Raw genomic sequence first — 128,822 nt, 5'->3', positions numbered from 1 at the left:
CGTGGGGAACTGGTGGAGCTATCCTGAATCTCACACAAAGAAGGCAGTGAGGAGTATCCTGAAGGAGGAAAACCTGTTTGTTACTATCTTTCAGCGTCATCTTCTGGAAGGAACTCATCTCCTTACCATTCCCGTGCCTAGGAGTCATGCTCCTAGAAGGATCAGTTACAAAGTCTTGGTCTGTAAGTTCATCTCTGATGCAACAGGACTCCCTTTGAGCATGAATTTAGTGTGTGTGTGGGGGGGGTGGGGGTAGGGGGAAAGGTGATTTTAAAGCTGGAAAGAATTGAAATGTGCTTAGATAGATAATCCTGAGACAAGATATACTCATTTTGGGATCTTATGAATCTTTTTAAAAACTGAGTCTTTTTACATGGGGAGAATTATGAATTGTGTTAGAATTAATTTTTAAAATTTTGTGCTGATGGCTTCTCTGCAAACAAGAAGTAATATTATAGATGAGTGATAAAACTAGTATTAACAACTGACCCAGAGTAGTTATTGTGTGCCAAGCACCTTAACTCATTTAATCCCTGCTACAACCTTCACTATTTTACAGATAAGGACACAAAGGCAAGAGAATTTAAGGAACTGTTAAATGTTAAAACCACAATATCAATAAAACGTTTTGTTTTTTAAAGATAGGAGGGATAAAAGCAATTCTAGAAACATCATTGGTTTAGCGTAGAGTGGGTAGTGTGCTTCTGAAATGGTTTTTCACATGGTGACATTTTAGTTGATATTTAAACCCTACAGGTCTAACCTGTTCTCTAAAGATCTGGGTGTGACTTTATACAAAGACATTTTGTGAAGTTTTCAATATGGGTCCTCATTTGGGGGCATCTCATGGCTCAAATTTCTGTCTCCTCTGGAACTTCAAAGTGCTCACAATGAACAATGACTTTGAACATTGACTCAGGAGGTACAGTGTACCCCTCCCCGCTAGGTGGTCTTTCGGTGAGCACACAAGGCACTCTATGTGCGTACAACCAAGACAGAAGCAACATCTCACCATTGTGTTCCCTGGAAAAGGTATGGCATCAATTTGAAACGTCAACATTATTTTCCACGTTTAGATGCCGGAAATATCTGAGCAAGTTAGTTTAAGAATAGCCTTGTGGTTTTCTGATTATTAGACCTCTCATATACAACTCAAAATTAGTTTAAAAGAAGAGCAAGTGATAGGAACTTGAATAGTGCAGAAATAATGCTTTGTTTTGTCTAACGTAACAGTATCTTATTCACAATTATCTGGGAAGTTCTTTTTTTCTTCCACCATGTAAATACTTAAAAAAAAAAAAAAAAACCCACAAAGTTTAAACTTTCTAATGGATTTTCCCCCACAGAGGATTAATATAACACTTTTTTTTTTTTTGGCTTTCATTTGATTGATTTATTTATTTATTAGTTTCAGGTGTACAAGACAAGGTAATACTTAGACGTTCATCATTTATATCCCTCACACTGTGGACCCCCCTCCCCCCATCCACTATCCCTCCGACCTCGCACTGAGCCATCACATTATATATATAAAATTATAGTTGGCATTCATTAATGTTTTGCTTCTGGTGTACAATGCCATGATCAGGCATCCATAGTATCCCTGAGATGGTCTCCCAAATGGGACACGTGTCCATCGGATACCCTACAAAATCTTTACAACATTATTGATTATGTTCTCCAAATTAATTTTCAAAAACCCTGAGGCCATCTTGTGTTTACCAACTGTTTCCTAATCCCCTCACCTTCCCCCTTATCCCCACCCCCCCACCCCCGCCCATCTAACAACTCTGTTTTTCCTCTTTGTCCCCAAAACTGTTTCTGATTAGTTTATTCACTTATTCTTTTCCTTAGATTCCGCATATAAATGAGATCATATGGTACTTGTCTTTCTCTTTCTGACTTATTTCACTTAACATAATGTTCTATAGATCCATCCATGTTGTTGCAAATGATAAGATTTCATTTTTCTTTATGGCTGCGTAATACTTCTAGGCATCTATCCGGAGAAATCCAAAACTCCAATTCAAAAATCTGTATGCACTCCTATGTTTATTGCAGCAGTATACACAATAGCCAAGACATGGAAACAACCGAAATGCCCATCGGTAGATGACTGGATTAAGAAACTGTGGTAAATTTATACAGTATAACACTTTTTGTGTTCTGTGCATTTTAAGTCAGTTGGATTTTTATTGAAAATTTTCATTTATCCTGAAATACTTGATGAGAGCACATAAGCTAAGTTATAAGTTAGCATACCAACCTTGACAGAAAATAAATAAAAGATGAATGTGTCTATCCATATGATAAAATATTTGTAATAAAAAGTTAAGTGCTATTTAATTGCTAGGAAATAAAAATATTCTAATAAAACAAACTTAATTAGAATGTTAATAGGATTTATAACATTTTCACATTTTTAGCCAGTCTTCGTTTCTAAACTTACATTATCAAAATTAGTTGAACTTTCCAGTGTTTGAAAAATTACTGTTTTTCTTGATGTATTATATTTCTTGATGTATTATATTGATGTATAAAGCTTCTTTGTAATTTATTAAACTGAAAGCAGGTTTTAACACTCAATTTTTAAGACAGGTAAAATTTTATCCTAGCTCTGAAATAATTTTCTTACTGTGATTCAGATAAAGTCTTTATAGAAACCCCCTAATGAAAACACTGAAGCACGAACTAGAAAAATGAGTCAACATTTTGTTTCTAAAATGGAACAGGAAAGTCTTTAGGAGCTTATAAACGCATATCACTAGTATGGCAAACTACTGAAAATCCATTTTTCTCTTTTATTGAGGTGTCCTCATGGTTAGTTATATAGGCCCAGCGCCAGAAAGACACTTTTATCTTGGGGACTTTCCCAAAATGGAGACATTTCTCTGTAATACTGATTTATGTCTGTCTAGCCAAAGATGTGTTTTCCATCTAGCATTGAACATCAGCCCTAAGTTATAGGGGACAAGCCACTTCCAAAACATCCCGTCTGCTGAGCACTGAAAAAGGATATGAACAAGTCAGCCAGCGTTCACAGTTAAGAGAAAAACATCTGTGCTTTGGAACATGTTCTTCAAATACAGAGAATTGTGCTGTGTGTCCACCAAATTTCCATGAGATCTTTGTAAGATTAGCCAGCCAATGGATAGTCCCCCTCATCTTCCATCGTGGGTGGCTGAGGAAATTCTCTGCCTTCCCCACTAACAGCTGCAAAACTGTATTTCTGCCTTGTGGAAATAAGCACTTGGGGTTATTTCTTAACACAAGGAAAGAATATTTGATTTTTTAAAGTACGTGTTTTAAGTTGCAGAATGATCTAAGACACTATGCTTCTCTGTACTTTGGTTTTTCCATTTAAAAGCTTCCAGACAGAGTAAGTCACTTGAAACGGCCTGATGTAAGGTTTAAATACAAGGCATGGAAGTGAAAACTCTGAGTAGGTATACCTAGATTGTCACCATATCTGGGACGACTGATGTTTCATAAGAAGCCCAGTTTTCATTTTCCTGGAAATGACTTTTATCAGCCCAGCAGGAGCCACCACTTACCCATCCTAGGTGGCTTGTCAGCATCTTTTGCTGCTAAGACCACTTGTTTTCAGGGAAGGAGAAATACTTGCCAAACGAATTATACATTTTTATAAGACATGTAATGTCCTGGAAAAGGACTTGCTGAGGATTAGATAAAAATGCCAGCATATTGCTGTTCCCTAATCGTATGGACTTTGTGTTCTCATAACTGACTTGTCACATTTTTAGCTTGCTGAAATAGTCACTGGAGAATATGCAGTAAAATCCACAAGTGGAAACATTCCATAGTATTTTCAAACACGATGTGTCAGGAGTTTGGCATCTCCTCCTCCTGGGGACTCACTGGAGGGTGGCCAGGTAGAGCCCAGCAGGGTACAGAAGTTGTGTGCTGGAGCAGTTTCCAGTGTTTCCAGCTCCTTGTCTGCCAGGGAGCCTTCTCACCTTATCTCTAAAATTGGATAAAATGGACTTTCTCATAGTCTCATTTTAAGGATAAAATTGAGCAAAACATGGAGGGCTTTTTTCCTATGTGACGTATTATTTACCTGAGCAATGAAAATTAAGTCTGGAGCCTCAAATAAATTAAACAACAGACATTGACAGCCCAAAAGAATTTTATTAAGTCCCAGTCCCTTTTTAAAAAATGTTATTTGCTTTCCCTTTATAATGAACACCTACTGTGTGCCCAACCCCGGGGCTGGGCCTTAGAACTACATAAAAACCTAGTTCTGCAGTCGAGGAGTTTACTGACTGGTGGGGACACCAACAGTGCACAGGTGAGTTAGTACTAAGTTGGGAGTCCCAGGATGAGGGGGAGCCCAAGAAACACTTTGTTAGCCACAAACAGGCTTTCTGGTTTTAAATTTTTCAAACAGATTTTTGAGTTTTAAATTCATATTTTAAAAGCAATAAGCTCAAAGTAGTGGCAGATTTCTTTTTCAAAATCAATAGCAAGTACGAGAGAGAGGACCGTACAGGTAAAAGAAAAATGTTTACAGGCCATCGTTTTTCTGTTAAAAATAAAAATGGTGGTTTAAGGGAGTCGATGACAGATTACAAACTGTACTGAGTGGAAGAACATAAGTGAAAACTAAGAAGTAACATTTTAATTAATATTTAACTAACATTTTAATTCTTGGGAATATTTGAGAAACAATAGGAAAGAATTTTTTGACTTTTTATTTATTTTTTCAATTACAATTGACATTCAATATCAAGGAAACAATTTTTTAAATCATTTCTTTCAGAAATACATTGTAGCCCCACTTGTAAAGCTAGATAAACTCTGGCTTCATATACTTCATAAACTTCGTCCTCAGCGAGGTATACCTGTGTCCCCTGAGGACTCAGGCCAGTACACAGAAGTACATGTTGAACTGGTCCAGTGAAGATGACCCTTCCCCATTTCTTGCCAGCCATGCCACTGAGCCAAATCTCAATATGTCCTGCCCACCATTTGGTTCTGTGTGCTCACTTGCCACTAGTTACCATAAACTCGAGCTCCCAGAGTCTTAGAGATGAAACAGTAACAAACAACACGTCCTCAGGCTGGCAGAGGATTGGAAATCAGGCCTGAGAACAATGTGAGGTTTAGACCCTAAATGTGTTTATTGCCAATGGCTTTCCCTGTGGCTCTAGACAAGACAGGGATCTTTTCCTTATCGTTGGAGTATGTTGAGAGAGTTGATGTCCAAAGTCCATTTTGGATAAATCACAGCACTTCCTGATATGCGCTAACTCTTGACAGGATCTTTTTTTTTTCTTTTTTTCCCCTCATTACAGAAAGATGGGCTTTTGAAGTTTTAGAGTTTGTTTTATCGGTCTCTTGACTAACCACGTAATTTTAACCGAGAATAATAATATAAACATGGCTGATTGGATAAAAACCTACCCTGTATTCTGAACCAGTTTTGCTTTCATTAGTAGACCAAGAAAGAAGATGTTTGCTCTGCGTTAAAATTGAGTTTGCCACACTCCCTTCTTTCAGACTTTAAAAGAAGCAATCCCACTGATAGGACATTGGCTCCCCACTCCTTTTAGCTTAAAGAGATGGAAAGCTGACATCTTGGTCAGGATCTCGGGTTGCTGACAGCAAAAACTGAGTTTAGGATTTGACAACCTCTACTTTTCAATGTTTTCCCAATGTTAATTTCAATACAGATGTTTTACCTAGGTGGCTTACCTTTAATTTTTCTGTTTAGTTCTTACGATATTTAAGAAAATCTTTCTGCACATATATGAAGATTCCACTTTTAGGAAGAGTATTAAATTTGAAGTTTATGTGGAACCCATTATGCAAATCATACAAGCCCAAGTAGCAAGAGAGCTGAACCAGTGAGCCTAAGAAGCATAGTTTGGCTGCTGCTATTCCTCACCATTTGCGAGTATTTTCTATAGATACACTTCCATATAACGATTGTGTGTTTTCATCTAACAGTGCTTGACACTAAGATGAAATAGTCACTAAGTTGAATAGTCTGGGATAACAACCATGCCTGAAGGGAGCAATATTTTGCAAATACGTGTGGGGCTAATCGAAACTGGACTGGATTGAAGATTCTCCTTTTTTTTTTCTTTTAAGCTTTTCGTGTTAAAATAATCATAGACTCATAAGAAGTTGTAAACATAGTAGAGTCCTGTGTACCTTTTATCCAGCTTTCTCCGAAGGTGACCTGTTACGTAGGTGTAGTACAATATCAAAACCAGGAATTGATGTTGTATGTTGGTACTAGACCACAGACATTATTTAATTTTTCCTGAATAGGGTTTATTTTTTTTAACTGTGTTCATTTGTGTGTGCGCATCCATGCATGTGTGTGTGTAGTTCTACGGCATTTTATCCCATGTATAGATTCATGTAACAATTGCCATAATCAGGATACAGAATTGTTCCATCACCGCAAAAGAACTATCTCATACAACCTACCTCTCTGGTTCACACCCTCTCCCACTCCATCCCCTTCCCATCCCTAGTAACCAGTCATCTGTTCTCCTCCTCTATAGTTTTATCATTTTGAGAGTGTTATATAAATGGAATCCTAATGTATACAACCTCCTGAGATTGGATTTTTTTCACTAAGCATAATGTTCTTAAAGTCTATCCGGATTGTTGCATGGATCAGTAATTCATCCCTTTTTATCACTGAGTAGTATTCCATTATATGGATGCACTAGAGTTTGTTCAATTACTGATTCATTGAAGGACATTTGGGTTGTTTCCAATATTTTTCTATTATGAATAAAGTTGCTATGTATATTTGTATACGGGCTTTTGTATGAAATACGTTTTTGTTTCTCTGGGATTAATGCCTAAGGCTATGATTACCAAATAACACGGTAAATACTGTAAAAAAAAAAAAAAACATGTTCCAGAGTGACTATGCCATTTTACATTAACACCAGCAGTGTATGAGAGACTCAGTTTCCCCAAATCCTCACCAGCATTTGGCATCATCACCATTTTTACATTTTAGCTGTTCTAATAGGTTTGTAATGATGGCTCATTGTGATTTGACTTAATGAAACATCTTTTTAGGCTCTTATTAGTTTATGTTTTTGTTTTAAATTTCCATTGATTTCCTTTTATTCTTTCTCTTGTTCTTCCTCCCTCCTCTCAGTAAACTTAGTGAAGTATATCATACGTATAGAAAATCCTAAGGGCACAGTTCTAGACATTTTTCACAGAGAACACACCTGTCAACCAGCACTCCAATTAAGAAAAATAACATTTCTATCATCCATCAATTCCCCACCCAAGGTATCCACTATTCTGACTGTTTTCACTAGAGATTAGTTTTGCCTATTTTTGAGTTTCATATAAATGGAATCATTCAGTATATACCCTTTTGTGTCTGGCTTGTTTTCTCATGGGGTTCCTCAAATATTCTTTGGGGTCATCTCAAGGAATGACTGACTGCCAATTTCAAGCAGCAAATCCTATGAGAATACGCTCCATGGTACGTTGTGCAGTTAAATATAAGGACGCAAAACCATACTTGGCTCCCGGCTCACTGGAGCCTAAGGTCAGCAGCCAACCAATAGTAGTTCTGATGCCTGGCAAACACCAATGACCAAATAATGTGGGATGATGATGTAGCCTAAGTATATTCTGAAATATAAATGATGGCATCAACCTCCTACCCTTTCCACCTCCCCCATACTTCTTTTCAAGGGAGTAAGAGCTGCTTTAGGCATAGCTCTGGTGGTGGGGAAGCTGATATTACTGAGAAGGAAGACTTCACTGAGGTGTGTTGAATCCACCCTCAGCTTCTTGTGTGGCATTCTCGGTATCATTTGGGAATGGGAGCGGCACATTGCCTGACCTGTCCCTTCTAAACCCTCCCCGATCTTTCCTCCCCAGCAGCAGTGCTGCTGCGGGTTGTTATTTGAAAATCCTTGCATACAAGTCAGAATGGATCAAGGGAAACTTTGATGGAAGTTCTCATAGATGATAAAATTATTCTTTGTTCCCAGAAAGAGGAAATGGCACATTTGGGGTTGTTTCAGTCAAGATTTATTCTTGCAGAGATAGAATGGCTATCTCTGAATTTAATCCTTTTTTGCATTCTTCTGAATCTTCCATCCCTTCTGCAGATATCTTATATTGGTCATGGGATTCACACGTTCCCACCCTGAACGTGATGCTATCGTCCTGAAGCATTTACTGTGGAGTAACAAAAGGTGCTTGCTGTTGTATATCTTACTCTCTCTGTGAAGTATGTGGAGTCATTGTCTACTTTACAGAAGAGAAACTGACACTGAAGAGATAAGAAGTTGTTCCAGTGACTTAGCTGGTAAGTAGCAGAGCCAAGGCTTGAACCCAGGACTGGCGATGAGAGCCCAACTCTCTGTGCAGCACCCTACAGCTCCAAAAATGGGTGGGCAGCTAAAGTGAGTCCTGTAGTATTCTCCTTTGCTGATTCCAGATGTTCAATTGCAGAATGTTCTGTGGTGGGCCAGAGAAAGTTGCTGTCAAAAAATTATCTAAATTACCCTAGCCCTGTCCTTACTGTGTGAGACTTGTTCATGCATATCTAAATTAGAAAGCTGACAGTGATTAACAACTAGAAATCACAACTAGCTCGTTACTGAAAGGGAAAAATATTGAGATCCGTATTGTCATGTCCATGAATCAGATGAGTGGGTTAAATATGCGGATGAAGGAGCCCCTTGCTGGTTGTGATCTCATGTAGATCATTTCTTTTCTTTTGTTATTTTCACCTGTTCAGTGGAGATAACTGTAGTACTTATGTACAATGCATGAAAGGCACTTGGCTAAAGAAGAGTGCCTAACACATAGTAAGAGCTTGATTCCTGTGAGCCGCCATCACCATCACCATCATCATCATTATCACCAACATCATCATCACCATCACCACCACCTGGGGAATATGGCCGGGCTATGGAGGTGATGAGGGTGGTGCTGGGTGTGAGCTGAGGTCAGGTCTCTGGGCTGAGATACCTTTATAGTTAGCAGTAGGCTTCTCTAAGAAATTGCTAGTTGTTGGATTTTAGATTTCAAACACACTTTAGCCATCATCCAGGCTATCCTGTAAAGAAGGAATCTGGTGCACAGAGAGTTAATTAGGAGATTTGCTTAATCCTTGGGACATTTTACATTCGTACTTTATATCTGAGGGAGATTCAGATTTAGAGTTAAACGGTAATCTTCATTTTGGAAATATTCACTAGTTATCATGTTGCACCTTCCTCTTTAGTTTTGGAACACAATAACATATTCAACCAAGGGATACCAGGGGTCTAACAGTTTCATCCAACCAAAACCAAATTCCATCTTACCAGTCTGCTGGCTCCCTCCAACAATGACCCATCTTATTCCCCAATGCCTGACTGAGATCATGTTCTCAGTGGATTCCAGTTCTAAGAAAGGTGATTGGTCGGTTCCTTCTGCATTACCCTTGTCTGTGGCTGTAGATTTGACATAAATTATATGTACATATGTATACCATATGGACAGCATCTGAGGAGAGCCTTTTTCCTCTGTTAGTTCTTTAGGCTAAGCTGAAAGGCTTCTGAGCCTGCTTCCCTCAGGCTCCTTTACTGTGCGTCATGGCTCCTTTGTTTTAAATCCGAGGATTCCCAGGGCTATGACAAAGTGAGTGTGAGGGAAGATTGACACTTGTTCCATTGCTCGGGATTCACAGGTACTGACTGTGGCATAACTTAATTGAGTGAGACGTGCTTTATAGTAACTGATTAAACCTATACTTTGCCAGAACACAGTACCTGTGCCCATACGTTGGTAGTAGTTATCTGGCCTGGATTTTAGGAATTTCCTGATTTCTAACATTATGTCTTGTCATCATTACAGGCGCCTGGAGTTTAGTTAAGAATATGTATAGTTGAGTACCTAGGTTCATCGGCCATAGGACCTATCATCATTTATGTTATGGTCGTTTTTATTTGCTGCTCAGCATCCATTCTCTTTCTATTGTTAACAAGATTCTGGTTTTTCTTTAGAAGTACCACCTGTCACCAACACTCTGTCTAGGTCCTGATGGCACCTCTGATGACGGTTGGGCACATGACCTGGGTCTGACCAATCAAAGCATTTCATACCCTTTGAGTGATTGATGCAGGGATGAATACGTAATGCAACCATGTAATTGGGGCTCAACTATAGACCATCCTGTGCCTTTTGCTTGAGATATAGACAAAGTACCATTTTCTCTTCCCACTGGACTTGAAACTGTGAGGCTGAGAGTTTAGAATTTCTGGCAGCCAATGTGCTTCGATGAGGAGAGAGCCAGCCTGAGAAAGATACAAACCTAGATAGCAGAGTCAAGAGATGGAGAGAAAGTGAGCCCTGATGCTATCATGTGAGTCGGTACTTTCAGCCATACCTGCAGTCAGCCTTCCCCTGGACTTCTTCAGTTTCAAGAGCCAATACATTTGTTGTGGTGGTGGTTGTTTTTGCTTAAACCAGTTTGAGTCAAGTTTCTTTTCTGATCGCTGAAAGAGTTCAGATTGATACAAGATGATTGCTAGGTTGGTTTTTGCATTCCCTATAGAAAGTTCTTGTTTTTTTAGAAAAGGGAGAGGGAACTTAAGAAAACTCTAGTCACAGGAAACTCTGAGAAACAGACAGTCCAGCTACAACTCAGAATTAAAATCTGTCTTGAAGTATCATGAGAATGTATTGTCTCCAGTTACGGTTTATTATTTTTAAACATTTGTGATCATTTATTTAATGTATTTTGGAAGGCTGTAAAGTGTCTTCAGGTTAAGAAAAAAGCTTTGTAGTTGAAGCTTGGAAAAGTGATTTCATTGAGCCTCAGTTTCCTCATCTGTAAAATGAGCATATCCAGAATGCCTATCTCAAATAATCATTAAAGGCACATAAAGCATTCAGAACAGGACGAATGTCCTTGATACATAGAAGCTATCGCTGCTAATAATGCTCTGAATTTTTTCCTTTTTGGATTGTGTGATGGATCAAATTATATCCTTGAGCCAGAATCAAGAGCCAAAATAATTTTAGGTAGAAGTCTAAACTCTAGAAAGAGGACATTAGGTGTATTAAAGATTCCTTAAGCTGCCTAAGATTTGTTTCCAAGCTCTTCCAAGTTGGTAGATAAAGGGGAACTTAAGTATTGGTTGTTTTCTTATTTTCAGTGAGGGACCAAGTTATCCAATGGTGTTCTCCTTGCTCAGTGTAAGGTTGCTCTAAGATGTCAGTGACAGTCCTTCTCCTGATGGAAGTAAGAGTTCAGACCAAGTTTTACTTCCTGGGCACTTAAAAAAAAAAAATCAGCACAACGCAAATCAAAAAGCCTAATCCAAACTAATGCTGATTTAGTACTTTGTGCCTGGCACTGTGCTAAACTCTCTTTGTGGACCATCTTGTCTGCATCCTAACTCTAGAAGGTAGGAACCCTTATCACCTTCATAGAGATGAGCAAACTCAGGCTCAGAAAGAAAGGACTGTTGAAGGACACACAGCTGGTAAGTGGGGGCGCTGGGATGAAAGCCCAAGCCGCCTGACCCCAGAGCCTGCACTCGTAGCCACTGCACACACTGCCCTCTGACCTGTGCACTTTCGAGTCTAGCAGGATGGGAGTCCTTACCCTTCAGCTCTTGAGCTAACATTTGTTCACCGTAAATATGAGAGAATCGAGAAACCTAGTTCCCAGGAGTCAATAGCCTGAAAATTAGCCAAACGGCTGATAGTGGGATTTTCCAGTGGCAAGCTACAGACTGTGGGAGCAGGTCTGAATCACTCTGAGGAAAAAGGATGTCTTTCTTGGGAAGAATTGTTATATCCTCATCATATCTGCTTCTTCCTCTGAAAATTTGGAGACGATGTCTCATTGTGGAAGGGCAATCACTCCTTCCTAATGAATCACTCAATAATTGATTTGATTGCATGTGGTTAATATGGGAACCAGATGTGGGTAGAAAGCATCTACTCTTTTTATTTATTTTTTAAAACACATTACTCAAAGGGGGAAACAGAGAAGTTTGTTTGAAAGAAATGATTTATCTTATATGAATTTTGTGTTGATAACACACCTTATTCTAAGATGAATTTAAAACAGTGGTAATGAACACCTTCCACTACCCTGACCATCCTTGAAGCTTCCCCTGTTGCCATGATGCTTATTATCTGAGGTCTTTGTTGTTGCTGTCAGATGTTGTCATTGGCTTGGCTTGTCTCCCTGTGGGGAGTGAGTATGTGTGTGTGTGTGTGTGTGTGTGTGCGCGCGCGCGCGCGCGCGCGTGCGCGTGATTGATGTGGTAAAAATAGAAATCAGAACTATACGAACAGAGACTGAAACAGTACGGTCACGTGCCTCATCCCAATGTTTCAGTCAACAACAGGACAGTTTATATAACACTAATCCCTTAAGATTATAATGGAGTGAAACATTCCCTTCTCCTAGTAGTGTTGTAGCTGTCATAATGTTGTGGAGGAATGTGCCTGGTGCGTTATCTGCTTACAGCAGTGGCCTTGTTATCATAGGAGATGACAGCGTTATTGCCTCTGGCGACCTTCCAGTGGGACAAGATGTACTGATGGAAGACAGTGATACTGGTGATCTGGACCCTGTATAGGCCTAGGCTGATGTGCGTGTTTGTGTCTTAGTGTTTCACAAAAAAATGGTAAAGGTCAAACACAAGACATAATAGAAAAAAGCTCATAGGAAAAGGATATAGATAAAATATTTTTGTACAGCTGTACAATGTGTTTGTGTTTTGAGCTGAATGTTATCACTAAAGGGTCTAAAAGTGAAAAGTAGTAAAAATATATAAGGTAAAAAGGTTACAGTAAGCTCAGGTTAATTTATCATTTAAGGAAGAAAAAATGTTTAAATAAATTTAGTGTAGCCAAAGGGACAGTGTTTACAGCCTGCAGCAGTGTACAGTCATGTCCTAGCCTTCACGTTCACGCACCGCTCACTCACTGACTCACCCAGAGCAACTTCCAGGCCTGCAAGCTCCGTGCATGGTAAGTGCCCTACACAGGTGGACCATTTTTTATCTTTTATGCTGTATTTTACTGCACTTCTTCTATGTTTAGATACACAAACACTTACCACTGTGTTGCAATTGCCTGCAGTATTCAGTACAGTAACCGGCTGTACAGGCTTGTAGCCTAGGAGCAATAGGCTGTACCATACAGCCTAGGTGTGCGGTAGGCTGTACCATCTAGGTTTGTGTAAGTGCACTCTGTGATGTTTGCACGACGACAAAGTTGCCTAATGATGCATTGCTCAGTCTGTATACCTGTCATTAAGCAGCGCATGACTGTGTTGAGAAAATGAATACTAGTGATCCTCATCACACAGCAGTGACCAAGGTGTGGTTGCTGATAGAGCCACAACGTTGCACAACACTAAGGGCTTCATGTGCACTCTAGTCAGACACCCCAGTGGAAGCCAAATGAGCCTGTGCTAGGAGACTAGAGAGGGAAGGGCTGAAATATGGCTGAGGTGGACTTGTGTTGTTTCTTAGCTGCCCAGAATTCATTCACTCTATTTATAATAGCTTCTAATATTCACTGGAAATCTACTCTTTGACTAGTCTCAGTGCAGGTGGAACAAATTTTAACCCCAGTGCTAAAGGTGACATGTGGTGCATGTGGACCAATCAAAGTTTCATAGTCCCCTAACTGTAAAGTTGGATAACGACAAGCCACTGAACTCCAAGCTCCTTTTCTGAGACTTCTGAGATAGATCTTGACATAGTGACTTCTCAGCCTGAGTATAATTCTGACCTGCTTCTCAGAAGTTCCTGAGCTTTTGAGGCCTGATTGTAAAATCACATAGACTTGAGCAGATCTGAAGCCAGGAAGCAATATAGACAATAGCAAGAATACAAGTTTGTGGTGTCCTGGAGACATATCTCCATAATAGATGAGCATTGTATCAGAGGGACCAGTGTTAGCAGCAGAAGGGAATTAGGGAGAGGAGTTTGGGAAATTGCATCATGAGGTGTTCTGGATCTAAAATCTCCTGGAGGATTCCACGATTCAAGATGTGATGTGTCTCCTGAGTTGCAATAAGTGTCCCCATGCTTTTGAGATCACTTGAGTACAAGGACCTTGGCTGTATTCTTATTCCTTTAGTCCTCTGAAAGTTTCATGCCAAAAAATTAGGCTATTGCTCTTTCTCCAGTCATCTGGGGTCATTTCCAGACTTTCTGTTTGTTTGTTTTTCTTTGACCCAATGGTTCAGTAGCATGTTTTTAAATTGAAGTAACAATGGTAATTAACATTACATAAATTTCAGGCATACAACATGATAATTCTGTATCTATATACTCCATTGTGTGCTCACCACGAAAACTCTAATTTCCATATATCTGGTCCCCTTCACCCATTTCACCCTCCCTTCAAAGAGTTTTTTCCAAGTCATTAAGGCATCTTGGTTATTGTTTATTCCCTCTCCCATTGTTTCTCCCCTCACCACGGCTAGACTAAGCTTTGCTTCTGACATTGTTTACAAGAAGTTTACATTCCATTAAGTACACTTTCAACTCTTTGGAGGAGAGTTATAGAAATCTAGTAAAAGAATAAACTATTGTGGCAGATATTTGGTAATTTATTTTCAATTTTTTTCTATCATAGTTTCGAAACCTGTTCTGTTCAACCCATGTGTATTAGTAAGCATTAGCCAGGACTCAAGGAATCATATTTCCATTTTATGATCCCATTTCACAGTCATTAGTTATCTCCCATTGTATTTACTCTTCCTCTACTTTTTTCCTGACAGTCTGCCCGCAGCGTCTTACACATTCTGCTGAGGGAAAACCATCTTACTCAGCTCTATTCATCATTCCTTTTTTTCCAGGTTGTGCGAACAATGAAAAAAAATTCTCCCCAGTAATTATACCTAATTACTGTGTATGGTAATTAGGTATAATATGCCGGCATTTATGGGACTCAGAGTTTTAGAACTTCCCCACTTCCCCAGGCTCAAAGGACTCGGAAATGGTTGTGGATCATAACTGAGCATTTCTATTTATGTCATTCCAAGAAAGGTTCTAAATCTAACTCTAAATCCCAGGCTCTAAATCTGACCTTTTCCTGCTTACTGAGTACTTAATCTCAGCCTTTGAAAGTTACTCATTGGCTTTTGTTTTACCTAGTTGCTCTAGAGTCATAATAAATTAGTTCAAGAAACACTTGAATTGCTGAACACAGCAATTATTCTCATAAACCATATACAGCTGACCCTTGAACAATGTGGGGGCTAGAGGTGTTGACTCTATGTTTTGACTCCCCCAAAACATAACTACTAATAGCCTACTGTTGACTGGAAGCCTTATTGATAACATAAACAGTTGAATAACATATTTTATATGTTATATATTATACTGTATTCTTACAACAAAGCAAGCTAAAAAAATAATGGAAGAAAAAATACATTTACAATATTTCTTGAAAACAACTCTGCGTATAAGTGGACCCATGCAGTTTAAACCCTTGTTGCTCAAGAGTCAACTGTATTTGGGCTCTGGTGGCAAATCAGAGATGAAAGGCAGTATTCCTTGGGGAAGTCAGCCCTGGACAGCAGCATGAGAAATAAACTGCTCCCGGATATATTTTCCTCCTCTTTATAGAGATCTGCAGATGTTGGTTCTGTCTTTGACAGAAGAAAGTCTCTGGATTATTAGAAGGGGAAAGAGGATGGGCGAGATAGAAACAGCAGAAGATCTATTTTCTCCAGAATTGTAGTCTAACCTTGAAAACACTAGAAGAGCTGCTTCTGTGGCTCTGTACTCCCTCTTGTGGTAAGGTGGTGTCATTATTTTCTAGTTATTATAGACCTTTATGTTTCTATCAATATTATAAGTCAGAAGCCACCAAGTTGTTTAACATGACAACATATTTAGGTAGGATGTAACAATCCAATGAGGCAAAGAGTAAAGGGTCTATACTGCACTTAGACACATCTCTCAGAGAGTTAAGGAATTCAGCTGTGAAAAGTTGTAAATAAGCCTGTAGATCTGGGCAGCCGGTTGGCTTGGTGGTAAGAGCGCAGGGCTCATAGCACCAAGGTCATCGATTAGATCCCCACATGGGCCAGTGAGCTGTGCCCTCCACAACTAGATTGAAAACAACGACTTGACTTGGAGCTGAGCTGCGCCGCACTCAACTGGATTGAAAACAATAACTTGACATGGAGCTGACGGGTCCTGGAAAAACACACTGTTCCCCAATATTCCCCAATAAAAACTTAAGAAAAAAAGCATGTAGATTCAATATTCTCATCAAGAGATGATTTCACAATCACTTTTTCCATCAAATGTTGGGCTAGTATGGGGATTTTATGATCCGAGGAGGAAAGAAATCACCAGATTTTCACCCTTCTATTCAAGCTGAAGATAAATAATAGAAATTTTCTGTGCAAAAGCAAAAAAAAAAAAAAAAAGTAGGACCTGAATATATGTAATAAAACTGAAATTTATTTATTGGTTATTTTATCCTGTGTTACACACTCCACTCAAGCACAGAGAGGAGTGGAACAAATGACAGTCGAATTGGGAGGTCCCTTTTGTAAAAACCTGAATAGGATGGGCAGCTATCCGAGAAAATATGCTAAACACAGATTCTGTTGTTCCAGAAAAATGAGTTGGCAGCAAATTTTAAAGTACTGTGCATTACTTTAGGATGATTCTCTTTAGGGTTAAGTGCATCCATTGTGTTGCTCAATAGTTTTTAGAACTTTGGGTAATTATGCTACATTAGAACAAGTGTATATTCTTTTCAGGCATAGACTCTATAAAGGGTATTCTTGAACTGGCCTGGCTGCTTGAGCATAGTCAAAGTAGCTGTAGACATTTGTGTCCCCTGCTAGGCAACGTCTAAGCTGGCCTTTTATGAGGGTATTCCAAGAGAATAGCAAGGGGGTGTTCATGCCCTTGTGGAATCTCTCCCCTTTGTGTGTGGGGTAGAATTACTGCCTTGATGACAGCCTCGTAAGAGACATTTTGAGAGACTCTGTGCTTGAGGAACCCAGCTAAATCATGCCTCAGAAACTGAGACAATAAATAAATGTGTATGATTTTAAACTGTCTTGGTTTTGTAGTAATTTGTTACGTAGCACTAGATAACTAATATCCCTGTTAAACCACTTCTCACGTATGAATGGTCAAGAGACCTTTCATGCTGAGAATTAGATGAGAAGTACCGACACCCAGAATTCACACTAAGAACTCTATGCACAGTTAAGCATGAATATATCCAACCATCTATAAAGTCACAGTCACTGTGTTGTTCTAGAGTAACTTATCAATCCCTCCTCATAAAAATGAAGAAAATTAACTTTTACTGAGCACTTACTAGTGACGAGGTGCTTAAAATGGTATCTTTTAGGAGGAGATTAGAGTAGTTGAATAATTTATCCAAGTTGATATAGATAGAAAGGAAAAGATAGGATTAAAACTGAGACGTCACTTTCAAGTAAAAGTAACTTGAATGGCTCTTTTCAGAAGTTTTCCTGGCATTTTCTGATTCTATATTCTCCACCAATCTGTGTTAAATAATTAGGCCTTTCCCATGGACCACAATCATAGTGGGATATTTTATACATATTTTTCTCAGTAACTGAACAAGCAGGATATACCAGTAAGGATATAAAAAACTTGAATAATATGATCTACAAACTTAACTTCCTGGCCATATACAGAACCCTGAGCCCTAAATCGCAAATTGTACAGTCTTTTTAAGTACACCTGGAATCTTTACTAAAATTAACTATATGGCAGTTCACAAAGCCAATCTCAACATATTTAAAAGAATTGACATCAAAGTATGTTCTCATAATAATGCATTAATCTCAACATCAACAACGAAACGATTACTAGGAAATCCCCTTATGTTTGATATTAAGAAATATACCTGTAAATAACTCATGCATCAAGAAAGAAAGGATCATAGAAATTAGAAAACATTTTAAAGTGGAAGACTTCAGAGTTTTCTGGGGTTGTGGATTGTAATGATGAGTCACGGAGTCTATGCAAGACAGAAAGGGACAATGGATGCTGAGAGAGCCATGGGGGTCAGAGCATTGAAGGCTACGATGAGAGAGAGGGATTCTGCAATGGGAGAACTTGAACTGGAAAGGTGCTGGAAAGGTCGAATGTTTGGACATGAGATTTCAGAAGTGGTAAGCTTTGCGGTAATGAACATGCCAAGAATGTGACCATAGAAGAAAATGCCAACAGTAGATTGGACTCAAAAAATCGTCACTGGAAGTGAGAGCATTATGTAACTAGTAAGCAGGGCATTGGATGGATCCTGCACACAGAGTGAAGCTTGACAAAAGGGCACACGCTCACCCAGGCTTCCTCGTGGGATCTAGTTTGAGAAAATTTGGCTCTCCTCAGTGGCCAGAGCTACATTAGCTTTCTCCACAGGAAGCAGGGCTGTGGAGACCAAAGGGTACCCAGTGGTCACACAGGCTTATCCTTGAACCTAGGATTCCCATAAGGGGTCACGTTTACATCTTGATTCCAGGTTGGATTCTAAATGGCGACGGATTGCGCCACTGGGGCTTCCTCGAGGCCAGGAGGCAAAGAAGGTTGCCATCAGTCTGAACCAAGGATAGCATCAAGGGTAGACTCACCTCTGCAGAGAGCAACTGATGTCAGTGGCGACAGCGCCATATATGGACTGAGAAGAGGGCTTTACCTCCAGGTAACCATTGGTGGGAGGCGGCACCGGGACAAGGCGCGGTCCTGGCCCAAAGTTCTAGGAGTGACCTCTTTCTTACCACAAAGGCTTTCTTATCTTTGGGTCCAGCACCCTCTGGGCTAGCTCCCGGGGTTTCGGAGAGCACCAAAATTCAAGGGTGAATGGTCCTAAGGAAGAGGTGGACAAAGGTCTAAGTGAGCAAAATGCTGCTTTAGGGGCAAGCTTTCAGTGAAAGGACTGCTCTTTGGAGATTCAGTCTTGAGTTACAGAGACTTCTTGCTCTACCTGAGCACTGAAACCAAACTCTCCGAGCTCTAAGAACCACAGCTGTCTGCTAGGCATCTCCAGCCATACCTTCACTTCGCTTCCCAAGCAAAATTTGCCCGAAATCACAGTCATGCTCTCTCAAAAAGCTATTCTTTTCCCACTAATCCTTATTCTCATGAGTGGCTCATCGTAACCCAGATTCTCAAGCTAGAAACATGGGGGTTGTTTCAGTTGTTCCTCCCTCACATCTACATCCAATTAATTACAAAGACCTGACTCCATTTCCAAAAATATCTTCAAATTTTCCCTCTTGAACATTTCCTCTGACTTACTTCTGACCTCCATAATTTTTCTGAGTAGGTTTCCATCTGTTCTCCTTGTCTACCTACAATCACTATATATATTGCACTATAATAATGGTGCAATGTATTCCCTGGAGTAATCCCTCTTATAACCATTTCCAGCACTACATTAAAACCTCTAAATGTGATCTGATGGACTCTGCTTACTTCTGGGGCCTTTCCCAACCCTCCTTCCCTCCAATCTAGCTAGTATTTCTGTTGCACGTAATGTCCTGCTTTATTTGCAGAGCTCACTTTTGAAGGTTCTTTGTGTGTCATCTCCCTTGGAAGGTATCCCCTTCTCTCCAGCAGAGATAATAATCATCCCTTTATTTTGATACCATTAGCTGACTTGTTGATATTTGTCACAAGTTTTATCATGCTGCATGGTTATTAAATGATTACCACCTGGGAGGGGGGGCAGTTGGCTCAGTTGGTTAGAGCACAGTGCTCTTAACACCAAGGTGGCCCGTTCGAGTGCCACATGGGCCAGTGAGCTGTACCCTCCACAACTAGATTGAAAACAAAGACTTGACTTAGAGCTTATGGGTCCTGGAAAAACACACACAATATTCCCCAATAAAATTAAAAGAAAAAAAAATGTTTGCCATCTGACTGAATAGCTCTAGAGGACCTTACTGTTCACCTGTAAATATGTGTCTACCACCTGTAGATGTTAATAAATGACTTTAGGTGTTAATAAATGTTGGATGAACTACATATAACTGTTTTCAATGCACAAAACAAAAAATCATTTAGGAGGACTTGTTGATTTTTTTTTTTTTTTTTTTTTTTTTGGTCCTCTGAGATTCTATTTTGGGCAGCTAGCGTAGGGGGCTAGGATTCTGCATTTTTGAGAGTTCCTGGTTGATTCTCAGATTACATTCTGAGAAATCTTTACCCGTGGGTAAGGGTGCCATTTCTTCTTAGGGGCTATTTTTTTTTTTTTTAAGGAAAGATAAGCTATTTTATTTAGAAAGTATAACATGGTTGGTAAAGACAGATCATTTTAATATCTCCAAATTCTATTAAGTTATTCTCCAAATGCATTATTAAAAAAGATTAAAAAAGTAAAACTGACATTTGTTTACATATCTTTAATTAATTAATTAATTAATTTTTAAAATTAAAGTTTATTGGGGTGACAATTGTTAGTAAAGTTACATAGATTTCAGGTATACAATTCTGTATTACATCATCTATATATCACATTGTGTGTTTACCACCCAGAGTCAGTTCTCTTTCCATCACCATATATCGGATCCTCTTAGGGGCTATTTTTGAAGCTATTTAAGGATAGAGGCTGCATCCTATTTCTCTAAGCACCTGAATCAAGAAAACGCTTGTCGAGTGAGTGACAAAACGATGGGTGAAAGCATAAACGCAAGGTACCAAGTCAGCCATTTTACCACACAGGTCCCAGCAGCTCCCATTACTACTTTCTGAAGCAGAAATGGCCTTTCTCGATAAGTTCTTATCCCGACTGGAAGCACGGCCGGACTACATTCCCCAGAGGGCCAAGGGATACCCGCGCAGGCGCACTTGGAAAACTACGGCGTCCGTCTCCTTCCCAGAAACTAATAGGTCACTCTCATTCCGCCTCCGCCACTGCCGGCCTCTTTGCTATCCGCAGTCTGAGCTCCGAGGATTCTGCCAGCGGGGGTGTACGTCGGTGAAGACCGAACTCATGGCCTCGCAGCTGCGATTTGACGGGCGGGTAGTACTCGTCACCGGTGCAGGGGGAGGTGAGCGTGCGAAGGATGGAGGGCGGGCGCCTGCCTCGCTCTCACGCAGCGAGTCCCCCTTTGCGGGCAGGGGATACAGGCGCCGTCGCGGCTGCGGTCCCGGCGTTGGGGGCTGCAGGATGCAGTGGAGGGTGAGCTAGGAAGCGGCTGGGGGAGCGAGTCCCGGGACCTGGTGGGGCGACCTGCGAGGATGTAGAGCAGCGGGTCGCGGGGCAGTTGTGGAGGGAGAGGCAGGACTTGTCAGACTTGGGGGGGTGGGGGGGACGGGGGGGCTAGAAACACCTAGTCACACCGTCAGGGGCAGCCCGCCCACCCGCCTCTGCCCTGTGGGAGCCTCCCTGGGGCCCGGGCCTTGCACGAGGAGAGAGGCTGGGCTCTGGGTGGCAGGACTAGGTAAAAGGTCTTAGTGACGCTGGTCTGTGCATGCGTGTCAGCTGGGACTCTTCCTACCTGCAGACTCTCAGGCTTCTCTCACGTCTTTTAAAGGTCGTGGGAAAGCTGACCGGGGGTTTAGATTACCCCCCACCCCCACCCCCACCCCCTTCCCGAGGTAGAGCTATCAGTTCCTTGTCTTTGAAAAGTCATTTATGTAGTGTTTCGTTCCTTCTCCTGGGTGATTTTAAGTTCTCTGCTGTTTCGTTCCGGGGAGGCACGTCTTTAAAGGGAGCATCTAAAGTCCACGTTGGAGTTTCTGGTATGCTTATCAAGCCAAGCACTGTACCGTAGTCCCCCGGTTTCAGTTACCCTTAGCTCGAAAATATTAAATGGAAAATTCTAGAAATAGACAATTTATACGTTTTAGACCGTGCACTGTTCTGAGTAGCATGATGAAATCTTGAGCAGTCTGGTTCTGTCCCGCTTGGGACGTGAATTATCCCTTTCTACAGCATCTCCGTGCTGTATATGCTAGCCGCTTGCTGGTCAGGCAGTGCTTGTGTTCAGTGCCTCCCTCCTTCACCTCACTTCATCTCATCCGATAGGCATTGTATCATCTCACATAATCACAAGAAGGGTGAGACCAGTATGATAAGATATTTTGAGAGAGAGAGAGACCGCATTCACATGTAACTTTCATCACAGTATATTGTTCTAATTGTTCTATTTGATTATTAGTTGTTAATCTCTTACTGTGCCTAATGTCTAAATTCAACTTTATCATATAGAGGTACATATAGGAAAAAACATAGTATACGTTGGGTTGGGTACTGTCCAAGGTTTCAGGCATCACCTGGGGATCGTGGAACATATCTCTAGAGGATCAGTGGGGAACTACTGTATTCAAAGTCCGCTGGTGTCTTGGCATGGGTTGGAAACTCCGACACCTAGGGTGGTCGGGCAGGTGATAGAGGAATAAAATGGGAGTGGGGTGGGGACAGTAGAAACTGCCACGCAGACACATTTCTGAAGTGGGCCAGATTTTATATTTCAGGAGAAGCAAAATGGAGATTTGTTAGGTGAAATAACCCTATGTTTAAAGGACAAAAAAGTTAAAGCAAGCTACTCAACACCCACACCAGTGTTCTGTCGTGAGGTTTTACACTCTGTCCCCCCAGCAGGTGACCTCTGTAATGTCCACGTGCAGGGATCTTGACCTTAGGCGCTTTCCATTCCCCACTGGTAGTGCCTTATACTTAGAATAGACTGAATTCGTGATTAATTTGGATTATGTATTAAAAGTCACAATAGTGGAATTGTCAGTTAATGCATATGTACTTTTACATCTCCATTGATAAAATGGATTCTAATGCTGTCTTTCAGAAAACACTTTTAGTATTAAACACTTTTAGTATTAATTAATTATACTCATAGCTATATTTATTCTAAAATGATACGTTTTTGGAAAAACGTAATGCTTTAAAATGCTTTAATGGAAATAATTAAATGAGGTACTCACTGTTTTAAACCTCTTTTGACAGTGAGTGATTCACAGTATGAAATACATTTTACATCAGGACCCACTATGCACAAATACCATCTATATTTGAAACAGATTCATGACATGGTAATAGTAAGTGAAGTAGACTCTGAGCTATTCTGTTTCATTAAATAAATGCAGATTACAACCCAATAAATTGATTTTGTGAAACATTAATGAGTTGTGACTAGACAATTACGAACTTAGCACTTCCTGTTCATAGACTGGTTTATATTTTAAAGAGCCCTGCAGACTTTCCATTGTCTGGATTATTATACAGTTGCTAGCCATTGGACTTGAATTCTGATCTGAGGGAGGAATATAATTTTGTAGTGAAGTTGAGACTATCAACAATTTTGCCATGATTGGTAGTATAACAGGGATTTGTATTTATTAGCTGACTCTCCTGGTTGTTGGGAATGTAACTCTGTGAGATTGATGAAGTTGGGCAATGGAAGGAGGAAGTCTGGCCGTTTTGAATTTTACATGGTTATAAGATAGCAAATTGTAGATCTGGAGATAATGAGAGGTGTGTGAATAGTTGGACGTTCTGAAGTCAGAGGACAGATTTTGAAGTCATTTGACTTCTTTGATTGGTAAAGCCAGAAAGTGAAATAGTCCAGGAAGCTATTTTCTCAGGGGCTCTTTGGTAACTTCAAGTAGGGATGAGTCTAAACTACTGAAAGGAAACTGAACAAGCAGTTTGAGAAAAGAATCAACTGAGATTTGCCAGTGCTAAAGATTTTAAGGTCAATAAAGAAAAAAAAATAAGGAAATGGAGGAGAGAGGATGAATGACAATGAATTTAGGTGTGAGAGAGTTAAGACAGGATTTAAGAGAGGACTAGGACAAGACGGAGGCTCTTGGATTTAACTTGTGCATTTTGACTGTAAAGCTGTGCTAGGCATTGTGGGGGAATGCAAAAGAGTGATGTATTAAATGTCAGCTTTCAGGGACCTTCTAGTTTAATTGGCGAGGCAGACTAATGCACATAAACTATTTAAATAATGTTTATATAAGAACAGATATAGAACAATGGAAGAAGCCCTACCAATCTGTTAATGGGCTAGTTGTGTTGGAGGGAAAGAGGAGACTGTACTTTTTACTTTATACACTACAGATTGTGTACAGTCTGTATGGGCCTGTATGATAAAGGTAGATCACTTCTGTCCCCCCTGGAAAGCCAGTTGTTCACAATCTTAGCTGTAGAGGGTACAGCTGACTGGCCCATGTGGGAATCGAACCGATGACCTGGGCATTAGGAGCATGGTGCTCCAACCACCTGAGCCACTGGGCCAGCCCACTTCTTTATCTTTTGAGAGAATTGTATGGCTTGGTTTTAAGTTGAGACAATTCTCTGATTAACTTAGGTCAATCTCCTTTAGAGAGCTATCCCATTCCTTTTATCTGATGATAAAATTACCATAATTTTTGTTACCATTTTTGTTACCATAATTTTGTTAATTACCATTTGTTAATAATTTGTTATTTGTTAATAATTTGTTAATTATTTGTTAATAATTTGTTAATAATTACCATTTTTGTTACCATAATTTTTTACATTCTAGTCGTATTTGATTTCTCTAAAAATCCCATGTTTAGAACAAGCGCTTCATACTTGATCTGATGAAATATGAGAAGGCTTGAATTATTGTCTTGGCTAAATTCTCTCATATTCAGAGTGTATTAAATTGTAAAATAAATTATTTGGTGATATCCTTATATTTTGGGTTCTTTTTTAGAAGAGCCTGATAATTTAGCCATCTCAATTTATTTGTATACTTGTTTATCAGTTAATTTAAATTTAATTTAAACTACCAATTAAATTTGTCAATTAATATAAATTTTAAAAATGTGTACATGTCAAAACGATTTAAACAATATAAAAGTAAGCCTTCCACCCTTGGTTGCTGGTCACAGTTTTGTTCCCCAGAGATAAACACTAATTGCCAGTCTTTTATATATTTTTACTGAGATTTGGTGCCTGTAAAACTTACATAAGTATATATCCATTTTTGGATATGTAAATTTGCACCATATACCTTTGAATTAGAATTAAATATTTAATTAGTGTTTAATAATTGTGTTTGGTGATTGTGTAGTTGGAGTTCAGTGCAATATATAGAAATCACTAGATATTTGAAGCAGGAAAGGATTTAACATGGCTAGTTGAATTTTAGGCATTTCCTCTTGGGATGACTTTTGGAACAATACAGAAATGGTCCATTAGGGGAGCCATAACCTGTGAGGAGGCCATTTAAACTGCCACAGCCCAAATGGTCATTGGACATCAGTAGAGAATGGAAGCTGCCATCCAGAGATTAGGGAGCTAGATCAAGAAGTTGCCACTACATCTACTGTTTCTTAATACCTAGAAAGCTTCAGGAAGTCAGCTTCTTAAGCAATAGCAACAGCTAAAAGTCATGGTAAAGTGGTTTGTGTCTCATTTCCACTTTCCAGATTTCATGCAAATGCATTTAATGGTGGAATCCAGTTCACATCTAGCATCCTAGTAGCTAGGTAGAATGGTAGGAAATGATAGGTGAAATAGGTGGAAAACACAGTTTTAAGCATTCCAACTTGCAAGTAGAAAAGAGTGAAAGAGGTTGAGAGTACCAGTGAAGACTCTACCATTGTAATGTAATCAATTACTCATCAGTTACTTTAAAATAAGGAATGAGTTGAGTAGACCAAAACAATTATGCTGACATTTGCTCAACTTTCTGATTATTTTGTTTTTTATTAGGACTGGGCCGAGCCTATGCCCTGGCTTTTGCAGAAAGAGGTGCATCAGTTGTTGGTAAGTTGATATATTTTTCATTTTAATCAGTAGCTAGTAGCTAAAGTACTATAGTCTCATAAGCCAGCCACCTTTGTCTTTACATCAAATAATTTGTCAAGGTCAAATTTCATCACAAATTTTTTTCTTCTGCCTGAAAAAATATTTCCCTCTTGAGGCTGAATTTACAACTTACTTTTTAAAGTAAACTAGTTTCACAGAATTTGCAACTTAACAGAATTGATAAAGATGGGAAGGCATTCTTTATATAAAAGGAAATTCTTGCATTTGGTATATTGTGGATTATAATTTTTTGAGCTAGAAGGCTGGTGCAAGATGAATCCCTGTAAGTGTAAATATATTGATAAGAGTAAGAAATAAGTACATTTTGAGAACTGGAATTTTGGAGTCAGGGTGTATTTCTTTTTTTTTTTTAAGTGTATTTCTTTTCTTTTTTTTTTTTTTAAATCTCTTTGATCAAAAATTTTCAAATGGAAGCTTTTTACAATTTTTTTTTTTTTAATTGAAGGGGGTGATTTGGAAAATGGTGTATCCCAAAGGTGGGAAGTTTTAGTAATCTAAATGGTTTGGACAGGTCTGATATACTTGGCAGTTGGTATGGACACATCAGATTTGTCTAAGCCTTTGTGGAGGATAACAACGCTCAGTGCAGGATACGTGGATAGGGTAGATGTTATGGCCTAGTATTTTATTAGTGTCTTTCCTGGGATGAAATTGTTGGCTCCACAGTGACCTCCCAACCCCAGCTTTTATACATCTTAACTAAAGAGTACACAGAGACAAATTTCCCCCGATTCGTTTCTGGAGACATATCTAACAAAAGAGTGTGCAAGCAACCAAATTTTCTACGTAAAGAAGACCTAAGCAGGACAGTAAGTACACTCTTCTCCATCAGTGTGGATGTGTAACTTAACAGAAGGGACACAGAGACGTTTCTTGTATAACATAGCCCCTGTGCTAATCCAGTCTGCTTTGGCAAGGACAGGTTTTAACATTGTGGCATTTGACTAGAGGGTGTATAGTTTAGATCGTCTTTGTCAGATTTTTCCAAGAATATTTCACATGTTGTTACTGTTTTTTTTTTTTCTTTAGTTTCTTTTTTGTATTGCAATTTGTTTCTTAATATTTTTCCCTTGTAACTTTTTTTTCTCCCCTTCTTCCTCCCTCCCACCCCCCACTCCGGTTCAAGCTGTTGTTTCTCAGTCTAGTTGTGCAGGACACAGCTCCCTGGCCCATGCTGGTATTATAAGCCTTGCGCTCCCCACCCCCCGGCTGAGGCAGTTGGTCACTGGTCGTGGATCAGCCGCTCACAGCAGCCTACGGCAGCACACAGCAGCCCATGGCAGCTCAAGCTGGCTGCCGGCCACTCACGCTGGCTGCCAGCTACTCACGCTGGCCTCTGGTCGCTCATGGTAGCACACGGTAGGTAGCCCACGGCAGCAGAGGCTGGCTGCGGGCCACTCACACTGGCCGCTGGCCGCTCACGGCGGCCCACGGTAGCACGCGGCAGCACTCAGCAGCTGGTGACAGTTTGTGCCAATTTCTGGCTACTCATGGTAGCCCAGCTCACGGGAGAGCTGTTGTTCACAATCTTACATGTGGAGGGCGCAGCTCACTGGCCCTTGTGGGAATCGAACCAGCGAACTCAGGCAGGCGACCTCGGCATTAGAAACATGGCACTCCAACCACCTGAGCCACCGAGTTGGCTCCCCTTATAACTTTTTATTTATATTTTTTCCTCTCAATTCTGTAAGTTCAAGGAACTCGTTTTATCTTCTGAATCTTCTAAAGGACCTAGAATATTGCTTTATGCAAAAAAGGTCCTTTCTTCATTGGTTCTTTTATTGTTTGACATAGACGTTTTTGGAGGGGGTAGGGGCTGGTGTGTTTTTGAGTTTGGTTGAATAAATTTCTGTTTTTCTTTTTTTGTTGTGACTAAGCTATAATCTTAGTTTATAACCTTGTCTTATAAAATTTACAGCAGTGTATATTTATCTGTTACCTTTGAATTTGTTAAATTCAGAAGCAGAGTTTCTGAATTCCAACGAGAAGGTAAACGGACAGTGTGTCTGTTTATTTTGTCATTGCCAAAGGTTTGGCAATACCATTGGTATTGCAGCAAGTGCTGGTGAAAGTCTAAGAAGGCAGAAAATTTGTATCTTGGAAAAATATTTGCCAAACGCTGCTGAAGAGCCAGATTTAGTTTAGTTTAGGGGAGAAATCAGTCTGTGTGAAACTACAGAACTTTTGGCTATTTTCTACTGTTTTTCAGTCTGTGACCTACCTGTGAACTTTCTGGGCCATCAGTGGGTTGTGTTCTTTCTTAACTACCACAAGCTTTTTTAACTACTTTAGCTTTTTTAGAACATGGATGGAGACTCTGCTTTGAGATTACATCACATGTACTAACATTTCTCCTCTGTTAATTTTTGTTTTGCTCAGCAGTTTTTTAAACCTGAGTAAGCAAAAAAAATAGGAAAGAGGAATAAGCAAACATAGGATGTTATGACATCAAAGTAGCTTGTTTGTGGAAAAGTGATTAATCAGATAAACCTAGGACTAGCTCACAGGCCAGTATGAAGTAAGACCTTAAGAAGTAGAGTAACTTATTTCTCATATAAGTCAACTTTTGTTGGGTTATACGGGTTAACAAACACATTTAAATGGCCAGCAATAATAAAGGATTATTTCATGCTTGCATGATCTTTAAACTTCTGGTTAGCTGTGTCTCTGCTTTGTGTGTCTTCCTAATTTCATGATCCCAGCTGAAGGAGCAGGTTCTATCTGGGATATTGCTAATCTTGGGACAAAGGGAAAATAACAGTGGATCTACTTGGTGGCTTTTAAAACTGTTCAGAAGTGGCATGCCACTTTCATTGGCCAAAGGAAATCAGGGGCCACGCCCAAAATTAAGGGTGTCACTTAAGGTATTCTCTAACTTCATGTTAATGTGATTGCTTTGTTTTAGATTCCATAATGTAAAGCATTATGGGAGATTTAAATCTGGGGAGAAGAACTGCTAAGCCTTTGGCTGATAATTATAATAAGGGACGTTTGGTTTTGTATAAATTACATCTTTCAGGAAATGTTTGCACATGTCTGAAGTAAATATCGGGAATGGAATAGTTTTCAGGTTTACTAAATAGGTGAGCCATATGCAGTTCTCTGAATATTAAGTTTTATATTGAGGGTATGAACGCAAAAACGATTGAAGTATTTTATCAAAAAGAACCTTTTCTTTGACAGTAAGAAAGGCAGAAAGTTTTCTATTCTTGAACTGAAGAAGTTACACCTTTGGGTAATTGAAATTACAATTTTTTAAAGTACGAGTGACATTATTTCTTTTCTATGCTGTAGTTACATAATGACTGGTAAAGATGAGTCTCTTTTTTTTTTTTTTTTAAGTAAAGATCAGATTTAAGTTCCTGTGTTCTGATGCCAGAGCCTGTGTTTTTAACTTACTGTGTGATCCTGACAGCCAGAAGGTGAACTGTAGTGGGGAAAGTGAATTGCCTTTGAAATTAAGTCAGGCTTCAATTCCTGATTTTCCTGCCTATTAGTACATTCGTATGTTTCTGAATTACAGTAGCTACTTTACCTAACTTCCAGGATTATGGTGGGGATTAAATGACATAAAAAAAATTAAAGTCTTTTGTAAAGGGAAAAGAAAGGAGCCAGTGCTACCGTGTTTCCCTGAAAATAAGACCTAGCTGGACCATCAGCTCTAATGCATCTTTTGGAGCAAAAATCAATGTAAGACCCGGTTTTATTTTTTGGGAAACATGGTAGGCACTGTGCTCGTGAACTGGGTATGTCAAAGGGAGCCTGAAGTATTGTTCACTCAGAGGGCATCCAAGCCCCCTTAAATTACACTTGATTTTTTTTTATTGCCACTTAAAGAAAAGGGCCTGCCTTAGGCACTGATGTTTTCTCTTCAAGTGTAAACATAGTGCTTTGCTTTGTAATCAATCAAGACATATGGGGAGTGCCAAGGGGTGCCAAAAATAAGTGGACACTTGGGTCAACGTTGCTCAAGCAGCAGTTTGCCATAATCAGAAGTGTCTGGACACTGATGGTAATCACTTTGAGCACCTCTTGTAATTGCAGAATTCAAATGTGACTTGTATTCATCTTTTGTTATCAGTATATATTGAGTATTACAATTTTAGTAATTTTTTTTCTTTCTTAAAATGTGTATACATTTTTTTGGCACCCTCTCTATATGCTGATTGAGTGGATAAGTTAAACTTATATGACACAAGAAGAAAGATTACAAGAAAGCATGTGTGGATTCTAGCTTATAATAATTAGCTATATGTACAGTGCCCATATCTTCCCCAGGTAGGTACATTGTGGTTCATTATAAATTCTTCTTGTGCATGCTTGTAATTTTACATTGGAAAAACACACACACACACACACACACACACACACACACAACAAAACAAAACAAAACAGAAGTAGAGGCAGAAAGACCTGTGAAGTTATTGCAGTAATCCACATAAAAGGTGGTGATGATTTTGACAGGTGGTAGGGCAGTAGGTGATGCAGTGAGTTTAAATTCTGGATATATTGAAGGTAGATATGGCAGGATTTGCTGATTTGCTGATGTGGGTTGTAAGGGAAAGAGAAGGATGAAGTGTTCGTTTACTAGGTTAGGAAAGACTGAAGAAGGACTAGATTGGCAGAGAGGACACATTCCTATTAGACTTTCAGATGAGACAGTGGGATATAGGATTCCATTTGGAGGGGCATGTTGAAGCTGTGTAAATCTGAATATTCTCAATTTAAAGATGGTATTTAAAGCTAGGAGACTGGATCAGATTACCTAGAGGGTGAATACAGATAAACAGAATTCTAGGACTGAACTCTGGACGATCAGTCCTCATATTCAGTTTCTTGTCTCTTTAGGGATACCTTTGATGCCTTCTTGTTATTGACACAAAGAAAATCAATTCAAAGGACCTAATTTAAGACACTGCTCTCTAAACTACCACCACATTTTAGAGTCTTTCAGATATTTAGATTCATTTATGGCCATCGTGGAAAAGATTTCTCATGCACTAATGTGATTGTGTTTTTCTCCTCAATAGTGAAAGTGGTATGGCAACACTGTGTTTCCCCCCTTTTCCTTGACTGTCAAGAGGCTTCAGGGTAAACCTGACACTGTCCTCAGCCAGAGTAGCTACTATTAGCCTCTGCTGCTTCAGTAGGCTTGTCTTTCCTGGACAAAGCATTTTGTTACTTTTTCCATTCTTTAAAAGTCCTTACGCATGTATTTTATATTTAAGTCACTTTAGATACTTTTGGCAGCGGTCAGGGCATAACAGAATACAGGAAGAAATCCTCATTGGGCCCACAGCTCTAAAATCAACGCAATGATTCTTCCTGTTATTGTTTGCTGTGGGAAACTTACCAAAATGGAGAAAAGGCATAAACATAGAAAATAGAAATGTCTGGAAGGACATACAAGAAATAGCTAATAGTAGATATCTCTGGGCGAGATTAGGGGAGGGCAAGTATAAAAAAGAACTTTTTTGTGTCTGTATGGTTTGAATTTCTTAAAAACAGAAAAAAAGTAAATAACTTTTCCCAAAAATAAATACATTTATAACATAATGTTGCCCTTATCTTTTTCTACACTTCTTGGGTTACTCAGTACAAAGGATGTCACTTACATTGTCAACACACATAAAAATCATTCTGATTTTGTAGACTTGGAAGCATCATTTCACTTTGGAAATAGAAAATAGTTTATAGATGTGTCATTGGTAATCGATCTGACTCAGTTGTGACAAATCCTTGAAATGAATAATTATATGAACACAAATATATGTAAAGGTATTTACAAAGCACCCTTCAAATATAAAGCATTATAACGTGATTACTCTTGATAATTTAATGGGAAGTTGGAAACTGCTATATGAGCAATTTCCTGCATTGAGCTTCAGCAAAAAGAAAGAACTACTCATAGTAAACTGAAGCAGGAAAGTGAGGCTAGACTTCAAGGGATCTTGAAAGTTAGGGAGCGAATAATAGGATTCTACTGCTGATTTTGAGCTGGGGAATGACGTATAAAGGCTGCTATCGGGCCAGAACTCTAGCAGCAGGCCGCTGCCAGGCTGGAGAAGTTAAGGTGGGAGGCAGAAGCCTACCTGGGAGGCAACTGCGGTAATCTGGGCATGAAATGCTAGAATAGGAAAGACATGGCCATAAACAGTTCCTCAAACAAACTGGAAACTCCTCAGCGAACAAACTGTCAACCCTAAGAGCCCATAGCCCTGAGCACAGTGCTGGATCTAGAGTGGGAACACAACAAACATTTGAAGAACCATGATGAAATTGTTGACAAGGCCTTATGACTCAGTGACATGTGCTGTTCAGAAATGGAAGAAAGGAAAGAGTGCCTGGGAGATATCTCACCCAGCAGAGAAGTGATGCTGAGAAGGTGGGCCAGTTTGAGGAAGATGATGACCGGTTTGAGCTGCATTTTTTTTCTGTGCAAACTAAAAGTGAGATATACATTCCCTCAGTTTATTTAGCAGCCTGGACATCTGGAGACCCAAAGCCTGTTTCCTGCTATAGTCTTTGGAGCCAGTAGTCATAGAAAGCTGGGATGAAGGACAGAGAGAAAGAATTAGAAAACCAGCTTCTGAGAGCAAAGACCTGTATATCAAATAGGATTACTGAAGACAAATCCAGATATCTCAATATGGTTTACATAACAAAACACTGAACTCATCCAGGAATGTTAATGCAGATATTACTCTTTCTCTCTCAACCTTTCAATAAAGGAATTTATGATTTGCAACACATATGACAAATAATAAAAATCTTTTATAAATACAGGATACTTAAAAAGCTATAAGAAAGATAAACACCCTAAGTAAAATGTGATTTCAACCGGCAAAACAATAAGAAACATAAATGAAGGATTTACAAATATATCACAATTTGGGATATTTTAATGTGTCCAGCTGAAAAGACTCTTGTGTGGAATTAACATCATCTTACCATTTTTACTACCTATTTTAAAGTTATTTGAGTGGGGTGGCTGTTTTGTCATTTCCTCTATATCCTCACCAAACAAATGTGATTTTTGTTGTTGTTTTATGGAAATAATTATGTTCTTTTTAGTATAAAAGAAACTTGCTTTAGCATTAGAGGGGCAGAATGGCATTGTCGTAGGTCCAGGTTCTAGTGTGGATTTTGCCATTTGGGGCCTGGGGCATGTTACCTAACCTTTCCCAGACTTTCCTCATCTGTGAAAGTAGGAACAAACTGTTCATGTCCAAGCTCCTGAAAAGCTGTGTGGAGCTCAAATGCAGCAGTGTAAGGTGGTGATGGTATTTAAAAAAATACATATTATTATTAGAATTTTAGACATACGTTTAAGCGGTAACAGTGTCTCATACGGTGTGAATACTTTCCACTTTGTATACAATTGCAAAATCTTTTAACATTGTTGCAATCTGAACCTTTCAGCATGTAACCAGTGCTTTTCTAGTTGAGGTTGTAATCCCTATAATTTAGCTTTGGTGATAATGGGGTGAATGAATGGGGTCAGTATTAATTTAGAGACTAATTTTAAATACATCTATTCTGATACTGTTTCACTGCACATTATTGACCCAATCAGTTCCTTATCCCAGCTTCAATGCTTACCTGTTTGTTTGCACTTTGAACTATTTCCACTTGGGGGTGGTATTTCATTGCACAATTGAACAGTACTTAAATACTGCATTTGCCAATATGCTTTTGAATTTTACCTTTATTAGTTAAAAAGAATCTTAAAAGACTGCATGTCTTAAAATCTTGATATTTTTTACTGGTTGTTTGATGTCATTTGAATAATAGCATACAAATAAATAATTAATAGTAATTTAGTATTGAATCTTAACTACATTTTTATCTCTTGAGGGATAATGTAAATCTCTATTATTTTGTGTGTTCACAGCATTTTTTACTTGCAGTAAGACTGATAAGACGATATTGTTAGAAAAATATATCCCATTCTACATTTTGAAAAACTTATTTCCTTAAAAAGTAAATTAAGTAAAAACACATTGATTTAGCTAATTTTAAATGTAGCTAGGCATTTACTTTTTCTCTGTATCTTTCCTTTATCCCCTTTACGACCCAATCCCACTTGTAACCCTCATCCCAATCCAACAAAAAGAGAGCCATTCTTCAGAAAAAAAAATATTTTTCAGGTGTGGTAATCATCAACTTGGAAATATTAAAAGAGACTGTAAATTTTAGTATATGCCACCATGCCATTTATTTAGTAATTTTTTTGTTATACTCCTAAAAATCTATGCAATAACCCTACAGAAATGATCATTTTGCAATGCAAATTAATTTTTGTCCCAAGTAGTTTTTTCTCCAAGCCAAGCAGATAAGCAAACTTTATATAATCAACTTTCTGGGACTGTTCTTCAAGTCAATTCCCTAATTTCAAAAAGCCAAAGCAAAGCAAAGCATACTGACCTACACTGCTTCTTTAGTTCTTTCAGCTGTTGTTTAAACTATAGAAATTTTTCATTATTTTGAAAGTCTGCATCAGAATTCTTATTCTGTAAATCTAAAAATTTCTTCTCCACTAATAATTTTAGATCTGGATTTTTTTTTTTTTTTTTGTATTGGGGAACAGTGTGTTTCTCCAGGGCCCATCAGCTCCATGTCTTTGTCCTTCAATCTAGTTGTGGAGGGCACAGCTCAGCTCCAAGTCCAGTTGTCATTTTCAGTCTTTAGTTGCAGGGGGCACAGCCTACCATCCCATGCCAGAATTGAACCGGCAACCTTATTGTTAAAAGCTCGTACTCTAACCAACTGCCACTGAGTCATCTGCCCGCCCCTCGGGAAGCTCAGTGGCAGCTCATTGTCTTCAATCTAGTTGCGGAGGGTGCAGCTCACTGGCCCATGTGGGGATCGAACTGGCAACCCGCTAACCAACTGAACCATCTGGCCGCCCAGATCTGGTATTTTTTTCTGGATGCTCTTCTTTTACGTGATTTATTGCAGACTGCACAGCCTTTGCATAATGGTTCAGTTCCCGATCCATCATAGCAAATTCAACCATTGCCTTGTCATACTGTATTCACTACTCACTTTACTCTGAGTTTCCACAAGACCCAAAGCAACCGTAGAAGCTGTGTCCATTCCAGAGCTGATGGAAGTTGGTGGATTGGAAGTTTTCTAAGGAGAAGAGAGCAAATTCTACACCGCTGAATGTTATAAAACCAGTTGAACCTGAGTTTGAACTGTGACACCCTGCATCTTGAAATTATTACCTGGTTGCCTGACCCAGCTCCGTCTGGCTGCACCCTGATTTCCTACACCCAGAGCCCAACTCTTTCTCAAGTGTTTCTCTTAAATTCTGTGTTTTTCAAGTTACTTGGCATTGATCTATGTATCTTCTCATTCATTTTTGCTTGTTATTTTATAAATTTTATCTTAAATTGTGTGAATTAACTTTATCCCTATTATTTAGTTATGTTGGCCTTTATATACTTTATGCTAAAACTTATTGTGCATTATTTTATTCATCACATACTGAACTTTCAATATATCATAAGCTCTTTAAGATGCACCATTCCTATACATCTATGTGTTCCTTAGTAGATTTTCTTGCAAATAGTACATGTTCAATTAATGTTTATATCTGTATAATTGGATATAGGGAGATACTATGTGGTAAGTGTGGTCAGTTGTTAAACATGTAAAGATGGCGTCATGGTATAAGTTTGTGACTGAACACATATTAGTTCTGTATGTAATTTTTGACTTCTTTTAACAGGTTTTATTTGTTTCATCATAGACCATGAAATAGTATGTTTTATGAAAATTTACAAGTGTGCTTCTCTAATAGTTTAATATCATGCTTGTTTTTTTTAATCACCATTCTTGTAATCATAAGCTTTCTCAACATGGAGAAGCTATTTCACATTGTATGTTTAATCTTTTTTTTAATTGCAGTAAGAACAGTTGATATGAAATCTATTATCTTAACAATTTTTTAAGTGAACAGTAGTCCCTCCTTATGCATGGTTTCACTTTCTGTGGTTTCAGTTACCTGTGGTCCACCACAGTCTGAAAGTATTAAGTGAAAATTTCAGAAATAAACAATTCATGAATTTTAGATTGTGTGCCGTACTGAGGTGACAAAATGTTGTGCTGTCCCCCGTCAATCATCCCTTTGTCCAATGTATGCACTGCCTGCCCCTGAGTTATTTAGTAGCCATTTGGGTTATTAGATTGACTCTCATGGTATCCTAGTGCTTACATTCAAGTAACCTTTATTTTACTTAATAACGGCCCCAAAACACAACATTAGTGATGCTGGCAATTCGGGTATGCCAAAGGGAAGCCATAAAATACTTCCTTTAAGCGAAAAGGTATGTAAGTATAGGAAAAAATATAGGCATATATATATACACACACACAGTTGACCCTTGAACAAAGTGGGGCTTATAAGGGCAACAACCCTCTATACCAGGGGTGTCCAAACTGCGGCCCACGGGCCAACTGCGGTCCGCAATCCATTGTTAATTCGCCCACAGCAAATTCCAAAAATATATTTAGTTTACTTAAATAAACCAGGTGAGGCAATACGTACTTCACCTCGAGTGAGTGGCCCAGCTGTTTGTGTATTTTACCGCATGTGGACCTTGGTGAAAACTGTTGAAAAAAGTTTGGACACCCCTGCTGTACACAGTCGAAAATCCACATACAACTTTGGCTCCTCCAGAACTTACCTGGTAATATCCTACTGTTGACTGGAAGCCTTACCAATAATATAAACAGTTGATTAATATTTGTTTTGTATGTTATATGTATTATATACTAAATATATATATATATATATATATATATATATATATATACTATATACTATATATACTATATATACTAAAATAATCTAGAGAAAACATGTTACTAAGAAAATCATAAAGAAGAGAAAAGGCAATTAACAGTATTTATTGAAAAAAATCCGCGGATAAGTGGACCTGCACAGTTCAGACCCCTGTTGTCCCAAGGGCCAACTCGGAACAGGGTTCTGTATTCTTTGCGGTATCGGGTATCCACTGGGGGTCTTGGAAGGTAGCCCTCATGGATAATGTACAGTCCAGTATTATTAACTGTAGGCACGCACTGTGTTGTACAGCAGATCTGCAGAACTTGATTCATTTGGTGTGATTGAAACCATGCCCATATATTCGCGACTCCCCATTTCCTTCTCCCTGAGTCTCTGGCAACTACCATTGTACTCCCTGATCTTATGAGTTTGACTGTTTTAGATACTTTCATGTAAGTGGATTCATGCAATATTTGGCCTTCAGTGACTGGCTTATTTCACTTACCATAATGTCTTCAAGGTTTACCCATGTTGTTGCATATTGCAGAATTTTTTTTTTAAGGTTGAATAATATTCCAGTGTATGTAAGTACCACATTTTCTTTAGCCATTCATCCTTCTATGTACATTTAGGTGGTTTCACATTGTAATGAAGAGCAGGGAAAAGAAAGGGGAGGAGCACACGCTAGAGAGGGATTAATTTATTTAGCAATATGCAATAGCAAAAGACAAAGGCAATTAAAGGAAAGGTAATTACAGAAGGTAAAGGTGGGTAAGACAAAATATATATATAGCAGAGAAGCTCACCAAACTGGGGAAAACAGCACTGGAACAGTCAGAAATCAAAACCTTGTCAGGTCTGCGGCTGGAAAAGCTGAGATATCTCCCACTGCTGCTTGCTAGTTCTCTAGAATGCTGGAATGATGATAAATCACCAAGGACGAATGACAAAAATCCCAAATGACACTGCCAACTGAGGTCTGTCTTATATATTTTCTCAGATGTACCTTAGAGCCCAGCATCTTGTTCCTGCCTCCCACTCCAGGAATGGTCAGTTCCGGGAGGGTTCGGCAGTTACTTGGTATGATAAAAATATTGTTTATCTGGCTGAAGGGCTAGTTTATATGGACAAGCAATATCTACTCTTTCTGCTTGGGGCCATCGGCCCAAGGCCTTCCAAAGCCTGGCAACGTGTCTGTCACGACATCGTGATATAACTCAGTTACTTCTTCACTTCATCTGCTGATGCGGGTGAAACAGACAGAAAAGCAACCTCATTTCATATCTCTCCTGCTCGGGAGGATGAGACCAAAGGGGGGAATTCTCTGAACCCTTGATCATAGTCCAGACAGAAAAAGACAGAGAAGCAACCTCATCTCACCTCTCTCCTGCTCAGGAGAATGAGACCAAAGTGGGAAGTCTCTCAACCCCCGATCAAGAATTCTTTTAACCCTAAGCTAGCCATCACCTCACTTGCAGTAATAGAAAAAAGCTAATAGACAAAACTTAATATCAGCCAATCAATGAAGGCACATTTTCCTCAGCATCTTTCCTCCACACGTCCTGGCTGTTGGGAGTAGTACTGCATTGAACACTGGTGTGCTAATATTTCTTTGAGATCCTGATTTCAATTCTTTTGAATAAACGCCCAGAAGTGGGATTGCTGCATCATATGGCAATTCTGTTTTTAATTCTTTTTGTTTGTTTTTAATTTTTTGAGGCACCTCCATACTGTTTTCTGGTGTGTTTAATCTTCAGGTTTTTTCATTGTTTTTTGCTAAAAGTGGGTTGAATCATGTGTTCTTCTTTACAAAAAAGAAAACAACATTGCAAAGTTAAAAATTTTGTTTAAATAGTTTTGCTCTTCATATCTATATTTAAAGCAAAGAGGCATGTTTTGAATATGTATATCTCATGCTGTGTTTAGTAAGATGGGGATAGGATAGGAGGGAATTGGGCAGATGACTAAAGAAATACACTAATAATATAATTTAATTTCAACTCATGTTGAGTGTCTAGAAATGAATTTGTGCTTGTTTGTTTTTGCATTACAGTGAATGATTTAGGAGGTGACTTCAAGGGATTTGGTAAAGGTTCCTCAGCTGCTGATAAGGTTGTTGAAGAAATAAGAAGGAAAGGCGGAAAAGCAGTGGCCAACTATGGTATGGTATTTGAGACAACTGTACTGTTTTTAAAATTTTCCTTCAACTAATGCTATTGTTTACATTAATAATCATTGAGCAAGTATCTCAGCATTCCTGTGTAGTTATGAAATTAGATTTTACCTAAGTTAGCCAAAGCTATTTGGCTATATATTTTATATGTGAGAAGTTTTTAAACTTTTGATGTAGATTATTTCTCAAGTCTAGCTTTTATTCTGTTGTTTATTTAGTATTTTTATTAATGAGCACATGGTATAATCAGTAAATCATTGTAGATGTGCATATGAATATGTTCTTGTTCTTCAAAGACCTCTTTTAGCTGAAAGGTTGTATTTCTACAGAATGACATTAAATTCTTCTTTTCAAAATTGTTTAAAAAGAATTGTAAAGTAATATTGTGTAAGAAGTGAAATACCCCCTTTCTGTACCTAGCCTCCATATTCCATTCTGCACAAGTAATCATTGCTATATGTAACTTTCTTATCTTTAAAAAAAACTTAAGAGTCAAATTTAGGCATTAAAATGAAGTCATGAAAAAAACAGCAAGTACAACCTTTACATTTGATATATTGATTCTACTAGTATTTCTAAGGATCCTTCTTGAATAGATTTGCTTTAAAAAGCCAATGCTTACTGGCTTTTCTGCAAATTAGATTGTTTTTATGGGCTAGGGATTAAATGAGATTACCAGTGTCTTTGTTTTGAAATTTTAGAGGAAAGGAAATAGGGTATGATTTGTTTTGAGTGTTCAATAGAATAATGAGGCAGGCATTTTAGTATATTCATTCCACATTAATGATCTAGAAAATTGTTTTCAGCTTTTTAAAAATAATTTTGGGGTTTTTCAAACCCTATTTTATAAAGATAATTCCAGTCCCCCCTGCCCCAGTTTTGATATACAGCCTGTATCAATCAGGATTTGGTCAGGAAAACAGAAGCCCCTTTAGGTTTTCCAATTGTTAAGGTGTTTTTTTTCTTTTTCTTTTTATTAGCTTCAGGTGTATAAAACAATGTACTAGTTAGACATTTATACCCCTCACAAAGTGATGCCCTCCACAATCTACTGCCCCTCTGACATCGTATACTGCTATTACAGTTCCATTGACTTTATTCCTAACGCTATACTCCAAAATCTGTGACTATATATATTGAATTAAAGTTGACATTCGTTATTATTCAGCTTCAGCATCAGGTGTACACTGCAGTGGTCAGGTACCTCACCCTAATAAGACAAGTGTCCATCAGATACCCTATAAAATCTTTACAACATTATTTATTATATTCTTGAAACTGCCTTTCGTATCCTCGTGGCAATTTTGTAGTTACTGGTTGTGCTTTCTAATCCCCTCCTCTTCTCCCTTATCCCCACCCCCACTCCCATCTAGCAACCCTCAGTTTTTCCTCTATCTCTCTGAGACTGTTTCTGATTAGTTGTTCATTTATTCTATTCTTTAGATTCCACATATAAGAGAGATCATGTGGTATTTGTCTTTCTCCATCTGACTTATTTCACGTAGCATAATGTTCTCTAGGTCCATCCATATCGTTGCAAATGAATTTAGTAAAGTAGCAAGATACAAGTTAATGTTGAGAAATCAGTTGCATTTATATACACCAATAATAAACTATCAGAAGGAGAAATTAAGTTAAAACAGTCCCATTTACAATTGCTTCAAAAACTATAAAATACTTAGGAATAAATTTAACCAAAGAAGTAAAAGACCTGTACTCAGAAAATTATAAAACATTGAAAAGAGGAAATAAAGAAGATACAAATAAATGGAAACACATACCATGCTCATGGATAGGAAGAATTAATATAGTTAAAATGTCCATACTGCCTAAGGCAGTATACAGATTCAGTGCAATTCCTATCAAACTACCAAGGACATTTTTCACAGAAATATCACATAAAATCCTAAAATTTATGTGGAACCATAAAAGACCCCGAGTACCCATGGCAATATTGAGAACTAAGGACAAAGTGGAAGGGATAACGATACCTGACATCAAATCTTACTATAAGGCTATAGTAATCAAAACAGCATGTTACTGGCATATAACCAGATACATAGATCAATGAAACAGAATAGAGAGCCCAGAAATAAATCCATGCCTGTACAGTCATTTAATGTACGACAATGGAAGCAAGAATTTACTTTGTGGTAAATACAGTCTGTTCAATAAATGGTACTGGGAAACCTGGATAGACACATGCAGAAAAATGAAGCTGGACCCCCTCCATACACCATATACAATAATAAATTCAAAATGGATTAAAGATTTAAATGTGAGATCTGAAACCAAAAAATTCCTAGAAGAAAATATAGGAAGTAAATTTGCAGACATTACCCGGAGTAATATTTTTACTGATATTTCCCTCGGGCAAGGGAAGTAAGAGAAAAAATAAACATGTGGGATTACAGCAAACTAAAAAGTTTTTTCACAGCAAAGGAAATCATCAATAAAACAAAAAGGGATCCTACTGAATGGGAGAAGATATTTGTCAATGATACATCTGATAAGGGGTTAATGTCCAAAATTTATAAAAAGCTCACTCAATTCAACATCAAAAAACCAAACAACCCAATTAAAAAATGGGCAGAGGACATGAAGAGACATTTTTCTAAAGAGGACATACAGATGGTAAATAGACATATGAAAAAATGTTCAACCTCACTAATCGTTAGAGAAATGTAAATAAAAACCACAATGAGATACCATCTCACTCCAGTCAGAATGGCTATCAGCAATAAATCAACAAATAACAACTGCTGGAGAGGTTGTGGAGAAAAGGGAACCCTCGTGCACTGCTGGTGAGATTGCAGATTGGTGAAGGGTTATAATACAGAGAATTAGAGGCTTGCGTAACCATTGGAAAGGCTGGGTAAAGTGCATGTCAGGGAAACTGTGATGACTATCTCAGCCTGCAGCAGGTGGTTCTTCAGCGCTCACCTAGGTGTGCTGCCAATCAGTCTTCCATCTTCTCATAAGATTGCCTGCATCTGGAGTCATCTGCTTTTCCATGCGTTGGGTGATTACCTCTTTCAGGCATATCTAACTGATAGGGTTTCCAGGCGGCAATTCCCGCCCATTATCAGAAATGTTTTTCGCCTTCCAGTTCCCGAATCCTGAGATATAAACTGTTTTCTGTTCTCCACGATAAATCGTTTCCACAAAGTGACGGCCAATGCTACCAATCACCTGGGTTCAAGGAGCCGATGTGCCCGATTTCCTGACCAACTTTTCTCGGGTTTTGGGAACGGGAAGGTGAAAAAGATTCCTAAGAACAGGAGGGAATTCCTGCCTGTTGGAAACCCTACTAACTGAGGACTACATGGATCCCGGGGAAGGGACTGTATTCCCTGGCTCCTCCCCTGTGATTGCACAGAATATAGGAGGTGGGAGTGATGTTGAGTTGACAGCTGACCATTGGACACACAACTCGGGATAAGAGCCCTTCCCCTGGGCTGATTGGCAGAAAATAACGAAGCCACTCTTTTCTGTTGAACTTTACTTTTCGTAGTTAGTATTACAAAACACGGTTGGTTTATTTTCCATGTGTAGTTATACAGCATTGAACATGCTTTTTCAAATTAAACATGCACTTCCTTCCCTCCCTCCCAAATTCTGATTTGTACCTGTATGGGGAAATGCCTATGTGGCTTTTTAATATTAAATATATATTAAATAAAATTAAATATTCAGTTTGTCTGTCGTACTGGCCGCATTTCAAGCACTCAGTAGCCACATGTGGTGGCTACAGTGTTAATGTAGAAATAGGATATTTCTGTCTTCATAGAAGTGGTATTGGACACTGCTATTTCAGATTGTATTTGCCAAATACTTCTTATTTACCCCCCTTTTTTTTTCTATTTTCTTTTTTGTAGGTTAATGAATTATCTTAGGGGCTAAATTTCTTTTGTAACATTAGATCATCTATATTTTGATCTGTGTGCCTGCAATATACATGCATTTTTCTTGAAAATGAGTTCTGTTGAGTATCTGTTATGTGCTTTGATCCACAGGATTTAGAAATCATTTGTGAGAGATCTAAACTGAAGTTTTGTACGATTTCCCTTTCCTTCAGATTCAGTGGAAGCAGGAGAGAAGCTTGTGAAGACAGCACTGGATGCTTTTGGAAGAATAGGTGATGTTTCTTTACATTTATGTTACCAACAGAGCAGCTACTGCCTTCCTAGTAAAATAGTTTTGTTTTACTTTTGTTTATTAAAAACTTCCTCTTTCTTGATCAAATTTTTAGATTTGTTCTACAAATTGATTACTTTACACACACGACATTATTCCACAAAGGGCTTGAGGTGGCAATTGTTTTGTATATATGTGCTGTTTGTTTTATATTTTTCTGCACTTTAAGAACTTTTAAAAAATGTGTAAGTATTCTTTTTTTTTTTTTTTTAATTAATTTTATTGGGGTGAGTAAGTATTCTTTAAGTTCCCTTTTTATAGTAATTTAATTATACCCCAAATGTGTTTACAAAATAAAAAAATTAATCAGTATTTTAGTCTTATAGAGGACCCAGTGGAATCATTTGGATAATTATGGCTCGGATTAAAATAATTCAGTGTATTGCAGATTAATTAAGATGAATTATATATAGTTGACCCTTGAAAAATGTGGCACTAACCCACCATGCAGTTGAAAATCCATGTATAACTTTTTTTAAAAGGTAGTTTTAGGTGTACAAAACAACATAGTGACTAGACATTTATATACCTTACAAACTAATAAGTCTATTACCCACCTGGCACTACATAGTTATTAGAATATTCTTGCTATGTATAACTTTTGACTCCCCGAAAACTTAACTATTGAGAGCCCACCTTTGACTAGAAACCTTACTGATAACATATATAGTTGATTAACATGTGTTTTGTATATTATGTATATTATATACTGTAGTTTTACAGTAAAGTGAGTTAGAGAAAAGCAAATGTTATTAAGATTATAAGGGAGAGAACATAAATTTACAGTACTGTACCATATTTATTGATATTGTAAGTTTGTTCTGTTGGTTTATAAGATGAATTGTCAGTACCTACATCAATATTGTCTTACATGATACAAAACACTGTAAATGTTATATATATTATGAACACCAGACATCAAAATGAAAAGATAATGTGAAAAAGAAATTCATGTTTACAGATACAACAATTCATGCTTTGATAACAAAGACGTAGCCGTGTGGTTGCTTTATGGTAGCCTAGTATAATCAATATGATTACGTCATGGTAGCCTAACTTATACAGTAGTGAATAGATTGTTGTAAAATTTTTATGGCATGCAGTATGAGAGTCATATTCATAATACAGTATTGGAAACATTACATTTTTAAAAATCCACTTGCCTGTGATGACAGGTTGATTCTCAGTTTCTCTAATTAGAGAGAGAGAGAGAGAGAGAGAGAGAGAGAGAGAGAGAGAGAGAGAGGCATACCGTAATATAATTCTTTGAAAGCAGAGTCATAAAACAGTAAGGAAACTAACACATTAATTTTATGTTAAATATCACTTGCCTTATGTGTATGGAAGCATAGGGTATCCACTTGTACAGAAGTCTTGCACACGAGATTCTACATGATGACTCCTTAGGCAATGATGACACAAAAATATCTCATACAGTTCTTACCATACAGTTGTTATATTTTCACACGAAGACACTTTATTAACTGTATGGTGTGATGATTATTACTGTCCATTCAGTGGAAGTAGATCACCATAAAGGTCCTTATCTTCGTTGTCTTTCACGTTCAGTAGGCTGAGGGGTAGGGGGATGGTCTTGCTGTCTCAGGGATGGCGGAGGTGCAAGAGATGGGGGAAGTGGAAGGGCAGGCAGGAGAGGCAGGCATACTCAGTGTAACTTTATGGAAATACATCCTAATTTCTGTTTGACTCTCTTGCATTTTCAATTCTCTAAAAATGTTTCTATACAGTACCGTTCTTCCACTGTTTGCTTTAGTTCTAGTGCCCGTATCCTAGAAGGGTTCGTGTCGTCAAAGCAGTCTTGAGTAATCAGAACCCTCCTGCCAGATCGTCTAATGTCAGTTTGATTTCTGGCCCTGCTTCTTCTACATCTTCCTCATTGTCTGGCACTCACAACCAGTCCTCTTCTGTTAATTCCTCTGGTGTGGTCCATTAGCTCTTGAATTTCTCCAAGATCTATACCTTGAAACGCTTCCCCCCACATCTTTTTTGCCATATCTACAATCTCTTTGATTGGCCCTATTGTAAATCCTGTGACATCACGTACAAAATCTGGACAGTTTTCTCCAGCAGGAGTTGACTACTTCGGGCTTGATGGCTTTCACGACTTTTTCTATAACAACAATGCCATCTTCAGTGGTGTCATCCTTCCAGACTTCCACGATGTTCTCTCTGTCGGGGTTTTCTTTTATAACATCCACAATCGTTTCCATAGAGTCCTGTGTGTAATGAGCCTTCCATATTAAGGCTGAATTAGAGACATTGTGTTTGGGGGCAGATAGACCACTTCAGTGCCTTTGGGTTGAACTCCCGTGGTTCTGGGTGGCCAGGGGTGTCGTGCAAAACCAAACAACATTAAGGCACTTCTGGAACAAAGTGTCAGTGAAACCAATCCAGAAAGAGGGTTCTCATTGTCCAGGCCTCCTGGGTATGCAACCAAAAGACTGGCAGCTGGCGTTTGTCTTTTCCCTTCAAGGCTTGGGGGTTAGCAGCTTTATAGGTAAGTCCTGATCAGAAACCCAACTGCATTTGCACAAAATAGAGTTAGCTTATCTCTTCTGGCCTTAAATCTGGTGCTCATTTCTCTTCCTTACTAATAAATGTCTTTTGTGGCATTATTTCCTCTCCCCAGAATAGGGCACTTTCATTTGCATTAAAAACCTGTTCAGCTAGATACCCTTTTTCCTGAGCGGTTTTCTTAATGGTGTCTCGGAACTCATCTGCTGCCTCTTGGTCAGCAGAAGCTGTTTTTCTGGTATCTTTGACATTTTTTTAAGCCAAACCTTAACTTCTAAAATTATCACACCATCTTTTGCTGGCATTGAATTCTCCAGCTTTAGATGCTTCACCTTCCTTGTGCTTTAAGTTGTCATCTAATGACTTCACTTTTTCTTGATTCATACTAGAGTCTATAGGCATGGCTTCCTTACAGAAATCCTGGACCCACATAAAAGCTGCATTTTCAAAACAAGATAAAAAGGAATTTTGCAAAAAGTACGAAGTATTTGTGCCTGCTGAAGTAGCTGCAGTGATGGCTTCATGAATTTTCTTTTCTTTCTTTTACAATGGTTCTTAATGCTGGGTTCATTTATCTTGAAATGCAGGCTACCACAGTTGCAGCCCTCAATGTATGGTACATGTCAAGCAATTCAACTTTTTAAAATAATGTCATGACTTTTCTCTGCTTCTTGGGAGTACTTCCAGAATCACTAGTGGCACTTTGTATGGGTCCCATGCTGTTATTCAGGTTCACGGTATTGCACTAAAAAATGAAAAATAGAGGAAAGCCGTAAGAGATTGCTTTTTACTGCTATACACAATTGACTGGAGAGAGGAACTTCTGATGGGAGCTATTAGCATCACATGGTATTGTAAGCGGATACTTACAGCCCTTGAGCTCACTGCAATAGAGACAGGAGGTGGCTACAGAGTTATTACAGTATGTACTATAGTTAATTTTATGCAGTTATGATTTAATACTGCATCTTTACATTTGTTTACATTTCTCTCAACTGAATGGCTCCATGTATGGTCTGTGTTTTTGCATAAGTTTTGATAAATTTTAACTTTATAATGGATTTGTATACATTTTATGGTAGTAAATGATAAAATAGACTAGTTCCTACATATTTTTTTATGTATTCATGATATAATAATTTTTTTGTTATTTCTAGGCTATGTGAGTACTTGCCTGTGAGTTTTTCACATTGTTGCAAATCTCCAAAAATTTTTCCAATGTATTTACTGGAAAAATCCATATACAAATGGACTTAGGCAGTTCAAACCTGTGTTGTTCAAGGGTCAACTGTGTAAAAAAAATCTTTATTTTAAAGAAGCATTTTCAATATATTGTGTAGTCCATATTTCTTTAGATAATCTTCCTGGTTTAATTCCACACAATTTTTAAAAAGGATTATTGAATTCTAGAGGGAAACATTACTGCAGATAAGCCCAACATGTGTACAACCTGAAAAACATTAATTTTTATAATTTGAATGTGCTCACCCCCATATTTACAATATTTTTTTTTAGTTATGTCTTAAGAGACATGTTCACATACCATCTGACAGAAGGATAGAGACCACAGAGATGTAAAGTCATAGGTTGAAAATAGCTACAAGATGGTGGTTGAACCTTAAAAAATCATTTCTTTCTTTTCAAAGTGAGAGTACAATTATGTGTGAAGATAGGAATCAGTTTTTAACTCTAATAGTTTTCTTTGTGGGCTTTTGACTTTTGAGTGACAAGAAAATAACTTTTAAGGTTTTTAACTTTCCAAGTGAATTTCAAGGTTAAATGAGTAGTGGCTTGTGGTCATCACAGAATCCTAAGGACCTAAGAGTTGTGCCATAGCTAAATCTATTAATAATAAGCTGATGGAATTATGGCAGAAGGTAGAGGTGGAAAAATTCAGATATGCAAGTTTAAGAGCAAAGCACTGATGTAATGTGATACTGTGGTTTTGTGAATCATATATATTTTATTTTTTGCTATAGGTATAAAATTCTGTTCTGAAAGCACTTTTACCAGTTGTATATACAGAGGGTGCCAAAAAAATGTATACACATTTTATAAAAGGAAAAAACTATTAAAATTGTAATAGTATATACCGATAATAAAAGATGAATACAGGTCATGCATATACATTTTTTTGGCACCCCTGGTACTTTTCCATGGGGAAAAAAACAATTTTTTAAAGAAATGTGAGTTGTAAGCAAATGCAAATTAACATAGTTGCTTTTATATTTCTGACTTAGATCTTTTTATATTGCAGATATTGTGGTCAACAATGCTGGGTGAGTATTTCTATTTTCATTTTTAGTAAAGTAATGTGCATGCAAAGTTTTTTTTTTAACGTATATACTCATCCTCTAATCGATATAATATCAATTTTTTAGAATTCTGAGAGACCGTTCCTTTAGTAGAATAAGTGATGAAGACTGGGGTAAGTTGTTTTTAATATATGTCTCTGTGGAACATACCTATCTATTTAGCCTTTTAATATTTGATAAATTTATACATTAAAGGAAAACTTGGTTTTATTTACTTTTTCTTCTGTTAATGTAAGTGATGAATAAGCTTTATAACTGAAAATGATGAATAGTTGGAAATAGCCCATTTTTTTAACATTTGATAAAAATTCTTTTTAATCAGTTGACAAAAGTTATTCAGAAGGATTTTGTGGCTTTTGATTTGTTTCCCCCATTTTTTCCTTGAGAGGTTGTCAGCATTTTCTAGCAGTATGAACTCTTTCTAACAGCCTTTAGCATGCTTATCTGGCTGTGTGATTCTTATTTCAAGAACAAGAGCAGGATATGGAAGGGAGCCTGGGGCCGAAAATGATGGAGATCTTAGAACTGGGTGGGAAAAACCTAGATGTAATTGTGAAGCTTCTGACAAGGAGGACATTTTTCCATTAGGAATGCCATGTTGGAAAGATTGAGTTTAGGTAATGAACAAATCACAGGTACAATATTTTGTTTCCTATTTGCTCTTCTTTGCCCTTACTTTTCATTGTCCATCAGAACTAAAACAAACACCGGTGGCTGAGACAACGGCAGGCATGATAACTGAAGTGAATTATATCATTGTTTATAGAGTGTGCTTCTGGAGAATATTGCCAGAAAATTTTTGGGGAGAAGCACAATATCTTTGTGTCTTAGAGTTGAACAAAGAGGGACTTTTAGTTTCCTCTTCTCTTGTAACAACTGGGGTAAAAAAGAAACTGAGAAAGCTAAAATTTGTTGGCCAAGCAGGCATATGTTGGTGCTTTCCTTTGAGCTCTGGTGAAGCTGGGGTGTTTTCTCTTCTGTTTTCACTCTAAGCTCACCACTCCTAACTACCCTTTCCTTTTTTCTTTTTTTTTAATGAGCCTTGCTCTCCTGAGGCTGAGGCAGTAGTCTGCCGCTCACAGCTGGCAATTGAACCGGTGACCTCAGTGTTAGGAGCACAGCCCTCCAACCACCTGAGCCTACCCTTTTTTTTTTAAGTTCCTTTTTTCACTCTCACATTATTCTAATAAACACATGTAAAAACATTTGTTGAGGCCCCAGATTAAAACAAAAATAAATAAAAATGGTTAGAAACTGATAAATAAAAAAATAAAATTAAATCTAAATCTAAAGAAAATTGAATTAAAAAAAAGTCAGTCTAGAGGATTTTGTCTATCTGAATCATTCCCCAGGTTGTCTGTTTATTAGATTGACATCCCGAAAACAGATAGGTTTATCTCTCTTCCTCCCTCTCTACCTCCCTCCTCTGTCCTCCCATTTTCTACCCTCTGCTCCTCAATTGTCTCTAACTCATTTATAAACCCTGGGGAAAATAGGAATGTAGGGATATAATGAGTGTTTTGTGAACATTTCTTGATAAACTGTGGTTTATGACTATGGTTTATAACTAATGTTTGTGTCGAGTCCCAATTATGTATGTAAAATTCTTGGGTATCAGTGAATTTTTATGTAAGCAGGCATAAATTAAAAATATGTACAGGGATTTCAATAATTTTATAAATAATATAGAAAATGGCTATGAACTATTAATTGGTTTCATAATTGGAACAAAAGCAAAAACATTTACTCAGAGAGCATTGCCATAATAGATGATTTTGAATGCTGGGTATAAAATTAACATCTGTTTATAAGTAAATCATTGCTTAATGTTGTTTTCTGAGACATGCCTCGTTGAATTTTGATGAAACATATAATAATTTTTTGTTTCAGATATAATCCATAGAGTTCATTTGCGGGGTTCCTTCCAAGTGACCCGGGCAGCATGGGATCACATGAAGAAACAGAATTTTGGAAGGTAGAGTTGCATGTGGCTTTTAAGGGGGATTAGAGATGTGTGTGGGTTCTTGGGTACAGGGAATGATAATTGCTTTGACATTGAGGAAAACATCTTCAGGTATGTGTAGGCTTTTTAAATGTAATTTTGGCACATACTCTCTCATTAAATTGATCATTTAGTCACAGATTAGCTGCGCTGGACAGCTTTATATTCCTTTTCACCTCCTGCTTTTCATTATTAATGATTTTCCTGTCGTTCTCTGATATTTTAGCAGTACATACATTGAGGGTTTAGCTATACTTTGTTCTTTGACCAAAATATCATTTTGTATATCCGGTGACCAAATGAGGAGAGATGAGAGGCTCTTTCCTCCTGGCTGGTACTTGTCAGACAGGAGTTAGTCTTTATAAACTTTTTAGGAACTGGAGAACTCTCATGGTTGCATCTATGTGAGTGACTCAGCCTGGCAGAGCTAGTTATTGGCTCCATGCACTCTGATGTCAAGGTCATTCCTGTTACCTTAAGGTTGCACACATTTACTAGAAGTGAATCGTTTGTGATACCTCTTCTTACTGGAGATTTGTAGTTTATCCTGACCCTAGCAGCTTCTGAAAGCAAATGATACGATTTATTTTACTTGATCTACTAAGTAAAGTGAGTGAGATTGGGTCAGATTATGAGATGGCATTATTTTAATATGAGGCATTTAGTATTATCGAGGAAGGGAGAGGGACAAAGTGATGAGGACTAAAGAATTAGACCTGCTTTATCTAATGTTTCTTACCACAATTTTAACTTATATATTGCCAGTTTATTTGATTTTTATAAATATTTCTTGTTTTCAGTAGATAATGAATGTACATTCTTACACTTGAATTCATTTGGTTCTGACCAGGGATTCTTCTTTTTTTTTCTTTCTAATTTTCTATGGGGGAATATTGGGGAACAGTGTGTTTTTTCAGGACTCATCAGCTCCAAGTCAAGTCATTGTTTTTCTTTCTAGTTTTGGAGGGCGCAGCTCAGCTCCACGTCAAGTCGTTGTTTTCAATCTAGTTGTAGAGGGCATGGCTCACTTGCCCATGTGGGAATTGAACTGGCGACCTTGGTATTAGGAGCACTGCACTGTAACCAACTGAGCCACTCGGCCACCCCAGTGATTCTTTTTAAAACAGTTAAATCTTGTAGTTGAATTTTGAGAGATTACTTTTATTATTAACATTATTTTAGATAATATGAATCTTGACAGTAAGAACCTAATGACAACAGTATACAGAGTCACTTTTGAGTCTCTTGAAGTGTAATTGTACCAAAAAAGAAAAAAAGAAAGCTTAGAATTGCAACGTTATCAATACATGGTAAAGATAAAACTGAAAGCAACAAAGGAGCAAGACCAAACATTTGGTTCTGGTCAAAACCAAATGAATTCAAGTGTAAGATGTACACAAATAAAGAAACAAAAACTGATAGACACACGCAACAATTTAGTTGTTACCAGAGGGTAAATGGGGAGGGGGTGGTAGATGAGGGTAAAAGGGATCGAATATGTGGTGATGGAAGGAGAACTGACTCTGGGTGGTGAACAATGTGATCTATAGATGATGTATTACAGAATTGTACACTTGAAACCTATGTAACTTTACTAACCATTGTCACCCCAATAAACTTTAATCAAAAAATAAAAATGGTGACGTGAGGGAATTGATTTTTCTTTTAGGATTATTATGACTGCATCGGCTTCAGGAATATATGGCAACTTTGGCCAGGCAAATTACAGTGCTGCAAAGCTGGGTCTTTTGGGCCTTTCAAATACTCTTGCACTCGAAGGCAAGAAAAACAACATTCATTGTAACACTATTGCCCCTATTGCTGGATCGAGGATGACCGAGAATATTCTTCCTCCAAGTAAGTAGCTTAGATTTTTTTAGTGCTATAACCCATAAATCTGTGTGTAATGAGCTTTGTAAAAGTATTTAATTTTCTGAATAGTTACAAAATTATTTTCCTTACAGTATCAAAAAGTATCATATAGTTTGTGTTCATTATAGAAAATTTAGAAAAGCACAAAGGAAAAAATTAAAAAATGACCCATAATTCTATCACACTAAGATAAACTTTCATTCTTTTTCTTTGTATAGGTAGACATATATATATAATTATGTGTATATATATATATACATATATATATACACACACACATATATATATACACACACACATATATATACATATATATGTATACATATAAAATTATATATATGTCTAATACAGTGAAAAAGAATGAAAGTTTATATATAAATATATATGTATGTATATAATATATATACCTATATATAATATATATATGTGTGTGTGCCAGGTGGTTTCTGGCAGGCTGGAATTGGAGCAGGCATGGTTTGGAAGAGACCAGGATGTTCTGTGTTGGGGTCATCTTGATGGGATGGCTGGGGCTGGAGTGGGCATGAGTTGGGGGCATACTGGAGCACTTTTTAACTTTTGCCATTTTTGTTATAAAATGTCTTGGTGTAGACCTCTTTGAGTTCATGTTTAGGACTCTGCTTCCCAAACCTGTATGTGTTTCCTTCCACAGCTTAGCGAAATTTTCTCTTGTCTCCCATATATATAAACAGATTTGGGTAATAGCATTCTTGTTTTATAATAATAATTAGTTTAAAATTAATAGACTCTTGATCTATTGGTTGTAGAGTAGCATGCTGTTTAGTCTTCATTTTTTTTTTTCCTTCCAGTTTTTTCTTGTAATTGATTTCTAGTTTCATACCATTGTGGTCAGAAAGGATGCTTGATATGATTTCAGTATTCTTGACTTTATTAAGACTTGTTGTGTCTCCAAATATGACCTATCCCAGAGAATGTTCTATGTGCACATGAAAAGATTGTGTATTCTGTAGTATTGGAATGAAATGTTTTATATACGCATGTATCTGATATAATATATTGTTTAAGGCGTGTATTTCCTTCCTGATTTTCTGTCTGAATGAGCTATCCATTGGTGTAAGTTGGGTTTTAAGTCCCCTTTCCTATTATTGTATTACTGTCAATTTGTCTCTTTATGTCTGTTAATATTTCCTTCATATATTTAAATGCTCCTATGTTGGGTGCGTATACTTGTATATTTACGAAAGTTATATCCTCTTCTTGTATTGAACCCTTTATCAGCATGTAATGACCTTTTGTATTTTTTGTTACAGTCTTTGTTTTAAAGTCTGTTTTGTCTGATATGAGTATTGCTATCCTAACTTTCTTTTTGTTTCCATTTGCATAGAATATCCTTTTTCATCCCTTCATTTTCAATCTGTGTGTGTCTTTCTAACTGAAGTGAATCTCTTATAGGCAGCATATAGATGGGTCTTGTTTTTTTATCCATTCAGTCACCATATGTCTTCAGATTGGAGAATTTAGTTCATTTACAAATAATTATTGATAAGTATATACTTATTGTCATTTTAAAAAATTGTAGTTCTTCTCTGTTCTTTTCTTCTTTCTCGGTCTCTTCCCTTGTGGTTTGGTGATTTTCTTTAGTGTTATGTTTTCTTTTCTCTTTATTTTTTGTGTGTCTATTATAGATTTTTGGTTTGTGGTTACCATGAGGTTCATATATATCTACCTATATACAAGCAGTATATTTTAAGCTGATAGTTGTTTAAGCTCTAACACATTCCAAAAGCCCTGTAGTTTTACACCTCCACCACATTTTGTATTTGATGTCATATTTTACTTCTTTTTATTTTGTGTATTTCCTAACTACTTATTGTAGTTATAGTTGATATTACTACTTTCATCTCTTAACCTTCATATTGGCTTTTTAAGTGGCTGATCCACTGCCTTTTTTATATATTTGCCTTTATCAATGAGATTTTTTTTTCTTTTATGTATTTTCCTATTTCTAGTTATGGCTTTTTCCTTTCTGCTTAAAAAAGAAGACCCTTTAACATTTTTTTGTAAAGCTGATTTAGTGGTGATGAATGTCTTTAGGTTTTGCTTCTCTGGGAAACTCTCCTCTAATTCCTTGTGATAACCTTGCTGGGTAGAGTATTCTTGGTAATAAGATTTTTTTCTTTTTAGAATTTTAAATACAAATTGCCACTCCCTTCTGGCCTGAAAAGTTTCTACTGAAAAATCAGCTGATAGTCTTGTGGGGTTTCCCTTGTATATGACAAGTTGTTTTTCTGTTGTTGCCTTTAAGATTCTCTTTTTATTTTTAACTTTTGCCATTTTTATTATAAAATGTCTTGGTCTAGAGCTCTTTGGGTTCATGTTGTTTAGGACTCTCTGCTTCCCAAACCTGTACATCTGTTTCCTCCCACAGGTTAGCGAGGTTTTCTCTTGTCCCGTTCTGGGACCCCTATAATATGAGTATTAGTATGCTTGATGTCTTGGAAGGCCCTTAAACACTCCTCATTTAAAATATTTATTTCTTTTTGCTGTCCTGACTGGGTAATTTCTATTCTTCTGTCTTTCAGATTGCTGATCTGCTCTTTATGAAGTAATCTGTTGTTGATTCTCTCTACTGTATTTTTTTTTAAATTTCAGTTGTATTCTTTAGCTCTGATTGGTTCTTTGTTAATATTTTCCCTTTGCTGAAGTTCTCATTGTTCTTCCATTCTTCTCCTGAGTTCAGTGAACTTCTTTATTACTATTACTTTGAATTCTTTATCAGGTAAATTACTTATCTTCGTTTCATTAGTGTTTTTGTGTGGGGTTTTGTGTGGGGTTCTTTTGTTTGGAATGTATTTCTTTCCTCGTTTGGTTTGACTTTTTGTGTTTGTTTCTATGAATTAGGCGACACAGCTACCTCTTCCAGTCTTGAAGGAGTGACCTTGTCTATGAGCAATCCCTGTGTAGACTGTGTGTGCCAGGTGGTTTCTGGCAGGCTGGCTGGAATTGGAGCAGGCATGGTTTGGGAGAGACCCAGGATGTTCTGTGTTGGGGTCGTCTTGGTGGGATGGCTGGAGCTGGAGAGGGCATGAGTTGGGGGCATACTGGAGCACTCTGTGCTGGGGCCACTTTGATGGGATGGCTGGAACTGGAGTGGGTGTGGATCTGGGGGTCCCAGAATACACTGCATCAGGGTTGCCTTGGCAGGGTGGCTAGACCTGGAAGAAGTGGGGCTCCGGGTGTCCTGGGACATGACTTGCCAGTTCCACACTGGCAGGATGGCTGGATTGGATGCAGGTTGGTGGGGTCCCTGAACACTCTGCATTGGAGCCATCTTTGGTAGATGGCTGGAGCTGGTGTGGGCTAGGGACCTTGGCAGGCTAGATAGGGTGCCTCCTGTCCTTGCTGTCAAAGTGAAATAAAAAATGATGCTGTTTGGTACCCTGATCCTGAAGACGGTTCCAGCAGTTCCCCACCCATTTGGCAGACACTCCAGAGTTTGTAAATGGATTTTCTTCACATATAGCCTACGTGTCCTTTCCTTTAAACTGCTGTTTTCTCAGCCTTGCCCCAGGGTGGGTGAGTCTGCATGTGGACCCCCCCACCCAGTGATTTCCCTACTGCAGGTCACTGCGTTAGGGATGGGTTTCCCATTGTTACCACGTCTCTATCTCCTACCCTTCTCTGTGTGATCCCTCTGTTGTTCGTTGTGCAGAAACTGTTCAGTCAGCCCCTCAGTTCTATATGTAGGTGTATATTCGGTGTATTTGTGGGAGGAGGTGAATTCAGGGTCTTTCTGTCTTGAATCCGTATTTTGTTTTTGTGGGTTTTTTTTAAAGATTTTATTGGGGAAGGGGAACAGGACTTTATTGGGGAACAGTGTGTACTTCCAGGGCTTTTTCCAAGTCAAGTTGTTGCCCTTTCAATCTTAGCTGTGGAGGGCGCAGCTCAGCTCCAGATCCAGTTGCCGTTGTTAGTTGCAGGGGGCATAGCCCACCATCCCTTGCAGGAGTCAAGGAATCGAATTGGCAACCTTGTGGTTGAGAGCCCACTGGCCCATGTGGGAATCGAACTGGCAGCCTTCAGCGTTAGGAGCATGGAGCTCCAACCGCCTGAGCCACTGGGCCGGCCCCTAGTTTTTATTTTTTATAGCTTAGAAAAAGCTGAAAATTTATTTTGCCCCAGGGTTTTTTTTCTCTTCCTCTGAAATATCACTTATAGGCTATCAAAGGAATTATGTTTAAAAACCAGATGTTATAAGTAATATGTGGAGACATTTGTAGTTTGTTTTTCCTCTAATGTACGTAACTTACATGTTTCTTACATGAAGTAAAGCATAATCCTCGAATGAAGACCCATGAACTAACTTCCCAAGCTGTATTTGTTATTCACTGCTGCATGATAAATTACTCCAAAACTTAGTGAATTAAAGAGCAAACATTTATTATCTCACACATTTTCTGGGGTCTGGCATCTTCAGTGGCTTAGCTGGGAAGTTCTGGTGTTGGGTCTCTAAAAAGGTTTTAACGTAGATGGTTGCTGGAACTCCAGTCATTCAGAAGCTTGCTGGGTTGGGGGATCCACTCCCAAATACATACATGCACATGATAGGAGGCCTCCCTCCTTCCTAGCTGTTATCTGGAGGACTTGGTTTCTTACCATGTGGGTTTCTCCATCGGAATATTTATATGGCAGCTGGCTTACCCCAGCGCTAATAATTTGAAAGAGAGAAACAGTCACCAGGATAATAGTTGACGATATCTTTTAATTTCAGAAGTGACATAGTATCACTTCTGTTCTGTTGGTCACAGAGACCAACTCTGGTATATTGTGGGAGGGGACTGCAAAGAGGGGTGAATAAGAGGAGATGGGGATCCCTGGGGCCACCTCGACCAGCTGTTATGCAACCCCAACACTGGGGCATACCAATAACTTGCGTCTATCTTTGTTATCCTTTCATCTCAAACCCCTTGCTTCCCCCAAGATGTAATCACTTAAAGAAAATGATTGGTTTTTATTTCCTTACCCTTTCTTAAAAAAATAATAAATACATGGCTAAACCCTGTATTGTTTGGTTTGCTTGATTTTGATCCTAATGAAATTGTAATATACTGTGCTTTTTAGGGAGGAGTTGCTCTTCGGTTTTTTTCTATGTGGTGTTATATATCTAAGATTAATTTATGTTATATTTAGCTATAGTTCACTCATTTTTACTGCTGTGTCATACTCCATTATGTGAATTTATCTAATTCTTTTTAATAGACGTCTGGGTTTGTGTCAGTTTATTTGCTTTTTTGAACAGTGCGGCCATTTTTTTTTTTTTTACAGTGTTTCCGTTCTTGTTCATATGTCCTGGGTCACATAAACAAGAATTTTTCTAGGGTGTGTGCTTAGAAGTAAAATTGCTGAGTTATAGAGTATACTGGGGTTGCCAAAACAATGTATCCAAGTGGACACTTTGGTCAACATTGCTCAAGCAGTAGTTCGCCGTAATCAGAAGTGTCTGGACACTGAGGGTAACCACTTTGAGCACCTCTTGTAATTGCAGAAGTCAAACGTGACTTGTATTCATCTTTGTTATTGGTATATGTGTATATTGAGTATTATAATTTTAATACAGTTTTCTGTTCTTAAAATGTGTACACATTTTTTTGGCACCCTCTGTATATAAATGCTAAACTTAAGATAATGCTAACTTATTTTCAAATAGATTAAGCCAATTTACCATCCAACCAGTGTTCACAGAGTTCTCACTGCTCTCTGGTTGGGTCGGGGGTCTCCAGGATCACCTTTAGGCTCCATGATGCTCTAGAAGAAGTCCCAGAACCCAGCCAAACTGTTAGAGTAATGGTCATGGGTTTTTAGAGTGAAAAGATACAGGTTAAAATGAGCAGAGAGGAAAGGCACATGGAGTGAAATTCAGAAGAAACCAGGCTGGATGTTTTTAAGTGTTGCCAGCCAGGCAAGCTCGCCTGAGCCTTGGGGTCCAGGCTTTTTATTGGTGGTCAGTCATGTAAGCCTGCGGCCCCTGCGAGATTGACCTCTGCTACACAGATTCCAGCCCCTCAGAGCAAAAACAGGCTTCATCATAAGTCACATTGTCCGCGTAAACTATCTGATCACACTGGTTCTGCATGGCCCACGTACTCAGGCATACAAAAACCCTCTTATTAGGCAGATTATTCCAAGGCTCAGAGCTCACCCCCTAGGAGCTGGCCAAGGGTCAGTCCTGAAGATAGACCTTTCTGGGATTGTGCAGAGTTTTGAAGCAACCTTGATCTGCTGAGTTAACCCTTTTCTACAGTCTGGTCCTTCTCCAAACTTGGCATTGTCAATGTGTGCCAATCTAGTGAGTATAAAATGGTATCTCGTTGTTATATTCTCAAGAACTTCACTTACCCTTTTGAGCCTTGTGTTTTTTTTTTGTTTGTTTGTAAAATTGAGCTTAATAAGATGCTAGCTAACCTGTGAGTTTGGAATGTGTTTTGAATACTGGAAAGCAAGAATATTTACTTACATTATTAGTGACAATATGTGAAAAAAGATGCAAGGCAGAAGTATTTTTTCCTACGTGACTTATGTTCCTTTCTTTTTTTCTCACCCAATATAATGGATGCTGAGTTGGATTTTATAGACGTGTTTATTGCTGTATTCAATACTACTATAAAGTTAGTCAACTCAAACTTCAGAATCTATATAAATATCCTTTAACATTCCATTTTGCAATTAATGCTTGTATCTAAAGGAAATTAGAGGAATGTTATGTATTGAGACGAATGTTATATGGGTTAAGAATTTGTTTTATATGTAATTTGAGATGGTTGGAATCTCCCTTTGGTTTTCTCCTCATATTTATAACAGAGAGTGGAGAACAGTGCACCACTAGACTTTTTGCATACTGGAGAGCTTTTAGAGGCTATAAAGTGAAAAGTTTTTGGAATTGCTCCTTAACTTATGGAGACTGTAAATATCATCGTTGTTACTTTAGCATATTAAAATAAAATTAGGTTTTGTCATTTCACAATTAAAATTTGCAATTATTTGATTGTTTAAAGACTATAAAATAAGTATATTAACAAATTGAATCTCATTTGAGCCTTGGAACAACTGGTGGAACAGGTAAGGAAAGCACTCTGCTTATCATGGTACTAATGAAGGCACAGCTCCAGGGGAGTCTAGTGCTCACAGTCCTAAGTGGCCTGCAAGGCAGGGCCAGCAGTAAAATCCATGTGTTCCTACTCCTTGTGTAGTACCTTTCTGCTCTATTAAGTTGCTCACAGAAAGGATACAATGGGAAAATATTTCTTACACTTTGTTACTCAGCAATGCTTGCAAGGTCCATTTCACATGTTATCTCACTGTCATTACAATTGTCAGAGCTGTTTTTTTGTTTTGTTTTGTTTTGGTTTTTTGTTTTTGTTTTTTCTAGCTTATGGTTAAATAGCTGGGAAAACAAAAAAGTTTGGGAATGAACGGTACTGAGTTCCTCATGTTATATGTAGAATTGCACACCAGTCTTTTCCTAGATAGCTCTAACTTGCCTTTTCCTGAATATTATGTTACCTATCTTGGAAAAGTGTATTTGATGTATTCAATGTTAGAAGCTGGAGAGAGCTTTAGGAGTGTCTCCATTGCGATGGCAAATGTTCTTAGAAAAGCCTTGAATGTTAGACTAATTAATTGTGTATATTTAATTTTGTTCTTATTTATTTAAATTACCTATACTTTTATAAATAAGAAATTCTCAGAAAATAAAATGATTGATTAAATATGTATACTTGTTTAAACACTTTTTCTTTTTTTTGTGTTTATTTCAGATATGTTGGAATCTCTGAAGCCAGATTATGTGGCACCCCTGGTTCTTTGGCTTTGCCATGAGAGTTGTGAGGAAAATGGTGGCCTGTTTGAGGTATTCTGAACTTTCTTGCTTTCTCCCAAAGTAATATTTGTGTAACTAAATACAAAAAATGATTTTAAAATTAGTATTTTTCAGTTGCTCACATATGTAAAAAAATCTACATCAGTTGACATCACTTGCATATTTTTAAAATATTATGATTATGTGATAATTAAGGAACAAGTGTTGATTAATGTCTTTTTTGGAGAAAATAACAGCAACTTCATAAATTCTGTTTTTATTTAGTTCTTCATTTCTAATATTCTTACCAAATGAAAATGTGGCTTATGTGTTTAGTCACACACATAGAGAAAGTGTCATTTGGTTAGAGAAACTCAATGGTAAAGTACAAGGATGAGCATAGGGGTTAGAGTTAGCCAGGCCAGATTTTGAATTCTTGTTGTGGTAATTGCTAGCTTGCTGGAATTTTGTACAAATTAACCTCCCTGAGCCTTGGTTTCTTTGGGGTTTTGTTGTGACAACTAGAAATTATACTTTTAAACTCTTAGCATAGGACTAGTACATATTAGTCACTCCTCAATTTTAAATATTACAGCAGCATAGAAGGAATTTAGTCTGGGTATAATAGGTCAGTAAACACAACTTATTATGTATCTTAACTTTAAAAAAATAAACTCTCTATTTTTCCTTGTTGCAAAACTTTAAATGTTTATTGTAAGAATGAAAACCATACATAATCCCACTATCTATGAAACCCAGTTTTCACTGATAGTCTGTTCTTTTATATTTCTTTGTGCTATCATACACATTTTTGATTCCTTATTTCAGTTTGATCTCTTTTTTCCTAGCATGAACTGTTGTATTTCAGACTCCCCCGCTTTATTTGATTCTCTGTGGTAATAATGAACCCGTTATGTGAGGAATACTATGAAATCCAAAAATATTTCTTGGTAGCAAAATAACCTGGCTCAGTTTGAAGTGAATGATGTATTAGCCTGATTCATTTGAATAAAAAACTGATAAGTAAATAAAAACCAGTCTACACATGTCTAAGCAGAGCTATGTACCTCCATTTTCTTAACCACAACCATTGAATGTTAATTGTGAAAATTAAAGGTGGAAAGAACTTTACAACTCTAAATATACAGAAGAGGAAAATTTAATATAATAGTAAGCCATATGGAGCTCAAAATTTGGCCTGCCTGTCTTTTTTCTCATTGGGGAATTAAAAAAAAACTTTTTATCTTTTACAATTATATTTATTATTCTGTCAACAAAAGTATGTGCTTTTTGTAGAAAACTTCAACTATGCAGGAAAATATATAGAAGAAAATAGAAATCACCCACATTACTACTATTTAGAGATAACTACTGTTAATATTTTTATGTATTCTCTTCTAGTCTTTTACTAGCTGTGCATTTACATGAATAGTCTTTTTGTAGATAGGCATTTTATACACACACTCAAACGTACACAATTAGGAGTGTGTGTTGTTTTACTATATTGTGAACATTTTTAGTGAGGAACATTAGGTATGTGTGATTAATAAAATACAGTAAGAGATGTGTGTGTAATATCCTGACTCACACCTTATTTGCAAAGTTTTGATCAGTAGCTAGAGTGGCAGACACAGATTCTTTGGCTGGTTGAGCTATTGTTTCTAGCACCTGAGAGGAGCGTGCAGCTTGTTCCTTTACTCCCAAAATATGATAAAAGATGGCATCTCTTGCCTATTATCAAAAGCACTGCTGATTTAGCTACTCTAACAGTGTCAAGACTGATTAGTCTATTATAAAAGTGTGGGCGTGTTAATATAAAGGCAAAGCATGATTGAAAAGCCATATCCCACGAGCATATAGCCACTGAGATGTGTGCTGTCTACTGATTAATTTTTTCCTGTCATATGTATGTGGAATTCACGTGATTAGTTCTGGCACACTGTAGTTGTGGTGTTTAAAGTCATGACAAACAGATTTTCTTTATATCAAACGTTTTCTTCTGAGGATATCTTTGAATGACCTCTAAGAAAAAAATTTATCTTTCTGTGTGGCAGTTAAGATATTTGATCATTCGCTTTATCTTTATGTACGATGTTTCATTGAATTGACTACATGTAGTTCATTAAGTCAAATCCTGGTTTTATTTTTCTTTGTTTTTAATTTTTTTATTCACTAGGTCTTTGTAGAGGGACGTGTATTTTGAGCCTGTGATGTGCTAGACAATTTGACTATTTATGTATTGTTTAACCTTCATGGTTACCTCATGAAGAGTGTATTATCATCCTTGTTTTACATAAGCGGAAACTTGGCTTTAGGGAAGTCAAATGATTTGACCAGAGTCACACAGCGAGTCAGTAAAAGAACTGGTATCAAAGCTTGGTTTCTGACCTCAGAGTAATGATTTTCTCCTACATTGCGCTGCTTTATACTTCTCTATAACACGAACAGAGCCTTTTGTAGAGCTGTATTATTTTTATACATTGTCATCTAGCATTCTAATATTCTTAGTAAGATAGTTGCCTATTGTCTTAATTTAAAAAAATTTATGAGTGATTTCACATTAGATGGTATAACTTTTTTCCTGTCTTTTTGGTAGGTTGGAGCAGGATGGATTGGAAAATGTAAGTTTCTTTTGATTTTTACTTTGCCATAATTTCCATATCTTTAAACCTGCATATCCAATTAGAGCTGGGTAAAGATCTTGTGAAACACCTAACCATTGGGTTGAGTGCATGCATATTCAAACTCAAACATTGTTACACCAACAGGTATTCTAAAACATGGAAGTTGTCCTGCAGGCCTGTGGCATTTTCAAGAATCTGTTTCATTTTCTTTCTGTTGGCAGTCCTTATTCATGACCTGCCTAGTCTTACTGAGAACCAGCTATTCCCTTCACACAGTTTTCCTTTGTATTGATGTTTGTCCTCCTATGTCTCTGACATCCCACGTGGTTGTTCTTACTCGTTATGATTTTTTGCGATTCTCCACATTTTTGTTGACTTCCTGTGGAGAAGGAGGCAGAACAAAGAGAGGAAAAGGGAGAATTATGTGGGACTATCTGATATAGTAATTTGTTTATCTGGAATTTCTGACCTGTTAGCACCACTAGTCCTCAGTTTACTATCCAACAAAGCTCTATTCTGTTACCTTGAAGTATATTCCCCAAGTCATCTATAGTCATGAATTCAGTTTTTTGGGGGATGATAAAATGTAATTTAACTTTTTTGGATTCTGCATTTCATTCTTCTAGTGGTGCCTGGCATAGTCAGAAGAGAAGTTTTTCCCTTCAGTTCCAAATATATATATATATATATATATATATATATATATATATATATATATATACACAAAAGACATTATCCTAATGGGTTTGTTATTTTAGGAAAAGTGCATTTTAAGGAATATAGTAAAACTCTTTAGAAATTAGAATCCCTTTTCTGGAAGTTAAAAAAAAATTCAAGGGGCTCTTATGAATTATACTTTCTGTCCTTTACTTCAAGTGTCTCAGTATCTTAGTTTTGTTTCTATAACCAGTACGATGGGAGCGGACCCTTGGAGCCATTGTAAGACAGAAGAATCAGCCAATGACTCCTGAGGCAGTGAAGGCTGACTGGATACAGATCTGTGACTTTGAAAATGCCAGCAAGCCTCGGAGCATTGAAGGTAAAGAGTCTCAAGTCAGTTCTTTCCTGCTTGGGGAACCAGAGGCAATCTCTTCTCTTACGGAATGGCTTCTGTGGTGACTTAGACACTTGAATCATCTAGACTACATTTTCTGCTCGTATGTATTAGAACTCTTCCAATTTAAGATAGGTATGTCAATCTCACTGTCAGTTTTTCAGTTTTTCAGGTTTTTAATACTCCTATTTTTTTGTTGTATGTGCAGTTGGGGGATGGTATGACGGGGTTATCCATTTGTGCTGAATGCATCCATTCCCCATCTGATGTTGGTTTCAAAGTCTTCCCTTATCTAACCATATGCTCCTTGTCTAACCTGATTTTTCTTTATTTCCCAAAAAGTTTATTTAAGCCTATTTTATTTAGACTTGGCTCTTCTCTGTCTAGTGAATAGATTTTGCTGTTTTAGTACTTTGTCTTTGCTGCTGTTTCTCTGTCTTTCTAAAATGCCCTTTCCTCCTTTCATTAGTGCTTCTTTAGAAAAACGCAAAGCTCAGGTGTTCAACGCAATCTGCCCAGGTATCCTGGGCTACACTGATCTCTCTTAGCTGAACCTTTACCACTTGAGCATCGAATCCTAACTGCTTTCCAGCGCTTTTGTTTCCTAAGTATGTGGTTCCCTAACTGTATAGTAAGTTGGAGGCAGAGACTATCTTGTATGTGCTTGTTTGGTATTTGGTGCTAGCATAGTGCAGAGCTCATAGAAAGGATTTAGTAAATACTGTTACCGGAATTATTGAATCATCTATGATATACCACAGGAATAGATAACCAGTAGAAGTCACATTAGCTTTTCTAGTATAACTCACATATGCATACAGTACATGAATGTTAAAGGACCTTTCTGGGACAGATCATGAATTAGGGTTATTTTACAGAAAAGTCTTTTTTTCCTCTTAGTAATTTTATATTTGATGTTTGATAGAAGAACATATCTGAAAAATGATTATGCTGTTTTTTCCCCTCTCCTTAATGATGCTTTCCTGCCTGCTGGGGTGTTCACTGACATTTTATTATGTTTTTTCTCAATGAGATGATAGCATAATTTTTATGTTGTTAATGGTAGCATTTTCTGTATTCTGCATTTTGATATTTGAGATCAATTTAGTCTATGAGTAACAGTCACCTTTCATTGAAAATGAATGAAAGGGAAAAGGAAGAAATACATTAAAAACTTTCCTTTAATGTCAATGTTCCACCTTATTGCCTTAAAAGTATTAGACTAACATAAAGGAAACGCTAATTAAATTATGTAATTGTAAATGACGCGATACCTCTAGTATTTGAAGTATAGTTGGGGAAAAAAACTAACATTTTCATAGACTTGAGACTTTCAGGGCATCTATTTCAGTGTTCTCATTTTACAGATGAACTAAATCCCAGATAAACTAAAGTACTGGCCCAAGCTTTCTCAGTGTTTGAGGCACATGTTAACACAGGTTGTCTGTCTCTGACAGCGGTGCTTTCAGCTTGTACCAAAGTAACCTTCAGTCAAATAGCCTTCCCTCTAGGCAGCAATCTGAACGGGGTGGTAAGAGGGGAATTGTAGGCAGGAAGTCTCTCCACGAGAGTCAGCAGGATGGGCAGGTATCCCTGCTCATCTCACATTCTGTAGTTTGGGTATAGTTTTTTCCCGAGTTTAGAAGGAGGCCCATATCTCTGAGGTTTGTTAGAAAGGTCCCAGAACCTTTGGAATTGTATGGTACATATGGCTGCTTCATGAGTCTCCTTTATTGACCTCATACACTCCAGAACAGCAGTTTCTGAAACCTGTCTGGAGTCACTGGTCATGATGATTTTCTCTGGAAGAATTTTTAGTACTATCTCCAGAGCTATTACTTGTAGAGAGACTGGTGGGGTGGGGTGCGTAATCGTGGCATTGTTCCATTATGGAGGACGGTTGGTGATGGTGGGGAGAGAAGGGAAATTAGCTGTGCCTCCACCAAACAGAAATTGCATGTATGTGGACAAAGGTCCCACTTGACAGAGTTGTAAAGTCTCTCAAAGACATTGCGAAGTGCAGAGCCTCTTTAAAATCTTAATGTGGGAAAAGTATGTCGGACAATGCCTTGTTTTTCATTGAAAACACCCAGTTGTCTTTGGTCTCTTTGAAAGTCTCACAATTTTCTCCTCTAATAGCCTGACATCATACATTCCGTTCATGAGTGTCAGTGCAGAGTCTGCAGCAGGCTTGCTGAATGTTATAGGAACAATTATCTAGCACACTGTAGCTTTTCTTAAGACACTTCAGTAACAAAAGCATTTTTATTATTATTTTTTTAGAATCAATTGGTAAGGCAATGGAAAGTCTAAGTAAAATAGATTCAGATGGAAGAGTTTCAACAAATAATACCAGTCATGCGGCATCATCAACAGGCACATCAGGATTTGTAAGTGGGGAAAAAAGTCTAAAGCTGTGCCTTCTCTGCAGAGCTCTTTTTCCTCTTTTCTTTTCTTTCCTTTCATGCAAAATGTTATTTTCCAAGCTATTAACTTAGTGTTAAATAGGAAAGATAAGTGATCACAAAACTTTTCATAAAATATGTAGTAAATATTTATAGAATTTGAATGAACATAAGGCTAACATATTAAATGTAACTTTTACTTTCTCTTCAGTGTAATTAGATGTCTCTTTATTTTTGAACATCATTGATAATCTTATTTAGTCACTGTTTTTCTAACTTTTTAGGAAAGGATAATTTATTTTAGTGCCTCTTCTGAGTCATCTATTTTAAGGGAAAGCATTGATAGATTGTGTTTTAGAAACACTACCTTTTTTTTTAAATTAACATTTATTGGAGTGACAATTGTTAGTAAACTTACATACTGTCTTTCCCTGAAAATAAGACGTAGCCAGACCATCAGCTCTAATGCGTTTTTTGGAGCAAAAATTAATGTAAGACCCAGTATATATTATATTATACTATAATATAAGACTGGGTCTTATATTAAAATCAGACCGGGTCTTATATTAATTTTTTCTTCAAAGAAGTGTTAGAGCTGATGATCTGGCTCGGTCTTATTTCCTGGGAAACATGGTAGATTTCAGGTGTACAATTCTGTAATGAATCATCTATATATCACACTGTGTGTTCACCACCCAGAGTCAGTTCTCTTTCTATCACCGTATATTGGATCCCTTTTACCCTCAACTACCATCCCTCCTCCCCCCTTATCCTCTGGTAACCACTAAACTATTGTAGAACTATTTCAATTCAACATGGCTGCCAGTAAAAAGCTTCCCATTGTGTCAGAAATGCTAATAGAATTGTGGTTATAACCCACGTGAAGTTTGCTGACTTACTATCTCCTATACTTATCCTTAAAAAAAAAAAAAAGCTTGTGGTACATAAATAGTAAGAAATAAATCATTTGACATGTTTGATTTTGGTGTTCTGGGACATAGGATTGACATAGTGATAAAATTAATCTAATTTTAACTCTGAGAATGTGACCCGTTTATAAGTCTGATTTTACTTTAGAATAGTGGTTGGCAAACTTCTTTGGTAAAGGTCCAGGTAGTAAATATTTCAGGCTTTCTGGATCCCATACTGTTTCTGCCACATAGTCTCCTTGATTTTTTTTTTTTTTTAACTACCCTTAAAAATGTAAAAACCGTTCTTAGCTTTCAACCATTGTTTTATGATGCCTGCTTTAGAATGAACGTGATTGAAAATTGGGCATCATTCTTTTATAACCTAATATATGCTTCACACATGAGCTAGACATAACAACACAACATAGCAAAATACAATATCCAATTAAGTAAAGAACATTCCTGGGAAGGAACGTCAGGTAAAATTTCATTTTAACTAAAACCATTATGAGGCAGTCTAATTTACAGGCATTAGGCAGTGTCTTGTTCATCTGTTTACAGTGAATTTTTATGCAATAGATTTTGTAGGGCAATTCACTATCCCTATTTATAGCAAATTCATTATTTTTTATATTTTTGAGTAGCTAATAGTTGCTGAATTAACAGGGCTTTCCAGCATCAGTGACAGGAAAGTTGAAGATAAGGCATACTATCTTTTAGTAAGAAGCAAGTAATAAAGAATTACTTATCTGTAAATGAAGTCCTTTTCTACATATCATCTAATTGGTTTCTATTAAAAAAGAATCATGTAATGAAGCAATTGTAGTGCTCCATTAAATTCACTAAAATGACATTCTAGTCACATCTTTTGAAAAGCAAAACTAGGTATGTAAGCAGTTAATAGTTTTGAAAAAATTAAAATTTGGCCAAAGATAAGTAAAATTTGACCAAAGATAAGATTTGACCAAAATATGAGTGAAAAAATTATTTTTTGTAACTATAGGTTGGCGCCATCGGCCATAAACTTCCTCCATTTTCTTCGGCTTACACGGAACTGGAAACTATTATGTATGCCCTCGGAGTTGGAGCATCAATCAAGGAACCAAAGGATTTAAAATTTATTTATGAAGGAAATTCTGACTTCTCCTGTTTGCCTACCTTTGGAGTTATTATAGCTCAGAAATCTATAATGGGTGGAGGATTAGCAGAGATTCCTGGGCTTTCAATCAATTTTGCAAAGGTATGCATAATAAGAAACCTTTATTTTGCATTTTTTCTGTTTCTTTAAATGTGATTGATAAATGTCACATCCTATGTGCGTTTGTACATTGATAAAACAGTTTATAGTGGTTTATTCTGGGTTCCAAGGAAGACTGGGAACTAAACTGTCCCATGGCAGTAAAATGTGGTCATTTGGATATGTGGTTCAGGTTTTATTTTCCTGTTCTACTGTTTTCCTATGTATATTGGTATATTCTTGCTTTGATATGTTGAGGTTAAGTGGCTATGAAGTTACCCTGTTCTTAACAGCTACTCTTTGTAGATAATTTACAATATACTAAGGAAATATTGACACTGATAGAGCTTTTACTTTGAATATGGTTGTAAGGTTTATATTTATGTTTTGGTTGTGTTTGGTATGTGTGACCTGACATTACTAGCATTAGCCAGTTTGTTAATTTTTCTTCAGTAGATATTTATTGGATAACCAGTATGTTCCAGGCACAGTGATAAGCACAGGAAATACAGCTTAGTTTAGGGTCTCCATTGGCAAATAACCCGTAATTGTCAGTCAGCAAGGATTTATGAATGTCAACAAAGCATACACATATATCTTCTCTGCTCCAAAAGAGCTGACAGTCTTTAGATTGGAGGACTGAGTCATGTGATTATTTCTGAATCATGAGTAGGGAGTAGAAGCCAAACTGAGACAGGTAATTTGAGGGAAGTCATGATGTGAGTGTGTGGACAGTGAAATGTCATTTAGCAATATCCAGAAGCAGAACCGGTGGAAAAAAAGTCTGCTAATGAAATTTGGCTTACTCTGATGTAGGTTCTTCACGGGGAGCAGTACTTGGAGTTATATAAACCACTTCCCAGAGCAGGTGAGTTCCGGATACGCTGATTCCATAATCATACCATAATTTTATTTTTTGACTAACCTTCCAGACTGTGTCAATATGTTAAATTGGCATACAGTGACCTACATAAACTGTATTGCAAGTTAATTATGTGCTTCTCAGCCATTAAATTAGGTTGATATTAACTAGTACCTGTTTTGGTTAGGCTAATTAAACCTTGTCCTTTAATTGTATTATTTAATAAATTACTTCAAAATACTAACAGTTTATCTTTGTTGATGTATGTGTTATTAACAACTGAAAGGAGCATTTGTGTGTGTGTGTGTGTGTGTGTGTGTGTGTGTGTGTTCTAAACTTAGTCTTGTGTATAATCAGTTATGATTCTATAAAAGTGGTTATTCATTCTTTTCTCAGGTACTTATGGTGGTGCTGATTTTCATAAAGCAAACTATTAAAAGATACAGAATTTTTTTGTAATTGATCTTATTTTCTTTTAGAGTAAATAAAACTAAGTCTGCCTTAATCAGCTTCACTTTTCTTGATAATCTTACTTGTTGTAAAGCTTCTCTTTTTATTATTTCACTATATTTGTTTTTTTTCATTACTCTGCTGTCAGAATATTGTCTAATTATATACTGAACTTATAAGATGGTAAAATACAAAAAAAAATGTTTATCCTTTCACATTACATAATGCAGAGTTCAGCCAGTAGCTAGAATCCTACTTTTTTCCTCAGTCTTATTTTACTAAAAAATCTATGAGTTTCTTATTGCTTGAGGCTGAGTAGCTTTATTTCAGTGTTAATGTTACAGCATAAGTTTTCACACAGCTCTTTTATCTGAGGCAGTGCACAGTGTGTGGGGACTGTGCATTCACCAGGTATTTGCTGGATACCTGCCATGTAGAAAGCACAGAGTTTGGTTTTAGACAGTTTTCTAACCTGGCTGCTTATGAGTTGCCTGTCATTACATTATATTACCTGTTATTTTTAATAAAATAGGGATTCTGGACCCCGATCCTAGAGATTTTGTGTGCATGTGTGCGTCATGTGTTCATGGTATGATGGTGGTACTGGTGGCGATGGTGGAGGCTAGGAAGCTCCCTATATGTTTTGTCTGCAGCTAGCCTAACATGGGTTCATTTGGGAACCAATGATATAAGGGAAGTAGAAATGCCTAAGACAGGTTTCTGCCTTTAGGGATTTTTAAATGTGAAGAGAGAGATTACACATATACTCAAAAATGATTATAACTGAAAAGTGATATGAATAGGAAGGTGTGGAAAATACTTTTCTTAATTTCTTATACCTTCTTAGCCTCAAGTTATGTTTCTTAAGAATTATTTTTCTACAGTAGCTCCTGTACATTTTCTGTAAGTAGTTTTGAAATTTACTCTCTAGTAAATACGAATATTCAAAATTCAAGATACTTAGGTTTGGAACCTCTTTAAACAGCAGACAACCAAGATCTGACCAATATTTATAATCTCTCCATAAAACATACCAATTGATGAGACATAGGACCTCAAGCATTAGGAGACCGATATCAATATCTCTGTATCTCTTAGCATCTCATTTGTTAGCTGCAGTGGTACTTCTAGTAGGCTGATTGATGCTCCTTGTGTTAAAAATATAAGCATTAGATGGAGTATAAGAAACCTAACAGCAGCACTTTATTTTCCGTCATGAACCAGAACATGTTCTGGTCCAGAATATGCTGCTCTCTAGATTTTCTGGATTTAAAAGTTTGATCTTTATTATGTTTCTGCTGGATATCTTTATTAGACTCACTTTTTTTCTCAAGATAATTTCTGTTACTAGGGCAAAACAATATTTCATGTGGAAAGTGAGATTGATAATGCTACCAACTTTGAATCTCTGGCAGGGAATATGTGACGATCAAATATTAGTACATGTAAATGTGCTTGTGAAGTGTAAGCATTATGCAGATGTAATTATTATGCAAAATTCCCAAAATAGAATCTCGTGGAGCTGTGGTTTTGATTGTTAGGGTAGATTTAACTTTTTTCTCCTTAAACACACACACACACACACACACACACACACACACACACATCAACTGTTGTGTTGTACAATAAATGTTGCACAATATGTTATAAGGGGAGAAGTATAAGATTGGCACAGGAACATATAGGACAGTCTCTAACCTAGAACTGAACTTGGGGGGTTGAGGAAGGCTTTTCATAGAAATGAAATTTAAACTGAGATCTGAATAGGAGTTAACCATGTTAAGAAGAGATTGAAAAATATTTTAGGCAAAAGAAATACTCCAAAGGTTTGGAAGTGAGAAGAAAGAGGATTGACTGTTTTAAGAAAGCTTGAACAGAAAATAGTTCAAGCTTTTTTAAAGACAGGCTGGGTAGGGAAGCAATATATGAGAGGAGAGAGGTAAAATGATCTTGCAAAGTCTTGACAATCAGATGAAGAAGTTTGGATTTTATTTTAAAGGCAATAGCCACTGAAGGATTATCAGCAGGACAGAATTATATGCTCAAATGTGGATCTTAGAAAGCATCAACTCTGGCTCATGTTTGTAATGCTTGGATTATAAGAGAATGAGATAGAGACTTTTGTAAGAGACTTTTATAATAATCTAGGTAAGAGACCGTGGTTAATTGAATAGGATTGTGCACGTAAGTATAGATATTAGTGAAGGAATTATAGAGATTTGTAGAGAGTATGTCTGGTGTTTGATTGAACTTGGAGTTGATCGTCTGTATTCCGATCTCTCACTAATTTGTCAGTGATTGGTTAATTGCTAAGTTCTAGGCATTCTAGGCCTGTGAATACATGGAGTACAAAAACAAATCTATACTCTGCCCTCGTGGAGCATATAACCTAGTTGATGGGGAGTGCAACCAATAATCAATAGCCACAAAACTAAATATACAATTGCAACTACATGTGATAAGCATTACAGATGAAACATACCTGATACCATTAGAGCTTAAAAATAGAAGGATTTGACATTATCAGGTTGATAATGGAAGTGTTCTCAGAGGAACTGATATCAGATTTGAAAGAAAGATTTCAGGTAGGTGCAATGTTAGGCAAAGATGGAAAGAAAAGAGCCTTCTATCGGCCGGTGTAAAAGTCCCCGAGATATGGAGAAGCATAGATGAGGAGGAGCAAAGACAGGCCAGGGTGGCTGCAGAGCCTGGTCGTGGTGGGAGACAATAGTGTCACACAGATCATGTGAGGGAGTTTTATGTTTATCACAAGGGCCTGGGGAAGTGGTGGGGAGAGGTAGTGGTGATGTTGGGAAGAGCAGTTAGTTACACTGTCAGATTTGACTTTGGGGAAAAAAATCGCCTCAGACGTGTATGGAGCATGTTTTAATATAGATCAGAATGGACATGCAGGCACCTAGTTGAAGCCTGTTGGGGTAGTTCAAATAAAATGACGGTAGCTTGGACTAGGGTGGAGAGATGGAAAGAAGTGGGTGAATTAGTGAGCTATTTATTTGGGAGGTAAAAGTGACAAATCCTTGGCTTCTTTCACCATCTTCCACATCCAGACAGTTACCAAGTTCTTTGATTCTCTCCGTACATCTTAGAATCCTCCCGTTTCTCCGTTTAGGCCACCATCATCTCTCACTTTCTAAGTGTTCTCTCTACCTCCATTTGTGCTCCCCTCAGGTCTATTCCTCTCACTGCAGCCAGAATGTTATTTCCAAAATGCAAATGTGTTTGTCACTTCCCTAGTAAAAACCCCAGATGACTATCCATAGACTTAAGGATGAAGTCAAAACTTTTAGTATAATCCAGCTTCTCCCATTCTCCACATACTCAAGTCTTGCCACACACTTAGAATCTATTTTATGAGTTGGGGTGATGCTGAGGGTTCTGGGTTGGGCAGCTGGGTGGGTATAGATTCATTCATATGGGGGACAAAAGAGAAGAGCAGGTTTGAGAAAATGATGATGAGTTCACTGCCAGACAATGGTAATCTGTCAAGACATCACCAGTTAAATGATGGAAAGAAGACTCCATAAAAAAACAGTGATTGGAGAGAAACGATGTCTCATTGAAGCCAGTAGAGTAGAGATTTGGAGAAGAATAGGGTCAAGAAATACTTCCTTAAGAAATGTTTGTCGAATGATTGAGAATTGTTATTTTTAAAACCCGATTTATCAGAATTATAGATGTTTTAAATTTAGTGACTCAGGTGTTCAGATTGCCTCTAATGTTGAATTATTCAACATTATATTGAAAATTATTTCAAACTTTAATTTTTTGTTTTGCTGAACTTACAGTGAAAATTATGTTAAATTCTCTCATGCCTTAATATAATAATAACCTGGAGTCTTTAAAACAGTCTATTTATTTATTTATCTATTTATTTATTTTACTTTTCATTTTAGGAAATTTAAAATGTGAAGCAGTTGTTGCCGATGTCCTAGATAAAGGATCCGGTTTAGTAATTCTTATGGATGGTAGGTAACTCATTTCCAGTTCTTATAATAATATTGTTAGTTTGATAGGCTTTGTATGTAACATAATATTTCTTCATAGAAGTGATAAGTAAATTTGTATTTGTCTTCTAATTTGTGAGAAAGCAAGATAAGCATTCTAAATGTTTATAAGCTTTTAGAAAATAAGGGAGGAGGGGAAGGAGTAGATTGGGGGAAGGTTGGTGAGAGTGGGGCATTTCAGGGGATTTGAGATAACATAACCAAAGCACATAGACATCAGAGTTGTGGCTGGTATAGAGAAATAGAGGAGAATTATGCTTACTATAGTATGTTTTTGGCAGGCAGGAATACATAGATCGCTCTTCATAATTGGGCAATATTATAGATATTCTTTTCTATGTTAGCTCTTTGAAACTTGGAATATATTTGACTTTTGAATCATTCTTGTAAATAATAGGTCCCTAAACTTGTACATTCAAACCTATCGAACTCAGAAAGTAATATAAACACCATAGTTATATTTAATTGTAGTAGGAAAAAAGATTTAGTAGTATAATAAATGTTGAAATACTAGTAATTAAAAATAAGCTAAATATACTTTTGCTTAAAATTTATTTTAAAGTTTAAGAGCAAAAAAATTAGATACCATGTTTCCCCCAAAATGAGACCTAGCTGGACCATCAGCTCTAATGCGTCTTTTGGAGCAGAAATTAACGTATGACCCAGTCTTATGTTAGATAAGACCTGGTCTTATATTAAAATAAAACCGGGTCTTATGTTAATTTTTGCTCCAAAAGACGCATTAGAGCTGATGGTCCGGAAGGTCTCATTTTCAGGGAAACACGGTATCTATTGTCAAAAATTTTAGAAATAAATAACAGTGGAAAGTTTAATATTGTCTGATATTTGGAATATAGACTTTATCATTTATGTTCTAAATACACAAAATGTTATGCTGTAATATGCTTTTTTTGTAACTTGCTTTGTTTTTACTTAATATATTGAGAACATTTTTGATGGTTTTAAATATTCTTCTACTACACTGTTTTTGTTAACTCATAGTATTTCATCATATGTCTATTTCCCTTTTCTTCCTCTCTTTCTCTTCTTTTTCAGATTTTTGTATTTTCTTGTTATTCCAGATGTTGGCCAATATTTGGCTGCAATTCTCCCCGTTCTCTTTTAGTCTTTTCACCTTTCTACCAAATGTAAAATACCATAAAAGTTCTGCAGTAATCTTAGTTTTAATTTTTATTGTTCTCTCTTGACCAACTCTATTTATTTAATAATAGCTTGGTAATGTGCAATAATGTATTAGAATTTGTAGATAAAGTATAGTGAAATTAGATATCCAATTTCTTGTGTAATAAAGATAAAAAATCTTATTTAAAATACAAATTGCCATGATTTTCCTTAGTTTTTGTTTTAATTAGCTTTTTTTCCTTAGTATGCAGTTCATACTCCTATTCCTAGTTTTCTACAGCTGCAGATACAAATAATACTCAAACTCGAAGAAATTAGTCAGTAGAAAGAGGGGCAGCTGTCTTACATTCATTCATTACTTACCTATTTACTAGCTCACTCATGTCATTTTTTTCATTGATTCATTAATGAATTTAATAAATATTTATTAGGTGCATTTTCTGTCCCAGGTGGTATTCTGATTGCTGGGAATGTGATGGTGAGCAGAACAGCCATGATTCTGCCCTCCTGAAGCTTATACCTTCATTCTCACTTATTTCCTCTTTAACATTCCAGGCTCTTTTTGAGTGCTTTGGCAGAATGTTTGAAAATTTGAGTGTGAGGTTACCTGCACTTTATAGTGGGATTGTTTGAAATGCATGAGCTGGAGAGAATTGAAATATGAAAGGCAGTTGGGGAGGTTTAAGAAAAGAGAAACTGCTATTTCATAGACAAGAAAGGATTTGTGAAGATCCTCTTCTCTGCCTTTCGGGGGGGGGGGGGGGGGGGGGCTGGTGATGTGAATTAAAATGATTGCTTTGTAACCCAAAATTGGGCATCTTTAAATTACAAAACTTTTTAGTAATTGGATTTTGTTTTTGAAACTTTTAAAGGAATTGTTGATCATGTATCTTTTGATAACTTAACAGTTTTTTTCCTTTCATTTACTTTTCAGTCTATTCTTATTCTGGGAAGGAACTTGTATGTTATAATCAGTTCTCTCTCTTCCTTGTTGGCTCTGGAGGCATTGGTGGAAAACGGACGTCAGACAAAGTCAAGGTAGGCTCTGGCTTGCTAAGCAAAATATATGTGTAGTTAAGGATTCTTATCTATATTTTGGACTTACCAGTGTATCATATGTGTAATTTCATAGAATAAAGCCTCAGTAATCCACATTTCTTTGAATCAGATATGTTCCTGGATTTGAAATGCTGTTTATGTTTGTATATTTATGTATAGAACAGTCTGGCTGAGGTAAATATAATGAACCTGATATAATTATGGGAATATTTTTACTTTCTTTTTTTTTTCTTCTTTACCCCCCTACCCCAACTCTGGTTCAAGCTGTTGTTTCTCAGTCTAGTTGTGTAGGACACAGCTCCCTGGCCCATGCTGGTATTATGAGCCTTGCTCTGACCCTGGCTGAGGCAGTCCGTCGTCCGGCCGGCCACTCACGCTGGCCACTGGCCACTCCTGACAGCACACGGTAGCCCATGGTAGCACAACAGCCTGTGGCAGTGCACGCCGACCCCTGTCTGCTCACGGTAGCCCAGCCCCAGGGAGAGCTGTTCGTTGTTCACAATCTTAGCTGCAGAGGGTGCAGCTCACCGAACTGGCGATCTCGTAGTTAGGAGCATGGTACTCCAACCACCTGAGCCACCAGGCCAGCCCTTTACTTTCTTATAGAAACTTTGCAGTACCCAAAAGTCTTTAGAAAAACCTAACACATACAAGTGATTCTTGCGGAAATTACAATTTTCATTTATTAAATGACTTAAGCATTTCTCTTGCGTAAGACAGTTCTTGTTACTCTTTAGTTCTCAAATTCTACTGAAACCATTTTTCCTAAACAATATTTTATAACTTGGATTTTACACAATTTAACTTGGCCTTTATCTTTAATGTGAAACAATGATATTGGTAAAAATTATTTTAAAAAAAATTAAAGATTTGGGGAATTGTTTTAAGGTAATTAGCAAATGAAGAAACATCTATTCCAGGAGATCTGTATCTTGGTAAGAACAGTGAGAATTTGTAGTATTTGAGCCACAACTCTCTCCTTCCTTTCTCTTCCCCTGGTTCAGAATGACAGAAGCTTCACTTCAGGCATGTGCAGCCAAGAATACAGGATCCTTTGCCCTCAGCTCCCAGAATAGGGCCACACTATCTGAGTTGCATGTCACCAGTGTTTCTTACTACTCCACCAGCCTGCGTTGCAGAAGCTCTATGCTAGGGAAAGTGGCTAGAGTTATGGGGCTCTCTTCATCTACTCCGCCCCCACTTGTAGAGTGGGAACTGTTCCACCCATGACAGGCTGGGAATACTGGGGACTTGATCACTCTTGTCCCAGATTGCTCATAGGGTGGGGGTTCAATGCTGATAGATACACTGAGAACACCAGAAGTTACTATCTCTTCCCAGCACCCTTTTTGTAAAGTGAGTATGTCTCTTGGAGAAAAGTAGGCCACTATCTTTGCCCCCATCTCTGCAGCAGTAGTGCAGAGTTTAGGCCCAGGGGGCAAGGCAACCTGTAATAATAGAGAGCCCTGAAGCTCTTCCCAAGGAAATTGACTCATTTTAGAATAGAGTATTTGGAAGTTCAAAAATAAGGGTGCTCTCAGAATCAAAGTTACTTTAAAATAAACAATCAAGAGGAGTCCGGTAACTTCATGAGAACAGTAAGTTAAACTACCCCAACTCGAAGTTTGTTTACTAGAGAAAACCATAGAAAGAGACAGCTAAGAAGAGCCCTCATGGAATCATAACACGCCTCTAAGACTGCCCTCAAAGACTATCCCTGTAAAGAAGACTGACTTTAATTGGATCAGGCCGTTGAGCAATTTATGCCCAGAGGTATTGCTGAAAATAAGGATGCAGTCATCTGGTATTTAGCAGAGTCTAACAGCTGGGTGTGATACCAAAACAGACAGACAGTTTAACACATTAAGGGGAGACAGTCACAAAGAGCCCTGCTGAAACCACTGTCATCCCAAGGTTTAGCTTGCCCAAGATTGCACCCTCTGAATAGCAACACCAGAGGCTGCACACTGGGGGAGAAATAGACTTACCTAAAATAGTTGAGCCAAGTCCGTAAACAAATAAATAAGTTAATAACAAGCCTTGAAGGGGAAGGATGGTTAGTATCCAGAGTTGCTGCAATACTTTATGTAAAATGTCTGGTTATCAACAGTAAATTACAAGACATGAAACAGGAGAGTGGGACCCATAGATAGGAAAAACCATCAATCAAACAAACAAACAAAACAAAACAGGCACCATTAACTGCCTTTGAGAGGATTTAATAGATAGTCCAGAGCAGCTATTATGTAAATATATTCAAAGAACTAAAGGAAACCATGCTTAAAGAAATAAAGTATGATGATAGTGACTCATCAAGTAGAGAAAATTAATAAATAGAAGTTATAAAAAAGAACTGAATAGAAGTTCGGGACAGGAAAGTAGAAAAACTGAAATGAAGAATTTACTAGAGGGCTCAACAGTTGAACTGGCAAAAGAAACAATCAGAAATCATGAAAACCAATGTATATCATCTACCGTGTTTCCCCGAAAATAAGACCTAGCCGGGCCCTCAGCTCTAATGAGAGTCTTTTGGAGCAAAAATTAATATAAGATCTGGTCTTATTTTACCATAAGACCTGGTCTTATATAATATAATATAATACCAGGTTATATTGGTTGAGCTAGGTCTTATTTTCTGGGCACACAGGGTACCTATGAATATCTGAAAACAAAAAGAAAAAAAGTGAAGGAAAAAGAAAAGGAGAATGAAGAGCCTCAGAGAAATGTGGGATACCATCAAGTAATGGGAGGACCAGAATGAGAGGCAAGACAAAAATAATTGAAGGAATGATGGCTTTGATGAAAAACATTAATCTACACATCCAAGAAGCTCGACCAACTCCAAATAGGCCATAAATACAATGCAAAGAGATCCATACTCTTAGTAAAGTGTATTTAAAGACTAAATCAATTTAGGTGTGAATTGTTGGTTTGATTTTTGTAATTATCATCATCTTTTGCATTGAGAAAAGAGTCTGGACCTTTCACTCCTTCATGGCCTAGAGAATGGATCTATCTGGTTATGTAATTCCTTTCATTAAGCAGGGTCATTTCAGGAAAATAAAAAGGAGATGAAGCTAGCAGTTACAAAATTTTAAATGTCTTCTGTCCTGAACATAAAATATTAAAAAAAAAAATCTTTTTATCCAACTTGAAGGTTTTACCATATTAAAACACGATTGCTTATCAAATACCAGTTGGCGTAAAAAGAATAACAAAACTTTGTTAGTATTTAACATACAGTGTTTTTTGATTTCAGGAAGCTGTAGCCATACCTAATAGACGTCCTGATGCTGTACTTACAGAGACCACCTCCCTTAATCAGGTAAGATTGTAATTTTGAAAAGTGATAAAGCCATGACTGCTGACAGTTTTTAATTTGTAGCTCTGACACCCTGTAATTTTGTGAGTCCAAGGGTAGCGGCTGTGTCCTTCAATATAATTTTTTAAAATGACATTACTATGGTTGGTATTCATTTTTTCTAAATTTTTACTTATCAATTTATTTTTCCACTAGGTATCAAAACAAAATATAAAATGTCTTTTCATTAGTTCAGAAAGCATCATGCTTTGCTGGCAATGGAGTGTTTGCCGTAGGGTGACTGCCTAGCTTAGGAGTGAAGAATTTCATGAAAGCTTTAGAGAGGAGTATAAAAAAAAACTTAAAAGGCAACGTTTAGTCATCCTTTTCTCTATTGGGAAAGAAAACTGAGTTATGTGCTTGGAATCAGATTATATTATGCTAACTTTAGCAGCAGACAAGCAAAATAAAGCATCTTCGAAGGGGTAGGTGATTTAATCTCCTTTGTTTGGCATAAATAATTTGTTTTCTGATGGAGGATAAAAAATGTTCTAGCAGGTAACAGATTCTGTGAGCATGCAAAGATTTATCTAAGAAACAAAAAGTAGCCATAAGATGAGAAAAACAACTTTGTTTTTGAGAGACCTAAGGTTTCTTCTCTAAGGTGGCCAGAAGACTAACCAACAATATAGAGAACAGAGTACGTAAAGCTCTCAAGTTATGTTGTGAGTGAGCATGTAATGACAGCAAATTATTTATAAAGTTCACTTATTTTTTATGCTAATTTTGATATGCTTGATATGAGAACTTCTGCAGTATTTAGGTTTGAAGCAAATAGAAATAGTTTCATGAGACAGAAAGAATTAAGGTTGGTGCATGTTGTTTTTTCCCCTGTACTATATAATTGGTTAATGGAAGGAACAATACTTTTTTCCCTCAGATTATTTTTTGCCTTTTAAATGTTTTTCCAATCCCTGTTTCTTATCAATTTCTTAAGAATGCACCCATGTTCATATTTAATTAAAGCTTCATAGTGAAATTAATTTTTTTAGGGCACTAAAACCCAGAAAGGCTTCAGGGTTTCATGGTGCAGAAAAAGCAACAATGCTCTTTTATTACTCTTGGGTTACTGAAATAATAAAATGTATTTGCTGCAGATAAGAAAAACTGAATAGTTTCCAAGGCTTGAATTTCTACACACAGTTGTAGAGTTCTTTCTTTTACTTTTTCAGATGAATAGAACTTTTTGTTAGCTAGCAGACTTGACTTTTGCTGTGTGACAAAGGACAGGTTTTTATTTTTCAATTAAAGTTTATTGGGGTGACAACTGTTAAAGTTACATAGGTTTCAGGTGTACAATTCTGTAATACATCGTCTGTATATCACATTGTGTGTTCACCACCCAGAGGCAGTTCTTCCATCACCACATATTTGATCCCTTTTACCCTCACCTACCCCTCCGCTCCCCTCTTACCCTCTAGTAACCACTGAACTATTGTCTGTGTCTATGAGTTTTTATTCCTTCATTTGTTTGTCTTATTATTTTGTTTTAGGTTTTATATACCACATATCAGTGAAATTTAGGTTTTATATACCACATATCAGTGAAATTATATGGTTCTCGACTTTGTCTTGACTTTTCTCGCTTAGCATAATAATCTCAAGTTCCATCCATGTTGTCGCAAATAACACTATTTCATCTTTTCTTATGGCAGCATAGTATTCTATTGTGTATATGTATGTATATACTTAAAAAGCTTCTGCACAGCAAAAGAAACCATTGACAAAGAAAAGAGGCAACTAACTGAATGGGAGAAGATTTTTGCAAACAACGCCTCCAATAAGGGGCTAATATCCAGAATATATAAGGAACTCATACAACTCAACAACAAAAAAACAAACAATCCAATTAAAAAATGGACAGAGGACCTGAATAGACATTTCTCCAAAGAGGACAGACAAAGGACAGTTTTTAAGTTAACAAATGATGTTTGTATAAATAATGGACACCCATCATTTGAGAGGTTTCTGACCATTTTGTATCATTATCATATGGTCATTTGAAGATATGATGAAAGCTACATACTATTTCTTCAAAAAACATTATGCATAAAACAGCATAAATTTCAGGGGATTTGGGGTTGTTTTAAACAGTCTGTGCTATAGGAGCTATAAGTCAAGTAGAAGAAATGTGACCTATTGTCAGGGAGCTGAAAGGCCACTTGGATACTCAAGATGTAGATGTCTGAGTAACTACAGCAAGGAGTCTTCTCCACATGACTTCTTTCTTCATGTGGTGTCTCATCTTCCAGGGACTTTCTGTATGGCCATCAAGGGGACCTCTATTGAGATTTCTGGAGCTCTTTTCTGTGTAGCGTCCTCCTCTTCAGTGCTACACACTCCAGCTGCACTGTCTCCCAGAACTATGATCGTTATCTCTCTAACTCATTGGAACTGCCTTGCTGTGTTTGGTTTCCCTTGCACGGCAGTCTGGAAAGTGCCGTCAGACACTGTCCAATGTCTAAGAACAGTGTCTCCTTTACCCCTTTAAAACTTTTTCTAGTTGTTTACAATGGAAGAGTAAGTCCATTCCAGTAACTCCATCATGGCCTGAAGTGGAAGTCCTATACCTTTTTATATACCCTTAGTGTTTATTTTTCTGATTTATTACTATCTGGTTTTTCAGTTTTATTGCTGTCCTTTGCTTTCTACTATACAACAGTTAAAGAGCTTATTTGCTTGTTTTTCTCTACCTTATTCCCATTTTCTGGGATGCATTAATTTTTCAGAACATTTGACATTTACATAGCATTCTTCCACTCTCATAGGCCCCATCTTTTACTCTTAGATTTGCAATTGAATATATCAGTCCTTTTGCCAGCCTTTCCCCCATCGCCTCCAGATTGGATAAAGCTCTTTTTGTGGTAGATTTCCCTAAGAAGGGCTCATGTGTATAGTATTCCTTTGGTTACTACTGTGTTTCCCCAAAAATAAGACCGAGCCGGACAATCAGCCCAATGTGTCTTTTTGAGCAAAAATTAATATAAGAACAGGTTTTATATTACTATAATATTATATAACATAATATAATATAATATACTGGGTATAATATAATAAGTATAATGTAATGTATAATATAATATTGGGTTTCATATAATATAATATAATATATATAATATAATATAATGTAATATAATATAATATGATATAATACCGGGTCTTATATTAATTTTTTCTCCAAAGGACGCATTAGAGCTGATTGTCTGGCTAGGTCTTATTTTCAGGGAAGCCTGGTATGTATTTAAAACTGCTTTTCTTTATCTTAGGTACTTGAAGATAGCTTTTCTGGATATAAAATCTTGAGTTTCTTAAAAATGGTGTTTCACTGTTGCCTTGCTTATATGTTGCTTTTCGGAAGTCTGATCCGAGTGTAAGGATCTTCCTCTAAGTTACTAGATCTTTATCCTTAAGGCCCTTAGGATTTTTTCCCTTTAACTTTCAAGTCTAGTAATTTTACTAGGATATGTCTCAATGTTGCTCATTCCAGGTTAATGGTTAATTTTCCCATACAGCTGGTGGGCCTTATGTATATTCAAATCTTTTATTTTCAAAAAGTTTTCTAGGATTATGATTTTAAGTATTAGTTCTCATTTATTGTTTCTTTTTTCTTCTTCAAGGACTTCAATTATATGTACATTGGGTCTTTTTCTGTCTCTCAATTACTTTCTTTCTGTCTTTTTTAGTTCTTTCTCAATTTAATTTCCATTTTCTTGTTTCTTTTCCTCCCTTTCTTCTATGCCTCTTATTAAATTTTTACTTGGATATGTTCTCCTTTGGGTACCTTATTATTTACTTTTCACTGTTGATATGAAGACATTTTGATTTTTTTCTTCTATTTCTTTTCTGAGTGTAATCCTCTTTTACCTCATTTCTTAATGTTTGTTGTCCATTTATATTCTTAGTTTTTGAATTTCAGATTCAAGGTGTTTGTTTCAAATCTCCAAATGCTTTAGTGTTTTAGTATAGTTTTCTTCTGTTTGGTAACTGTTTGGTTTGGGGAAATTTCATTTATTATAATGTCAATCTTATAGTAGTTTTGTACAGATGAAGATTGCTTACCTACATGCATTCTGCGGGTACATTTAGTCATTTGGGATGGTTTACAAGGTTCCGTCTTCAAGGAATTCAAGATCATTCTCTTCTGTCAGTGTAGCAAAGCACATTTTCTTTAATGCTTCTGGAGTGGTGCATGGTGGGGAGGTGTTTTATTAAAAATGTTGTTTTTAGTTTTCTTTATCTTGCAGGATCATAAATTTCCCTTCTAGTTTCTTTTTTCCTTTACCACCCCGTCTTCAAAAGGGACATCTTTGTTTTATTCTCTTCTCCTCCAAAAGTGTTGACTTCCTGGGACTGCCATTTGGTGGCCTGTGCACTTTTAATTCTTTTTTTCCATAGTCAGTGTTCTAATCTTCCAGGATCCTTCTCACCATTTTTGTCCTTAAGGTGGACTTTTTCGGTTTAGAAATGATTTTTCTTTCTTTTCTTCTCCCTTCTTCCATGCACGGCTTCTGTGCCTCCCGCTCCACTCAACCCCCTCTCCGCCCCAGTAGTGTTGATAGGGTGCTCAGGAGATAGTGGTGCTGGAAATGGCTATTTATTTTTCTATTTATAGGAATTTGAAGTTTATGGTGTTCTCTGTCTTCTAGTTACACTGCAGCCTTGGGATCTGTGTAGTTTTACTGGTTCTTTTTGTCGATTTACATGCTTTTTTGGAATATGTGAGAATTTGGGAAGCACTAATTTCTGAACCTTTTTATTTACCATTTAGTTTAACTTAATGGTACAATTTAAAAAAGTAAAATTAAGAACTCATTTATCCATAAAGAAAACCCTCCCACTCACATTTAATATACAACTAAGATAATATACTTATTTTTCTTTTTTTTTTTTTTAATTTATTTATTGGGGTGACAATTGTTAATGAAATTACATAATTTCAGGTGTACAATTCCATATTACATCATCAATAAATCCCATTGTGTGTTCACCACCCAGAGTCAGTTCTCCTTCCATCACCATATATTTGATCCCCCTTACCCTCATCTCCCTCCCCCCACCCCCCTTACCCTCTGGTAACCACTAAAATATGTCTGTGTCTATGAGTTCTTGTTTCTCATTTGTTTGTCTTGTTTTTGGTTTATATACCACATATCAGTGAAATCATAGGGTTCTCTGCTTTTTCTGTCTGACTTATTTCGCTTAGCATTATATTCTCAAGATCCATCCATGTTGTCAGAAATGTTCCTATATCATCTTTCCTTAACGCCGAATAGTATTCCATTGTGTATATATACCACAACTTCTTTATCCATTCGTCTATCGAAGGACATTTTGGTTGTTTCCATGTCTTGGCCACCGTAAACAAAGCTGCAATGAACATTGGAGTACACGTGTCTCTATAGAGAAATGCTTTCAAATTTTTTGGGTAGATACCCAGGAGAGCGATTGCTGGGTCATATGGTAATTCTATTCGTAATTTCTTGAGGAACCTCCACACTGCCTTCCATAGCGGCTGCACCAGTCTGCATTCCCACCAACAGTGTATGAGGGTTCCTTTTTCTCCACAGCCTCTCCAACACTTGTTGCTATTTGTCTTGTTGATGATAGCCATTCTGACTGGGGTGAGGTGATATCTCATTGTGGTTTTTATTTGCATTTCTCTGATGATTAGTGATGTTGAGCATTTTTTCATATGTCTATTTGCCATTTGTAAGTCCTCTTTAGAGAAATGCCTCTTTAGGTCCTCTGCCCATTTTTCAGTTGGGTTGTTCGTTTTTTTGTTGTTGAGTTTCATGAGTTCCTTGTATATTTTGGATAATAGACCCTTATCGGAGGAACTATTTGCAAAAATCTTCTCCCATTCAGTCGGTAGCCTCTTTATTTTGTCGATGGTTTCTTTTGCTGTGCAGAAACTTTTAAGTTTCATATAGTCCCATTTGTTTATTTTATCTTTTACTTCCATTGCTTTTGGAGTCAAATTCATAAAATGCTCTTTGAACCCAAGGTCCATAAGTTTAGTTCCTATGTTTTCTTCTATGCAGCTTATTGTGTCAGGTCTTATGCTTAAGTCTTTGATCCATTTTGAATTAATTTTGGTACATGGTGACAGATAACAGTCCAGTTTCATTTTTTTGCACGTGGCTATCCAATTCTCCCAGCACCATTTATTGAAGAGGCTGTCTTTTCTCCATTGTATGTTTTTAGCTTCTTTGTCAAAAATTATCTGTCCATATTTATGTGGTTTTATTTCTGGGTTCTCAATTCTATTCCATTGGTCTATGTGTCTGTTTTTCCGCCAATACCAAGCTGTTTTGATTATTGTAGCCCTGTAGTACAAGCTAAAGTCAGGCAGTGTGATACCTCTAGCACTGTTCTTTTTTCTTAAGATTGCTTTGGCTATTCGGGGTCTTTTGTGGTTCCAAACAAATCTGATGATTTTTTGTTCTATTTCTTTAAAAAATGCCATTGGGATTTTGATGGGGATTGCATTAAATCTGTATATTGCTTTGGGTAATATGGCCACTTTAACTATGTTGATTCTTCCAAGCCATGAGCACGGAATGTCCTTCCATTTCTTTGTGTCATCTTCAATTTCTTTCAAAAATGTCTTATAGTTTTCAGCATATAAGTCCTTCACATCCTTGGTTAAATTTATTCCTAGGTATTTTATTCTTTTTGCTGCAATTGCAAAGGGAATTGTTTTTTGTATTTCTTTTTCTGAGATTTCATTGTTAGTATATAGGAATGCAATGGACTTTTGTGCGTTGATTTTGTAGCCAGCAACTTTACTGTATTCATTAATTGTTTCTAACAGCTTTTTGGTGGAGTCTTTAGGGTTTTCTATATATAGCATCATATCATCTGCAAAGAGTGATATTTTAACTTCTTCATTCCCAATTTGGATGCCTTTTATTTCTTTCTCTTGCCTGATGGCTCTGGCAAGGACTTCCAACACTATGTTGAAAAGCAGAGGTGATAGGGGACAGCCCTGTCGTGTTCCTGAACGTAGAGCAAAGGGCTTCAGTTTTTCACCATTAATTATGAGATTAGCTGAGGGCTTGTCATAGATGGCCTTTATTATGTTGAGGTATTTTCCTTCTATACCTATTTTATTAAGTGTTTTAATCATAAATGGATGTTGTATCTTGTCAAATGCTTTTTCAATATACTTATTTTTCTTACGTGTGTGTGTGTGTGTGTGTGTGTGTGTGTGTGAATTTTAGTGAGTTTTGTATGTAGGCAGAAATGAAATGAAACAAGAAACTTAGCTTTCCTTCTAAAATATGAAAGTCCTTCAAAATATTCATAAAATTGACAGTGTTCCTTATGATTTGGACAATGGTTATTGTACATTGTGATTGAATTTAGTGAAGTATCCAGTCCGCTGACTTTAGTCATTTCTCATGATCTTTTTTGTCTTTGCTAACTCTATCTCTACTCTGAGATACAACTCTATTCTACTCTAACTCTGCTAACTCTACTATCATTGAAATACAATGAAAATTTTCCTATTCCTTTAATATGATTTCTTTAGAAAAGATTTCTTTTCATTTATAGGAATGACATCTGTAGAATAAGAATATTGGTACTAATCTTTTTTTTTTATAAGCATCAAAGTCCTCTCATGAAGACTACTGTTTAGTTTTGTTTTTAATTTTATTGGAACATATTGGGGAACAGTGTGTTTCTCCAGGGCCCATCAGTTCCAAGTAGTTGTCCTTCAATCGTAGTTGTCCTTCAATCTAGTTGTGGAGGGCACAGCTCAGCTACAAGTCCAGTTGCTGTTTTCAGTCTTTAGTTGCAGGGGGCGCAGCCCACCATCCCATGCGGGAATTGAACCGGCAACCTTCTTATTGAGATCTTGCGCTCTAACCAACTGAGCCATCCAGCCGCCCCTCCGGCAGCTCAGCAGCAGCTCCTGAGCTCGTTGTTTTTACTCTAGTTGTGGAGGGATCAACTCACTGGCCCATGTGGGAATCAAACGAGCGCTCTAACCAACTGAGCTATATGGCCGCCCCACTGGTACTAATCTTAAAAACTTGGTTGTCTTATACTGTTGCTAAAATCTTGTAAAATAATAATAATAGTAGTTCACATTTATTGAGGTATTAATATTTATCAAGGATAATGCTTTGTAAGAGGTTTATTGATCTCTCACCTTTTAAATGAGAAAATTTGCCCATTAATTGCAGAGCTGGATTTGAACCCAGGTCTGTCTCATGCCAAAACCCATGATGTATCGTGTGTTTGACAATGTCCCCTTCAGACTCTGAAATGTATCTTTTATTTGTATGCAACACGATGATATATATTTGCCTAGTGTTTTGTTTGTAGTGTCCTTTTTAAAAATTATCATTAAATCCTCCAACATCTTAAACAGAATCTTACAAATCACTACTATTCAATAATTGTTGATTTGATTTAGTTACTTTTCAAAGACATATGAAGGGAATACAATATTGAATCATTGAAAAAGTGAATCATTTGTAGAACTATCATATGGATTGATGGAGAAGAAAAAACTTATTAAAATTGTACAAAACATGTTGAAAAGGGAATGGTATTTTCCTACTGTTATTTTCTATAAATAAAATTTGTTTAAAAAAGAATAATCCATATTTAAGAATAACAAAAAAACAATAATTAACAAAGTTAGGTATGCTGACATTGCTAGTCTTAACACAACATTTTAGTAGTCTTGGAAAGCGTAACATAGCAATTAATGAGAAAAGGAAGAAGTCTTGAGGCAGATCCAAAGTAGGTAGATACATTAAATATTGACTGTTAGCTGTTCTGTGAATTTCTTCCCTTCAGTACTGAAAAGTACTCTAGTTTAAACAATGCCCAATTTAAATGCTGGGAAGAATGGTGACTTTTTTCTTACTGTTATCTATACCTTTCTGCTAATCCTGCCTTATCCAAGTAAAGAAGTGATATGAAAATCTAGACTAAGCAGAAATTTAATCTTAACTGCAAGCTATAAATCTGTATTTTTGCAGGATGAGCTGATGCTCAGGATTTAGTGTACCAGGAGAATAAAGTTTGTGAGATATCTTTGGTGTTTATATATCTAATTGTGTTACAAACTTCAATTTAAAACATCTCATTAAGAAAGTTCACATCAATTTTGCTTGGTTAGAGGAGCATAAACATTTACCTTATCTTCATTGTGTTTTAATGAGAGTAGGTTGATGGATTCCTTTTTGTGAATTTCTCTTTAGACAATGGTAACCAGTGTTATCCCCAGATGTAGTTCTTGGCTCCCTTTCCTATTATTTGACAGGCTTATCCCCTTCCTCAACTGATTTCAGTGGCAGGTGTTACAAAAACATTTGATTTACAGTTCATTTTTTTTTGTTAGGAAGTTGTTTTTTAATCAGAGCTTCAATTAGGTCCATTATGATGCGTTTTGTATACAATAGCCAGCCATATTTCCTGTTTTTCTTTTAATGTATTCTAAGAAAGCACTTCATACTAGTTACATTTATAATTCTTTCTGTACAGGCTGCTTTGTACCGCCTCAGTGGAGATTGGAATCCCTTACACATTGATCCTAACTTTGCTAGCTTAGCAGGTGAGTACCCATGAAAAATATTAGCTCAGTTATCTAAATGATACTTAAAGACATTGCTCCTTATGACTGGTAATTTGAGTAACATTTTAAAAATAGCTCTCTCCTAACACATTTATGCAAAGGATATGTATGGGAAGGTAGGAATAAGTCTTCAGAAAATGTGTACTTGAAACTGAGATTATGGTGCGAGGGAGCTCCTGCTAGTGCAAGGTCAGGATAAGACCATGGGGGTGAGTGTCTGAGTTATAATGAAGGGCATGGTCATTGGAGGAGAGAGCAAGGAACTGAAAGGTTAGGGAAGGACCTTTCACATACATGGATATTGAAATCACCATGGATGATTTCATGGTTACAACCGAATGTAAACAAAATAATGCTTTGTGTTTTCAGATCGCTAACATTCCTTTTTTTGTCTTTTACTTTATTTCATAATTTTCACCCAGGAAGTATTAGTTATAAAATATTTTCCATGTTTCTTAAAATAAAGGTGTAATTCATGCTAATGCAGTTTCAAGATACAGTTTTGAAATCCTGAACTAACTATTCTTGGCTTTTAAACATGCAGTGTGCCTATATCTAGCTAAATTCTCTCTTTTTTTTTTAGGTTTTGACACGCCCATATTACATGGATTATGTACGTTTGGATTTTCTGCCAGGCATGTTTTACAGCAGTTTGCAGATAATGATGTGTCAAGATTCAAGGCAATTAAGGTATATGTATGTTAGTGCATAATTTGAACTTTAGTTCTTTTTTTGTATTTTTAGAGAAGAAAAGGAGTTTTAGTAAGACTTAAAATAGATACTGTACTGAAGTAATATACATTTTTATTACATTAACTTGGTAATAAGCACATTTTATTTTCATAGCTAATACCTTCCTTACACATTCATTGTGAAGGATATCATATATAATTATAATTTTATAACATATTAGTTGGATTGTTTTATAAATTAGTTAGGAGTATATACTAGTTAAGGAGATTTACCTTAAAAAAATTTTTTGTTGTTTTGTAATTTGCCTTAATTTAATTGAAAACGTTAAGTGGCTGCATTTGAATGCTAGCTAATAAACACACACACACCTACATCAGCATGGTTGCGTTTTGATTTCAGTTTTTGGACTTTTAAGTGGGTTTCAAGTTTTCATCCATTATAAATTACAAAGAAAACTATCTCCGCACAATATCTTTGCATAGTTTAAGTCAGAAAGATACACACTAAAAAAAAAAAAAAAAAAAAAAAAAATTTAAGACAGTGTCCTGTACCTTTCTAAGTTTTTATCAGTTTGTGCTCTATGCAGCAGTGAAAATGCATTTTCTGATGCCTTACCTTTGATAACACTGATTATTCTCATGCTTTTCATTTTTATTTTAATTATTTTTATTACCCAATAATTATACTCAGAGAAAATAAAATAATACAGAAAATTATGAAATAATTTTGGCCTATATACTCACCCCAGACCTTATTCCTCCGACATAATTAGTACTTATTTTTTTGTTTTATTTTTTAATTGCAATTGACATGTACTATTATATTAGTTTCAAAAAATGTAGAACGCATGAAGTGATCTTCCTGAAAAGTCTAGTACCCATCTGACACAATACATAGTTATTACAGTATTATTGACTATATTCCCTGTGCTGTACTTTACGTCTCTGTGAGTACCACTTTTACCTGCTTCTTTTAAGTTGTTCTGGTTGTTACCTATATAGCTCTATTTAACATAATTATGTTTCTGTTTCTTGGTTTGCCAAGATTAAGCACTATTGATTCTATACATTGAAAGACAAAAATTTAGCTTATACTAACTATATCCTTTCTTCATTAATTTTATCCTATTATTTTTATTCCTTTATGAATTTAAATGTATTTAAACTTCTCTTTTCTTTCTTGTATGCTCTCTAACCTCCCTCCTAACTTTTTCTCTCACAAGTAGAAAAGTTTCATTTTAAAACATTTTTAACCCCCAAACTCGTTTTTTTAAAGGCTCGCTTTGCAAAACCAGTATACCCAGGACAAACACTACAAACTGAAATGTGGAAGGAAGGAAATAGAATCCATTTCCAAACCAAGGTATGAATAATGTTTTGTTACCCACTTCACCATGCTCTATAATTATGTTCCATCTTAACATTTTTTGGTTATTACTATGGGTATGAGTGAAAACCTAGAAAATTTATTCTTTTTTAAATTAGTGGTAACTTTTTTTTTTTTTAATTGGAAATAAGATGCCTATGTACCCTGTTTTTTATTTTGTTTTATTTTCAATTAAATTGGTTCCTGTCTATGTAGTAGTAGCATAGCTGTTCTGAAAACCCAACCAACCGTATCTTTTTGGCTCAACCAGTCAGTCAAGTTGTTGTCAAAGTATAATTTTCAAAAAAATTAAAGCCATGGCGCTCAGACAGATTTAAATGAAAACATGACAAAAATGTATTTAATTCCTTATGACAGAGCTAGCAAGATGAAAAAACTGGTTCAAAAGAGGATTAGAACAACAGTGTGTGTAGAAGCCAATAGGAAAGGCATCCTAAAATAATTTTGCTGAGTTGATGTCCTACAGAATAATAAAACTGTATCCTTTATGGTTATGTTTTCTATTGGACAGAAATCATGTGCATCTTGATCTCACAAAAATCCATAAAATAACATTTTATGTCACAGAGTCTAAGCCTAGTTGTAAGTGACAAAGCAAATAAAAGTTAAGTAACTTTTGGTGAGGCTGTTAGTGCTCCGGTACAATACTGAAAGGACATAACAACCATCCTTTTATTTGTAAATGTTTTAAAGATCATTTTTGTTAACACATTTGACCAGGCTGATACTTTTTGGCCTGATTATTTGGTGCTATATAGATGGTTTGTGTCGAGCAGTTTAAACACCACCACCAATAGTAATAACAGCTCCAGTAATTGAGTGCCTAGAAGCAGGTTATACCATTATCTCTAATGTGCATATCAACTCTACATTTGCTATAAGAAAATCTAGGTTCAGATCTCCTAAATAATTACTCATGGTCACACAGAAAATGCTGGATAGAAACCCAGGTCTGCCTGGCTCAAAGCTTATTGTTTAGGGCTCCAAATCTTTTTTTCTGTATCATGATTTCTTTTATTTTTAAAATATTTAAAAAATTTTCAATTACAGTTTACATACCATGTTGTATTAGTTTTGGGTGTACAACACAATAATTAGACACATACATAACTTACGAACATAACTCACCTCCATAAATCCAGTACCCATCCAATAATACATAGTTATTACAGTACTACTGATTATATTCCCCATGCTTTATTCTACATCCCCATGACTATTTTGTAACTACCAATTTGTACCTCTTAATCCCTTCACCTGTTTTCCCAAACCCCCCAACCCCCATTCCACAATCATGAAAATGCTCTCTGTATCTATGAGCTTGTTTCTGTTTTGTTTATTTGTTTATCCTATTCTCTAGATTCCACATATAAGTGAAATCATATGACATCTGTCTTTCTCTGTCTGACTTACTCCACTCAGGACAGTACCCTCTAGGTCATCCATGTTGTTGCAGATGGAAAAATTTCATTATTTTCTATGGCTGAGTAGTATTCCATTATATATCTGTACCACCTCTTTATCCATTCATCCATTGATGGACACCCAGGCTGCTTCCATATCTTGGCTATTGTAAACAATGCTGCATTGAACATATGGATACACACTTCCCTTCAAAGTAGCGTTTTGGGTTTCTTTGGCGAAATATCCACAAGTGGGATTACTGAGTCCTTCTTTGTCTCTTCTTATAGCCTTTGTTTTAATGTTTTGTCTGGTGTAAGTATTGCTGCCCCAGCTTTTTTTTTTGTTTGATTGTTTGTTTCTATTTTCAGGAAATACCTTGTTTTATCCTTTTACTTCGATCTCTGTGTGTCTTTTGATCAGAAATGAATCTCTTGTAGGCAGAATATGTATGAGTCTTATTTTCTTATATATTTAGCCATCCTGTGCCTTTTGAATGGAGCATTTAATCCATTTACATTTAAAGTAATTATTGATAGATATATAGTTATTGCCATTTTGGTATTCATACTTTTTATCTTTTTTTCCCCCTTCTTTTTCTTAAATAAGTCCCTTTAACATTTCTTGTAATACTGGTTTGGTGGTGATGAACTCCTTTAGGTTTTTTTTTTTCTTTTCTTTTTTTTTTTTTTTAAGGACAACTCTTTATCTGTCCTTGGATTCTAAATGATAACCTTGCTGGGTAGAGTAATCTTGGTTGTAGGTTCTTTCTTTTCATCACATTGAATGTATTGTACCAGTCCCTTCTGGCCTGCAAAGTTTCTGTTGAGAAATCAGCTCAGTCTTATAGGAGCTCCCTTGTTAGTAACTAACTGCTTTTCTCTTGTTACAGAATCTTTTTAACATTCTCTCTTTGTCTTAATCTTTGGTATTTTAATTATGATCTCCCTTGGTGTGGGCCTCTTTGGGTTCATCTTGTTTGGGGCTCTGGACTTTTGGGCTTATATGTCAGTTTCCTTTGCCAGGTTAGGGAAAATTTCCAACATGATTTCTTCAAGTAGGTTTTTAATTTCTTGCTCTCTTCTCCTTCATACCACTGTAATGCGAATGTTGGTACACTTGATGTTGTCTCAGAGGCCCCATAAACTGTTTTCATGTTTTTGGATTCTTTTTTCTTTTTGCTGTTCTGATTGGTGTTTGCTACATAATTTTTTAAATCACTGATTTGAACCTTTGCTTCATCTAATCTACTGTTGATTCCCTCTATTCTTTATTTCAGTTATTGTATTCTTCATTTTTGACCTTTTTTGTTTTTTATCTCCATTTTTATGTTTCCTGTCTCTTTGTTGAAGTTCCTTCTGAGATCACTGAGCATCTTTATAACCAGTGCTTTGAACTCTGCATTTAGTAGAGTGCTTGTCTTCATTTTGTTTAGTTCTTGTTCTGGAGCTTTTTTTCTGTTCTTTCATTTGAGACATGTTTCTTTGTCTCCCCATTTTGGCTGCCTCCCTGTGTTTGTTTCTGTGTATTAGGTGAGGCTGCTTTGTGTCTCGGTCTTAGTAGAGTAATCTCACGTAGTAGGTGTCCTGTGGGGCCCAGTGGTATAGTCTCCCTGATTACCTGACCCAGTTGCTCAAGTATTATGATCCTTGTGTGTGACCTCCTGTTGTAGTTGAGCTGTGGTTGTTGTTTGCATGTTAACGGGAGGGATTGACCCTCAAGATGATTGGTTGTGATTGGTTGTGATTGGTTGTGAGGACTGGCCTTGACTACAGTGGAGGACCTGCTGTATAGAGGCTGTCCCTATGGAGCAGGATTTGCTTTATCAGGGCTCTGGTCCCTGCCCAGTATGCCTTTTGTGGAGGTGGTTGGGAGGTGCTCTGGTGGTCTGAAGCTAAACTGTGTGTTGGATCTGGGGCCTCTTGGGAGGGACTTTGTTTCAGGCCCATATCAGCTGCTACCTGTGCCCTGCCCAGGTCCAGTGGATATGACCTACAAAGTGATCTGCAGATGGTTACCACCTGTGCTGGGCTTGGAGGTGCTGGGAGAGGCTAAGCTGCGAACCGAGGTTGGCTGCCACTAGTGCCAGGCTTGGGACACCTCACAAGAACTGCGGAGCAGGCCGAGGCTAGATGCTGCTTGTTTGGGGTTTGTGAACCTTTGAGAGATTTTCAAAAAGTGCAGCATGATTCAAGACAGGCCTTTTGTATGAAAAAGCCACTGGAAGCGGTTTGTGTTGGCCTGCAATTTGGGTGGGGCAGGGTTCCAGAGCTTCACTAGGGCAGGACAAATGGTGTCAACCAGGTTGATGGAGACTCACATATGGCATCCACCTAAGTCTGCATGCTGGGAGAAGGGAGGGCTCAACAAAGGAACAGTGGCTCCTGCCATCACTTCAGTCTGAGAGAAAGCTGCTTCTCCAGCAATTGCCTTGCAGGCAGACAATTTAGTTACCCTCTGTATGTCCCTGGTGCTTTTCAAGCTGCTGCCCCAGTGCTGGAGCTCAGAGCGAGTGAGTCCACTAGTGAGTAAGTCTGTGTGCAGTCCCTTTAAAAGGAACTCCTAGACTTCAGGTGATTTTCAGTGATAGTTGTTCTGTAGTTTAGCTGTAATTTTGATGTGGTCGTGAGAGGATGCAAGTATAGCGTTTACTTACTTCACTATCTTGACCAGAACCCCTTTCTCTATCATGATTTCTTTCATAAATAAGTAAATAACTTAGCAGAACTCTTTTTTCTGTGGGCCTTACTCCTAATTACATTCTGCTTGTTGCAATATCATTTTCCTCCTTAATTTATACACACTGTTTATTTCACTTTTTATATTCTTCCTTTCTTTTAGGCTTCAGTTCAAGCTCCACCTTGCCCTTAGTGGCATGCTCTTATTACTCTCCTCTTTCCCACTCATATAAACTATACTGGCTTTTTCTGAAATCGTCTTGTAATTAATGTTTGGGCCACATAACCTGGAGCCCTTTCATTTTTATTTTTTTATTATTTTGTGTAAGTTTTATAGTTTTGAATAAGATTATGAATTCTAAACGTGTTTAAGACCATGACTGTATTATAGGTTTTGATTTTCCCACAATTCTAGTAATGCACAGTGCAGAAATAATTTCTATGGATACAAACTTACAGGGTTGAGAAATAATTTAATATAAATATAATACATTCTTGCCATTTTGATAAATTCTAAGCATGTGTTCTAATCTTTTAAATATGTTTACTATTTTTCCCTTATTGATTAGACATATTCTTTTTCTATTAATTATAGATATGAATCTTTCCCTCCCTCCTTCTGTCCTTCCCTCCTTTCCTTACTTCCTTCTTTCCTTCGTGCTTGTCTGCCTGCCTGCCTTCATATTGTATTTTAATAAACATTGTATTTTAAACTAATGTTCCAAATAATATACTTGGCGTGGTTACAAGAAAGTAATTTACCAAAGTGTATTTTGTTAGTAAATTGTCTTTTCCCATGCTTTTCACTGTATATAATTTGAAATAAAATGAAGAAATTGTTTGAAAGCTCTTTTTTCTGAAGGATGATAGGAAATAGTCAAGGGAGAATGATCTTGATTGTTACCAAGCAGTTTGAATAAGTGCTACCTTAATTTTTAAATGCTATCTCATACATTTGTAACAATACCATAATTTTATGAAAGAATAGCCATTGGAATAATTTTAGATAAGCATGAGGAATTAGAATTTGAGTTCCTGTAATGAATATTTTGATAAAAGGCTTTTAAAGCATTTAGTTTATGCTGTGTATACTTCCTATTTGAAATAAGAGCTTGAATTATTAGTTTAAAAAGACCACTGTTGTCTGTTCCTAGCCAATTTTATTCTGTATGAACAGAAACAATATACTTTGATTACCACTCCCTTATGTGGATATTGTGCCATGCCTTCCACTATTTATAAAAATTCAGTTATCACCCAGGCTCCCCATTAGACACACAGTTATGTTCTTTTTTTTCCCTAAGTACCCCAAATACCAATGCCCAGGCTCCACCCCAGATTACTTAAAATGGAATTTTTGGAGATGCAACCTGGTCATAGGTACAGTATTTTTTAAAAAGGCTCCAGATGATTCTACAGTTAGGGCTAATAACAGTTGTGTTCAATCAGTAAGCTTTCATGTTTCTGCATCTTGACATTTGATTTATGAGCTTTGTATTTAATTTGGGTTACTATTTTCTTTTTCATACGAGGAAAAAAATGTAAGTTTTTAAAAAATGACTTTCTACTGTTTCATAATGAAATTGTGTTTTCATTGGAATCATTGGCTTTTTTTTTTTTTTTACCCCTTCTAAGACCCAAGAAACTGGAGACATTGTCATTTCAAATGCATATGTGGATCTTGTGCCAAAATCTGATACTTTAGACAAGACACCCTCTGAGGTAGGTTATAAATGCTGGTATCCAAGTCACTTCCTGATTTCTGAATTTCAGTTAAGTTTACTTGAAGAATGTTTGGGCTACTTTATAAATTTAAGGACTATGAAAGATTCTTAATTCTTGAACTAAAAGACATTAATTCAAATATTTTACCAACACATTTTAAAATCTTTTTTTGGAGGGGATATTGAGGTGTCTTTTGAGAGGAAATAATCACTTTTCTAGGTTTAGGATACCTAAATCAGTTGTTTACTGAGAAATATCAAACACACAATATTTTGGACAAAACTGGATGAAAAAGTTAAATATTCTTTGCTTTTTTTTATTTAAAGATTTGTATAAAGCTTTATATACAAATATGAAAGCAATAGCATGTAATTTTTTATTTAAAACATTTTTGTTACTCGCTATTAACATTCTGAGGCTTTTAATACAAATGTTTATATATGTCTTCAAAATATTAACTTTGTAATGTTGAAGTTTTCATACCTTTATCTTATGATCTTTGTCTGTCATAAGCCATATTGTCACATAAATGACTGAAGATTAAAATCTTTTAAGAAGAACCTAAGATCAATAACTTAGGAAGTTTTAGAGCTAGAAGTCAATTCAGTCTTCATGTACTTTAGTTCCATTTTACAAATTAAAAAAACAAGACCACAGAGGTTGATTTGTCCGGTATCAACTAACTTCCTGCTGAAGTTAGTTAGGACACAGGTTGTCCATTTCCTAGTTTACTTTTAAAATATTATTTCTGAATTCATTCTGATAAAAGTAAAAACTTATTAGTAAGAGAGCTGAGGTTCTCGATGACATGAATAAATATAAGGAAAGTGTGAAAGAAGTCTGGTTTTAAGATCTTTGAAAAATCACCTTATTGTACATATATTCTGTAATCATTTTTCCCCGTAAGTCATTTTTACAAAACTTTGAAAACTAAATGTTCTCTTTTTCCTAGGGTACGGAGCTTCAGAGTGCCCTCGTATTTGAGGAAATAGGTCGCCGTCTTCAGGATGTCGGGCATGAGGTGGTAAAGAAAGTAAATGCTGTCTTTGAGTGGCATATCACTAAAGGTGGAAAAGCTGTAGCTAAGTGGAGTAAGTTATCTCCCTGACTTTACAATATCCTAAGGTCACTGATAGTAAACAGAGATAAAGTATAACTAAAGCCTGTCTCTTTGAAGGTAGGTAAATTCTACCTTCTTAAGTAAGTTGTGTTTCATGGGGAGTAACAGGTTTCAGGACATGTATGTTTTTTAGAGATGTATGTACTCAATTAAAATGAAAATATCTGTTCTAAAAATTTTATTGTAATGCCTGTAATTAGTACTTTTAAACAGTCATTGTAGCTGTATGCTCCTTTAACTAATCTTCAAATTCCTTTTAAACGTAAAGCAAGTTCTTCAGGTCAGATGAAATCTTTTTAACTCATTATATTTGGACAATTTAAAAATTGCTTTCTTCATTCTAAAACATTAATAATTTGGATTATTACCTTAATTATGAGATTGTTATTTTAAGAGTTATTTAAGTGTCTTGAAAAATCAGATTATTTCTCATTGCTGCTGAAGATCACTATAAATGCTGACTTAGACCAAAAAAAGTAATATATCTCTAAATCAACTGAAACTTTTAAAAATAATTTTCTTTTATATATTCCTAGAAAACATTTTGAAGTTTTGTTCAATTGATTTTGGTTCAATATAAACAAGTTTCTTTTTAATATAAGTTCCTATTAGTTTAGGCAGTGTATGTTCATTATATAAAATTTGGTATATAAAGGTATAAAGGAGATAATAATGATGTATAATCCCACTATCACAGTAAGAATTTTGATGTTTGTTCCCCTGGAAGACATTTGTGGTCACAGGATGTTAATTCAAAAGGGGTATAAAGGGAAGCAAAAATGTAATATGTACGAGTATTTAGTTCCCCAAATTTTGAAGTGTCTAATATTTTTCTATCTAACTTCATAGGTGTTAACACCGTATAAGTTGGTGTCATTACTTTTTTCTTTCTGTCTTTTGTTTTTTCCTTTCCTTTTATGTTGAAATTCAACTTTTTCCTATGGATCAAAGTATATTAGAAGTTGAGTTATAAATATAAAGTGCAGGACTTTTGAAGATAACTAGTGAAGGAGAGAAATGAGATGTATAAGAATGAGAAAAGGTGCTAGAACTGTATGTCTCAACGTTGGCAGAATAGTTCTTTGTAAGGATTTATAGAGTATACAAATCATTCACTCTTGTCAAACAGGGTAATTTCCTTCAATATAGTTCTGATAACCAACATTTCCCCCTTGTCTTGGTGATGCTTTCCTTGTAGAGAATACTAGAAAATGTGCTTACATTTAAAAACTACCTTTAATTAACCTAGGAAAAGGATTTTTCTTTACATTTCCACTGGAAAAATGGGACTATTGAAATCCTGTTAATAACTACTCATTATTGATGCCTTGTGGCTTATGTTTGTTTTATCATCTCCTCTTCAGGTCCTTATTTATCAAAGCTAACAGTCTAGTTGGATCTTAAAGCTTTCTCTGAAAGGGTTCACCGTTCCCTTTGCTTACCTGCTGCCTGTCTGTTATCTGATTGGATTCTCAGCTGTGCAACTATTTTCAGTTCTGTTTGTTGATGTCTTGCAGTGTTTGTGTCACTGCGCTAAATCACAGTAGCTGGCAGCAGTAGAAACTGTCTAGGTCTTCTGGCTTATGGTAACTTAGAAGATGGCTCTGTGTTGGCATCTCTGTTTTGCATCTAGGCACTCAGTGACATGAAATAGATGGCTGAATGCTTTGATTCAGGGAATACCTAATGTGCGTGTGTGTGTTTTTGTTTTTATACAAGCAGTTTTAAAACTGAATTTTGCTCAACACTTAATTACCAAATATGATGTATTTTAAATTGCTGTTAGTTGCCCCAGCCTTGCTTGTGTCTTGGCAGACTGGAACCTGGTTAGAGAGAACAGGGCGAAGCTACTCAGTGTCCCTGGGCTGGGCTCAGGTGTCACTGGGGTTGCACAAGTGACTGACCTAGGAACCAAAGAGTTTGAGCTCTGTAGCCTTGAAGGTGCGTTCCAATCCAGAGATCCTGGACTGTGCCCGTCTTCCCAGTTCCCTTCCCCATCCTGCCACCCAAACACCAACAATAAATCTCTGGGCAGAAAGTGTGTGTTGGGTGGAGAGGGGAGTCTTTTAAAACCAAGTTAGTCTGAATCTAGAGAGGATTTGGAATGTTCTGGTGTCAGTGCTAGGTCAGGGCTGGTTTTGGATGTGGAAGAGGAGGAGCCATAGCTGTGTCTTTTGAGGTTACGCCCGTCTGAGGCCTGTTGTGTCTGGTCATCTAGGAGCAGGAGGGCTGCCTGGGTGAGGGCCAGTGTGGCCTCTGCGTCACTGGGCTGAGATGGTCTGAGAGAGGCTGGAGAACCCTCCCTTTGTTTTGTGGACCAAGAGTGTATAATAGAGAGGTACAGGTTCTTGATCTGCGTAAGAAACCAGAGGGCCTTGGTAAAGATATTTTTGGGAAGGAAGCCATATCTTGGAATGCTCACTTGCACTTTCTTCTTATTTCTATCTCTGGACAACGTTTGAAGTATTGTTTTAGAATGATTAAAAAACACTTCCTTAAGTAGAGAGAGGTCAAGATAAAAGCCTACCTTACTTATTTCACTGTTATTATTTGTTATAATGTCAAGAACACAGCGGTCTTATTATTGTCTATGCCTTTTGATTACTCCCAAATGTAATTCAATGCCTGGACATGTTTGAACACCTTTTTTTTTTTTTTTTTTTCAATATCCTGCATCTTTATCAGGTATTTTACCCCTTTGAATAAAGGTTGTCCTTCGGATTTTTATATTATGAGGGATTCTTTTGATTAGGTTGCAAAGGTGAAAATGGGCATTAGATGGAGAAATAAATCTCTTAATTCCCTCTGAACAGAGTCTGTTGTTTGTCACAGTTTTATGATCATTTATAATTATATGTCTCCTCCCACTTCACCTTGGGTTTAACACTGAGAACAAGCTTCAGATTAATTTGTTTATTTCCAGCTTCCAAATAGTCTATAAAACACGATATCCTGATTTCATACATGTTGAATAAGTGCTAAAAGCTATGCAGAATGCATAATTTTAAATGGAATCAGATGCCTTAAAAAAATGCTAGTGGATGGGGGGATATGGTGAGGGGGGTCCACAGTGTGAGGGATATAAATGATGAACGTCTAAGTATTGTCTTGTGCACCTGAAACTAATAAAAATAAAATGCTGAATTGGTGCCTTTCCCTCTATTAAAACAATAAGTTTATTGTATGGATAGTGATATCATTTTCTATTTTTATAAGTTAAATATTCAGGAACAAGAGTATACCATTGAAATATAAGTAAGCAATTTACTTTATGGTATTTATTACTATTAATTTCTGAAACCAGCCAAAAGTTGTCCTAGTAAACCATTGGATCCCATTCTGTTCTAAGCAACAGTGGAAATTCATAGGAAATGAAAGATGACAGGGAGGCGTAAAGAAGATGAAAGAATCAGAGACTATATGGCCTATAGAATAGTCTGCTCCTGAAAATTAAAACACAGTTACCTTTATCTGCAACTCCAGAAACCAAAAGCTCAAAAAATGGAAAGTTTTTTTCTCACATCTCATTGGTGGCAAAACCTGACCTGAATTTACACAATGCATCTAACTGTCCTTATCTCACCTCGTGTAAATGAGTCGAATACAGAAATCATGTGTTTGTTTATAGAGTGTTGCAGCATTGGAGGTCTCTCATAATATATAATACATGCTTTATGCACTGTATTTTCTTCCTAAAATCTGAAAAATTCTGAATTCTTAAACACTTCTTGGCTGAAGGAGTTTAAGTAAGGAATTGGGAACTATTCATATATGTACTCGTAAATCTGATAGAAGTGGTAAGAAGCACGGGAAAGGTGCTGTGGGCTTTCACAGAATGGGACGATTGGTTTATTCAACAAATAGTTGAATATTAATGATGTGCCAAGTTCTCTGCTAGTTTGTGGATGACAAATATGAAAAGTCGGGATGTCTTTTTTGTCCACAGAAATAACTGTTAGAAGCAGTGTATCAAGAAAGTTTAAACGACTGGAGTTAACGAAACAAGGGTTGTTGAATTGCAGAATAAAAGGAAGGAAGATTTCCATTGAGGTGATGGCAGTAATGGAGAGGAGAGGGCCTGTGTGAATCTCTTGCTAAGAGAGGACTTGACTACTTGGCTACTAATAATGTCTGAAGAACAAAGGAGCGAGAAAGAAACAGCTAGTGCCACAGTTTTGAGCGTGCGTGGCTGAGTATGTTGACTTTATTAATAGAAGTGTGAAAATGGGAGAGGAGAGAAGTTTAGGAGAGAAGATGATAAGTTGTGGTGCCACAAGTGTAGCAGACCAGGGTCTGGGTGAGATTGTGGGCCTGATATTTTAGGGATAGGTTCTCAGCTGGAGACAGAGAATTGGAAACCATCTCCGTGGAAATAATAAAACTCAGAGCATTTGCTTTGCTACTCAGCTTCCTGGCGTGCAGGAAGAAATGGAAAGAAGTCTTTGTTGGTTCTACAAGATTATCTGCTGTTCATGGTTCATATAATAATGGCTCCAGTATTTCCATTTGTCTCTAAATAAAGTGAGCACCTTAGAATTTGGCCTGCCAATTTTAAATATGCATTTGTTGTAACTTTAGGCACGAATATAATCCCATGTTCTCAAATAAGAATTCATTGATTGTATCTAAAAGCTATAAAGTAGCCTTAAAGTTGAAACTTTTGACAAAGACAGAATTTATTTTAATGACACAGTGTTGTTCAGTAAAACAATGTTTTGTTTTCCTTAGAATGATAGGTTTACACTGGTTGACATTAAACTCTTTGTTTTTCTCCTAAAGGAAATTTGGTTTCCTTTCACATATGTGTAATAATTGGATTTTACAGTTATATAGCAGGATTGTAAGAATACTCTGTGTTATTACGTGAATATTGTTAGTTAAGAAATGAAGTAAGTGAGTTGGCTTTAAAAAATTGTGTCCTTTAAAAAATAGGACTTTAAAATAGTCCTTTTTTTAAATAGGCTTTAAAAAATAGTGCTCGTGTAGCACTAAGTCTATCTATTTGGACTGAATCCAAGCATCCATTATGCACTATGTGCCAGTGACAGGATGAAGATGTTCTTTGAATGTTAGAGGTCATCTATTTTGGATCTTGGAAATTTGCCAGAATGTGGAAAAATATATACAGATTTGGCAACTGATATCTTTTAAGATCAGTATACACTCATTCTTGAAAATACCATTTGCTCATCAGACCCTGTTAGCTTCTGGATTGGTACTCACCTTCTAGCCGTGCAACCAGGTTACCCTTACGGTTTCTCAGCTTGGATATAAGCTACATCTTAAGAGTGTTGGTTCCACATTTAGGATTGGGATCCAAATGAGCGTCTCATGTGTTTATAGAAAAGACCTGAAAGATGATCTTTGGAAAAAAGATGCTGTCCAGTGAGGGATGGAAACCTGTTTGTTAGAAGAGGTGGCTGCTTCAAGTTACTCTCTATTCCCACAGTGACTGCTTCCTCTCTTACAGGCATAGCCCCTGACTGCTTACCCATGTGCATTTGCTCACAAAATCACTTAAAACTATTATGGCTTTCCTTTTGGCTGTGTGTGTTATTCATCTTAATAATATATCTTTATAGTTTTTTATTTTGAAATAATTTCTGGCTTACAGAAAAGTTGTCAGAATAGTACAGAGAACTTATATTTGTTCTACGTCCAGTTTCTCCATGTTAACATTTTATTCCATTTTCTTTTCATCATACATATTCCTGCTTTTCTGAAGCATGTGAGTAACTTGCAGACACGACATCCCTCTATCCCTGAATACTCTAGTAGTATCTCCTAAGAACAAAGGCTTCTTATCTATTCATAGAATAATTGTCAGTATCAGGTAATTAACATTGATACAGTATTATTTAATCTACAGACCTTATTAATGTTTCACAAATTGTCCCAGTAATGTCTTGTAAAGTAATGTCTAATATATTAAAGAGTAATAATAATAACAATAATAACAATAACAGAAATCAAGAAAGAACTGCTCAGGGTCCATTTTGGGATCACATATTACATTTAGTTGTTAGGTCTCTTTAGTCTCTAATCTGGATGAATTCCTCAGTCTTATTTTTTATTCATTATTTTATTTTATTTTATTATTTTTTAAAAGATTTTATTGGGGAAGGGGAACAGGACTTTACTGGGGAACAATGTGTACTTCCAGGCCTTTTTTCCAAGTCAAGTTGTTGTCTTTTCAATCTTAGTTGTGGAGGGTGCAGCTCAGCTCCTGGTCCAGTTGCCGTTGCTAGTTGCAGGGGGCGCAGCCCACCATCCCTTGCGGGAGTCGAGGAATTGGACTGGCAATCTGATGGTTGAGAGCCTGTGCTCCAACCAGCTGAGCCACCCAGGAGGCAGCTCAGCTCAAGGTGCCATGTTCAATCTTAGTTGCAGGGGCAGAGCCCACCACCCTTTGCGGGACTCGAGGAGTTGAACTGGCAACCTTGTGGTTGAGAGCCCACTGGCCTATGTGGGAATCGAACTGGCAGCCTTCGGAGTTAGGAGCATGGAGCTCCAACTGCCTGAGCCACCAGGCCAGCCCCTATTTTTATTTTTAATGACGTTGACATATTTGAAGAATAGAAGCCACTTATTCTGTAGAATATTCCTCAGTTTGTGTTTATTTGATTGTTCTTTATGATTATTAGATTGAGATGATGAATTTTGGGCAAGAGTAAAAAGGATATCTCAAAAAAGAAAGGATTTAACATTTTTTTCTGTATGACAGGTAATATGTAATGTAGACTAAGTAGCACATTAAATTGGAAACTGTAAGAATGTCTACATTTTAATTGGTTTATTTTACTCTTATATTGTGAAGAAAAAAATGACACACATTGATTTTGTTCCTATTTTCCCCCCTAGCTACTGACCTAAAAAATGGCACCGGGAAAGTGTATCAGGGCCCAGCAAAAGGTCCTGCTGATGCAACAATCATACTTTCCAATGAAGATTTCATGGACCTAGTCGTGGGCAAGCTTGATCCTCAGAAGGTAATGTTCTTAAAATGTTCCTTTATTCATCATTATTGCTTTCTGTTAGACAATTGTAGTTTTCAGCTCACTTCCAAATTCAGACTTATGAGACAGATTCCTTACAACTCTGAAGAAGATACAGTTGATAACCAATATCTGAATTGACAGATCATAAATTTTTCTAATGGAGTTTCAATTGACATTTTTAAAAACTGAATTTTGGGTGAAATTCTTCAGCATATCAACAATATAAAACCCACATCTAGACCTCCTAATATATTATGTCATTAGTCCAAAGGTGAAAAGCCATACGATGTTAGTTGATATTTCACAAAATTAGATATTCATTCCTGATATATAAAATTAAGAGCTGGTGTTAATTGTCACTGAAAACTGGAAATAGAATGATAGACCATAACAGACAGTGGCTTACTGAAGGTTAAACATTTAGAGGCATTTCAGTGGAAAATCATGATTAAGACAAGAGTGTCTTCTCTGACCATTATGAGTTAATATTATTCTGAAACTTTTGACCAATCTACAAACACAAAATTAAAGTAACTGATGTAGCAATTAGAATGGAGGAGAAATGAACAACCATGGTGTACACCTGAAACTGATATAATGTTGTACGTTAGCTATATTTTCTAATTAAAATCTTTTAAAAAATGGAGAAGAAAAATTTGTTATTTTCAAATTATGATAATGTAGCTAGAAATCCCAGGAGAATCAAATGATTGATTCTTAGAGTACAGGAGTTCAAACAAGTGATTGAATGCATGATAATTATTAAAAAGTAGCTTTCACTTAGCAGCAAAACTCACTAGAAGATACAATTGCAAAACAATTTGTTTATATTCACAACCTAAACTATAAAATACCAATGACTACCCTCATAAGAAAAGTGCAGTGCTTATTTGAAAAAACTATACAACTTTACAAGGAACAGAGCAATTTGAGTAAATGGAAGATGTTCAGTTTTTCTGGATAGAAAGACTAATTTAAAAAGAACTGTAAAGTAGTACAGTGGTAAAACATATGTTCTTTGTCATCAGATCTGAGTTTGAATCTTAGCTCTGCCGCTTACTCTCTAAACCTCAGTTTTCTCATTGGTTAAATGAATAATTGTAATAATCCCAAAGGATTGTTAAGATAACTCACTCTAATAATATATATGAAGAGCTTAGTATAGTGCTTGGCACTGAGTGAGCCCTCAGTTACTTCCTTCCCAGGAATTGATTTAGTACCTACTCTTATTCAGGTTCTAGGAATGGCTGAACCAGGCAGTACTCCTACTGTGTGGAGCTTAGTTCTAGAGGTGAATGAAAAAGGAACATAATTTCAGGTGTGGAGACAAGTGAGTCAGGGTAATGGGTTAGAGTGTGGTTGTCAACCTTTCTGTAAAGGGTCCCATTGTAAATACTTTAGTCTTTGCAGGCCAGATGGTCTCTGTGGTACCTACTCAGTCCTGCCACTGTAGAGTTAAAGTAGCCTTAGATAATATGGAAACAAATGGATGTGGCTGTGTTCCAGTAAAACTTGATTTATAAAAACAGGTAGAAGACTAGTTTTGGCCCACAGACGCTCGTTTGCCCCCGCCCCCCCCCCCCCCCCCCCCCCCCCGCGCTTAGGGTGTGGCAGGATAGAGGAACTACTTGCGATAGGGTTGTCTGCAAAGGCCTGACAGACACCTGAGCAGAGAGGGAGTGAGCCACAGGCTAAGGAGCCAGCTAGTGCAAAGGCTTGAAGCAGGAGGAGCGTGGCTGTTGGAGGACTATCACTGCGAGAAGGCTGGAAATGATAGTAAAATGCGCTGTGGGCACAGTGGTGGCGAGAGGGTGAGCTAGGCAAGGGCTGGATCAGACCGTGCAGATCTAGGCAAGGAGCTCAGATCTTCTCGGGTGTGATCGTCAGCCACTAGCTGTGCGATGACAACATCTGAGTTTTAAAGGTCATTTTGGCTGCTGAGTGGAAAATTGACTTCAGGGCCGAGAGTGGGTAATTAAGAGTTCCTTTTTAGATACGTTATATTTGAGATGTCCCTATATAAAGATTAAATGTATGATTAAGGAAACATTTATGTAATTGCTAGGAATACCAGACCTTTGGGGGTGAATGGATTATTCAGTGGATGGTACTGGGCAGCTGCTTAGGAAATGGTAGTGCTTTATGCCATTCCATATACTTAAGCCAGTACCATACAGAATGGAATTAAGTGTAAAAAATAAAAGTGGAAGCGAAAAACTTGATGAAAACTTAAGTATTTACAAGTATTATTTTTAATGATAATCCTTAGAGAAATGCTAATTAATATCAGGGTTTTTTTCTAACTCATTTGGTTCTTCCCCTCTCCCCAACCCCCAACCTCCCCAACCTCAATGCTTTTTATCATCACTGTAAATACCGGGGGTGTCAAAAAAAATGTATATAAGTGGACACTTTGGTCAGCGTTGCTCAAGCAGCAGTTCGCCATAATTAGAAGTGTCTGGACGCTGATGGTAACCACTTTGAGCACCTCTTGTAATTGCAGAAATCAAGTGTGACTTGTATTCATCATTTGTTATTGGTATATCTTGAGTATTACAATTTTAATACAGTTTTCTGTTCTTAAAATGTGTATACATTTTTTTGGCACCCTTTGTATATAGTCGGCTCTCTGTATTCCTCGGGTTTCGTATCTGTACATGCAAAGGGCTGACTGTATATTTACTGAAAAAAAATCCATGTATAAGTGGATCCACGCAGTCCAATTCCAAGTTGTTCAAGGGCCACTCATATTTTATTTAGCCTAATACATTAAAATATTTCGATGTGTAATCAATATTAAAAATATTACTAGGATGTTTTATATCCTTTTTTTAATACTCTTTAAAATCTAGTGTGTTTTATACTTACAGTACGTCTCAGCCAGGACTAACCACATTTCAGCTGCTCAGTAGCCACACGTGCTGGTGGCTACTTCACTGGGCAGCACAGGTTTAAACATTCCATTTTGACTTTGCTCTTCTGCCCTTTCTTATCTAAATTCTACTATCTGTCACTCCACCAATACTGTTCTTGTGAAGGTCGGTCACTGATGACTTCTGTTTTGCTAAATCCAAGGAATATTTCTCTGTCTATGTCTTACTCAACCTTACTTCAGTAGCTTACTTCAGTAGCATTCAACTCAGCTAACCACCAACTTCTTGAAACAATTTCATCTCTTGGCTTTTGTGATACTATATTCTCCTGTTTTGCTTTCTCCGCCTTTCTCTATTCCTAATCTCTTTGGTGTCGTCTTCTACCCTAACCATTAAATGTTGGTGTCACTCAGGGCTATTTCAGGGCTCTTCTCTAAACAACACTTTCCTTAAATGAGTTCATCCATCCTATGGTATTTAAAGCTGTCTGTATGTTGGCAACTTACAGATTTAAATGTCTCAGTCTTCTCTGAGTTCCATAGTGATATAACCAGCTCTCTACCTGACCCCTCTAAAGGAAATCTTACTGGCTTTTCAAACTCACTATGTCCAGTATAGAACTGGTGATTTAATTTTCTCCCCCAGTCTCTTTCTTTTCAGGAAATGGCACTCTCATCTACCCATATCAACATGCTCAGTAATGTAAGAATTGTCTTGTCTTCCTTCTTTACCTCTGTATCCTTCCTATCCTTAATCCTGCCTGACTTTTCTCCAAAATATATCTTGAATTCATCTTCTTTTCTTCGTCACTGGGGATGATCCAAGCCTCCATCAACTCTTACCTGGCTTACTACAACAGCTTCCAGACTGGTCTTACTGCTTCTAGTCTTGCCTCTCCACCACTCTGTTCCTCACACAGGAGCCAGAGTAATCTTATAAAAATGTAAATCAGATTATAGGTCATTCTTCCTGATAAAAGCCTCCAATATTTCCTTTTGAACTTGGATAAAACCCAAACTACCTGTTATTATGTCATGTGATGTTTCCCTTGTTCATCTTTCCAGCTCCATCCCATACTGCTTGCCTCATCACTTCTAATGCTAATTCTGTTTACATTAATGTCTTTCCTCTCAGTTCCTTCCCATCAGCTTTTACTCCCTTCATGTCTATGCATTGGCCTTTTTTGGAATTTCTACCTCCAGCTTTTTGCATGGCTGGCTTCATTTCATCCAAAGTAGTTCCTTCCTCTAGAGAGGAGTTCCTACTCTCTAATAGCATTGTGTTTTCTCCTTCATAGCATTTAGAACGGGCTTTAATTACTTGTTTGCATTTTATGTTGTGACTGCCCTACTATGTTAGCTCTGTGAGAACAGGGAGAGATGTCTATTCCCTAGCCTAGAATATTGCCTAGTATACTGTGGACACTCAGTTAATACTTGAGTAGATTAGAGTAAGGAAAAAAATAAGGGACATAAGCTCAATAGAAGTAATTTAGGCTGTGCAGAAATTAAAAACTTCTGCATGTCAGACTCCATAAGATATTCCCGTAAACCTGGGGAGGAAAATTAAGAACATGATGATATACAGTATATTGGTGTCAATAACATATAAAAAATTCTGGAAAGCACTAAGACCTCCATTGAAAAAATGGGCAAAAGATAGGAGCCATTAATTAATGAAAGACATAGAAGTGACTAATATACATAAGAAAAGCCATTAAATTTTCCTATTACCAAAAAAAAAAAAAAGTGCAAATTGAAGCATGTCATTTTTGCCTCATATTTTCAAGAATTAAGAAAGTAATATTGTTAAGGTTGGGATAGGAGAATTCATATGTAGGTGGAAGGAATACTAATTTTGTATAGTCTTTCTGGAAAGCACTTGACAGAGGTTCACCGACTTTCTTCCTTTGTGGTCTCAGTACTTTTTCTTGCATGGCACTCCTAGGGCAAAATGAAATACCTAATGGTTCAGTTTATTAAGTAGTAGTTATATCCAACCAGGAGTAGTTTTCATGTTGTACTTGAAAATGTCACTGTACTTCCCTCAAAATGTTAAATATTCCTTAGTGTCCCTGTGGGTTTGTTGTGATGCCCGGTGCACAGTTTGGAAACTGACAATGTGGAAGTGTGGTGAAGAACGTTACTTAAGAAACATCATGATGTAGTAATTCTTCTTCTAGGAATCTATTCTAAGAAAATATAAAAAGAACGAAGATTTACGTACAAAATTTTCCCACTTAATAACAACATCAAACATTGATATATTTCTTTGAAGGATTAGGAATTCTTATTTTAGGTTGTCAGTACCCCTCAGACGTTAGTCCCTGGCAGGCAGATCTAAGTACTGACTTCTGTGCAGGCGTCGCAGTCTGTGGTTTCTGTAACTGGGCAGTGAAAGCAGTCTTTGTTTTGAAATTCCAGTCTCCCATTTGAGTCCCTAGCACTTTTGATCCTGATTGAGCGGAGGCTCCCTTTTTATTTCTGGGACAAGGAGTTTAAGTAGTTTTTGCTTTTCCTCTGGCTGATGAGGATTTGCTTCCGAGATTAAGTTGCTGCTAGTTGATAAACAGTAGACATTGTTGAGCAAAGAGCACCTGAGTTCAAGACCAGGCCTTACTTCTTGCTGGCTGTGTGGCCTTGAGCAGGTTATTTAAGTTCTCTGAACTTCAGTTTTCTCATCTGTCAGCTGGCGGTAAGAATTGTTGTTATGCCCACTTCAAGTTCATGGCTGTGCTTCTCAAGTGAAATTATATGTAGGGCTGCTTTGTAATGTTAAGTACATACATGGATATTACTTTTTCTTCAATCTAGCTAAAAACCTAGGGACTTTTTAAAATTTTTATATTGTATGTTTTTTCTTCAATAAGCTATAAAAAATTGATTTATTATTTTTCTTTTACTGCTAGGGAACTTGACGCTGAGGGAGAATTTAAGCAACTTGCGCGTGTTTCTTTTGTCAGGTCACATACAGAGGTGGCGTGAGAACTCAGCGTTTTAACATGACAGCCTTTTGCTCAGTAATGAGTTTACTATGCTCTTAGCACATGTCCAACACTAAGCTAAGTGCTTTACACACTGTTCATTTAACTCACGCCACAAAAATGTGTTATTTAGGTACCGTTGTCAGGCCCTTTATAGATGCAGCGGGTGGAGCTCGGAGAGGTTACGTAATTTCCCTAAGCTCAGTCTTGCTAGTAAGTAGCAGAGCCTAGATTGTAACACAGCCATTCTAATGCCATAGCCCAGGTCTGTGCACTGCTTTGTTGCACTTTCGTATTTTGTCACCGTACAGCTTTTTATTTCATAAAGAAGTAATATTTTAAATCTGCTTTTAAAAGTCCTGAATTTAATATTTTTATTGTTACGAATACAATAAAGCCTTTTAATCATGTGGTCTCAAATTCATGTTTTACGATGTAGACTAAAGCCAGAAGCATAGGTTAAAGCAGAACTCCCAGATCTGTCAATTCAGATAAATTATTCTGTGGTTTTCTAAAATATACAGGGAGTCTATTTTTTTAGCTAGCTAAAGATATGGGTGCTATCTTTAATCATTAATGATCACTGCTAGATAAAAGTGGCCTTTGTTGTCGGGAACTGTTAACTCAATTGTATTTAGTCTGAACAGTGATTTTTAAAAAATGAAATAAAACATACCATGATAAAGGTTGCACTCTTTTTCCCTCTCTCTTTTCCAGGCATTCTTTAGTGGCAGACTAAAGGCCAGAGGGAACATCATGCTGGGCCTGAAGCTTCAGACGATTTTTAAAGACTATGCTAAGCTCTGAAGGACATATTCCATTATTAATGAAAATAGAAAATTACTCTCTTTGCCCAGATATGCAATAATGATTCAGCAAAAGTTCTCAAAACTAAGATGCAGGAGAAATTGCTTAACATTTTCAGATTTCAGATAACTTTTCAGATTTTCATTTTCTACTAAATTTTCATGTTATTATTTTTACACGGAACTGTAAGCTAGCTCATAACTATCCTTCTTAGATCTTACCTTCATAATAAAATAAATTTTCACCCAAATCTAGGCTCTTTAGAATTGTGATAGCTTTTATAAACTGAAAGGAAAATTAAATGAATAAAGGCTCCTTTGATACCTTCTACACGTTGTCTTGTTATTTTCTGTTCTCTAATTTATTGAAACCCGTTTTGACATGAATTTTCTTGTATGTGCTTGTCATACTTTGCTCTAATAGGTAGTGTTCTGCTTTAAGAGAATGGTTTTTGTGTTCCCAAATAGTTTTCTTTATTCTTCTCCCACTCTTTTGCTAGAAATTTACTGTTTCCCCAGAAATAAGACCTAGCTGGACAGTCAGCTCTAATGTGTCTTTTGGAGCAAAAATCAATATAAGACCCAGTCTTATTTTACTATAAGGCCAGGTATAATATAATATATAATATAATGTAATGTAATATAATAAATACAATACATAATATAAAATACTGGTATAATATAATATAATATAAAAGACCAGGTCTTATATTAATGTTTGCTCCAAAAGACGCATTAGAGCTGATTGTCCGGCTAGGTCTAATTTTCGGGGGAACACGGTACTTTCACCTAATGCTTGTAAGTCTACCAAACACGTAGCTTTCTTAAGAAGTCATCTTAAATCATAAGATGGTCACTAGCAAGTAGTGTCATATCACTGTTTTGCCCAACGTTTAGCTGAGATGATGTATGCTGAGGAAAGGCTCTTTTGATGGATTCACTGCAGAGATGACCAGGAAATGGGCTGCTCATGTCAGGAATAGAGTAAGTTTCAATTAGGGAGCACGACTGAAGAGAATATATGTGCGTGGGTGGGCGTGACAGGCTGAGTTCCCTGGGAAGCAGACTTTGAGATGGAGATTGACAGGCAGGAAAGTTATTTGGAAGTGTTCTTGGGATCAACAGGCAGAGGGGTGGAGGGTGGGCTGGTGGCTGGCTGTACGTTCAGGAAGCAGAGCTAGGCAGGGGGAGAAGTTAGGCTGTGGTGCAGTTACCATAAGGCCTTAGCGGATCCTTAGGGGGAGCTCTGAAGTGGGATGACCTTTCAGAATTGCCGTGAGCTAACTAATCATTGATTATGGTCTGCCCTGTAAAGGGGCCGTGACCTTGGGCACCGCAGCAAGCAATTCCTGGAGTGTCCTTATAGCCAGCTGACAATCTTCCCAGCAGCTGGGGGAATATGTCTTCAGTCCTAACTGGGGCTTCCGGGAGCTCAGCACAGCACTTTGCTTCAGGAAACGAGATTGAGGGAACTAGAAATTAGGGATCAAGAGAGAAGGTCTCAGAAATTTAGAATTGTAATGTTTAGCGCAGTGCTGAAACATAGTATAGGACCTCGATATATTATTGTTGGTTTCATGAATGAGCAGGATATGTGGAAGGGCATAGAAGAAAAGTTACATATCTGGCAATTATGCCTTACTCTCATGAGCTCCGTGTGGTGTCATACAATAAACTATAATTCAAGAATGATCCATTGTTACACCAATTGAATTTTTTAAAAAAAGGCAGTCTTCTAATGTTGGTCTTTTAGAATTGCTATTGTCCCTATTGAGCTTGGAAAAGCTTATTGTCCTTCCAAATAGAAATAGCGTATTATAATTCACCAGATACCACCACACATTAATGATGAGTTGAATATATATCTTAGGTGCCTGAAACATGTTAAGAAAGTAATTTTTAATTACCTTACTAACTCATCTCTGTCAATCTTGAAGGTCAGGGAGCTACTGGTATCCAGATTTAGCAGCTGCTTCTTTATTCTTACTTTACTCTCTTAATTAACCTTTCTAGAATATGTAATATTGTTGAATGCACCACCCTCCTTAATGCTTTACTCCCCTTTTATCCTCCAATGAGAAATATCTTAACTTCTTAATGAGCTTACTACAGGTTAATCTCTGACTTACACTTGTCTCTCTTATAATTTTTTTCAGGATTTGTGATCGAGGTTTCAGCTTTCTCCTTTTGGTAGACATTTTCTTCCTAGATGATTTCCACTATTCTCATATTTTCACAGCCATCATTCCCAATTTGTATCTTTAGCTCTCATCTCTCCATAATTCCACAGTTCCACCCACAGTTTCAAATCATTGCTGAACTGCTGTCATATAGTCACTGCAGACACATATCCAAAGTAACATGTAAACATGTAATCTTCCATCCGCCCCTAAATCTGCATTTATTCCTGTTTTTTTCTTACTTAATAACGTCACCTATTGTCTAAACTAAGAAACCAGAGTCATCTGTAGATTTTTGGTTTCTCACACCCCACATTTAATCCTTCATCAACTTTTGTCGCTTTTGTTTCTGAATATTTAAGGATTTTATTCTCTGATACCACTATCCAAGTTTGCCCTCATACTGGTTAGCTCATAATAATGGCTTTCCAGTGGTCTCCAGTCTTTCACCATACCCCACAGGGGTCTTCTGAATATGTGACTTCCCAACTCAGAAACCTGTGAAAGTTCCTACTCGGTCATCTTATTGTCAGGCTCATTAATATGGTTTAAAGTTCCATCAGTTAGGATTATTTCAGTTGCTAGTAATAAAACCAGTTTACACTGGCATAAAAAACTTCTCCACATAACTGAAACAAAATCTGGAAGGATAGGACTGGCTTTGAAGGGGCTTGGTCATGTGATTTAGTGTCCGCTTGGCCCAGTTGCTTGACATCTGTCTGCCTGCTTTATCCACCAGCTCCCCGTGGAGACTTCCTCATCAACTCCACGTTACTCCTGTGTGGTCACAAGAAGACAGCCAACAGGTGCGGTCACTCAGCCCCAGCAGAAGAGAGAGGACTGGGTTCTATCAGAAGCCCCAGTGAAGGCCTCATGTGGCCTCACTGGCTGTGACTGGGTTACAAACCATTCCCTGATCCCATCACTGCAGCCAGAGGTGTTTGATATGCCGATTGGCCTGCCTATCACCATCCTTAGCTGCAGGTACCAGGGCCCGTACATGGAGCCGAGGATAGGGTGTTGGGGATCCCTAAGACTTCCCCCAGTTTGGGTGGTTTGCCGGGAGGGCCCATAGGAGTCAGCATATAGTCCTACTCAGGACTGTGATTTATTACAGCAGAACAATGCCGAGCAAAATCAGAAAGGGGAAAAGCCCGGATGGAGTGACTGTCCCGAGGAAATCAGGAACAAGCTTCCCAGAGTTCTCTCCCCAGGGAGTCACATAAGACACACACTTCATTCTCCCAGCATCACATGTGACAACAGGTATGAAACGTCTACTAAGACTCAGTGTCCAAGGCTTTAACTGGGAGGCTGGTCACATGGGCTTCTGCCAGAACACCTACCGAAATCCGAGACTCCTAAAAGGAAAGCAGGTATTTAGTATAAGCAACATGGTTTGTACAGTTTGGGTACAGAGAGCCACGCTTCTCAATGAAGGAATGGGAACCCTCCTGAAATCTAAAATCCCAGATGCCAGGCAAGGGACAACCTTGCGAGAAAACCTAAGGATACTAATCTCAGGCCCGACATGTTAACACTTTTCTGAACGGATAGGATCAGCTGCACAGAAACTACATGGCCTGAGAACGAATCAGGTTTGATATCAGGAAATGTAGAGTACTGGGGAGCCAAATCACAACTGTTCCCTCCTTCTAGCTCTCCTAAATTACTTTTTACCCCATCACCTGGTAAACTCTTCTATAACTTTAAGCCTCCCAAGTGTGTCAGCTGTGCAAAGTTGTCCTTAACCAACACTGGTAGAACAATCTCTGACTTCTTACAGAATTTTGTATGTATATTTTAAAGCAAATCATCTGAGAAAGCTGATTTTTATATTGGAGAGAAATAGATATGAGTAATAATCTAATAATAATACCACCCCAACATTAATTTTGTCCTTTAGGTCAACAAATACTGCAGCAAAACTAAATTATAAACCAATTTCATGGAAATGCTGAAGTTGAGAAACTTTAAAAGCTGAAAGTTATGGAAAGTGATTTTCTGAAGAGCAGAAAATTTTAGGTTCGTGTGAACTAAGCTTAATTAAGGTGAATGGGGCTCAGAAGAGGGCTGTTTCTTTAAAGCTAGCAGTATTTTGACTCTCTAACTTGGGAGTTATAGAAAATTATGTAATGAAAGGTGAAATAGGAGAAGGCTGGGTATTGTATAACTACTTGGACCACAGATGCTCCTTTATCTTTGACCTGTTTTAACTGACTCTCCTCACAGAGTTGAAAATGTGCCTCTAGCTTATACCCCTCTTACTCCTTTCTTTATGTATTAAAATTCCATTCCCCAAGTGCCTTTTTACAACACCTCAGGGACTCATTTCTTCCAGACCTCCACCCTTCCTCCAATATCCAAACCAACATCCTTTGTATTTTTCTGATAAAAATCTTGTAGTTGACAAAGTCAAATACTCTCTTGAATTTATTTAGGCTTATACTGTAACTATTATAAAAGAATAATACCTAGAAGCCTAAGACATGGTCTATTAACTCCAATTTCTATACTGGAGCTCATCTGTATCATCTTTGTATGTATTAAAAGTGAAATTATTACTACTATAAAAATCACATTCCTGTAGAACTATGACTTTATCATTCAGCCATTAAAAAAAAAAATCACAGGTTCCAAATCTCCAAACTAAGTTAATTAAAATGTTTAGTTGATTTTCATTTCATGAATTCAATGAGAATTAGTTTAATCACTTATTCAATAGTTGGACTACAACAAAAAATTTTCAGTCTTACAGTTTTTGTAAAGGCATTGGATTTTCTAAACTGTGTTCACTTCAGTTCAACTCACCTGAAAATCAGTTCAAGACAGGAAAGCACCGGAAAACTTTAGAAGTTCTGATAATTAAATGGGCCCATTTTCATACTTAATTTCACTTTTACGTGTCAAAGAATAAGTTCCATCATAGTATTTTATTCTAAGGATACATTAAACAGTCATAGTTGAACGAGATTGCCTTTTGCTGAAATAGATTAATGTCTCAACTCCTGTGCAGGCAACTAGGAATAGCTCCCTACTTCTGGGACCCACCTTACATACTCGGCCTTATTTTTATTCCCTTTCTGACCTGAAACAGCCAACCCAATGACAAGGAAGGGAATGGTTGCCCTTGGCTGAAAACTCAAGTCCATTTGCTGGCGGTAACTTGCTGTGAGAATTGGGCAAATTATTTTTTAGGCTGATTTCCTTGTTGTTAAAAACTTGGATTAGGTCATCACTCGAAGGTTTTTTAGTTTCAAGATTTTAGGAGTCTATGAACACTCAAGTTCCAACCTTGCTTTGAAATCAAGTATTTCACTTTATCAAGTTAGAATCATACTGTATATGTATGTCCAGCGAAAAGCCAGTGATGAAAAGGGAGAAAACGGTAGAAAACATTTTGACATAATCAAAATGTCAGTAGTCTTGATGGGGTAAGCCCAAGTTTTCAAGCCCTATTGTTCACCTCTTCTGTAATATTTAAGTGAAAATAGTCCCTATCTGCTTACGGTAAGAAATCCAATGTCCCCATCAACATGTCCAAATATCCTATGGGGCTTTTGATGGCTTTCTAATCACCTTTGATAATGATTTTCTGATTTCATTGAATGAATCAGTCTCACCTTATTCATCTACTCTACTTTCACGCATTGGCTCTAAATGTGGAACAGCATTTATTTTTATTGCTAGTTCCCCCTAAACCACACATTCAAGGTAATTATGTGTACTAGACCATTACAGAAGTGATAGGATTAACATAGAGGGTTTGCCTCACAGAAGGCGACTTGTGGAATACACTAGACACTCTGGTTCTTAGAAGTGCCTCGGCCACCGCCATGGTTGAAAAGTTCCAAACAGGCCAACTCTTCTGCAATCTGCCCTCCCGTGCCTCCCATGCCTCCAGAAGCTCCAAACTCCTTCTACTTTATTATACACAACAGTTTAGCTGTTTCTCAGGCAGGCCATTGGAGGGCCTCTATTTCGAGCCAATGGGGGTCTCAGGGTATGTGGCTCAAGAAAAAGATTTCTCTCCCTAAGAGGAATCCTGCCTCTAGCTTGCATGTATTTGTTTCCTTCTGGGCACAGGAGGATGACCAGGTAGGGAGAAGTGAGTAGGAAGATGCAAGGATAGCTTGGGGAAAGGATGCCAGGGAAGTGAGCTAGTGTCCTCGTGCCCACCGTCTGCAGCACCCTGTGCCAGGGGTTTTATACGCATCCTGCCAGCTAATCTTCAGGACAAGCTGACGACGTAGATGATATCATTAGCCTCATCATAAAGATGAGGAAACAGGCTTGGGGAGGTTAAGTGACTTGCTCAAGAAAGTGGCACATCGAGGATTTGGGTACAGGCCATCTTTGTACTTAATCACTGTAAAAGGCCACTGCCATATCCATTATGCTGGTGCCCCACCTACATAATTGCATTTTATTCCTGTGAGTTATGTGCAATTTTCATCATTTTTTTCCAAAGAGGAAACCTTCCCAAAGTCACTGCATTAGGATATAATGGCGCCAGGAGTCTTAACTCAGCTCACTCAACTCCTAAGTCAACGTGGCATGTTGCTTTGATGGGCTTTCCCTGTCACATATTAATGTATCTATTCTTTTAATTGGGTTTAACAAGCAGAATTTTAAAAAATGATTCTTTTAAAAATGTGCAAGATTTTATGATAAATATCACAGAGTTGATGCCTATAGACATTTATTTTAAAAGTTTACACTGTGAGCAATAGGAAGAAAAGGAGAAAGTGCATCAGAGAAGATAAGAAAACACTTTCAGATAGTCAGGGTACATTGGGCAAGAAATACACACACTTGGGATTATGAAATACTAGCACTGTTCTGGTTTTGGAATTCCGGGTAAGCCACTCATGGATTCTGGTAAGAAACATCTTAGCGTGTACTTCAACTTGTCAAAAATAAACTAACTGGCAAGTATGAAAAAAATACATTATCATTTGTGTTATCCATTGCAAGGAAAAGACTGTTTTCAATGTCTTTTGAAATTATAGTTCCCACAGAAACATTTTTCACATAAAAATCATAGAGTGATAGAGATGTTATCTGTTTTTAAAGCGTAGCCTGATAGAGAAGAGAATTTAGAATCAATAGCATCAGTCAATATCCAGACCAATGGGTGCTTGAATTCCTTCTTAATGTACCTGGCAAGTGGTTGTGCAGCTTTTACTTGGTTACCTCTAGTGATGGAGAGCTCTATTTTTCCTAAGACAGGGAAGGATTTCCTTTAAGAAAAGGGTGTTGTTAGAAAATCTGTGGAATGATGAAACGTGTTTCCTGGAATGATCTGTTGATTTTGGGTTTTGCTTAATGAAGCAGGAGAGATTACGTTTTTCCTGTTCTGTAGCATTGGTCCAAATCCTCTCTTAAAAGGGAGGGAATGTGGTCTAACGGGAGCAACATTGGACTTACAGTCAGGAGGCCAGTCTTAGAGTCAGGAGGCTGGCCTCAGCTTCACACAGTGGTGGGCCTGAGGGCCAGTGGTGTGGTGCGTGAGAATCCCTCGTCTTGGATGTTCTGTGGCACATCTCGGGGGGCTGTCTTAAGAGTTAAATGAAAATGAACGTGCAAGTGTTTTAATCACATCACCTTATAGTTCTGTGTTCTATGATTCATTAAATTGATGCAGACATACTCTAAATGTAGGCAGATGAGTGTAGACTTCAGTGATTCAGATACTTAATTATACAGGAATTGTCAAGACCCAGAGTACCTGTGGGCAAGAGTTTGCCGGGGGTGGGGAGTGGGTTCTGGTTGTTAAAGATTTGGTGCGAGGAGAGGGAGGGAACACGTGCTTCAGTCTACCTGCCGACAAGTCCTGTCTTTCTCATGGGGGAACTTGGGAAATGCTCCCAAGTTCCGTGCCCTGAAGCTGTCTCTCCCAGGTTCATTCCTCAGCCTCCAGGAAACGTCCACAACAGTTGTCGGTTTCCTTAAGGACCGATCCTGATCTGAGTAAAGCAGCTGCAGTGGGGCTGTAGGACCCCATCTGGCTCTGTTCACCTTTCCCAAAGGGAGACTTTATTCTCAGTTGGCGGCGATGGGCCTGCCTTTACGGGGCAGATTTCTGGGACTCAGCTATTATCCGTCTACCTCTTATCATTGGTGTCTTAGTTTTCTCAACACTATGTTCTGCTTTTTGGATTGGATTCACCCCACACCAAACCATTTCCTAAACAATGCCCCAGTTTTCTAAAGACATAGTCTGAGACACTATGTCATCGACCAGTGGTTCTCAAAATATGGTCTCTGGCCCAGAAGTATCAGTGTCCCCTAGGAATTGGTTAGAGAGGCAAGTTGTGGGGCCCCATTCAGACCTGCTGAATCCGAATTTCAGGGGGGTCCAGCAATCCGTGTTTTAACAAGCCCTCCAGGGGAGTTTGATGCACGTTAATATCTGAGCGCCCTGTCATGAGCTGTTTGGTGACCCTCTGTGAAGGCCACTTCATCTCCTTCCTGTCTTGGTCCTCAACATCCATAAAAAAGATCACCATTCTCTCCATATAAATAGGTCAGGCTAAGTGTGATTACCATGGGAGGGTAACAAGCAACATATCCTGCTGCTGATGTACAGACATCCATCCTGATCGGAATTAACCAGGCTCTTATGCTGCAATGGCAAATAATATACAAGTCTTTTAAAAACAAGAAATGCCCCTGAGAGAGGGTGGTGAGAGAGGCGGTGCTGGAGGGGCTCAAGGGATGGGAAGCCAGTTAGGATAATACCCTCTTTCATACTCAGCATAATTTTACTGTACTTGATTATTTTCTCCTTTTTCCTTCTAGTCCTAGTTTTCTTTCTTCCTATAGGAACAGGTGAGTAGATTGACAATGTTATTAGCTGATGAACAGAAGAGAGCATTGCCTTATTCATAGACTTTGGGCACTAATATCCGGAGGTTTAAATGTGAAAGCTGAGGTGGGTCTCCATGATTGCTACTTAATTTCCTCAGGAATAACTAAGTAGGAGCTACAATACATCTTTGTTTAGCAGCTCTGGTTTTTCATTAAATTTAATTAAGTCTCCCAGAAGCTTTAAATTTAGGGCAACCTCAAAATGCAGGTGGCTTCCGTTGAGTATAATTATGTTCCCTTTATAGCTGCCATGGTTTGGGTAAGCTGGGCTGTCAGACTCAAAATCTTTAAAAAGCTCACCAGTGCTCTGGTTTCAGGGAGTTCATTTCCAAGCACAGCCCCCGCCCCCATTTTCATCTTCCCTTCCTCCCTCCTCCTTTCATTTTTGCAGAAGGCTGAGGCTAATGTGAACTTACAAAGCTGCCAATTTATGCTTACAACCTCACTAATGAGGTGAGGTCAACATTTCAGAAGTTTTCTCAGGATTCTAAGTCAGTTTGGTCGACCATTGGGGCAGGTTGGGGTCCCGGAGTTCTGTACCGAAGGTTCTGTGTCCAAAGAACTAAGTGTCCACAGACCTGCAGACGATGAGACCAAAGGTCTGGGGCTGGCGGAATGGGAGGAGACTTACGTGTGTGGAGGCCCCCTTGCCCTCTGTTTAATTCTTTTCCTTTGACTTGAGTACATCCTTTTTACTTCTAGATTTAGAAAGGAGTTTGTGCCAATTTGTTGTGACAGGAGTGTAATAACGTCGCAGAAAGCCTCTGTATTTCCCAAATGACTGAAAAAACTGAATCATAAGTAATTGTCTCAAGGTCAGCTTTCTGAACCCGCACTTGGAAATTGAGGTGGGCTGAGGGAGTAGGAGGAGAAGAGGAGCTATTAAACAGCTATGGGGTGTAAAGCAAGTCCTTCAGGTTCTATGATTTTCATATGAAAAGAGATCCCAGAACAATTGCATTTTTTGTAAATGTGCTGAAGTTTTGTATCGGCAGTTTTCTCACCTAGTTAAGAGCATAATATAATATATCATGGCAAAGGTAATGAGAGAAGGTTGTCAGATTGATGAAGTCCAATTTTTTTTGGTGTGTGCCCTTGATATCAACTACATCTCCCTGTGTTACTGTGGGCAGAAAGAATAGGGACACAGGGAGAGAGGGGGAGGAAGGGAAGGAGGAGGTGAGAGGACACAAAAGAGGGAGGAGATGAGATCATCCTTAAGAAGAAGTACAGCAACTAGGTGGGCCAGAATGAGATTTCAGTCGCTGAGACCAGATCCAGGACTCCATCTTGCCCATCAAGGTGAACTTTAATTATAATAGATTATAATATTATTAACACTGCAGTTCGTGGAAAATCTCCATCCCCTGTGCTACCATGACAATTCTAGTAAGAGGCAAATAAGGACAAAAATCCCTCTTCCCAGTGGTCAGCGAGGACCTGCCTAGGAATACCTATAACAATGCCACCCTGTGGGGACAGAGTCCCAGAGAGCAGTTTCCAGGCTCTCGGCCTCATGTGGAAAGCTGCTGGCTCGGGTAGTAGATGGCCGTCAGCTGTAACCAGTGAGCCATTGGCCACTAAAATAACCACCGTGGCTGTGCTCGCAGCAAATGAGGGCTAGCGAGAAGGTGGTGGCTGAGTCAGCAAGAGTGGATTGCAGTTAGCATGGCGGAATGCGGGTTGCGGATTGCGGCAGGTTGTGGATAGTGTGGCTCCTGCTTCCTGTATCTCCAACTGAGCCGCCAGAGAGAATGTGGTGGTATGACTCCCCTATCTATGGCTCTGTGGGTGTTCCTTTTTGACCTCACTGTTGTGCGGGGGACCCTGCTCGCTCCACCATTTGTCATGTGGGGCGGCCTGTGTGGTCTCTGGTCCTGCTCCCCACCTAAGAACACAGGATATGGCTAGGCCAACAAAGAACACCCATGGAGCCATAGAAAGGGGAGTCATACCACTAAAGTCTCACTGGAGGCTGGAGTCACACGATCTGCAACCTGCTGTCTGCTTCTCTGCCTGCCAACCAACCAACCTCACTTGCTAGCTGCAATCCATTCTTGCTAGCTCAGCCACCATCTTCTTGCTAGCCCCCATTTTTTTGCTAGCGTAGCCACAGCAGTTATATTAGTGGCCAATGGCTCGTTGGTTATAGCTGACGGCCAACCAGCCACAGCTGATGGCCATCTAATCACAGTTGATGGCCATTTACTACCTGAGCCAGCACCTTTCCCGTGAGGCTGAGAGCCTGGAAACTGCACTCCTGGCTCTGTCCTCACACTCACCATATCCTGCGTTCTTATGTGGGGAGAGGGAGCTGAGACCCTGCATGACACCCTGCATGACTGGTAGCTATGGTGTTTTGGTTATGTAGGAAATCTTTATATTATAGAATGCCCACTGAATTAGTGATATGATAGTTGATTATACTATTCTCTACTTTTGTGCATTTTTTAACATTTTCATGAGAAAAAGTTCACCCCCACATACATGTGCATGCTGTAATGCTAATCTACTATATCTGGTCCACCCAAATATCAGGTCCCAGTCATGGATGGCACTGTATTGAAGATGGCAGTCACTGCTGGTTGCCCCACACATTCCCTTTGAAGGAGTCTGCTCTGTCTTGATATCCTGAAGGTTATATCCTCTTCTACAACACCCTGACTTCCAGGACACAGCAGCTTGAGGTAAAAGGCCCTACTAAGCTGGCCTCACACCTAAAATGTGTTTCTCAATTTTGTTTACCAGAAGCCCCTCATTTAGGGGAATCTCTGGACATCTGTGTGACCTAATGAAGGCCATTGATAGAGCGACCTGCCACCTTCCGCCCAGTTTGAGAAGATGAGCAAAGGAGCCTAGGCAACGCTAGGGCGGCTCCCACTTCTTGTAGCAATCAGAAATACCCCACCTGTCTAACTGACTCAGGAACCTGGCAACTGGATAATTGGTTCTGGGGTCTGTGGGGCTGAGAGGTGGGAAAGGAGAGGGAGCGCTGAATGCAGTCAGGCTGAGACGGCACAGAAGTTGGGATCTTCATGCTGGGGGAGGAAGGGCTCCAGCCTAAGACTGCGTTTATGGGGTGCCACTTTCCTCTAGCTCATGCATCCCACCCACTATATTTCCTCCACTTCCAGGAAGTTGTTCTGAAGTGCTCCCTACAAATTTGCCCTCTGTCTACTTGCTGATGGCTAAAACAGCTGTGAGGGGAGAAGGCATTTCAATCTGTAATCAGTGATAAAAATGCATAAAAATAAACACCTGGTTGAGATGAAGCATTGGTATTCACTTACCCTAAAGTATAATCAGACAACAAGTATTAAGTGGTGATAGGAGAACTTTTCCTAATGAGAGGGGAAGAAGGTGGTGGGGATGGTGCCTGGAAAACAGAAGAGGCTGTTCCTGGCACTCTTGTCTGTGTGGGGGGGAGCAAAGGCCTTTCTCACTTCTGTGGCCTCTCGTGCCTACGGCAAGGGAGACCCAAAAGGGAGCCCCGAGGTGTGCTTTTGAAGCAAGAAAGCTCCCTGTTATATCTGGCTGGTGGAAATCAACTTCATTTCTCTGCAGTATGAAGTGTCCCTTTCTTCAAATGTGATGGGAAGAGGCTGCAGAGCTTCAGAGAAGGCAAGTGTACATTAGGGAGCTGAAACCAGAGAATGGTAAGCATGGCCGACACTGTTCTCCATGTAGGTACTTAGTTGCTAGGATGGCCACCTCATTTCAGAGATTGTAACTGAATTTTCCTCTCTGACTCTGTTATATGGAGACTGGGGCTGCACAAGTGAAACAGGCGGGCTATGATTCCTAATACAGAATGTTTTGTGACTTTAAATCCTTGCTCTTTGCCATAAATTAATTATAGTTAATATGCTTTGTCATTGTCTTAATCATTGTATGGGTTGTGAGAAAATAATTCAGAAAGGAGTTTTTGTTGTTGTTTTTAATAAAGATTACCCATGACTGTTCCCGGAACTGTCTCCCATACAGTATTAGACACCAGGTAATCAGACATAATTTCACTCCATGACCCAAATAACTGTTCCTTATGCAGAGCTCCTTTGTGCCAGGGACTCTAACGGAACCTAAGCTATATTTTAAGTGCATTTGTAAATGGTGTGGAATGAGGAGGAATAAATTAAGATGACTGTAAAGGGGACATGAGTCCCAGCCATATTATCGCATCTCCCTATTCTCTGCCATCTCTATTGCAGTTATTGGCTCACTGAGGACGTTTTTGCTTCTCTGAATTGTTCACAAGCTATTACTGTATTTGCAATAGTAGAAGCTAATATCAAATACTTCCCCTTCCTATGAGTTTGGAAATGTTTTAAAATGTACAGAGTCTTCCTAAACTGCTAATTGATGCCAAACTCTTAAAAAGGCTTGGGCTTCAGAGGAATCATGAGCTGGTGAGCAGTTTTCATCCGCCTTCAGCAAATGGTCTAAATTTTTTCTTCATTGGGCTTTCCTCAGAGTTAGAGGATACATTCCCATAATGCCATGAAACTGAGATAAGGGCTACAATAGTCTAGTAGTGAAGCAGAAGAAATCTAGAAAATTCTGAAAATCTCGGCAAGGGAGCAGGGTCCAGAATCCAGAAGGTCAGACAATCAGCAAGCGTGGCTTTAGCCAGTGATGATGTAATCCGTGATCTCTAGAGTTGTGCAGGCTGCAAACGAGTTCTTGACAGTTTTAGCAGTTTATCTAATCTTTTGAAACTTTGTAGTTGATATGTGTTGAGGAAAGTTAATATCTTTCCAGAAGGTAATGCACAGGGATTTATGGGGTGGTTTTCAAATTATGGCTATGGAAACAGCAGCACCAGCAGCATCCTGGTACTTGTGAGAAATGCAAATTCTTGGGCCCAGATCAGATCTACTGAATCAGCAGTCTGTTTTCACAAGTTTCCAGGTGAGTTCGATGCATGCTCAGGCTGGAAAGCCTCTGGTCTACATGCCTTCAGGAGATCCCAGCCATAGGAACGTGGGGTTTCCAGAAGAACTCTTGATGAGATGAAGATTGGGGCTTGGATTGTAACCTCTCAGTTAGTGAATGAGTAAATAGGAGATTGAGTTTTGGTGGCTGAAGTGGGCCACAAATCAATAATAATTTATTTTTCTAAAAATCTGGGAACTATCTTGACTCTTTAGTATAAAATACTCCTGAATCTAAGAAGGAAAGTACTGACTTAAAAGCAAAAAGGGTGATTCTGGGAAACACCTAACATACACCTGACTAATGGTTATTAAGTTGACAATATGAAAATCGCTGTGCCCCAAAGGGAACTTATTTGATGATATTAAATGAAATTTTATCCAAGTGAAAGCATATAAAAATTAAATATGGATGGATAATTACCACGAAGTTGTTGAATTTCAGTTAAGGCAATTTTCATTGGCAGAAATTACATTTTTAATCAGCTTAAAGGCAACATCAGTAGGGGAAAAGAGTCAGGGGATTTTTAGTCATTTAGCCTTGGATCAGTTATGAAACAGGTTCATGATGAGAATCAGATGGTATAACGATTAAATGTGAAGCCCCTCTTGCAAATCATTGTACATGTAAAGTTGTTCTTCAGATTATGGTTAATCCATTTGGTAATGTAAGGAATTCCATCTGGAATATGGAATTTTATGAATATTTTCCTTCATCAATGTAATCAGAATTTATTAAGTGGCTACTGTGTGGACAGAAGAGTAATAGTGTTCTCTCCCTTTCTCTAAGTAACATTGGGAATAATCAGCCACATTCATAGGAACGGTGAGTAAACTTTTTGACCACAGAATTGCATCAAAATGAAAAGGATACAAAGTTAAGAACAAACAAAATTTACCTCTAGCCAAACTCAAGACTTTTGAAAATGAGCACCTTGATAGGCACAAAGGAGAAACCATACACAAAATTAAAGATACCACCCTGGGAATGCTTTACCTTTGGGATATGGTGCTCTTCATTTTCTAAAATTACCCCTTGCCTTGTATGGTTATTATATGCTAAACTACTTATTCTTATCGAGCATCCTTTTTGGCTGAATAGCTTCCCTATCAGACTATTCTGAAATGGCGAAGGCTGAAATTATTTTTCAGAAGGTTGGATATGAGACACTGAGTAAAAAGGGATTCCTCAATTCCTCAAATATCCACTATATGACTTATTCTTCCCACTATATGTTTTAGAAATAAATTGCGAATCAGATTCCATGTGTCATTTTATAAACAATAACCTTTAGAATCTTCTAAGTAAAATACCATGTTTCCCCGAAAATAAGAACTAGCCAGACAATCAGCTCCAATGCATCTTTTGGAGCAAAAATTAATATAAGACCTGGCCTTATTTTACTATAATATAAGACTGGGTCTTTAATATAATATAATGTAATATAATCTAATATGATGTAAAATACCTGGTCTTATATTAATTTTTGCTCCAAAAGACGCATTAGAGCTGACTGTCCAGCTAGGTTTTATTTAAGTAACTCTTACAACTCAACAATAAAGAGACAAATAACCCAGTTAAAAATGGGCAAAGAATTTGAATAGACATTTCTTCAAAGAAGAGCTACAAACGCCAATAAGCACATGAAAAAAATGCTCAACCTTATTAGTCATTAGGGAAATGCAAATCAAAACCACAGTGGGATATCTCTCCATACCCACTAGGATGTGGAGAAATTGATACTCATTCATTTTGCTGATGGGAATGTAAAATCGTGTGGCCACTGTGGAAAAGTTTGGCCGTTCCTCAAAAAGTGAAACAGATTTATCACATGACTCAACCATTTGACTTGTGGGTATAAATTCAAAAGAACTGAAAACATATGTCCACATAAAAACATACACGAGTGTTTATAGCAGCATTATTCATAATGGCCCAAAAGTGGAAACTCAGATGTCCAACTAATGACTGGGTGAACAAAATATGGTATATTCATGCAATGGAATATCATTCCATCATAGAAAGGGAGAGGCTCTGAGATATGCTGCAATGTGGATGAACCTTGAAAAGAGTATGCTAAATGAAAGAAGCCAGACATAAAAGGCCACATATTTCATGATTCCATTTATATGAAGTATCCAGGATAACAAATCCATGGAGACAGAAAGCAGATGAGTAATTTCCAGAAGCTGGAGGAAAGAAAGAATGATGACTAAAGGGTATGGGCACTATTTGGGGGGTAATAAAAATGTTTTGAAGCTAGATAGTGATAATAGTTGTGTATTCTCATGAATATACTAAAAACCACTGAATTGTCAACTTTGAAAGGGTGAGTTTTCTGGTACAAATTATATGCCAATGAAAACTATTTATATCTCAATAAAAAATAGAAAGATTAACAAAACAAAAGCTGTTTGTTTGACTAGGTAAATGAGATCAACAGACTCTAAACAAAAGTGATAAGGGGGAAAAAAGATAAAATTAAACATGGCACAGAAAGAAAAAGGCCAAATATAGGTACAATAGAAATGTAAAAAAAAAAAGTTTACTGTAACACCCCACAATAACAGGAAGTTGATATATTGGGATTAATAATGTACCCTGCCCCTACTTTTAACAGGCCACGGCTCAAGTTTTTATCTTTTCTGGGAGTTCCATTGTGAGGGGGAGCATTATGAGGGAACAACAGCAGGCAGCTGGTGAAGAGACCTCAAAGGGAGCAGCAGTCCCTTTAGTCTAAATCTGCAGCACTGCGCAGGAAATTCCGGGCATTGCTGCCAGGGCCCTGAAAGTTTGGGCCAGCCATAAGCCAGCCCGGACAATCACCACTAGATGGCATCACATTGCAGCTAACTGGGATAAATTCGAGTTACACAATGGCAACTTTTGGCCCCTCATTGTAGAGGTTCATCCTGGACATTTTATTTACTTCCCAATTAAACACCTCTTCATGTACACGACTGATGTTTCTGATTTGCATTCTCCTTGTCCAATTGTGGGTTTTACTCTACTCTGAATAACTATGCAAATGAACTTAAAACTTAGAAGACATAGATACATTCCTTGAAATACATAAAATGGCAAAAGTAGCACAAATATAGGAAACTTAAACAGAACCATCAATATTAAATAACTGAAATGGCATTTAACAACTTCCCCAACTAGGCTCAGATTGTTTTACAGGTAAACTCTACCAAACGTTAAGTTGATTCTTAACTCATACCAGATAATGCCAGACAATGGAAGAGAATAAAGACTGCTCAGCTCATTTTATGGATGTAAAGTAACAAATAAGATTCAGAATGTGTATGTGGCTGTAAGTCTCTGCCAGGATGTGTGGCTCCCTCAGTAGCAGCCAGACTTTGGAGCCTGGGTGAAACCTGTGCCCACAGGTGTGCCACAAGGGTGCCAGGTCCTTCCTTCTCCCTCTGTCCCCCTCCTACCTCCCTGCAGATGAGCTCTATGTTCTGATTGGAGACCTTGGGTGGTGGGTGGGGACTGAATGTCCCACCAAGACCTACTGATTAGAGGAACCCGCAGCACAGAGAGGGGCAGTGCATCTCTGAAGGTGAGGCTGGGAGATGAAAAGAGTACCTGGAGTGTCGGAATCATCAACTGTCCGACTTGGAGTTGACCACAGAGACCACGCTCCATGCTCCTTCTCTGTCCTTTTCAGACTCCCTGTCTGCTCCTTCTGTCTTTGTAGCAACCCTGAAGGCAGATGGGCAGGCTGGCTCTGCCCGTCTCACTGTTGGGCTCCTCCTCTCCCTTGTTTTTCTCTATCTCCGTTGAAGTGTGGCCACCTTAGTACTAGAGTGTGTCTTCTGAGTATCCCTCTGTGGGGACAGAGCCAGGAGTGCAGTTTCCAGGCTCTTGGCCTCACGTGGAAAGGTGCTGG

At 37.6% G+C, this 128,822-nt stretch overlaps 1 protein-coding gene and 1 pseudogene across 3 annotated transcripts; one reads left to right on the top strand and one right to left on the bottom strand.

Annotated features, from left to right (window-relative positions):
* Positions 1 to 20,821: 20,821 nt before the first annotated feature.
* Positions 20,822 to 111,268, top strand: HSD17B4 (hydroxysteroid 17-beta dehydrogenase 4). Of its 2 annotated transcripts, none has more exons than XM_081053132.1 (24): positions 20,822 to 21,049; positions 25,711 to 25,764; positions 38,676 to 38,783; positions 42,874 to 42,933; positions 47,785 to 47,806; positions 47,909 to 47,955; positions 49,733 to 49,817; positions 51,514 to 51,701; positions 59,510 to 59,601; positions 62,147 to 62,171; positions 63,085 to 63,213; positions 65,512 to 65,618; positions 67,548 to 67,784; positions 68,598 to 68,649; positions 73,008 to 73,079; positions 75,196 to 75,299; positions 78,580 to 78,645; positions 88,186 to 88,255; positions 88,860 to 88,966; positions 90,245 to 90,331; positions 96,070 to 96,156; positions 97,112 to 97,250; positions 104,141 to 104,268; positions 110,851 to 111,268. In XM_081053132.1, the coding sequence occupies exons 1-24, from the start codon at positions 20,992 to 20,994 to the stop codon at positions 110,938 to 110,940; spliced, it is 2,214 nt and encodes a 737-aa protein (XP_080909258.1). In that variant the 5' UTR covers positions 20,822 to 20,991; the 3' UTR covers positions 110,941 to 111,268. The 2 variants fall into 2 exon arrangements, with proteins under 2 accessions (XP_080909258.1, XP_080909259.1); XM_081053133.1 differs by having other exon boundaries at positions 21,042 to 21,180.
* Positions 34,203 to 36,954, bottom strand: LOC308500163 (E3 SUMO-protein ligase NSE2-like; annotated as a pseudogene). The gene is made up of 3 exons: positions 36,774 to 36,954; positions 34,726 to 35,037; positions 34,203 to 34,381 (listed from the first exon to the last, which is right to left on the bottom strand). The product of its transcript is annotated as an E3 SUMO-protein ligase NSE2-like (transcript).
* Positions 111,269 to 128,822: the final 17,554 nt, after the last annotated feature.

Source organism: Rhinolophus hipposideros (assembly GCF_964194185.1).
Source record: "Rhinolophus hipposideros genome assembly, chromosome: 7".
Classification (NCBI taxonomy): Eukaryota; Metazoa; Chordata; class Mammalia; order Chiroptera; family Rhinolophidae; genus Rhinolophus; species Rhinolophus hipposideros.
Note: the sequence above shows the minus strand (reverse complement) of the source record. Positions and strands in the feature narration are given on the sequence as shown.

Bases quoted from the DNA above. Each gene is read 5' to 3' on its own strand.
- HSD17B4 (XM_081053132.1), top strand. From the start codon at position 20,992: ATGGCCTCGCAGCTGCGATTTGACGGGCGGGTAGTACTCGTCACCGGT. The intron at 65,619-67,547 runs GTAAGTGGGGAA...TTGTAACTATAG, and splicing joins CAACAGGCACATCAGGATTT to GTTGGCGCCATCGGCCATAA. The intron at 67,785-68,597 runs GTATGCATAATA...ACTCTGATGTAG, and splicing joins TTTCAATCAATTTTGCAAAG to GTTCTTCACGGGGAGCAGTA.